This window comes from Amblyomma americanum, chromosome 2, assembly GCF_052857255.1.
Source record: "Amblyomma americanum isolate KBUSLIRL-KWMA chromosome 2, ASM5285725v1, whole genome shotgun sequence".
NCBI lineage: Eukaryota > Metazoa > Arthropoda > Arachnida > Ixodida > Ixodidae > Amblyomma > Amblyomma americanum.
The window spans coordinates 197,392,192-197,536,370 of NC_135498.1; the positions used below are offsets into that span (position 1 = coordinate 197,392,192).

At 47.2% G+C, this 144,179-nt stretch overlaps 1 protein-coding gene and 2 pseudogenes across 1 annotated transcript; all 3 read left to right on the forward strand.

Moving 5' to 3' along the window:
- The first annotated feature begins 37,884 nt into the window (after nt 1-37,884).
- On the forward strand, nt 37,885-92,745 carry LOC144120317 (uncharacterized; annotated as a pseudogene).
- On the forward strand, nt 47,406-47,534 carry LOC144122349 (U2 spliceosomal RNA; annotated as a pseudogene).
- LOC144119398 (uncharacterized) lies at nt 84,048-96,187 on the forward strand. Its single transcript, XM_077652024.1, has 3 exons — nt 84,048-84,110; nt 94,770-94,937; nt 95,779-96,187. The coding sequence occupies exons 2-3, from the start codon at nt 94,854-94,856 to the stop codon at nt 96,094-96,096; spliced, it is 402 nt and encodes a 133-aa protein (XP_077508150.1). The 5' UTR covers nt 84,048-84,110; nt 94,770-94,853; the 3' UTR covers nt 96,097-96,187.
- Nucleotides 96,188-144,179: the final 47,992 nt, after the last annotated feature.

The window sequence follows — 144,179 nt, forward strand, 5'->3', positions numbered from 1 at the left end:
CACTTTTGTGGCTTTATCGTCAACTGTGCCGAACGGAGCGCCTGTAACACCATTCGCAGCCGGTTGAGGTGTTCCTCGAAGCTAGGAGCAAAAATGACAACATCATCAAGGTACACTAGGCATGTCTGCCATTTCAGCCCAGAAAGAACGGTGTCCATCATGCGTTGGAAGGTTGCTGGCACAGAACAGAGTCCAAAGGGTAGCACTTTGAATTCATAAAGGCCGTCAGGTGTCACGAACGCTGTCTTCTCTCTGTCCCTTTCATCCACTTCGATCTGCCAGTAGCCATTCTTAAAGTCGAGTGAAGAAAAATATTTAGCGTCACGCAGTCGATCCAAGGCGCCGTCGATACGTGGAAGGGGGTAAACGTCACGTTTCGTGACACGATTCAACTTCCGATAATCGACGCAGAATCGCAAGGTGTTATCTTTTTTCTTCACCAATACCACAGGCTAAGCCCAGGGGCTCGTGGACGGCTGGACTACGTCGTCTGCAAGCATTTCTTGCACTTGGGATCGTATAGCCTCCCGTTCCACCGGCGACACTCTGTACGGGTGTTGGGATATGGGGCTAGTCTCCTCGTTGACGATGATGCGGCGTTTGGCTACCGGGGTGCGCCCTGCCTTTGATGTCGTGGCGAAGCACTCTGCGAAATCGTGAAGGAGCTCTAACAAGCGCTGCTTCTGACCCACCGACAAGCCGGGATTAATGTCCACGGTAGACAGAACGGCTGCTGCATCGCGTCCGTCCGGCGACGGTAGCTCCAGAGCACATATTTCTGCGGGCTCAACGAAGTCGGTAACGTATGCGACGGCCGTTCCTTTCGCAATAGGCTGGAACTCTGTTCCGAAGTTGGTGATCAAGAGTGTCGCAGAGCGATCCCGTAAGCGAACAAGCCCTCTTGCAGCGCAGATTCCTTTCTCGAGTAGAAGGCTGACGTTTCTCTCTGCCATAACGTCTCGATCACCGGGCGAGTCACTTTGCACGGGGACCATCATGCTGCACCGCGGAGGCACCGTCACGTCATCAGCAGCAATACGCAGGGCGGGTATCCTGGAGTCGTCTGTGTCGGCTATTTCAATTGCTTGCGTCGGCGAAAACGTCACGCGCGGCTCTTGTAAATTGATAACGGCGCCGTTAGCTTGTAAAAAGTCCAGGCCGAGAATGACATCGCGCGAACAGTGAGGTAGGACAACAAAGTCACAAACGTAAACAAATCCGTCGATTGTAACTCTCCCCGTACACCGGCCAACAGGGGTAATTAGGTGCCCACCAGCTGTGCGAATCTCAGGTCCAGTCCACGCGGTTAAAACTTTCCTCAGTTCTTTTGCTAGCTCGTTGCTCATTACCGAATAGTCCGCTCCCGTATCAACCAATGCCGTAACTGCTAAATCGTCGATATCGACCGGTAAGTCCGAAGCTGCACATCCTTTGTGATCGTCACGTGTCCTCGTTTGATAGCCGTCGTCTGGTCGGGAACGCGATGGAGGATGTTCGGCTGTTCGCTCGTCAGCGGCCTTACCTCCGCAGGCCGCTGGGTCTAGTTTCCCCGGCGAGGACTCGGTGAGAGGCTGAAACGGCTTGTCGAAGGACGGGGACTCGGCGAACGATAGCGGGTAGAGGTTGGGGGGCGGTAGTCAGGGCGAGGGAAATCAGTGTGAGTATGATCCCGGCGCGTTGACAGGTGCTCCTCAATTTCGCGGGGCCGTTCGCCATTGGGCGGACAGGGGACTCGCGGATGAAATTCGCGAATTCCAGCTCGACGATAAGGGCACCACCGCAAGATATGGCCAGCCTCACCGCAGTGGTAGCAAAGGGGCCGCTGGTAAGGTGCCCGCCACACGTCCGTCTTCCGCAGTCTGGCCTCGGGCAACACAGGGACAGGCGGGGGCCGCGGCTGGAAAGCAGATGCAGATGGGCTTGTGCTCCAAGGGGCGAGGTCGCAGTTCTGTCGGAGTACCGACGCGTACGTCTGGCGCGGGGGCGTCGGTGTAAGGGCAGCAGGGGCAACAGGTTCAGGGACCACCTACTGCACTTCCTCTCGGATAATTTGTGCTAACGATGGGCACTGCGGCTGCGACTGGGCAGAGAGGCGCATTTTGTGCAGCTCTTCTTTGACGATAGATCGAACCAGCTCCCGAAGGGTGTCAGCGGAGTCGCTGGAGGCTAGCGCAAAGTCGGCAGTTGATACGGTGTTCACGGCGCGATTGTAATAGCGGGCGCGTTGTTGCAGGGTCTTTTCGACGGTAGTGGCTTCCGATAGAAACTCCGAAGTGGTGTTAGGTGGGTTTCGCACAAGCCCAGCAAACAGTTCTTTTTTTATCCCGCGCATCAGGTGGCGCACTTTCTTGTCCTCGGCCATGTTTGGATCCGCCCTTCTGAACAGTCGTGTCATGTCCTCATAATACATTGCGACGCTCTCGTTGGGTCGCTGGTTCCTTGACTGCAGCGGCGACTCAGCTCGTTCCCGACGGTCGGTGTTGACGTAGGTCGCCAGCAACTGGCTACGGAACCGTTCCCAAGCAGGAAACGTTGTCTCGTGGTTCTCGTACCACGTCCGCGCCGAATCGTCAAGAGCGAAGTAAACATTGTGCAGCTTCCGCTCCGCATCCCAGCCGTTGTACATGGCAACGCGCTCGAACTGGTTAAGCCAGTCCTCCGCGTCCTCAAACACTTCGCCATGGAAGGTCGGCGGCGTTCGCGGCTGGAGGACCAGGAAATGAGCAGCTGAGTTCCCGTTATCAGCCATAGCTGCCGCGTCTCCGTTGCTGGCCATAGGTGCCGCGTCAGTCCGGCGCGTCGCAGCTGGAGCCCTGGTCCTAGGGGATAACGGACCGTACTCTGGTGACTGACCTTCGATTCGGCGGCTCGTACTGCGATGAATCGGAGTGAAATCCGTGTTCATAGAGAGCCTTCGGGGCACGTAGATGTTGGAAAGTACCCAGCACCTCCACCAAAAATGTAACGAAGACAGGACCGGCACAGATCACGGTCTCAGCGAAGTCCAGCGCACAGCAGGGAACTCACAAGATGGCTGTCCAAACCACACACACACTTCGTCTTTGTCCACCGGCACACGCACACTTCGTCCTCATCGTCGGCGCGCTCCCCTGAGCACGCGCCAATATTGGCGTAATTTGGTGCCATTTTTGTGCCCATAGCCGTACCACTCGTTTGAAGATAATATGAGTTATTGAATTCGAAAGTCTTAAGTTTAAGGACCAAATTTGCAAGCGTTTCGATGGCACATGGACTGGGAGAGTCTAGGATTCTGTGTTCCTTATAGGCTCCGACCATGGCCTGTATTCCGTCGTCATGGGGGATATTAGTGTAAAGTGACACCACGTCCATGGTAACTAGGAAAGCGCCATGAGGGAAGGTGACATCGGTGATATATATATATATATATATATATATATATATATATATATATATATATATATATATATATATATATATATATATATATATATATGTTACGAACGTAGGTTGCGTTGGCTCCGCAGAATAAAGATTTAAGAGAAGTGGGCACTTCTACAGAGTTATATTTATTTATCAACGTTTCGATCGCGGTGCGGTCTTCTTCAGGACTCATGTCCTGAAGAAGACCGCACCGCGGTCGAAATGATAAATAAATGTGTCTCTATAGAAGTGCCCACTTCTCTTATATATATATATATATATATATATATATATATATATATATATATTGTCACTGAGAAACGGTTGACGTAAGCAGGGCTGGTTTACTTGCTTTAATTAGACGCGCAAGACGTTGGAACGCGCAAGGCAGCAGGCAGCACGAGAGATGATGAAGACGAAGCATCTAGCCCCGAGATGACTCAAGGCTTGCCAACTGACATGAAATGCAGTTTAGCCGCTGTATGGCGCCACTAGAGTAGTTAGTAGCGTAGCATTGCTCCCCTTCTCTTGAAGGCACCGACACGGTGCGTTAGCAATTGCAGGCAGCACCACAAGGGTAGTCGCACGTGTCTGCCGTGTGGTGTAGACACGCTCGAGGGGCTAGCGGGCGTGGTACGGCTTCATCCGAGCGACGTGGAAAACTTCGGAGGTCGGCCGTCTAGAAGAACGAACTGTTTCTTGGGGGAGAACTTCGTAGGTGACTTGACTGAGCTGGCGGAGCACCTCGTAGGGGCCAACCTATCTGCGTAGAAGCTTCTCAGAGCGTCCCCTCATGCGGATTGGGCTCCACACCCAGACTTGTTCGCCGGGCAGGTAACGCACATTTCGGTGTCGGAGGTTGTATCGCTGAGCGTCGTGAACTTGCTGGTGCCGGATGCGCTGCCGAGCGAGTTGGCGGGCGGCCTCAGCGTAACGAACGAATTGGGCAGCACCCATAACAGAGGGGGTAGCGCTAGCAGAAAGCAGCACTGCATCCAGCATCCAGCATCCAGCATGTACTAAACGAAATGGAGTGAAGCGTTTCGTTTCCTGGACCGCAGTATTATAAGCAAAGGTGACGTAAGGGAGTATGGCGTCCCAGTTCTGGTGGTCCGCGTCGACATACATAGAAATCATGTCGGCGGTCGTCTTGTTGAGCCAACGGTGAGGCCGTTCGTTTGAGGGTGGTAAGCGGTTGTTTTGCGGTGACTAATGCCGCTTAGGCGCATAACCTCCTGCGTAAGGGCCGAGGTGAACGCTGTTCCCCTGTCAGTTAAAACGATGGTGGGTGCACCGTGACGAAGCACAATGTTTTCAATGAAAAAGTTCGCAATTTAGTCAGCAGTACCACGGGGAAGAGCTTTAGTCTCACAGTATCGGCTGAGGTAGTGGGTGGCGACCACAATGTAGCGGTTACCCAGAGAGGACTCCGGAAATGGGCCGAGTATGTCCATGCCAACTTGGTGGAAGAGAACCTGAGGCGTATCAATAGGCTGCAGTAGGCCAGCTGGCTTAGTCGGTGGCGTCTTGCGGCGCTCGCACTCGCGGCAAGTTCTTACGTAACGTTTCACAACTGCAGCTACCCTTGGCCAGTAGTATTTTTGCCGTATTCGTGCCAAAGTTCGACAAAAACCCAGGTGACCAGAAGAAGAGTCATCATGGCTCGCTTGCAAGACTTCGTCGCGAAGGGCCGTAGGCACGACGAGGAGATAGACAGCTTCTGTTGAACTGTATTTTTTTCTTATACAGGACGCCGTCACGTAAACAGAACGACGACAGCCCGCGCGAAAAGATTCGCGGGGGAGACTGAGCGCTTCCTTCTAGATACTCAATGAGGGGCCGTAGTTCGCTGTCGTGCCTTTGGCGTTGAATGAGGATGGACGTGGAGATGGCACCAAGAAAAACAGAATCGTCGTCGGGGTCAACTCGGTTGCTCTCGATAGGAGCACGAGACAAACAGTCGGCATCACTGTGCTTCCTACCAGACTTATAGACGTTGGTGACATCGAATTCCTGAAGTCGAAGGCTCCAGCGTGCAAGCCGTCCCGAGGGATTTTTCATGTTTGCCAGCCAACATAGCGAGTGGTGGTCGCTGACGACCCTGAAAGGTGGCCATATAGGTACGGGCGAAATTTTGTTACTGCCCACACAATGCCAGGCATTCTTTTTCGATGGTGGAATAGTTCGCCTCAGATCGTGACAAGGTGCGGCTCGCGTATGCGATTACGCGTTCGAAACCATCCTGCCACTGCACAAGGACCGCACCGAGGCCGATGTTGCTGGCGTCTGTGTGTAGTTCAGTGTCGGCTGACTCGTCGAAGTGTCGAAGGATGGGCGTACTTTGGAGATGAGTGCGGAGGTCTTCAAAGGCTTGCTGTTGCTCCAGGCCCCAGAAGCATGGTTCGGAATCTTTCGTGAGTCGCGTGAGGGGCTCAGCGATCTGGGAGAAGTTCTGCACAAAACGCCGATAATAGGCGCCGAGACCCAGAATGCGGCGCACTCTGCGCTTATCGGTGGGCACAGGAAAAGCAGCCATGGCAGCAGTCTTATGGGGTCTGGGCTAACCCCTTTACCGCTCACGATGTGGCCGAGAAACTTCAACTCTTCGAAAGCGAAGTGACACTTTTCGGGCTTCCGGGAAAGACCGGCCGACCGAATTGCTTCGAACACAGCGCGCAGGCGTCTCAGGTGCTCTTCGAACGTGTCAGAAAAGATGAAAACGTCATCCAAGTACACGAGACAGGACTGCCATTTGAGATCGTCAAGACCGGTGTCCATCATCCTCTGGAAGGTTGCAGGAGCCGAGGACAGGCCGAAAGGGAGCTCCCGGAATTCGTACAGACCGTCCGGTGTAATTAAGGCGGTCTTTTCCCGGTCGCGTTCGTCCACCTCGGTTTGCCAATAGCCGCTTCGTAAATCTAGCGATGAGAAGTACTTGGCGTGGCGCAGCCGGTCCAGGGAGTCATCAATACGCGGGAGAGGATAAACATCCTTTTTAGTGACTTTGTTTAAACGCCTGTAATCAACGCAGAACCGTAGGGTTCCATCTTTCTTTGCCACTAGAACAACAGGCGACGCCCACCGGCTTGTCGACGGCTGTATCACGTCGTCCATGAGCATTTCTTGAACTCGGCGGCGAATGGCATCGCGCTCCTTCGAAGAGATGCGGTAGGGCGGCTGACATAACGGCCGTTGGTTGGCGTCAACTATAATTCGGTGCTTTGTGAGCGGTGTCTGCCTAACCTTGGAGGTCGAGGCAAAGCAGTCGCAGAAAGACTGGATAACGCTTTCCAAGCAGCGTTTCTGGTTAGTTGGGAGGTTTGGGTTCACGCCAGTGTTTATGGTAGTGGTCGGTTCCTCCACTGATGCCGGGGCTCCGGACAAAGCGTGCTGTCCCGCGAATTCGCTGAGTTCCTCTAAATGCGCAATAGCTGTTCTGACATTCAAACACTGAGGTTCACAACCAAAATTGGTCACCAAGAGTTCGGTTCGGCCCTTGTTCAGTTCAACAATTCCTCGAGCAACACAGACTTGCCGACCAAGGAGCAGCGACATGTTGGTTTCAGCGATGCCACGAATTTTGATGCTGCTATCGCACTTTACAGTAACAAACATGCTGGATCTTGATGGGATCAAAACGTGGTCGTCACAGACGCATAACTGAGCCCTGCGTGGCTCGGTATCGTCGTCGACAGGACCTTGGGTGGAAAACGACACGATTAGCTCCTGGAGGTTGATAACGGCACCGTACTCTTGAAGGAAATCCAAACCGAGTATGAGGTCATTGGAGCACTCGGGTAACACAGCAAAGTAACCAGGGAAAGTAACGCCGCGGATCTGGATTCGCGAAGTGCAGACACCCATTGCCTCCTTGCTGAATTCGTTCACTGTTCGTGGCGGGTCACGGACCAGCCCGGCAAACAGCTGCTCTTTTACGCCACGCATTAAGTGGCGTACCTTCTGGGCTTCGGGCATAGCAGGGTCAGCCCGATTGAACAGTCGGGTCATGTCCTCGATGAACATCGCGACGCCGTCGTTCGGCTGCTGTGATCTCGAGCGCAGGGTGATTTCAGCTTTCTCTTTTCTTTCGCTGCTGGTAAATGTCGCTAGCAGCTCTCGACGAAAAGCCTCCCAGGTGGTAAAGGAAGCTTCGTAGTTCTCAAACCACGTTTTGGCCGAGTCCTGCAGCGCAAAGTAGACGTTGCGCAGCTTGCGCTCGCCGCCCCACTCATTGAAAACCGCCACTCGGTCAAAGCTGGCCAACCAGTCTTCGACGTCCTCGAACCTGTCCCCGTGGAGCGGTGGCGGCGATCGAGGTGCGTGAAGGAAAAATGGCGGGGCATTCCCGGAGTGCTGACTTGTCTGGCTAGCTGCGGTGGATGTCATAGCCCTTACCGGTGCTGTCAGTTGGCCGAACTCAGGTTGTAGGCCTCGCAGGTGGCGGCTCGCCTTGTGGACTGGTGTTGTAGCCACGCGTTGAGAGCTGACGTCAAAGGTGTCCTCGAGGTCGGCGTACATGGGCCGTTACCCCACCCCTCCACCAAATATGTCACGGAAAACGGTTGACGTAAGCAGGGCTGGTTTACTTGCTTTAATTAGACGCGCAAGACGTTGGAACGCGCAAGGCAGCAGGCAGCACGAGAGATGATGAAGACGAAGCATCTAGCCCGGAGATGACTCAAGGCTTGCCAACTGCCAGGAAATGCAGTTTAGCCGCTGTATGGCGCCACTAGAGTAGTTAGTAGCGTAGCAATATATATATATATATATATATATATATATATATATATATATATATATATTGATACGGGAATAAAAGAAGAGGCGGAGAGCGAGCGCGAGCGGCGAGCGCGCGGCTCTAGCACGAGGGAGATAGAACGAGAAAGCTTGGCCGCCGCCGGTCGTGCTTCGCCGGCTCTCCTCCGTACTGCTGCTATATTTCTCTGGGCGGGCCCGTGGCCACCCCGTGGGATCCCACACCGTAAAATTTTGGTGGCAGCGGTGGGATCATGCCGCTCACCCGCTCCCAGAATCAAGCACCCGACGTGCCAGACGACAGGAGTCCACCACCAGCCGATAGCGCCGACGACGCGGCGGCCGGCGCCGCTAGACCTAGGCGCTCGGAGAGGCTCGGCTCTTCGCAGCAGCCGGACGCCGGTGTTGAGCGCCTCCTGGATACAGTCACCCAACGGATGGACGCATGGGAGGCCCGTCTGACTGCCCAGGCTGGGGAGATGGAAGCTCTCCGGCGCGAACTCCGTCGCCTGGTGCCAGCCGAGCCGAGCACAGGTCAGGTGCCTTTGGGCGTCCCCGCCGCCGCTGTTTACGGCTCTGCCGTCGCTGGGCCTGCGGTCGTGGCCGCCAATGGCGTGCTCGGCGCGGGTGCGTCCTCGCTGCAGTGTTCGTTGGACGTTGTGGAATTGCCCACATTTGACGGCACCATCTCGTGGGATGCTTACCGCATCCATCTGGACGGTATTGCGGCGGCGAGAGGCTGGGACGAGCAAATGAAGGCATGGATGCTCGTTGCAAAACTGAGGGGCCGCGCCACCGAGCTGCTGCAGAACGTGCCGCCCGACCAGCTGGGCTCTTACACTGTTCTGGCGGGCCTCCTCGCCGACCACTATGGTGCCTCAGGTCAACCCCGTGTGCAGTACCACCGCCTGCGAGCCCGCCGTCAAGAGCCCGGGGAGACGTACCAGGACCTCGCCGGCGCCATTGAGCGCCTGGATCTGCAGTCGCTGCCGGGAGCGCCTCAGAACGCCGTGGCCCTGGTCGGCACCGAGGCGTTTGTCGACGCCATCCGACTCCCCGAGGTGCAGCGCTTGGTCCGCTCTGGCCGTCCTGATTCCGTCCGCGCCGCCATGGCGCTCGCCATCGAGGCGGAATTGACTTTGCTGGCCACGCGGGGGTCGCCACCGTCTGCCGAGCGCAGCGTCCGGGTGCAGGCTCCTCGGTCCGCAGCCCCAACTGCGGCCTCTATCCGACGCCTGCGTAACGACGTCCGCATGACCTGCTTCCGCTGCGGCCTGCGGGGACACTACGCGAGGGACTGTGCCGGCCCTCCAACGTCGGGAAACGATTTGGAAAAGTCCGTCCCCACACTCCTTCGTTCTCCGCGTCCCCTCCTTTCGTCGGCTCCGATTACCACTGATGCTCCTTACGTGCTCGTCGACGTCGCCCTGCTTGACCGGCACGTAAAGGCCTTGGTTGACACTGGAGCGGCTGTCAATGTACTGCACAAATCGTTTGTTGCTAACGCGCCCCACCTGCTTCTGCCAGCCGCCAAAACCCGGCTCTTAGCTTTTAACGGCACCCCTGTGGAGCAAGTCGGACGTGTCGTCGTCAACCTGACAGCACTCGGAAATACCATCTCCACCGAGTTTGTTGTCGCAGACAGCCCTATTTGGCCAGTGGTCCTTGGGTGCGGGTGGTGCCAGCAAGCCGGAGTCGTCCTTAATTTTACTAGAACCAAACCACGGGCGAGCCGAACTCTCTGTGGGCCGGGCTGGCTTAGCCGGGTTTCCAGCCTCGGTGTCGCCCTGTGGCAGTCCCTGGTGTCGGCGACCAAGCGTGCCTCAGCATCTCTGCGTGACCTCGCGACGAAGTGCCCGTGTCGAGTCAAGCCGTTCGACGTCACTACCGTGACTGTGGCGTCCGCCGTGACCCTGCCACCGGGTGCGGCAACGTGGGTGTATGCCAAGCTTGACAGTCCGGTCACAGCAGACGTGCTGTTCGAACCCATCCGGTGTTCAGCTCCAGCCCGTCAGATGACCTCCCCTCGAAGACTTCTGCCTGTGCTCAAAGGAGAGGCCCACGTATTTATACTCAACATCAGCAGCGTACCTCTCGGGCTGACTCCCGGCACGCAATTGGGTACAGCCTCAGTTTTGGACCCCGGGTCACCTGTGGCGTCTCTGCAACCTGAAGCCCCGCCTCGCCACCCTCCAGCGCCGGCGATCCTATCATGGGAAGAATTTAACTTTGGACCCAGCCTGACCTGCGCGGAGCTCGCCTCTCTGAAGACCTTGCTACTCGAGCATCGCAGTTGCCTTGCTCTCAGCGCCGGTGAACTCGGGTGCACTTCCTGGGCTCAACACCGGATCAACACCGAAAACCGCGGGCCCGTTCATCACCAACCTCGCCGTGTAGCGCCAGCCGAACGGAGAGTCATCCAGCATCACGTGTGCGACATGCTTGACCAGGGAATCATTGCCCCTTCTTGTAGCCCTTGGTCCTCCCCTGTCGTCCTTGTGCGCAAGAAGGATGGAACACTCCGCTTCTGCGTTAACTATCGGAAGCTAAATGCTATTACTAATTGCGACGTGTACCCGCTGCCTCGCCTCGATGATGCGCTTGACCGCCTGAAGGGGGCCCGTTATTTTTCCACGCTAGATCTGCTCTCGGGCTACTGGCAGGTGCCTGTTCACCCCGATGATGCGGAAAAGACGGCTTTCGTGACTCCCGACGGCCTTTACCAGTTCAACCGTATGCCCTTCGGCCTCTCGAACGCTCCAGTCACCTTCCAGCGTCTCATGGACCGAGTCTTAGGCCATTTGAAGTGGACTATGGCGTTGGTCTACCTGGATGACGTAATTGTCTACGCGGCTACATTTGAAGAACACCAGAGACGCCTCAAACTCGTCCTCGAAGCCGTTACCTCTGCTGGGCTTCGCTTGAAACCAAAAAATTTTTCTTCGGTTTCGCGGAGGTGACGTACTTGGGTCACGTTGTGAGCCGGCATGGCATCCGTCCCGACCCTGAAAAGCTTAAAGCGCTTACAGCTTACGAAGCTCCCACCACCGCCAAGGAGCTCAAAAGTTTCCTTGGATTTGCTTCGTATTTCCGTCGTTTCATTCCGGACTTTGCCAAGCGCAGCGCTCCATTGACCGCCCTGCTGAAGAAGAATGCACCGTGGAGTTGGACGCAGGCCCAACAGCTCGCGTTTCTTGACGTCAAGCACGCCCTCCTCGAGCCTCCTACATTGGCCCATTACGACGAATCGGCCCCCATCGTCCTCCACACGGATGCCAGCCAAGATGGGCTCGGCGCTGTCCTCCTGCAAGAAGACGAGTCTGGTGACCACAAAGTACTAGCTTATGCCAGCCGCCAGCTTTCCGACGTTGAGCGCCGCCGCCACTCTTCAGAACTCGAGTGCCTCGCCGTTGTCTGGGCCGTCGAGAAGTTCCGTCCCTACCTGTACGGCCGTCACTTCACCATAGTCACGGACAATAGCGCTCTCACTTGGCTGCAGTCCGCCAAACATTTGAATGCCAAGATTGCACGCTGGTCCCTGCAACTTCAAGAGTACAATTTCACAATAGTGCATCGGCGCGGCTCTGCCCATCAAGATGCCGATTTCCTCTCTCGCCACCCTTGTTCCGTGACGGCTTTGACGGACCTGAGGACTGCACAAACGCAAGATCCCGCCATTGCTGCCATAATCCACTCCCTTGGCACCGCCGCCGGCGCAGGCCTCCGCCAACTACGCCGGGTCTATCGAATGAAGGACGACCTCTTGTGTCATGTGAAGCGGCTCCATGGTCGACCACCCGTCTGGTTGCCAGTTGTGCCGGCAGCACTGTGGTCGCAAATCTTGCGCGGCTTACACGACGCTCCCACGGCTGGTCACCTTGGTCGCGGCAAGGCCTACGCACGAGTGTCGGAGCGGTTTTGGTGGCCTAATATGTCCAGAGATGTCAAGGAACACGTGGCGTCCTGCCAGACATGCCAGTACAGAAAACCGTCCACAGGTGTAACCAAGCCACCCCCGCAGGCTTTTTCGCCACCAAGTTCACCTTTCGAGCTGGTTGGACTGGACCATTTGGGCCCGTTTCCGAAGACGCGTGCCGGCAACCGGTATGTTCTGGTTGCGATCGACTACTTCTCCAAGTGGGTCGAAGCACTGCCCGTTCCAGACACGTCGTCCGCTCATGCCGTCGCGTTTGTGGAACAGCATCTCGTTCTTCTGCACGGTGTTCCCCGGCGCCTCATCACGGACCGTGGGAGCTGCTTTATGTCCCATGAATTCGAGCGAGCCCTCCGCTCCTTCGGCATTGCGCATTCCACTACATCCGTCAATCATCCGTAGTGCAATGGCCTCGTGGAGCGTGTTAACCGTACCCTCACGGATATACTGGCATCCTACGTCGCTCCGTCCCACACAAACTGGGATCGTTTTGTTTCTGCTGCAGCTTTTGCAGTCAACACTGCAGCGCAAGAAACAACGCATGTGACGCCATTCTCAGTCGTCTATGGCAGAACGCCCTCCATCCCTCTCGACGCGCAGTTGGGCCTTCCCCATCCTACTGCGTCACCAACTGAATCTGCTCAACGACTTCATTCCGCCCGCCTCGACGCCCAGCGCAACCTCCTCACGGCTCACGCGCGTGTGCAAGCGGCCAACGCGGCAGCACCACCACATCCCCCCTTCCGGCCCGGTGACTTGGTCCTCGTTCGCCGCACCATCCGTGCGACTGGCCGTGCCGCAAAGCTCTTGCCCCGATACCGCGGCCCTTACCGTGTCGTTGCCCGACTCGGCCCCGTGACATACCGCCTCGAAGACCTGCCAGAGCATCGACCATGCAGTGTGCACCACATTTTCCCAGAGCATGTTTCAAACATGAAGCGATATGTCTACGGCGCCTGCGGTGACTCCGACTTAGCTACCGGGTCCTCATCAGTGCCGTCGTCGCCTGCTGGCTCCATGCCTTCCCCACGCAATGCAGTCCCATAAACGGATCGCCGCTCAATATGCATAAAACTCCCTGAAGTTAGCCTAACCGGTGTGGGACTTTCTTCGGCGACTGCAGACACCTTCGCCCAGCTCACACACTTCGAATTCAACGAAGAGTGTGACCGTTTCCTATCTGCGACCCCACATTGTATCGCCCCAGGAAACCCTGCATCAAAGCACGGCCTGACTTCTCCACCCCCCCCCCCCCCCGGTGGAAAGGTGATACAGGAATAAAAGAAGAGGCGGAGAGCGAGCGCGAGCGGCGAGCGCGCGGCTCTAGCACGAGGGAGATAGAACGAGAAAGCTTGGCCGCCGCCGGTCGTGCTTCGCCGGCTCTCCTCCGTACTGCTGCTATATTTCTCTGGGCGGGCCCGTGGCCACCCCGTGGCATCCCACACCGTAACAATATATATATATATATATATATATATATATATATATATATATATATATATATATATATATATATATATATATAGACGAAAGGAGCTTAATATAATTGCCTGCAATGGCGGTCGTCAGATTGCTTTGTGCGTCCTACGGCGGCTTAATTATAAGGTCATCCTTTTTTTCTTGCCATCTCCGAGTTCACAGGCTAGCACACACACGCCGCCGGCTTTTCTCGTATTGGTATAAAAGTGCTGTCGTATTAAAACATTTAAATTGCAGAAGGTAATGCCATCAATTACAATGTGTCGCCGCAACGGGACCCGCCCGCTACGTGACACCGTAGCCTGATTCTTTCGTTACATTGTGATCAACAGATGATTTCGCACTCAATACCACCTACATTAGCTTTGTACACGAGATACAAAGATTTCCGTGTAACGGTATATGTATCCAGTTAGGACAAGTGACTCTGCACCACAGCGTCCTAGTTCACACCTTCGCCTCGACGAAACAACGTGGCGCTGTCCGACAACGAGAGCGGGCAGTCTGATTTACGGCAGTGCCAGCGCTATAAGGACGTTGAGAATAGGGACTCATGTCTCTCAAGCGTTGTCAGACACATAAAATATTTAAGAGTTTTCTCTAGGCTCTTTTTCGAGGTCTCACGGTCGCCCAACTGAACTACGAGGTGCCTCGTAGTGAGGCTGGCAGTTCGGTTGGGGCTCACCACTCACCGCCAGTGCATGAAATAGAGCGGGGCACATTCTGTGCAGGGAAAACATTATCTTAATAACCCATCTCTATAAATCTCTCTACACTATTCGTTTGTTTTCTTACCAAATACTTTCCTTTCGCAGGAAGCTATCTGTCAGGAATACTCATAATGTCCTCGTGCCGTGGTGTTTACAGCAGTGCTTCCTGCCCCATACATGCTCGCCTGCGCCCTTGTGGTGTGATGTTTCAACGGAGTTTCCTCGCCCTTTTGTTCCTGCTTCACTACGTCTCCCTATCTTCCATTCTCTCCATGACATATGCCATCCAGGCATTCAGGCTACTCAGCGCCTCCTCACTCAGCGCTGTTTGGCCCAGAATCAACGCTGATGTGCGTGCTTGGACGCGCCGGTGCCTACCCTGTCAGTCGACCAAGATCTGTCGACATACCAAGACACCTTCCCAAGCCTGTCTATTCCCTGGCCGTCGTTTCGACCATGTTCATCTCGACATCGTGGGCCCTCTACCCATCTCTCGAGGCTACCGCTATATCTTGACCATAGTCGACCGCTTCACTCGCTGGCCGGAGGCAGTCCCCATTCCTGACATCAGAGCAGAGACTGTTTCGCGCGCCTTCATTTCTGCGTTGGTATCTCGATTTGGTTGTCCTGGCACTGGGACAACCGACCGTGGACGCCAGTTTGAGTCCTCCCTGTGTGCTTCCCTTAATAATATTCTCGGCGCCAGGCATTGCCGTACCACTGCATATCACCCGTGTGCTAACGGCATGGTGGAACGCCTTCACCGCCAATTGAAGGCCGCCCTCGCTGCCCGCCTCAATTACGCCTCCTGGGTCGACTCCTTGCGCCTTGTGCTGCTTGGTCTAAGGGTCGTCATCCGAGAAGACTTACAGTGCTCAGCTGCAGAGCTCGTGTATGGAAGTGTCTTGCGTCTTCCAGGCGACTTCTTTACATCCCAGAAGCTTCCAGCCCAGCCCCAAGAATTCCTCCAACGCCTGCTGGACTGCGTTAAAGACCTCCGGCCTACTCCCCCACGTCCGTGCCGCCACCATAACATTTTCGTACACCCAGACCTGGCCACTTCGACCCAAGTTTTTGTGCGCCGCGACGCTTTCCGAGCTCCACTAACACCGGCTTACGACGAACCTTTCCGCGTTCTCCGCCGCACCACGAAAACCGCCACCATCCCCCAAAACGGCCGCGAAGAGACCGTCAGTCGATACCGCCTTAAACCGGCTTACATGGAGACCGCCCTGGAACGACTCCCAGCGCTGCCTGACCTAGTGCTCGAGTGCCATCGCCGGCCCTCCCTCCGTTTCGACTTCCAGTCTAGACGGGGTAGGGAGCCTACATACATGCCGCCTGCCGCCTGGCTTAGGGTGGTGACATCTCTCCCAGTGTTGCCGAAAACGGCCGCTAAACATGACGGGCAGCCATGTTGTTCCCCTTGAAGAGAGCATCCCCGGCTTTCAGTGGCGTGGTCGCTGGGGCGATCTACAACATTAGTTTATATTCTAGTTTATCGGCGTTTCTTTCGAAGTTGGTACCAACAGATGACACCGTTCTGACGACATAGAGCAGTTCTCAGCGACGGTGCATTACACTCCGAACGGGTCTCTCCTCTGCGCGCGTCATCGCGCCAAAAGGCAGCGCTTATCAATTACGTAAAAAGGGTTCCTCCTCACGATGAGCACTAACCGAGCTTAGGTGTTGGGCGTTCAGAATTTAATGTTATGACGGTAATCAAAAGATTACGCAGGCCCACTTTTTAATGCTTATCAATTACTTGGTTCATGCGCGGCCTGTACAGAATGTGGCCGTAGTGGCTGTGTAGCTTATGTCGGGCATAATCGCCGCAAGTGTTCTATCGTTGGATAGCTTATGTCGAGTATAATTGCACCGGACTAATTGTAGGTCTCAATTAATTACCGGTAATTAGTTAATTTTAATGTAATTGAAATATACGCTACATCACTAAGTCGCTGGATAGCTTATGTTGAGTACAATTGCACTGAACTAATCTTGTCTTACCGACCATTAATTAGATAACCGTGATTAAAAATCAATCGTTATGCTCCATCATCAAGCTATATATCGTTGGATAGCTTATGTCGAGTATAATTCCACCGGAGTAATCGCAGGTCTTAATTACCATTAATTAATTATTTGATTTAAAATTGAACCTAATGCTATAGCATCGTCATATATCGTTGAAAGGTCTCGATGAGTAGAATCGAAAATGTAACGGTAAACCGAGCTAACGCTGGTCTATGTAGGTTCAAAATAAAACCACGCAACAGAAGCAAAACAGTAGCACCTAATGCTTATGCATTCACAGCACGGGAAGAGACTTAAGTGCCCCAGTAGTTCTATTACCGACATCACAATGGCATTTGCGTGTGCAATGTACCATTAGTTTGTGCATTTTGCTCTTCTGTGAGCAATTACACATGCTCTACGCAATGAGCTATGCAACCCCATACTAGCACACTGTAACTTCAGCAAAAGGTATAAACATACTTAAAAAAATTTAGGGAATCTTGAGGCTGATGTTAACAAATTAAGATCGAGTGTTGTAAGCGTCTTAGTTTTGTACAGATTGCCATTGAGTTAACATTAAAGCAGTGCTTCATTTCACATTGCCTACCATTTTTCCACGTGTGCTGAGAAACTAACTTACACAGGGTGTTCAGTAGGAGGCTCAAATGTTCAGAGTGTAACATGAGACTTGCTGGAATGGAATCAGAGAAAGAGGAGCAATACAAACAATGGGACAAGTGAGAAAACCTAAAATCAAGAAACCAAATGACATTTTCAGACGCCTTCGTGTAAACATTCAAGAAGCTTCTTTTATTGCCGACACACTTCTGGCAACTGTCAATTAAAGGGGAGGTGCTCATATTCTTTCTCAAGCAAACTGACAGAATATATAAGCATCCGCAGCCAGCTAAAGTGCATATGAAATTACATTCTTCCATTATCAGCATCTGTGAAACCAGTGAAATTTTTGTACACATATCAGTCACTCCTGTAAAACATATCTGGTGCGCACACTGATGGTGTAATTGCAAACAGGCTTATTATTTTTAAACATTGACCGAAGTAAAGCAGCTTCGTTGCTCAATGAACACTTCTACATAAAACAAAATATACTGATAGCCATGAACAAATTGCATGAGTGCAGTACAGAGGACACAATAAATGGGCTAAATTAGCAGGACTAGTAATGCAAACAACTCAAATGATAATGAGAAACACCACGGCAACTCTGTGGGAGCGTATGTTTTACAGCCTCTAAATAATGCAAGGCATGGTAGTGATGCTCCAGCCACAAAAATAAGACTGTTACGCACTTCACAAAAGACTTGAAACAGTGGTTTACACATTTGCATCTAGTTCCAACACTTGCTCCTAAAAACTTCACCTTTGATGAACACACTAGTGGCACGCACTGTAAATCAGTTTGCTATTTCCAAATGCTGACTGAATCAAAGCAGCTTCATTGGTTAGTGCACACAATCTGCAAGCAACAGCTTGCTACAGAGAGGTGACATAAAAATATGCTGAAAGACGTGAACAATTTACAGGCGAGCAAAGTACACACGACATACACAGTGAAAGTGTCAGAGTGCTATATTCGGGTACAACCCAAGGAAGTAGTGGCAGATGCCCCCCGACCGTTTCCCTCCAGCCAATAGCAGTGACCGATTTTCATGACAACGCGGTCAATCCGATTAAGCCACGGTTAACTGCCGTTCATCTGCCACTCCCAGCGATGCAACTTCCCAGCATTAAACATGGTGTCATGAAAATCGGTTGGCGCCATTGGCTGGATAGAATTCTTTAAGGACATCTCCCCTATTTTCTTGAGTTGTGTCAAACTATAGAAAAACAACGAAAGCAAGGCCAAATCATTAACTAGCTGACTGCAAGCATCTAAGCATATGATGTTACCATCCTTCTCAGAGTTCAGACCAGGTTTGTTGCGGCACATGTTTTGCTAGACATTCCATCCACCCTCTGTGCATGCTGCTGTCGTAGATGGATCCTCAGTCTTGTCCTCACATATTTTGTCAGGAGGACCTTCCCTGCTTGAGCATGATGTGTTTCACAGCAACCTAAGTTCAACTTGACAGCCTTGCACAGGGCATTCAGAATGCTAGCAAATGGGGTTTTGAGCACCATGATTTCCTTCATATCTGCAAAAGTCTTAAACTGCTCCTCACATTCTATAAGGACATTAATCACTGCTTGCGTTGGATAAATGAGGTTCTCAGAATTTTTCACGTACTGTTTAAGCTTAATAAGATTGCTATACTGATTTGTAGCATCTCCAACAAGGGCATTTTTGCAGTCACTACAGTTAGCAATGGACTTCATGACAGACTTGACCAGGAATCCTCCTAGATAAGCAAGAATGTCACATTCTGCTTCTGTGAGAGCACACACAAACAGGTTTTCTAGCTCTTCAGGCTCTTGGTTTTGTCCTTCATGTCTCTGGATAGTTGGGTCAAGGAGGTCAGCTAGATGCAAGCTGTCATCAACCTCGTAGCTAGAATTTGTAGGTGTGTGCATGAACTGTCCAACACAAATCAGCTTCAGTGCACACTTAACGTCGTATGCACTAGGGACCGGCTTCTTGAGTCTCAACACAGAGAATATGTTTTCGAGACAATCTTGTACGAGCCGGCCAAGAAGCACATACTTGCAGCTTTGGTTGTCCAAGAGGTCTTGCGACAGGCTGAGAGCAACAGTGGTCGATGCCAGAAGGCCAGCTTGTGAAGGCTTCCAATGTGCCGTTGCTCCCATTTTCATTTGACGGAAAGTGCTGCACGTCAGTTCCAAAAGCGCAGTGGCCTCTTTATGCTTTGAAGGATCTATATCGCTCAGAGCAACAACCGGATGTCTGGCCGACATAAGGGTGTACCACCTGCTCACGAGGTTAAAAAACCACGCTGTAGCCTCTGCTTCGGGGGGCAAAATTTTTTGTTGGATTAAATATCGGATAGCAGCAGGAGCCTCACGGAACAATTGCACAGCAATGTTCACTTTCATGGTAGTGAAATGTCCACTGCTGATGTGGATTTCCGACAGCCTATTTGCAATCTTCAGCTCACTTTGACAGTCGTACTTCAACACTGCTTCAACATGCTCCACCTTGACAGTGCCAGAAGGAAGACTTTGTTCCTTAACAGTTTCTTCACCCAGAGTGAATTCTCCCACTCGGAGTAGTTGGGCACGGATGTTCTTCAAGACGTGGGCGGGGTCAGCCATAAAGAATAGTTGCCTGCCACGGAGGTGCGGGTGCGGAATACAGCAGACAGTCTGTGAGTTTCTGTGGTTGGACAAGCCAAGCAGGCGCCAAACTGCACGGTTGGCAGCTCCCATGTCACTTGTGACAACAAGCACTCTAAGCGAGATTTGAAAACAAAGCTCAATCAAGTGGAACACAATGTCCTTCAAAATAGAGCCATCTATCGACCTTCCAGTGAAGTGATAGGCGATAACCTGTTTCCATCTCGTGTTCACGCCACCAACCATGAACACAAGAGCATGGTTGGCAACATCTGTAGCGGACTCCGGCAATGTAGTGCTCCCAAAAAAGCAATCAAGCGAGCGATCGTGGTCAAATCCTTGGGAGATTTCCATCTCATCCATGAAGAGCACACAGTCTTTTTCTATGTCTTGCATTGTGGCTACTTTGGATTTCAGGACATTAAAAACTTCATGAAGAACTCCAGGCAAAAATTTAATATTTTGAAGCCTTCGTATTAATGTCCTATTGCATGGCAGTGGATATGATAATGATCTTAATAATTCATAGCCTGCTGTTCCACATGCGTGCTTTATTTGAAGGGCCTCTCGAATAGTCTTCTCAGACCACTTAAGGCCCTTCGTAGTTTTCACCGTCAAAGCCCTTCTCTGGTCGTGTTTGAGGAACGGTAATTGTTCCAAGGTTATCATTTTTTGTTGTGGCGACTGTGACTTCTTTACAAGACTGCGCAGTTTTCTCTTTGTTTGCTCGTGAAGCCTCTGTAGGTTTCTGTACTTTTGGGCCAAGTCCTTATTTCTCTTTCTCAGCTCAGCATTCTGTCTTTGAAGAGACAAGTCAGTTGAAGCCGTACTTGAACCAAGTGTGAATGCAGCTTGAGGTATTTCTTTACTTGATCGCTCATTACTATGCTGTGACCTTTCAGCGCTTAAGGATTCGGCCTCCATGGGTGAAGCTGCGGGCAGAGGAAGTCGACTTGCATCAGTGGAATCTTCCCCACTGGCTTTATCTGTTCTCAGAAAGGAATGGGCAACGCTGTCTGCATAGATAACAGTGTCGACAGCTTTGGGCGGCAGCAAGGTGGTTGTTTAAGGTAGATCATACCCTGGTACCTGAGCACATTGTAGTGGACTGACAGTGTCCTGGGAACTCATGCTGTCACTCACAGCCGAGTCTTGTGTTTGTTCGGCTGTTGATGCGAAGACAGGCTCTAGAGCAGCACTACCACATGGTTCATTTCCGGTGGGGTCAAGTACTGGGCTTTGCGTTGGCGTGGCCGGACGAAAGCAAGACCGCTTCTTCGGAGGCTTCCGGTGTTTCGGGATGGCTGAAATAAAAAATTCAGTCAATAGGGTAGCACTACACTCAAGAACTGCAGAAATTCTGCATTTACAGAAGAGCAACCTAGTACCTGCATAAAACTTCCAAATAAACTTCAGGAGTAGTAATATCAGTTGGGTTTTAAGATCCCAAAGCTGTACTGGGGGGCTTTAGATTTCTTACCGCCAGTGCATATTTAACAGCGTCGGAAAGCATGCTACAACTGGCAATGATTCAGTCGTGCAAAATTGTGCTCAACAGCAGGTTGTGTTAGCAGCTGAGGTACCATTGATGCAACTAGAATTACTAATCGTCCTGAATTTTGCCATTTTAGCTTCTGTGCCAGGTGACATAGAACAAATGAGACAGCACAGTATGCAGTCTGCTTTAGGATATTTGTTTGATTCTAGACGCCCCCTTTCTCGCAGGCGTCGGGTGAATTATAAAGAAAAAACGATGCTATACAAAGTATAAACACACTATAGGTGGCCTTGTGCTCTTTGAATACAAGGCTATATCTGTGTGTTACGTTTTGGATCTTAGTATCATATATATGAGTGCATTCAATGTGTAGAGAAGATAAACAGTAGTCCCTTAGGGAAGCAGTGGGTGTTCAAGAAAAGCAAATATAGTAGGGGTAGGCAGAGAGTTAGGTGGCAAAAGTTTTGTTTAGTGCCATACTTTATACCTTTATGGCTTACACGGAAGATTTCAATTGTCATTCATTCATTTTTTTTTCAATCTACAGTGAAAAATGAGCCAGAGGTAATGCAGAAGCCGTTAAAACACGGCTTAAGGTGATTTTATGTTTGAAGGTGCTGTTCGAATGCATGATCCTACAATAACGTGCAATATACATATTTTTTTATGCCCGCGATTTAGTTTTACAAGAAATGAATTGCATGGATCCCAACAAATTTCTAGCTAGGGATCTAGATGCTGATGCAAACATGCGCTGTAGGAATGCTTGGATATAAAAGCCATATCAATAGACCAAGAAGTTTGTGTGGATAATGTGGCCACAGATGGCACAGGAACCGGTTAAAGGGAAGTCAGTAGGATAGGCTTCGTCCTGCTATGGACCTTGAAATGCTTATGGTGATGAACCTTTCTTTGCAGCCTTCTAAAAGCAGATGAGCGCACATTTTTGAGCTTGCACAAAGCAACCACAGCACTACCGTATACGTGTAGACAAATTTCTTTGCAAACATTTCATATGAATGAGGCAGAGTTGTATTTAAGAGATGGATCAAAATTAGAAGCTTACCTCGATAAGTAAAAAGTGTGGGAACCGAATCTGGCCTTAGCTTCTTTAAGCCATCCTGTCTGTTTTGCTCGAAACTTGTTTCTTCAAAATGTGCCTGAAATGAATGGCAGCAAGTACTTCATAAGCATCAAGAAGTATATTCATACCTGCACATAACTGTGACAAATGCTGCAAACCGGAACATGACTAGCGTTACAACTACAGAGCTGTTTCTACCTGCTGTAATGTTTTCACATGCTGTCTTTTACCAGGCTATAGTGCCAAGCTAAAAAAACTGGATAAGGGCTTCCTAAAGGCTTCATATGCATGCCAGTAACCGGGCATATACAAAATGTGTTCTTTTAGTCTGATCTTGGGTTTCCAATCTTTTTCTACCGAATAGCGTCGTACAGCAGAACGGTGCCTAGATAACCAGACCTGACTGAAAATAAGTTCCTCCGACCACAGCGCTCACGAAACAGCGAACGCGTACAATGTCAGAGAGATGTAGAAATTTATTTTCACTACCTCAGTCATGTTCTCTGACATGAGTCTTGGCGCATGTATTACAGCGCAAACAAGGAAGCGGGCGCCAATATATCGTGAGTGCACTCGCGTGAAAATTACAGTCAGCGAGGGCGAATGCGAACCGTTGCTTCTCGCCCTTGGTGCTCGAGACACGCCGCCAGCGCATCTAAAAACTAACGAGAAGATTGCACCCACGCCCGCAATGCGTAGCCTGTTATCAAACCCACGCCGCGCACGCCGTTCGAGGCGGCCGTGGTTTAATTATCGTAAACGTGAAGCACAGTACACCAAACATAACAAGCGAGCAGGTAACAAAAGAGAAAAAGGTACGGTACTCACAGAACATATGCGAGAAGCAGCAGTGGGTTCCCAGCAGTCTCGCTTTACTTGTGCCAGCCAACGTTTTCTTCGGTTGGAGTCAGCCGGGAAACGAAACATCCGTGTGCCCTTCCTGCAGTGGTTCGAGCACTGCGGAACGCAACACCCGGGCATTGCTGCTGCGTAAGCTTCCTGGCGCACTTAGTGCAACAACCGACAACATATGACTGTCCCACTCAACGATGAACGGCGATGAAGACGCAACTGCTGCAGCAGCTAATGCGCGCTTATGCACGGCGGGGAACAAGATGGCGCGGCGTCTTCCCGTAACCATGACAACACACGCGCTGGCAACATGGGTCTTAGCGGGAGGCGGCATGTGCTGTGTCAAAGGAAGTCACCACCCTAAGCCGGGAGGGGGCGCGACATCTAGGCTCCCTAAGACGGGGGGCCCTGTAGCACCCTCTCTTGGGCGGCGCCGACAACCCGGCTAGTGCGCGCCACCCTGCGAAGAGAATAAAGACGGCACCTGGTCGTGGCTCGTGCAGCCACGGCGGGCAGTTCTGTTCTGGTGTCGGCTCGTAGCTGTGGTCTCGTTTCCTTCACTCCTGAGGCGTTAAGCCTACAAACGTAAACAACTTGTGCTTGGTTTTTACACTGATTTTTCGAAGGCATTTGAATGTGTCTATCATGAAACCGTATTGGCGTAGTTGGAGCACTGCGGAGTGCGCGGCAAATTAAATCTTCTTCTTTCTTCATATCTGCATAAACGACGCAAATATGTAAGTCATACTAATCATAAGCCCACCACAAAATAGCATCCTTTCCGGTACACCGCAAGGAGGTATCTTTAGATCTCTGTAATTTTTATTTTACATTTGTGACAATTTTTTTCTGCATGACACCATTTCCTGCGTTGGTTAGGCGCATGGTACTGCACTTGATTTTCAGAGGAGCAGATACTGAAGATTGAATTTACTATGGAAATCATGTACTGTCGCTGGTTATAAACTGGTCGCAAACAAATCATCTACGGTTCAACCCCAAAAAAACTCAAGTTACTCTATTCCGCATCAAGAAAAGAAACGTAAACCGCGAAAGCAAAATACTTTTAGATGACGAAGCAGTAAGAATTGTTAATGAAGTTAAGACTCTTGGTGTAATTTTGTCGGAAAGGCTTAGGTGGAACAAGCATATTCACCTATTCTGCAACAAACTTAAGGTGTGCAACAAACAGCAACAAACTGCAACAAACAGCAGCACAGCGCATTTCTCTATAACACACTATTTTTGTCTACTCTAAACTACTGCTATTTAATTTAGTGCACTAACCCAAAGAAAAAATAGGGTTACACAAAATGTGTCATAAGCGTGCATTGCGTGCCATTGTCAGTGTTTCATTCCATGCTCGTAGTTCCGAGTATCTCATTCAATATGAACTTTTTCCCAAGGAATCCATCTACCCTTTTTGTCTCACGTGCACAGGCTGCGCCAGAATATTACGGAGCACGCTTCTGCGTTTGAATTCTTCTTATGTGTTTCGTAAAAAAGATACGATGGTTTCTTGGTTTCATGCGGGGGCGCAATAGCGGCATATGCTAACAAAAGCATAAAGTACAAATTTACGTCAGTTAAGGCATGAAAACAGTTCAATGCCTATGAGTGCTCCCTAATACTATGGCCTGGACTGTACATATATCGCTCGTCTGTCTTGATGTGTAATGATACCTTCCTGAATTTGATAAATCTTTGACCACACACTTCTAAGTACAACACTCGTCCAAAAGTGTCCAAAGATCAATTCATGCATATTTCCTAGCAGCCAACACTTTTATTACACTTTTGTCTCCACTTCTTGCGCTCCTGATATCTGCTGCCCGTTGATGAATTCATTCGATGCTTTGCTTTGATAGTCCTGAAGTGCTCTGTGTTTGTTAAGTGGCGCTGAAAATTTCTTACTGGCTTTTATTTCTTTACCTGATATGTGGTCAGCACAATGTGTTGTGCCAAACTGAATGCATTGTGGCCTGACAGGTGCACAAATGAATTTTATTCCGGCCGGGCTTCAGGACGCTATTAAGCCGCTTTTATCTGTACCCTTCTTTTTCTCCTATAAAAAGAAAATAAAGCTTGATTTGATCTTTTATGCTGAGACTTGCTTTAAGTTTATCTGATCGAAAAGGCAAAAAAATTCAGTGTAACAGTCATACACATTACGGCACGATTTCAAACCCAGTCTTGTCGTCGAACGACACCTAAAATGAAATTAATTTTTAACCTTTATCATGCGGCACTAAATAAAACTAAGAATTATTATATGAGAACACCGACTAGTCAATTCATCAGGAGATACCCAAAAAGTGCTTTACGTCAGGCTGGGGGCGTTGTGACACATTCTTTTTCTCGAAGGCAGTTACACGTGAAATGGCTAGCCAAGTCAACTTGAGGCGGTAAAGTACTGAGCGCCGACCAATCTTGCGAAAACAAAAGATGCCACGGCCCCGCTACGGGCACCTTTTTCACAAGGAAAGGATTGATGTGAGGGATAATTACATAGGCTTCATGATGGGACGTAATCAGATGGTGTATATACAAGTAGATTGCCTTTGGTCTGACTAAAAGATACCAGGTAAAGCACTGTCGTCTTGCGCTTTTCTTTCCCGATTATCTTTGTGCTGTCCCAATCAATGTCGTGGCCCGAAGAGACCGATTTGTTCCGCCAGTGCGCTTGTTCCCACGTGCTTCTTGTTGACATCATTGTCGTGCTGTAGCAATCTTTCCCTGAAGTTGCCTGTTTCACCGATGTATACACATGTTCACAACCAGCGCAAAAAAATCCTCTACACGATGCCCGGGAACTTTACTTTTTTTTTGTAGCTTCTGTTTCACCGTCACCATTCCGTGTCTAAGCTTGCGCGTAGGGACGTGCGCGACGTCGACTTCGTATGACTGAAAAATGCGAGACAATGTTTCGCTTACGCACAGGACTTACGGTATCGGAATTCGTTTTCGTTTTCATGTCGCTGGGGTTCTTGTGGCGCTGGATGAGAGAGGTGATTTTGGACTTTCGGCAGTCTCGATAAAAGAAATGTGGTAGCCCGAAGATAACCGGTCACTGCGTGCGGTAGCCAAGTCAGCAGCTCAGTCCGCCAGATTTGAGCAGTTTTTCTGCACGGCTTACAAGTTGATGCGGTGAGTTGCTATATATTTTCCAGAAAAACCAGCACTTAAAAGACGTGGACACAGACGATACCGCAAGGACGGGCGCTGAACTTACAGCAGATTTTATTGTGAAAGAATGCAGTCTTATAAACATTCTGTACAGCCGTGGCTAACGTTCACGCATGCGCAGATAAGTCAGCTCTTTTTAGGAAAGGGCGATACAGGCGGTACTGACACAGCTCTCTCCCAGACTACATATCTGTTCAGATTTTGAGATTTCTCTACTGATGCGTACTTTGCTCTTTCTGATTACGGAGGTGTCATCAAGCGCAGGTGAACAATCTTGGCAAGTGAGTTAGTGAGTTGCGAGGAAACCTTCAATATATTTTCCCTCGCGTTCATTTTTCACGTTGCTGGTATGCTCTTTTAACCTCTCGTTCACGCATCTCCCAGTTTAGCCAACGTACGTTTTTTCACAACTTGGGAATTTGGTAAACTACACCTTTTCTACTTTCACCAATATGCCGCCTGCGTTTTTTGCCGCGGCCACGCTGCTGGGCCACCTCCGGATCAGTTATCCTGCATAGCTTGGGCAGCTTGTGAGGAGCAGAGAACACGACTTTCACGTCGATACTTTTTTCAGGTTGTGCGACAGTGCTTGTATTTAAGGTATCACTGCTACCTTCTGCCTACGCTGTGCGCGGCCATACCACATTTGAACCTTACTGCGCATCTTTTTCAGGAGGCCTTCAGCGACTGAAAACATGAGATGGTGAGGGTACCGAGCGCTCAGCAGTCTTTGAGCTTGACGGTTGAATGCTTCTGATATCAGATGCGGGCAGGTTTTGCCGAGAGCGTTCTTTAGGCATGACATGGCAATAGCTCGTTTAACGAACGGCGGAAGTGGTTTGTTGGCGTGCGGTTCATAGCACGAGCAGACATTATCATCTTTAATGTGAAACCGATTGTCTAGAAATCTAATTTGGCCATTGACTGGAAGTTCGTGGGTGAGGTCAAGAGGATTCTTCACAGTATCGAACGCAGCCAGTACATTTTTGCTAACAGATTTAATCGCCTGCGCGTCACAGTCTAAAACAACTAAAAAATCATCAACATAATATAAAACCTTGATAGCATTGCTGTCTATGAGAGAAGCGAGCAGTTGACGATCGAAATGAGCCAGCAAAAGGTCGCTGACATCAGGGGCTATGCGGGACTCGATGCGTATGCCCCGCTTTTGCAGGTGTGGCGTCCCTTCATCTGGATGTAGGTTGATTTCAGATAAAATTTTAAAAGTTCTAAAAACCCCGAACTGTAACCCCTGCGGTGTTTTGGAAAGCAATAGAGCCATATTTGTCAGTGGTATGCTGAACGCATTCAAGGATCAGCTTGTGGGTTGAGAATAAAAGAGATCTTTAATGTAAATGGAAAAACCTGGAAACATTTGTCAGTGTTAGTGCTGAAAAATTCTAAATCCTGGCTGGAATTGTTAATAATAAAAGGGTCGTCCACGGGTAAAAGCTTAAGATGGCGCCGTAAAAAACGTGCAAAAGAGTGCTGCCACGTTCCTGTTTAAGAGACTATGGTTGTCAGTGTAATATCTACCTGATGGGTTTTTGCGGTAAAAAAGACATTTAAAAATCATTCTTGCCCTTATCGATCGCCTTGACAAGTTCAGATAGGTTCAACCGCTCGCAAAGTTTCTTCGCCCTGGACTTAACATTGCCTAGAGATAAATTTGCATGACCAGAGACCACAGCAGAGATAGCTTCCCTAGATTCGGATTTGAACACTGCGCTAGGCAATACAGCGAATCCGCCTTCTTTGTCACCTAGAATACAGAGCGAGCGGTCGCATAGAAAAGAAATCACACGTCTCAAGCGTACACTGTGTACGGTATTCTTCCAACGATTAAGAACATCAACACCTTCCGAGACAAAGCGGTTGCTCGCCTCGATCGGGGCGTGGCGAGACACTTGAACTGAAGAAAGTTTCTCTAGACTTGATTGCTTCGGAGGCACCGCAAACATTTGGCCGAGAGAAAGGACACGGCTAACATCGGCTGGCAAAGTTACATCACCTACGACGTGCACCTTGCATTATGGTCCCTGCGGATCTTGAGCAGGCCTGTCCCTCAGTCTTCTCGGCACTTGTTGCCAGAGGAACTCCGTTGTTCGGTCGGCGAGGCCGCGGAACGTCTGCAGCTCACGATAGTTCGACGAAACTTGTCCCTTGCTGCGGACCTGGGCACTCAGGAGATCCCGGTACAGGCGTGCTTGGCGTCTCCATTCCGATCTGAGGATCTTAACGACGCGTATTCCATGACCGATGGAAGGCGCAAGCCCACCGAACAAAGCGCTGACTTCTTCGGGTAGTCGCTTGGCTCGAAGGCAGAAGGAGAGTTCCCGAGCTCGGCACACTGACACGGTAATGCGTGAAACGGTAGAACACGGATCGGACAGAACACACGAGGAGACCGAGCTCTTTGTAATAGAAATACGTACGTTAATCCAGAGCCTCAAGTTATCATCCAATTGCGGTGTCGACAACATTAATTCGAAGTTTTTGAAGAACACTTCAGTATATTCCAGCATATATTCAGCGCACCTTTTCACACAGTCTGTCGAACACGCCACAATGCCAGCTTACTGGAAGGTAGCGAGGGTGGTTCCCCTCTTCAAGCAAGTTAATCCGAATTCTCCCCTTAGCTACAGACCTATTTCATTAACAAGCATTGCTTGTAAGCTTCTAGAGCACAATATATATTTAACCTCGCATCTTTTTTAGAAAGTAACTCTTTCTTAAGCTCCTGTCAGCACGGCTTCCGGAAAAAAATTTCTTGCGTGACTCAGCTTTTATCTTTCACTAATATCTTAGCGTCGTCTTTAGATAGTGGTTTACTAACCGACTGCATCTTTCTTGACTTCGCTATGGCAATCAATAACGTATCGCATCACTTACTCCTTCTTAAAATGAGTTCCCTGAATATTGACCCCATCCTTCTTAAATGGATTGAATGTTTCTTGACTAACCGCACCCAGTTTGCATCAACTAACGACTCTCTATCATCCCCATGTGCCGTAACATCTGGTGTTCCCCAAGGTTCTGTCCTGGCTCCTTTACTCTTTTTGGTATATATCAATGACCTTCCGATTGGCATCAACTCTTTTCTTAAGAGTTTTGCAGACGATTGTGTTCTTTTTCGTGCGATACACAACGTTTCCGACAGTTCTCTCCTTCAGTCCGATCTTGATAACGTCTTAATTTGGTGACAGAGATGGTCAATGGTTCTCAGTTCATCAAAGTGCAAAATTATGTCCATCTCCCGCCAATCTAACCCTTCTAAAACGTTCGATTACAAGATTAGTGGAGTTTCATTAGACAACGTTTCATCTTATAAGTAACTGGGTGTTCACATCTCTAATAACTTATCCTGGCGCATGCACCTTGAATATGTTATTAACAATGCAAACCGTGCCCTTGGTTACATACGCAAAAATTTCTTTCAGGCTCCATCCCATTAGAAGTTACTTTTATATGAAACACTAATACGGCCAAAGCTATAATACGCATCATCAGTATGGGACCCCGCACAACTCACCTTAATCGATGCTATAGAAGCCGATCAGAATCGGTCAGCTCGCTTCATCCTTCCTAATTATTCTCGCACGTCTAGTGTTTCTCTCATGAAATCTAAACTTGGTCTGACTAATCTCGCAGTTTGTAGAAATATTTCACGCCTCAGTCTTTTTCACAGCATTTTCTTTCATAACGAGACACTAAAAAAGAATTTTTTTTTCTGCTATACCATCATACCTATCATCAAGTGTTGATCATCCGCATAAAGTTGTCATCCCAACCGGTAAAACAAATGTGCTTTTTAATTCTTTCTTACCGAAGACTAGCACTGAGTGGAACCACCTTCCACCCCATATCGCATGCATTGACGACAAATCATCTTTCAAGCCACTTACTTATCACCAAGTATGTCATCGAACAAGCATCGTCATCATGATTTTTTGCCTTTTTTGTCTTTTGCCTGTACTTTTCATACGTGTTTTTTCTTTTTTCACCCACACCCTCTTTAATGCTCTGCGAGCCCTGAGGGTTTTGTAATAAACTAATAAAAAAATAAAAAATGAACTTTGTTAATGCGGCGAGTTGGGCGTGTTGGTACATATTTTCCAGAAACAGCAGCGCTAAAAGACGTGGACACAGACGAGACGACAAGGACGGGCGCTGAACTTACAACAGATATTATTGCGAAAGAATTCACTCTTAAAAATATTGTGTACAGCCGCGGCTGTCGTTCACTTATGAGCAAATCGGACCGCTCTTTTTGGGAAAGGGCGATAAAGGCGGTGCTGACACAACCCTCTTCCAGACTGCATATCTGTTCAGATTCTGAGATTTCTGTTCTGATGCGTACTTTGCTCTTTCTGATTACGGAGGTGTCATCAAGTGCAGGTGAACAATCTTGGCAAGTGAGACAGTGACTTGCGAGGAACCATTCAAAAATCTTTTCCCTCGCGAGCATGTTTCAAGTTCCTGGCATGCTCTCTTAACCTCTCATTCACGCATCTCTCAGTTTGGCCTACATACGCTTTTGCACAACTTAAGAGAATTTGGTAAACTACACCTTCTGTACATTCAACAAAAGGCCGCCTGTGTTTTTTTCCACGGCCACGTTGCTGGGTTGCCTCCAGATCAGTTATCCTGCAAAGCTTGGACAGCTCTGAGGAGCTGAGAACACGACTTTCACGTCGTAACGCTGGGCTACCTTTTTCAGGTTGTGTGACAGTGTGTGTATTTAAGGTATCACTGCTTCCTTCTGCCTACGCTGTGCGCGGCCATCGCACGTTTGCACCTTACTGCGCATCTTTTTCAAGAGGCCTTCAGCGACTGAAACCAGGAGGTAGTGAGGGTACCCAGCGCTCGCAAGTCACTGCCTCACTTGCCAAGATTGTTCACCTGCACTTGATGACGCCTCCGTAATCAGAAAGAGCAAAGTACGCATTAGTAGAGAAATCTCAGAATCTGAATAGATGTGTAGTCTGGGAAAGGGCTGTGTCAGCACCGCCTCTATCGCCCTTTCCCGAAAAGAGCTGACTTATCTGCGCATGTGTGAACGTTAGCCACGGCTGTGCACAATGTTTATAAGAGTGAATTCTTTCACAATAAAATCTGTTGTAAGTTCAGTACTCGTCCTTGTCGTTTCGTCTGTGTTAACGGCTTTATATCGCAGCTTTTTCTAGCTTACAAGTCACACAACCATGGACTTCTCGTGAGAGTTCGGGTTCGCGGAGCTGGAGTTAAGGTACATAGCAGTGTGCCTGCCCTTCCTGAACACGGAATGAAATTCTGTTACCGCCACGTTTTACAAGGGTGGCTAGGAATGGTAGACGACCATAGACTTCGTCCTCCATCGTGAACTGTACGGCCAGTTCTATGCTGTGTCCGTGTCAAGTGTGGCCGCTGCGCCAGATTATGACGCTTCTTATTTGACACAAACTCGGAATAGGGCCCCTGTTTTAGACTTGAAAGAAATGTGTTCACTGCCGTTTTCTTGATGAAGCAGAAGCAATCGTTCAGGTACCGAAGGTAAGCTCGACATGGTAAGCTCGTCGTGTGAACCTCGACAGAGCACGAGACTAGAGACTCAGTGGTCAAGTTCGCTGCGGGGGCAGGTATAGAAGTTCCCATAACCGTTCCATGGACCCTTTCAAGTTGGTTCTTTTGGAACGTGAAATAGGTATTGCCCAGACAAGACTGTAGAAGTCTTCCGAGGTCCAGACCGTCGATTGGTGTTCTTTCCAGTTGAGTTGAGTTCGTTTCGAGCACATTTGTGCAAACCTTGGCGGCAAGGTCAATTTTTACACTTCTGCAAAGCGTCTTCCCCTCGTAAGACACCACGCTTTCGTCGTCTTCGAGAACAGTGTCCTGTACTTTTGCAATGGAATCGTATGAGTTCTGTCATGCGTTTCAATTTTGCCTACCAATGGGGTGCGGTATATTAAGGTGACGGCACACACGCTCAATCGCAACAAAGGACTCCTATATAAACCGGCTATTTACGTCACATTATGAAACATATATATTGAACCCTCACTTCCCTCCTTTCATTGTGAAGAAGGCCCCCGTAGCGGGGCAGGAATGTATTTGATGTTAACAAGATTGGGGTTTGGCCACGTGGCTGGTTACGGGGTGTGGAGCAGCTACCAGCGGTGCGGCGCCGTGGCTAGTCTCGTGGTTCGTCACGCGGTTGGTCACGTGACCAGTCGCATGGGCCGGTTTCCTGACGATGCGCAGACCGGTGAGGCGCGCGTGGCGGCGGCTCCGGCCGCCGTGTGACGTCACTGCTCCTCGCCGGCAGCAGTGCTCCGGCAGAGCCGCCGGCAGCAGTGCGCCGTGTGACGTCACTGCTACTCCCGCATGCGCAGCACGGCACTACAGGAGCCAAGCGAAATTGGTAAACTTCGGCCACTGTGCTTAAGCTACAGTGGCCAATATCCGATTGATATCCAATATCTGATTTAATATCTGCTGCGGGTCCTTGTACTAAAGATATTAAACTTATTTTTGAAATATGGCGAAGTGCTCGGCTTGAAGCACTCTGGCAAGGGTTGGCCCAGTATTGCACTGCCTCCGGGATCGGCCCGGGGGATATTAGCTAGCGCCTTTTCTTTCTATCTTTGCTCTCCTGTCCTTTAACTCCCCTAATTTCAGCGCGTGGCAGTGAGCGTACCTCGGCTTGAGCCAGTGGGCAGGTCTGTGCACTTTCCTTTCTTCCTATCAGCAACAGCAGCAGCTTACGGTACAAACAAAACTTACATTGTTCGAAGTAGAATCTGCTGCAGCCTTCTCGCAACGAGCAAAATATACGATTTATGAAGTTGCTAAATTTGAAAGTACGTTAACTAAAAAAGCGGGAAAATAAATGGAGTTGGGAGAATAAAATCGAAGTCCGATAAATGAAATGAAGCGCTGATGTAGAAAATACTGTTGTATTTTCCAAAGGGAGGAGTCTGGAATTGTGAAACCACTGCTAATATTACATGCTGATTTGTGCCATTTTGCCGCACGTGAATAAGTTACACTAGATTTGACAGAGATTATAACTCTCCTGTCGCTAATAATTGCGCGTCATGTCGGCTATAATTATAAAAATGACGGTAGAGTAGATGCAACTTGATTGTCCTTATTACCATTTATAAAGCTTAGGGGCCCTATCCCTTCATGTCGGAATAAAGAGTAAAAAAAAAACATATTACCTCCTCTTATTTTTCCCGCAACACTTCACACAAAATGAGATGAGGAGGGTCAGATTCACAATTAAAACGGTGCGAATACGGAGACAGGAGAGAAACACACGACAGGACAAGCCCCGTGTATGTTTCTCTTTTGTCTTCGCATAATCCAACTATCCCAAGCTAGAGTTCTTCTTGAGGAAGGTCAGACGCTGGCTGGAAGTAGCACATTTGCGCCGAGCTTTTTATTCAAGTTACTCACAGGCTCCTTTACATTGGAGCATTGTGTGAGTGGGGCAGTACATAGAAGTTAGAGAACAGCGCAAAAAAAAAACACAAAATAAGGACAGAAAATAAGGACAGAAGAAAAACATTATACAATAGTTAGCAAGAGGCACTCAGAAGAATACAAATAAAGTAATACAACACACAATAATTACGTGTTTCAAAATGTGGCAACATGGAAATGGAACACGATTTGACAGAGAGGCTAAAAAGTGCACAAGTTAGTTCACTCTAAGCAGCAATAAAACATTTTTCGCAAGGATACACAGAACTGAGACAACTAGGCGAAGATTGCGGTTATTTTATCACGAAATGTAGCAGGATTTCTGGTATTAGTAGCATCGTCAGGAAGGCTGTTCCAATAGTTTATGGCACGTGGGAGAGCAGACATGTTGAATGCTTTTGTATGACCAAAAATACGCGTAAAGCTGCTATGATTATGGAGGCGATGAGATGTGCGACATGGCCGTGACAAAGGTAATGTGTGACTGTGAAGACTGAAAATCATTTTATGAAATAAGCAAAGAAGATAGCTCACAAGGGAAAAGATAGCTGGTACAATCGATCATTCAAACTCTACTTGTCGTAATCACACGCCATCACGATTACACTTATCATGCGCTAATATGCGTAGTTTGCTACCCAAACGTGTTGAACTATGTTCATACCTGGATAACAGTGAGTGTGACATTTTAGCATTAACTGAAACGTGGCTTAATCCTGATATTTCTGACACTGAGGTACTGCCCGATACCAACGAGTACATAATCTTCCGCAAAGATAGAGAAAACAAAAGAGGAGGAGGTGTCCTAATAGCCGTCAAGAAGCGTATAGCATCTCATCTTGTTAATTTACCCAGTCCCCTTGAGATTATATGGATCTGCATTACGTCATCATTCGTTAATTCAATAATAGGTGCATGTTACAGACCACCAGATAGCTCCGCTGCTTTCATATCTCACTTGCGCGATAACCTCAGTGCCATAAGGACCAAGTTTCCTAAAGCTAATATATTTCTGATGGGGGACTTCAATTTCCCGGACATTGACTGGTCTAACCTCACCTCTGACTCTCGCTGTTCTAAAGACTTCATCGACTTAACTTTAGATTTTTCTTTAACTCAGTTAGTAAACCAACCTACACGCGGAACGAATATTCTTGACCTTGTTTTGACTTCTTGCCCCGACAATTCAAGCATCGTCTCTACTAGTGAGGGATTCAGTGACCATCTGATTCTTAATTTTGCAGTTAGCATTCCATCACATACGCGGCATCTAACGTCTAAGCTCATCTTCAACTATAAAAAAGCTGATTGCAAAGCTCTTAACGTTGGTCTGCAAGAATTTTGCTCCTCGTACCTTTCCACTTTCTCTTCCCGTACCGTCAATGAAAACTGGACCTTATTTAAAGAAAAGTTGCTGTCATTAATGGTTGCTCACGTACCACAAACTTCATTTCGGGTCAACATTTCTAAGCCATGGTATCATAGGTCACTTCGCACAATTAAGAATAAAAAGAAGCGCTTATTTAAAGCAATGAAAAAATCTGGATCTCCCTCTCTGAAACTGCAACAGAAAGACTGCGAAAAACAATACTGCCGTGCCGTTCGTAAAGCGAGACATAAATTTTATTCTCATGATCTTCAATCCCTTATGCGCAACAAACCTAAAAAATTCTGGCGTACAATATCCCCAACTAACACTCATACCCAAATCGCTCTACAGGACAATACCGGAAATTTCATTACTGACGAAGAAAGTGCGACTATCTTTAACAATTATTTTACTTCAGTGTTCACCCATGAAGATCTTTCTAACATTCCTGCCACCGCCGAAGCCGACTACAGATATATGACCCCCATCGAATTAACTGTTGAAGGCATCGCGTCACTTATCAAAAACCTTAAAATGTCCACTAGCTCTGGTGTTGACGGAATCAACACCAAAATTCTTAAACTCACTATAAACTCGAGCAGCTTAATCTTGTATCACATTTTCCAGCAGTCTTTATCTACAGGTGAACTTCCGTTTGATTGGAAAATAGGCAAAGTCATCCCCGTGTTCAAATCCGGAGACAGAAGTAACATCAGTAACTACCGACCTATATCTTTAACCAGTATTGCATGTAAGCTCCTAGAACATATCATTGCTTCAAATGTTGCGCAGCACCTTGAACAAAACCGCTTTTTTTACCCTCATCAGCACGGTTTTAGAAAAGGACTGTCATGCGATACTCAACTCATGGAATTTACGCACGAAGTTCTGACTAACATGAATGATAACCAACAGACTGATTGCATTTTCATCGACTTTTCTAAGGCTTTTGATCGGGTAGCACATTGTCGTTTAATTGCCAAATTCTCTGCTTTAAATATCGACTCATTAACGCTATCATGGATTAGAAATTTCCTCTCATTTCGCAAACAATTTACCAGTATAAATTTACCAACTTTCCCACAGTAACGGCAAAAATGGTATCTGGAAAGCACCGCCTGCTGAAAACTTCCCCTGCTCTATGCAGTAAAGAGCACACGGTGTGCAAACAGTATATCGGGAATGCGCAACAGTAGGCAATGATGGCCCTAGAGGAGGTCTACTGGAATGCAAACGCGCTATCAATTGTCAGTATGAATAAACACAGAACACACCAAATAATATCTTGCATAGAGTGAAGACGCAGGCAAAGATCCTTAAACAGAGCACCATGGAATGAGCTCCAAAATGTAGCAAAAAACGTTATCATATAAGACAAGACACCAATATTAGTATTTTTATATCGCATTCAAATTCACAGCAACTATTTCTGCTAACCAATTTCCGTCTCCAGTTGCAGTCAGTAACTGAAAGTTATAAAAAAGTCTCAGCGCCTTAAGAGCGTAATGCTATAGCGTTGCTAACTCCGCGTTATGAGAGGGTCGCCTAAAGGCCCTGAACTATAGAATTGAACGAACGTTCCTCAGTCGCGACAACCTATTTCTTTCTCTATAGTCTGGTGGAACAGGCCTTGTTCACTTCTTTTTGCATCAGCTTGTTTCCCGATTTTTTTTCTTTTCATATCGGCAAACCATCCTTTTTTTGTACCTTTGCTAATCAGGTGTCTCAGTTCTCATTTGCCTGCCCTCTTCGCACGCACTGGACACACTCGTGAGGGGCGTTTATGAGAATTCCTTAGTGAAGTTACTGATTCCATCAATTTATTCACTGCGTGCTTTTCTTTACACTACCTATATAGCCTCTCCAGAAGGCAGATGAACCAGGCACTTGCAGAGTATTTGTTTCCTGTACCTTTGCATTGGAAACCTTTTCTAGAGTTTCCTCACACCAGTGTTTTAAAACGTGTTAGGCGATGGTGCATTTCTTCTGGTATAAAAACATTCGTCTTTAAACTACACACATCCACGCTTCCTGTGAAGGCATGGCTTCATGCTAAGGAGATGATTGCGCCATAGGCGGTGAATTGCCGCTAGTGCAATACACCAGATGCAATTGCCCATGGTTTTATTCTGCGCATTGATGCTATGTTCTTCTAGGACCCTTAGCGAAAGTTAATACGTTTGGAGTATATTTATAATGCATGGTAAACATATTTTGTATTGCCACGGTGTTGGTGACAAGACAGGGACCTGGCAAGAAAGGGCTCGGCAGCACGTCCTTCGGTGGGAGATACGGCGAACTTCAACGTCGTTCATTCTGCGCGCCACCTCCCCGCAAGGGGGCGTCTGCAGCTTGCAGGCGTTGGTGAGTGGCGACACCACGGGTTCCCGAGCATCCGCAGGGACATCCCCGCAGGGGGATGATGGTGAACGGTGCATCACCACGGACCCGAGCACCCGCGCCTCGCCGTGCGTGACATTGCCGTGTCCGGGGAAAAGGGGATCCTGTGGTTGAGCCGACGCCGAGCGTTTCGACCTTAAAGCCCCTCGGCGGAGGCAACACACCACTTTGGCCCCAGACCTCCGGCCTGACCCGACCGGGGGAAATCGGCAGTCACCTTTTCCTGTCCTCCTCTCCATCTTGTACTTTCCTATCGTATTTCTCACAACTCTCCTGTCTCCTCCTCTCTTCCCATTTTTTTCTTCCATATTTCATAGGCGGCAAGGGTTAACTTTGTGTGGTGTAACTACCCTGATTTGCTCATATTTGGTTATAACAGTGGTGTACAGCTGATGTGGGCAGTATTTACAAGTTCCTGTCCTGTCTCCTTGTTGGGGTAGGTGGCTGGCACCATGGCCGAGAGCACACTTTATTATGGCTACCTCTTTCCTTTCAAATGATCGCCCTCTGAAAAGAGGGCGGACCGATGTCACCTCTCAGTTTTTTAGCAAAAAGAAAAATACCTTCCCAAAGTCCCACATCATTCATAGCGAGAAAAAAGAAAAGTCAGCCAGATTTATATCCCCGTTTCTAGTATCCAAAGTTCGCACAGATTCACTGGGCCCCAAGCATAAAGTGACAAAACTAGCTAGTGGTGACCTTTTGCTCGAATTGATTGATATCAATCAGATTTCAAAGCTGGCAAGCATCGAAACATTTGGTGATATCCCTGTCTCCGTAACTCCACATAGATCTCTAAACACAGTGCGCGGTGTCATTTATGACAATGACTTCTTGGAACTAACCGAAGAAGAAATGCTCGAAGGATTGTCAGATCAGAATGTGACTAATGTACACAGAATCAAAATCCGCAAGGAAGACAAGGAAATTCCGACAAAGCACCTGGTTCTAACCTTCGCCTCCTGCACCTTGCCCGAGTCAATCGAGGTAGGATATGCAAAAATCTCCGTCCGTCCATATATACCTAATCCTCGACGCTGCTTCAAATGTCAGAGGTTTGGCCACGGCTCTAAAAGCTGCCGCGGCCACGATACCTGCGCCAAATATGCTTCCAATGATTATCAATCAAACGACTGCGATGCTGCGCCGCGCTGCGAAAACTGCGAAGGCGACCACGCCGCTTATTCAAGGTCGTGCCCTGCGTGGAAAAAAGAAAAAGAAATAATTACCCTAAAGACAAAGGAAATATAACATTTAAGGAGGCAAGACAGCGTTACGCAACGACTCAGGGCACATTCTCTTTCACTGCACGCACAAACTTCGCCGATTTGGTGCGTGGGCGTGACACACAACAGCGGCCTTTGGTACCTGCCCAGTTCACGCCTAGTGAGGCTGAGGCAGGGCCATCCGCGCCTCTGGCAGATGCAGCGAAAGCTGCTATGCCACCCTCGAAAAAGGGCCCGCCGGTTATCAAGTCGGCAGCCCGAAAGGCTTCCCCTATTCGGGAGAAGCCCACAACCTCCCAGCCCGCGGGCTCCCCGCGGAACTCCAACGCCTCCAGTGAGGCGATGGACACAAGTCAGAGCTCACCTCCGCAGCTGCGGATGCGGAACTCTCTTGATCGCAAAAAAAAAAACTTAATAACAGGCCCTCAGCAAGGAGGGACCTGAGGTCTCAATACAATCGCCCCAAAAAATCAACATGTAGTTCCTTATCTACTGGAACTGCCGTGGAATTCTAAATAACTATAGTGACGCAACAGATATCTTGAATTCTCTATCTGCTGTAGCACTGTTTCTGCAGGAGACTAACTTGGGACCTTCTCATAAAAATATTTTTAAAAAGTATAAAGTCTTTCGCCGTGACCGTGAGCAAGCAAATAGGCTCTCTGGAGGCGTTGCTGTTGTAGTTCAGAGCGGCGTTGCAACCCATGAAATAAACCTCAAGACGATTTTTGAAGCCGTTGCAGTCACCGTCCTAAGCTTTAAAACAATTACCGTATGCTCTATATATCTTCCACAACATCTCGTTGTTACACAACAAGGTCTAGAGGAGCTTTTTAGGCAGCTACCAGAGACATATCTGGTAGTCGAGGATTTTAACGCGCACTCCTCGTTTTGGGGGAGTGAACAGACAGACACTAGAGGTCAGGTTTTAGAAGATTTTATTCTGCGCAACAACGCCTCCTTGCTCAATACAGGCATACCCACATATTGCTCTTCATACTCAGGTAAGATGAGTTGCATAGACTTGTCTTTTAGCTCTTCATCCGTTTTTACCGATTTTAAGTGGAATATTCTTGATAACCCGTACGGAAGTGATCACTTTCCAGTGGTAATTAACTGTGCATCACCACGACCAATAATCCCCACAAAACCACGCCGGTGGAAGCTGCACTTAGCGGACTGGCCACTATTTCAAGAAAAGGCCTGTCTGGAAAAATTTTTTTCTGATAATCTTAGCGCTGACGAACTAAATGAAAATTTTACAACATGTATCATTTCGGCTGCACATAAAGCCATTCCTCAATCGTGAGGAGTTGTACGGCAAAATAATAAGCTCTCGTACACACAGGAGTGCATAGAAGCAAAAAGGAAACAAAACAAAGCCTGGGGAACCTTCCGAAAGTGCCCCACACACGACAACCTCATACATTTTAAAAAGGCAAGAGCAAAAGCACGGTACATACGTCACAATGCTGAGAAAACTTCATGAAAAAATTATGTGTCATCCATATATAGCTCAGTTACATCGAAACAAATGTGGGAGCCAGTCCGCAAACTTAATGGCAGCTTTACTCCTTTTACAATTATTTTTCTAACAGCTCTAGATACATAAACAAGCATTAGCGAACGGGCCCACAAACTAGGGGAACACTTCGCCACAGTTTCTAGCTCCTCACACTACAGCCAATCATTTTTAAAGCACAAGAACACAATTGAGAAACAACGACTGCCGACCAGTGGCAGTGCAAATGAACATTACAATAAATTAATTACGCTACAAGAAATCCGTACATTACTTTCGGCCTGCAAACAGATAGCACCAGGCCCCGACGAAATCCATTATGAAATGCTTGCTCACCTCTCTGAAGATGCTGTAGAAGTTCTTCTAAAATTCTTCAATAAAATATGGCAGTCCGGAAAAATGCCAGAGGCGTGGAAAAACGCCGTGGTTGTTCCATTCCTGAAATCTGAAAAACCGCCAACTTCCGCTGGTAGTTACAGGCCAATAACACTTACGAGTTGTCTTGCTAAACGTTTTGAAAGTGTGCTAAATATTAGGTTAATGTTCATCCCTGAATCGCGAAAACTTCTTGATATCCACCATTGTGGTTTTAAAAAAGCATGCTGTACAAATGACCATCTCGTCCGTCTTTGAAACAAAGTCCGTGAAGCATTCATACACAAACAGCACTGTCTAGCAGTATTTTTTGACTTGGAAAAAGCTTATGATACTACTTGGAGGTATGGGATTCTTCGTGACCTCGAGAATCTAGGTATCCGTGGCAGGATGCTGAACTGCCTAAAATACTTTCTTTCTGACCGTTCCTTTTGCGTGCGTCAAGGCTGCACGCTTTCGAAAAAATTCATCCATGAAAACGGCATACCGCAGGGGTGTATTCTATGTTCCACACTCTTTATTGTAAAAATGAACTCAATATCGCGAATAATTCCAAAGACCATCATGTATGCCGTATATGTTGACGACCTTCAAATTTCATGCACATCTTCCAGCTTATCAACATGCGAAAGACAGATACAACTTACACTGAACAAACTAGCGACTTGGGCAGACCAAAATAGATTTAAGTTCTCCACAAAAAAAACAGTTGCCGTCCTTTTCTCACTGAAAAGAGGCATGCAGATTGATCCCACTCTGCACTTGAATGAAAGTGTTCTACAAGAAAAAGAAGAGCATAAATTCCTAGGCATAACTTCTGACCGAAAGCTCACATTCTTACCTTACATAAACACCCTCAAAAAGAAAGCTTCTCGATCTCTAAATATACTGAAGGTACTCTCACGGAAACACTGGGGGTCCGACAGGTTATGCCTCTTACAGATCTACCGTAGTACGGTCTACTTTGGACTATGGATGAATTGTTTATGGGTCTGCAAGACCATCATACCTCAAAAAACTGGATCCCGTACATAACCTGGGTCTTCGTATATCAAATGCTGCATACAGAACATCCACAATAAATAGTCTATATGTAGAAACAAATGAACCACCTCTTGCAAACAGAAGAGCAATACTTACCTGTGCATACGTACTTAAAATAAGATCCTTATTCCGGAGCCCTCCACTACGGCACCTCTTCTTCCTTTCTTCTTTCACTCCCTCCTTTATTCCTTCCCTTACGGCGCGGTTCAGGTGTCCAACGAATATATGAGACAGATATTGCGCCATTTCCTTTCCCCAAAAAACCAATTATTTTTTACCAAAACACCTTTGTTACCCCACAGTTAAAAAGTTGCACATCTAGAAGACTGTTCAATAATAAACCACAATCGATCAAAACTTTGTTAATACGCTTTGAAGATGCATGTCATGAACTCGAAATACTAGATGCTCTGCCAAAAATTGCCCCGAGGCACGATCCATTGCCACCATGGTACTGTCTTTCCGCTGCTTGCGGCTTCACGCTAACACAGTTTCGTTAAAAACAAACACCACGTGAACATCTACTACAAGAATATTTGGCTTTGAAAGAGAAATATTCAAGCTACATGGAGTTTTACACAGATGGCTCTAAAACAGCGATGCACGTTGGAAGTGCCGTAGTACAAGGGAAATGGGAAAAATACTAAGATTGCCAAGTTATGTATCAATCTTTACTTCCGAATGTTACGCAGTGTGTATGGCTGTGGACAAAATAGTACATGAGAACATCGAAAAGAGTATAATATACACAGATTCCCTCAGCCTACTCACAGCGCTGCAGTCAAGAAAGGCAGTTGAACCCTTATTAGGCCACATCATACACAGCACAGAAAAAGTCGCAACACAAGGGCATATGATAAGGTTCTGCTGGGCCCCGAGCCACGTCGCCATAGAGTGTAATGAGAGAGCAGATTCAGCAGCAGTAAAAGCTCAAAATGGTGAAATCAAAAATGTGAACATACCCTTTAAAGATTGCATGAATTTCATACATAACAAATTAAAGAACAAATGGCAGAAAGAGTGGGATAATGAACTGAACAACAAATTACACTTCATAAAGCCCACCTTGGGGGAATGGAAGTCATGCAGACACCAAGAACGTTTCGCTGAAGTTATCTCATGTCGCCTTTGCATAGGACGCACACCCGTGACACACAACTACTTGCTTACAAAAGAAGCCAAACCTGTTTGTGAAAGATGCGGCGACGAGCTCACACTAAACCATGTCTTATTTACATGTTCAAACCTTTTAAAGCTAAGAAAGATTTATTTTAGTAAATTTTACAACAATGCATTCCATTTCACCCAGCACTACTTTTGAGTGATAATGCAATTGTTGACGTTCCTCATGTTTTCAACTTTTTACGAGAGGTTGGTTGTCTTAATGAACTTTGAATGGCTCACTTTTATGTGATACACCTCAGCCACTTTCTCATTCCTGAGAAGAATGCCGAGGTGTGTATTTCATTGGTTGGGGGCCTCGACATCATTCCGCTGCAAAGGATGGCCACTGAGGTTACCTGACTTTTTTAAAGCTTTTACCATTGGCCATTACGAAACATTCTCCTTTTTACCTTCACTAGATGATGTGAAATAACATTTTAGGTCCTTTACACCACCGCTTCATTTCTTTCATATAAAATTCGGCACAAGACAATTTTCTACACCTTGCGTTTGGCGCATGATGGCCTTAGCCGCCTATGTGCCATAAAACCCAACACAACACAATCTGCGCGCCACCAGCGTCGTCTTTTTGCCTCGGCGCCACATGGAATTCCTCCCCTCTTAAAAACACAAGCACACTCAAGCACACAAGAAAGGCTCGACGAATCTGGGGCGTCAACGTGCAAAATACGGCTTCATGCGTAAAACATGGACGATTTCTGGACGGGGTATTTGAGGGCTTCTCTGCTGTGAAAGTGCCGCGTCCTAGTACCTAGTAATTAATGCCGTTGACGTGCCGCAAGACTTTATAAGGACCGAAATGGCGGCAAATGAGTTTTTCGTACAAGCCTCGCCGTCGAACCGGTATCCATACCTAAACCAGGTCGCCAGGATTGTAGAAGACTTGTCAGTGACAGAGATTGTATCGGCGCGAGTCTACCTTGTTTCTGTGTGAGGTGAATACGTGCTAGCTGACGAGCCTGCTCGGCTTGGTAGGCAAACTTCTCAGCGTCAGCAGAAAGTTGGTCATCGGTTGCCTGAGGGAGCATTGCGTCGAGCATCGCCTGAATCTCCCTGGCGGCAGAGGAGGCGGAACGGTGTGAAGCGGGTCGTCTCTTGAACTGCTGTGTTACAGGCGAATGTTACGTACGTTATTGATCATGTCCAAAGTACTCTGTTGCACATCGACGTACATCGCCAGCATGTCCGCCATGGTCTTATTGAGCCGCTCTGTCAGCCCATTTGCCTGCGGGTGGTAAGCAGTAGTTTTACGGTGGGTCGTACCGCTTAGCTGAAAAATTTCGGTCATCATCTGGGAAGTAAAGGAGGCCCTTCGGTCAGTAATGACGTAGGTCGGGGCGCCGTACCGAAGTACGATCTGATTCATGAAGAAATCTGTAATCTCGGACGCTCTGCCATGAGGTAGGGCTTTGGACTCGGTGTATCAAGTGAGGTAGTCTGTGGCAATGATGATGTACCGGTTGCCACCCGAGGACAAAGGCAAAGGGCCGAGAAGGTCCATGCCGACCTGGTCGAATGGGGCACGTGGTGGTGCAATATGTTGGAGGAGCCCCGGAGGCTTGGCGGCCGGGGCCTTACGGCGCTGACATTGTCGACAGCTCTGCACATAGCGTTTAACAACAGTGGCAAGTTTGGGCCAGTAAAGTGCTGGCGCATTCTGGAAAGCGTGCGAGAGCATCCCAAATGCCAGAGGTTGGTTCGTCGTGGTGCGCAGAAAGTATTTCCTCTTGAAGTGTTGTCGACATGACGAGGAGGTACGCTCGCGAACTGGAACCATATATGGTTCTTCTTATAGAGCCCGCCTCGTTGAAGGGAAAAACATTTAGGAACGGTGGCTGGCTGACCTTCCCGACAATCGGTGAGGGGTCGTAAAACACTGGATCGGCGCGCTGACAAATCAGAAGAATAGATAGCCCTAAGGAAACTGATGTCGTCCGTGTCGGGGGTTGCGAGTTCGACAGGCGCACGAGAGAGGGTGTCGGCGTCTTCATGCTTATGTCCGGACTTATAGACAATGGCGAGGTCAAACTACTGCAGGTGAAGGCTTCATCGCGCCAGGCGTTCAGACGGGTCACGCAGGTTGGCCAACCAGCACAAGGAGTGGTGGTCAGTGACCACTTTGAAAGGGCGACCATAAAGACACGGGCGAAATTTCGCTGTGGCCCAAATAATGGCGAGGCAATCTTTTTCTTTCATGGAATAGTTAATCTCTGCGCGCGCCAGAGCGCGGCTTGCATAAACGATGACTCTTTCAACGCCATCCTGGCGTTGCACGAGATCCTCGCCGAGGCCGATGTTGCTAGCGTCAGTGTGTATTTCAGTGCCACCCCGCTCATCAAAATGGCCAAGAATGGGCGGCGTTTGAAGACGCAGCCGGAGCTCGGCGAAGGCCATGTCATGCTCATGGGACCAAACAAAAGCTGTGCCGTCCGGGTGAGTAGAGTCAGCGGTTCTGCGACGTCGTAACCGAAGTGGCATTTTTGGGGCTTCAATGTCAGGTGAATTCAACAAAGGGCTTCGAGAACCGTCCGCAGGCGTTCAAGGTGTTGACTAAACGAGTCGTCCAAAACCACCACGTCGTCGAGATAGACTAGGCAACACCGCCATTCAAGACCAGCAAGGGCAGTGTCTATCATCCGCTGAAAGGTGGCAGGCGCAGATCAAAGTCCGAAAGGTAGAACATTAAATTCATAAAGGCCTTTGGGAGTGACAAAAGCCGTCTTCTCACGATCCCGTTCTTCGACCGCAATTTTCCAGTAGTCACTTTTTAGGTCGATGGACGAAAATACCGAGCGCACCGAAGGCGCTCGAGAGAGTCGTCAATACGTGGCAATGGGTAAACGTCCTCCTTCATGACTGCGTTCAGCTTCCGGTAGTCGACGCAAAAACGCAGAGTGCCGTCTTTCTTTTTAGTGAGGACCATGGCCTGTTGGAAGGCTGGATAACGTCATCTTCGAGCATCTCCTTAACTTGGAACTTCATGACTTCACGCGGTGTAGACGATACGCAATAGGGGTGTTGACGGATTGGGTGTACGTAATCGTGCGTCACAATGTGGTGCTTGCCTATGGAAGTTTGGCGCACTTTCGACGAGAAGAAAAAACAGTCTCTGAATTCGGGCAATAGTGCACACAAATTTTCCCGTTGGCTGGTTGACAGCGTGGAGTTATGGATGCTCTCGAGGGGGAAAGGAGGCTGCACTGGTTTTGAGCAGAAGCACTCGAAAACATCGGAGATGCGTTCGACAAAGGCTACAGAAGTGCCGCGAAAAAGATGTCGATGCTCGTGCATAAAATTGGTAGCAAGAACCAGCGACTGGCCACTGTTAAGATGGATCAGACTGCGGGCCACGCAGAAGCTTTGCGTCAGCAGTAATAAAAGGTTGGTTTCGGCGATGACATCACCGTCCTGATATGATTCGCACTCAACCGTAATGAAGCCGTTGGTTTATGCTGTTGGCGCAACCTGGAAGTATTCATGAATGCACTAAAACATGCCGGAAATAGGTTCCTGATTTTTTGTCATTGGTATTCTAAATATATTGTCAAAATTTGCCAAAAGTACGTTACTTAAAGCATGCTTCAAGCACGTTTCAAATACGTGAAAAAATATGAATGCGGTTTTAGCATCTTGTAAATATAAGGAAAGTTTACTTTCTTAAATATGAAATATTGCATTCGAAGTATACGTCACTTAAAGCATGTTTCAAGCACGTTTTAAATACGTGAAAAATTATTTATGCGGTTTTAGCATCTTGTTACTGTAATAAATGTGCACTTTCGTAAATATAAAATTAATTCGTCTCAAGTATACTTCAGTTTTAACAAACGGCCAGTCCTTTTAGACATATCTGAAGCACGCTTTTAGCTGCCGTGGAACAATCTAGTGCTCGAAATGGCGTTTCAGGTAATGACATTTGCATTTTGGCAATGTATTAAAAAAGTACTTTCGCAATAACGACATTGAATTGTACAAAGTACAGTTCAATTCTAATGAGTGAGCTGTCCGCGTAAACGTATTTGCAGCACACTTTAAGCTGCCCTTGAATAGTTAGTGCTCGAAATAGAGTTTCGGGAACAGTGAAAACTCCCTCTTTCGTCCATTTGTTTACGTTAACTTCTAGCACAAATGCAATCACCACTTATTTAAATTACGTGTGGACAGCATGATAGCATTATACGGCAATGGCGCCATGTGCGCCTGCGGGCCCGAACATGCCAGCGAAAAGGACCCAGACTGGCGAGGCCAACCGGCTCCTATAGACGCCCATGTATTTGTTGTTTGATAGTACGGCTCCTGACGGATGCCTGACGCAAGTTACGACTAACAATTCGGTTCTAGGTAGACCGCAGATTCGAACACGACCCCTCCGACGCTTGTGCGGAAATTTGGGGGCCCACAGACTTTGCGCAAAAAGCGCCTCACCGGGGAAGATAATCTGTCTTCTCTCGGGGGGCATATATGATCCAGAAACGTGAATTGTAGGGCGAGTTGGTACATGTTGACGTGAAAACAAAAACAGCGAGAAAAGACGCAAGCCCAGAGGAAGTCTGTGCGCGTCAGTCTGTGTGCGTCTTCCTCTGGTCTTGCGTCTTTTCTCGCTGTTTTTTTTTTTCACGTCGGCATATATGATACCTCATTTAATATCTGCTGCGGCTTTTTGGACCCAAGATATTAAACTTATTTTTGGATAATGGCAGAGTGCTTGGCTTGAATCACTCTGGCACGGGTCGGCCCGGTATTGCATTGCCTCCGGGATCGGCCCGGGGCCTATTAGCACGCGTCTTTTCTTTCTATTTTTGCTCTCCTATCCTTTAACTCTCCTACTTTCAGCACGCGGCAGAGAGCGTGGCTGGGCTTCAGCCAATAGGCAGTCCCGTACACTTTCATTTTCTTTCTTCCTATCAGCAACAGCAGTAGCAGCAGTTCCGCTTCTCGGAGCAGTTCGTGCTTGCTGACGTTACTTTCCGTCGGCATTTCCTGCGTGGCCACATCTTTCCCGTTCAGGTGCCGTCACGTGACCTTGCATTGCTATTGATTTCTTAATGACAACGTGTTTTGTCTCGGACTGTCTGTCTCCTTCATAAAAAAACAACTAAAAAGTATATATTAGAAAAATGGAACACTTTGGAGAGAAGAGGGAACGAACACATACACATATCAGTGGACTAAAAAAAATCATATTCCCACTCACTTCCCTACTAGCCACTATATATCACAAGCAATACGAGGATACGGGATTCCCATTTTCATGTGATTCAACATTATAAATACTTCAAAATGTTCATGTGTCCAAGACATTACAGACTTTTAACATTATTTACAAAATGGCGCAATTACAACCGAACATAGGAAAAAATTAGGCAAAATACTTGCACAGAACATTTCAAATAGGAAACCAGAAATCAATAATACAACCGAAACAACAGGAATATTAAGCCACATGATGAGAATAATAATTAAAAAATCATATGAGTAACACGTGTCCTGCATCCCAGGGTAAAACCCTAGGTTGTAGGTGTTTGCAGCGCAGACGAAACACGGACGGACAGAAAAGGGAACGAAACACTGCGCTGACTTTCAACTGAGCTTTATTGGAAAAAATAAGCGACTTTTATACAAAACTTTTTAACATGTGACTCAAAAGATGTCAAAACGTCCTACTACATGTGCAATCTAAAATCACTGATACTCTAGATAAAAACCCTGAAAAAACACGAATGGAAAACACTGAAAGACACGTGCGGCCTAAACCACCTAAAGGGTGTCATGATCAATAACGGTGAAGGAACAACATTCGAAAAAAACTACCAAAAAACTATGATACCAAAATGCAAAAGCAGGGTGAAGCTGTATATGGGCTCCCGTTGTCACAAAAAATAAAAGATAAAAGAAAATACATTGACAAAAACAGGGCTGAAACGGTATAAAACACATTAACTAAAACAGCATAAGACCCATTATTTAAAGAATGTTGAAATTTACAGGTGCGCGCCTGCGGCCTGCAAGGATCCAAGTTCTTTATCCAGGAGTACTAAGGACACAGCGCTGACGCACATGTCCCCTTTCTGTTGGATGGCTTTTGCCTCGATAATCTCCCTCGTGGTCTGATCGCTGCTTCTACCTAAAATCGTAGTGTCCTGGAACCGTGGTATGCACTTATTGCATTCGCTGCAGTGTACAGCGAGATTTCCTTCTCGTATGTTTCTCTTGCGCAGATTGTCATAATTATTGTTGTGTTCTCGGAGTCGGTCGTTAAGGCATCGGCCCGATTGTCCTATATAGACTTTCCCGCAGCTTAACGGAATCTGATGCACCACACCCTTGGTACAAGGTACAAACGGAGACCGGTGTTTTTTGGAGCACTGCACACGTGGTGTACCACACGTCTGAGTAAGCTTACAAAGCTTTGACAGCTTTTCCAGGGCTGAAAACAATACTCTCAACTTCACTTTTTTGCCTATTCGTTTCAAATTGTGGGAGATGCTGTGCAAATAGGGTACTACAACCAGGTTTCGTTTTTGTTGACTCTCAGCCGAAGCTTTCATACTTCCTTTGCTTTTACTCTTCACTTCCCTATAGATTCTTTCAGCCACCGAGATGATGATCTGCTCCGGATAACCACTTTCTTTCAACCTTGCAGTCTGTTGATAAAAACTGCGCTCCATGGTATGTGGACAGGATTTTTGCAAAGCATTTGTCAAACACAGGTTAATAATGGAACGTTTTACTAGTTTAGAATGTGCCGAGTTGAACGGTAGGACACTTTTTTTGCCTCGTGGATCGTATGTCCAGCAGATATGATCTCTCGTACACGTGATACTTAAATCTAGGAACCGGATGGTGTCGTTATTCGGCAGCTCATGCGTTAACACGAGTGGTTCGAACAATCTCTGAAAGACTAACAATGCTTGCGTTACATCTGCCTGGAAAGAATCATTGCTATCATCATAAAGAATTAAATAATCATCTACATATCTAAACACTTTTACGGCGTTGAACTCTGCCAGGTGACACATCAACATGTTATCAAGATGGCCTAAAAAATGCCGCTGAGGATGGCTGCCAAGCAAGAACCTATGCATACACCTTGTTTTTGCAAATATATTTCGTTATTCCAAGTTACGTAAGTGGATCCAAGGTAGAAAGTAAGCATTTCCAAAAACGACTTGACACTCATCCCAACTGCATTCTGGAAAGCTACAGAGCCAAATTTGTCGATGCTATTTTCAAGGTATGAAAGTAACTCCTTCTGCGGAAGAGAGTATTACAAGTCCTTAATATCTATAGAACATGCTTGCAAGTTCTTGTGATTCTGGCCTTCCAGAAACCCTGTGACATCTACCGAGCTCTTAATCTGGAAAGGATCATCAAAAGGGATGGTCTTCAGCTTGTCTTGCAGGAATTAGGAAATTGCTTTCTGCCATGCACCTGTTTCTGACACGATTACTCTGAAAGGGCAACCGAGCTTGTGCGTCTTAGCGGAAAACATGAAATGAAGGCTATTGATTTCGGAGCTGTCAATACTTCGGCCTAAACGGGTCAGGTTCAGCCTCTCACACAATGTTTTGGCTGTTTGTTTCAATTTTGGTAAGCGTGCCTTAGAATCTTCACGGAACACTCCTCTGATGGCGTCAAGGGCTTTCAGTCCGAACATTTCCCTGGAGCACACAACAAGGCCTCCTTCTTTATCCTCCGGAAGAACACGCAGCTGGTTCTCACACAAGAAGGATGTCACCTGCCGCACAGGTAGATGTTTTCTTGTCGAATCCCGACGAAGAAGCACGTCCACTCCTTCCGAAACGCATCTGCTCCGTTCACTGTCTGGTGCCTTCCTCGCGACCTGATGGACCATGGCAAGCAACTCCGGTGCCGTCTTCCGAGGTTCTACGGCGAACTTGGGGCCCAATGCCCGGACATTCTTCACGTGCTCAGGTAGATGGACATCTCCAATAGTAGTGACGTCCCTTCGAAACGTGCGAGGCTTCTCCAGGGCTGTGTTCCGAAGATACTGCAACGCTTGCTGCCACATGAACTCTGTCGTTTGTGAGGCGATGCGAAGGTATGCCTGGAAATCCCTGTCGGCTTGACGTCCTGGTGTGGTGGTGCGTAGCAACACATACAGGTCATTTTTGTAGATCCTTGCTTGTCTTCGCCACTCGGTTCTTGCTTGGCACAAATCCTCAGTGACATTTTTTAGGCCATCTTGACAACATGTTGAATTGTCACCTGGCAGAGTTCAATGCCGTAAAAGTGTTTAGATATGTAGATGATTATTTAATTCTTTATGATGATAGCAATGATTCTTTCCAGGCAGATGTAACGCAAGCATTGTTAGTCTTTCAGAGATTGTTCGAACCACTCGTGTTAACGCATGAGCTGCCGAATAACGACACCATCCGGTTCCTAGATTTAAGTATCACGTGTACGAGAGATCATATCTGCTGGACATACGATCCACGAGGCAAAAAAAGTGTCCTACCGTTCAACTCGGCACATTCTAAACTAGTAAAACGTTCCATTATTAACCTGTGTTTGACAAATGCTTTGCAAAAATCCTGTCCACATGCCATGGAGCGCAGTTTTTATCAACAGACTGCAAGGTTGAAAGAAAGTGGTTATCCGGAGCAGATCATCATCTCGGTGGCTGAAAGAATCTATAGGGAAGTGAAGAGTAAAAGCAAAGGAAGTATGAAAGCTTCGGCTGAGAGTCAACAAAAACGAAACCTGGTTGTAGTACCCTATTTGCACAGCATCTCCCACAATTTGAAACGAATAGGCAAAAAAGTGAAGTTGAGAGTATTGTTTTCAGCCCTGGAAAAGCTGTCAAAGCTTTGTAAGCTTACTCAGACGTGTGGTACACCACGTGTGCAGTGCTCCAAAAAACACCGGTCTCCGTTTGTACCTTGTACTAAGGGTGTGGTGCATCAGATTCCGTTAAGCTGCGGGAAAGTCTATATAGGACAATCGGGCCGATGCCTTAACGACCGACTCCGAGAACACAACAATAATTATGACAATCTGCGCAAGAGAAACATACGAGAAGGAAATCTCGCTGTACACTGCAGCGAATGCAATAAGTGCATACCACGGTTCCAGGACACTACGATTTTAGGTAGAAGCAGCGATCAGACCACGAGGGAGATTATCGAGGCAAAAGCCATCCAACAGAAAGGGGACATGTGCGTCAGCGCTGTGTCCTTAGTACTCCTGGATAAAGAACTTGGATCCTTGCAGGCCGCAGGCGCGCACCTGTAAATTTCAACATTCTTTAAATATTGGGTCTTATGCTGTTTTAGTTAATGTGTTTTATACCGTTTCAGCCCTGTTTTTGTCAATGTATTTTCTTTTATCTTTTATTTTTTGTGACAACGGGAGCCCATATACAGCTTCACTCTGCTTTTGCATTTTGGTATCATAGTTTTTTGGTAGTTTTTTTCGAATGTTGTTCCTTCACCGTTATTGATCATGACACCCTTTAGGTGGTTTAGGCGGCACGTGTCTTTCAGTGTTTTCCATTCGTGTTTTTTCAGGGTTTTTATCTAGAGTATCAGTGATTTTAGATTGCACATGTAGTAGGACGTTTTGACATCTTCTGAGTCACATGTTAAAAATTTTTGTATAAAAGTCTCTTATTTTTTCCAATAAAGCTCAGTTGAAAGTCAGCGCTGTGTTTCGTTCCCTTTTCTGTCCGTCCGTGTTTCGTGTGCGCTGCAAACACCTACAGCATGAAAAACCAACTAGCCCAAGAAAAGACGATTATAACCCTAGGAGCGGGAGGTCAGAGAGGCAAAGATCTTCGGGGGCACGACACCAGAAACAACTCACAAGAACAACAAATATCGAGCAGGGAAAAACTACAGGAGACAAAAAAGAAAATAAAAGGAGAAAAAGAGAAGGAAAACAAAATATGAAAAAAGATAAAAAGAAGAAAAAGGATAAACGAAAAAAGTTAAAAAGAGGAAAAGAAAATATACGAGTAAAAGAAAGAAAGAAGAAAGAAGAAGAAAGGAAATGAAAAAAAAACTGTGTAAATTTTCAATGTATATAGTAATGTAGATAGAAAGTTTTTTCTCTCCAAGTCGCATGGAACATCGTACTTCAAACAATTCCGTTACTCATCACGTAGGCTCGCCCCCCGGAAGTAAACTCAGCAGCGGGGAGGCTCGAGGCGCAGAGACTTTTACGGGGGCAAGAGGGCTGACACATTATTCATAACGTTGGATTTAGTACCAGTCAATACAACCATCGCAGGATCTACACCGCCACAGGAGCGGGAGTGGGTGCAAACACTAAGGAGAATTTCCACTAATTCCTATTTTTCTTAGTCCTCATTTGTAGAACACCACAGGATGAGAAGAGGTGCGGTGAATTCCAAGAAGCACAAATCAACACCTCCTGCGAGAGCCTGGAAGAGTCCACTTCAGCCACTTGGGAGGTGGCCGCGGGATCTCCCTGGTGAAGAGGAGAAACAGGAAGAAGAAAAAATTTGATATGAAACAAATTAGTGCCTCATATTTACCGGGCCCTTCTTTTGGCTGTGGGAGCACTTGATTGTAGATTACCTTCTCACACTCTATTTTATTTATTCTTTCTTACCTTTTGCTCTTTTTATTTGGTACTAAGCCGACATATTTTAGTTTTACCTTCCCTTTGATGTTCATCCTACCCGCGGTACATTAGTGGAGCGGGGTGTCCTTCCTTCTTTCCGACTCTCCTACTTTACGTCTCGTGATGCTTATAACCAGTTCAGTCATTACTTCTGCTGTTGACAACATTGATCAGTGTGAACCCGTGAATGCGACTAGCACACCTTTTGTAAGCCGAGCCGAAGTGAATATACTTTTGATGTGTTAATTGCGTATTTTAGAGCATTTTAAATGTACTGTACTTAATGTATAATTTAAGTACACTTTTATTGTATTTAGTGTGTATTTTAATGCATTTAATGTATAATTGTAGTATACTTTTAAGTTATAATTGCATATTTTAGTATATTTTCACGCATAATATTTATACTAAGCGGGCAGAAAATGTATTTTTGATAAATTTCTAAAAATATTCATAATATAACTCCTAACATGCTTAGAAAGCATTGGTATTACAATTTAAGCATACGGACAAGAAAATGCAAAATAAATACGAAATTAATACATTTGATCGAAATGCATTTTTAGCACAGTCTTTTTTCGCTTAGGGGGCATATTACAGCGAAGAATTAACAAAGATACAAGAGTAGACGTGCAGGCTAGTTGGTGGTTAATACTTCTTTTAAGCAGCGCAAAAAACACGGACGCAGGAGAGACACAGAGGACACACACAGCGCTGACTTTCAACTATGTTTATTCATGAAATTTACATGAATATATTGAGATGGCTTGATGCGCGACTAGTGGAAAACAAGCAACAGTGCGCAAAAAAAGAAGAAGAAACAAAAAATGAATGCCAATAGCGTTTCGCGCGCTTATCCAAGAATGCCCTTTCTTTTCCTGAACAAGCCTGCACGTCTTCTCTTGTAACCTTCATTTCTCGTTGGGCGGGCCCTTTTCAGTAAGCGTCCTCTGATCCACAATTCACCGTCGCGCGCATTGCTGTCGCTGTTTGCCGAGCACGCTCGTTGTCATACTCCATCAAAAACCAAACAGCTTCCAAAAGACGCCATCGCCTTATATGGTGACTTGCTACCGTCAGTGGGCCACGGCGCTCGTATCTGAAGGATATTAAGATCAGAATGGCAAAGCCAAGCTGGTCTGTACAGAACATCCCTTTCCCTACAGCTGTACAAGAACCTGAAACCCGCGACATCCAAGCTCATCTACGAGAGCCCTTGGTCGCCGCGGATCGCACAGCTGAATTCCTGTGGCAACCTATTTTAGTGCATTTAAGGAGACGGCAACCACCGAAGCATCATGGCCCACACGGGCAGGTTCATAACCCGAAAAACCTGGAGTTCCCTACGAACGTCACCGAGGTACTTAGCCTCGGCCCAAAATTCGCTGTTCAGCCGAAGAAGACCGCACCTGAGCTCCTCTCGGTGGTGAGACAGGTTTACAGCAAGGTTGCAGAAGAAAACAAGACACGATACATATATCAAGGTGCTGACGTCTTGACCAAGTGCAAGCCCGGTGGTTCCCGCCCTTCGGTTCATTGTGTGGTGAGAGATAGAGAGAGAGAAATAAATTGAATTTGCACCCGTCATAAATGACGGTGAAGAAGGCTATAGCGTAAACCCCCATTCATTTCCTTAACCGTCGGCCCGAATCCCTTCGGACTCGGCGGCGGTCAGGGCGAGACCGATGACTGCGTTGTTCTGCTTCGTGGTTCAGCAATAACGTCACCAAGGATTGTGCATTTCTTTTCGGGTAGTTATAGAAAGGGCGGGTCCAGACCATGTGGACTATATCTGCAATGCTATTGCAGTGCGTACATCTTGGATTAAAGACTTCTGGATGTCATTTACAGCACAGTTGAGGGTTTTGAAACACCCCGGTTTGCAATTTCCTCCACCTTATTTGATCTTTCCTAGTGAGCTCATTCTGTACTGGTGGGTAGGTCTCAGGACCGAGCTTATAATGAGAAACGATTTCGTAGAATGTTGTGAGTTCGCCACCAGATGGGAGGTGTTCCTCACGTGGAGACGGTTGTTTCGTGAACTTTCTTAAAGGGGCTCTGAAACGCCTTCCGAGGAGAGCACATTAACTAAATCACTGCACTGTGTTGCCATGAAAACCAGAGCCAAATAATACTCTTCTACACGCAGCAGACGACCCACAATCACGCGTCAAAGTTGGCGAGCCCTTCCCGGCGACTTTTTCATGCTCGAACCCTCATCCGTCCCCTGCATCTGCGTAGACAAGGTGAGAGGTGGCCGTTGGTTAGATTCTTTCAGACGTCAGGCAGCTATTGTGGCCGCGGCCAATATAGCTCCGGCGGGTCGGGACGCTCCGCTCCCAGAGGGGGCTCTGCGAAGAAGCGCCTACCTTCCAGAGTGCAAAAAGTGACGAGAGGAGAGGGAAAGGCGCGAAGACGCTGGAATTTAAATTTTAGCTACAGATAACTCAGCTTCTACAAAGCGCATTTAAAAAATCCTTGCTGGACACTATTCGTGAAGCGGCGTGCTTCAATATTCCAGGCATGCCGCAACTTTATTAGAGCCCCCTTTAAAGAACAAATAGGGCAGGTTTCTTTTTTGTTCAATAGACTATTTTATTCTAAAGCTGTACATTTCCTTGCCGAAGTTTTTCAGCCTCGTGATGACGTTAAGCTGTCTAAGCTCAGAGAAAATTTTTAAAAAAAATAGGTGGCGAGTTGAACCTGCAACGTATGGTGAAATCGATTGAAAACAGCAATAAGGATCACCTAGATTTATTCTTTTCCGCAAAAACTCAAAAGCAAGAAAGCTCTTTCCGTGTTATAATATCCCAAAATGAAACTTTGCAGAAATCCATTGCGCTGTTTTTTCAAGAGTAACTAGCCATTCTGAGTAATAATGATCCTTTCATGTTAAAAACGTCTGACGAGTCCTTGACTTCTTGAATTCCTGTTCCGAAAAACACCTCATTGGTATGTCAATTGACATCAAAGACTTATGGTATTGCCTTTATAAGGATAAGCTATTAGAGTGAATCGAGGAATGCATTGATGAGCTTGAAGTAGCATTTCAGAATGCAGCAGGAATATCTAATAGAGGGTTTTCAGAACGTTTAACCCTTTATCTATATTTAACTTTCGCTAACAGGGAAAATAGCTTTTATCTCAAAAAAGAAGGATATTGTATTGGTTCCTGCAGTGATCCCATTCTTTGCGATTTATTTTTAGCTAAATTCGACAGACTACTGTGGGACAGTATTGAAGGCACCAATGTTTTTAATTTTTTTAGTTTTGTAGATAATTTTTAGTGATTTTTTAACATCAGGTCTGGGTTTTATGAGCACGATAGTTTTAATACACTCACCATTTTTCGTGAGGGTCTTAAACCACTAACTCTGACGCACGAACTTCCGGAAGATGGAACAATTCGCTTTTTAGATTTAAAGATAGTATTTAATGAGAGCCACATTTGTTGGGCATATGAACCCCGCTCCAAGTAGCCACTACGTCAATTTCATTCGGCGCATTCCAAATTAGTTACCAGAGATATTTCGAGTTCACGTTTCAAGAATGCCTTCAAGAAATCACGTGAGCACCTGCTTGCTTACTCAGCAATTTTCCAGACAATCGGAAGCAGGCTAACCGAAGCTAACACAGGTATCTGTTGCAAAGGCTTTTGCTCAAGCAAATGATGATGATGATGATGATGATGATATTGGGAGACCAGAAAATGACCTCTTTATTTATCTCATCACTCTCATCATAAAATCATCTCATCATCTCTCAAATGATCTGAGATAAAGGTTTTCCAGACTTGTACCAGTTTACGGGCTCTGTCGGAAGGTGGCACCGTATAGTCCTGCACGCGGATGTTATCACAGTCGTGCGCCCAGCGTTACCCTTGGCACTGAGGGAGTCTCTCCGGCAAGAACTAGAGCGCGTAGAAAGAGCGACCGTCGTCGTGAGGATAATACCACGTAAGAGCGTAATAACGCGTAAGAAAGATGACACGCTTCGTGCGCGAGCACTCCCAAGTGCCAACAAGGGAAGGGATTGAAACTGAGTTTTGTGGTGGGATATTTTTTTGCACGGTAAGTTGGATGTGCAGGCTTTCATTAAGTGCCACTAAGCGAAGCTATAACGCTAGTGCGCCTTTTCATCTATTTATTTATTACAGATAACTGCAGCGCCAGGAGTCATTACTGCAGGGGGGAGGGGGACACAATGATTTCTGCTCGTTTGGCCGAAAGTACTGAGGATAACAAATATACAATACAAATACAACTACAACAATACAAATACAAAAATATACAAAACACAACTAACAGTAGATGAAGAAAAGCATGCACTGAAGGAGAACAACCGCGCTCGTCCCCACAAAAAAAAAAAAACACTAATGAAATGAAAAGGCAAGCACAAAAAAACTGCGCACCACATCAAACATCAGATAAGAATGCGCGGAATTGAGCTTCTGTGCAGTACTCAGTGGCGCCGGCTGGCAACCTGTTCGACTCATTGATCGTCCGTGGAAATTACGAGGCTTTGTAAATATCTGTCTTACATTTAATCTGTCAGCACCGTTATGGCGCTGCCTTTCTCTGCGTCTTCCCCTTTTGGATTTCATCAACTAGCGAAGCTTTACAGAAAGCGCTGAAGTAAATGGTCGAATATTTACCAAGCTTCCGCTTATACATCGACGACGTTGTAGCCTGTGGTAACAGCAAACAGTAGCATGACGAACGCCTGCATGCCGCGCAGTAACGCGCAGTACAAACAGGACTAAATTCTGGCCTGCGGAAATGCACGTTCGCTTTCAAAGAAATTAATTCATTATGTGACGTAATCTACGAAGATAGTTACTCAAGTAACACTTGTCGCTGGGCTTGTTTGTGCATAGTTCTATGTACAAACGTTAGCGCAAAATAAGACGCATTCACAAGAAAGTTGGACAAGACAACGCGCTACTGACAACTGATTTTTATTTCCAGGCACATAAAAAGATCGCGGCACAGACCACAGAAATTCTGTGGCGTCATTTCTTGATCAACTTATCCAGAGCTCCGCGAAGGAAGAAGGCAAGTAGCGGTTCTCTGAAGGTGCTGGGCGATGTTGAACTCCCGGAGGAAGTCTTCAATGTCTTGGAAAAAGGACCGAAGTTCAGTCTTGAGCCAACTACAGTGGCTCATGAGCTCTTGTCTCTGAATGAGCGAGTGGCGGGGAAGGCACCGCCAGAAGATCGTGAGCGATGCCTGCTGGAAGGAGTGGACGCGCTAGCCAGAACGGCTTCCAAGAGAGCCAGTGAATTTGGGTCTACGGCCAACGAAGTGGTGAAGTACTTCAAAGAGAACGACATTCGTTTGCTGCAAGCCGAAAAGGAAGGTGTTTTTGTGGTGGTGGTGCACTCTGCGCCCAAGCTGCAACACTGCATGTTAAAGATACTCCGCTGGAGTCCATCTTGCACTTCCCCGCTATCACTGGACAATCGACGCCGGCTCGACCGTCCTGAATTTCGATCATGGGCCGGACGAAAGTGATCCTGGTAACAAGATTACCTGACCGCCGCACGGATTATAAAGCCAGCTTTGTTCTCTGGGTGAGATATTTGGTGGCAGTCGCAGCGGCTGACACACACTGGACCCAAGCAATATCCCTGCATGTTAGAGATACCGGACCTGCAGTGCGTCTTAATTTCCCTGCACTGCTATCGCTGAACAATCGATCCCGGCTCGACCGTCCATGGTCATCGGGCCGGACGATAATCATCCTGATAACGTGACCACCTGACCACCGCAAGGAATATTTTAAAGCCTGCAATGATCTTTGTACGCGACAATTGGCCGCAGTGGCAGCGGCTGATGCACACTGAACATAAGCAACATCCGTGCATGTTACAGATACCCTTATTACCCCACTGGAGCTAGACAAAAATCATCTGGGAAACAAAGTAACCTGACCACCCCAACGAATATAAAGCCAGTTCTGTTCCAGGGGCCGACATTTTGCAGCAGCAGTGACGCACACCACACCTAAGCAGTATTCCTGCATGTTAATTATGCCCCGCTGGAAACCGTCTTGCACGGCACCGCTATTGCTGGACAATAGACGCCGCATCGACCGTCCTCATTCTCGGTCATTGGCCGGACGAAAATTATCCTGGTAATTAGATCACCTGATCCCCGCAAGGGCTATAAAGCCGGCGCTGTTCTCTGGGGGCGACATTTGGCAGCAGTGGCAGCGGTGATGCACGCTGTACCCAAGCAATATTCCTGCTTGTTAAAGTTACCCCCTGGACTCCGTCCTGCATTTCACACTATCGCTGGACAATAGACGGCGCCTCGACCGTCCTCAAGCACGGCCTAGAGGCGGGAATAAAATAAAGCGGGAAACAAGACAATGTGAACAACGCAAGGATCAAAAAGCCAGCGCTGTCCTCTCGGGGTGACCTTCGGCAGCAGCGGCAGTGGCGGACGAACGCCGGACCTAAGCAACATTCTTCCATGTTACAGATCCGCCCCCCCCCCCCTCCCCAGAGTGTTTCGTGCACTGAACCGCTATCGCTGAACAGTCGATGCCTGCTCGACCGTCCTCATGCTCGGTCATATGGTCGGACGAAAATCACCCTCGTAACCCGGTCACTTGACAACCGCGATGAATATATATATACATTTGGCAGCAGTCGCAGCGGCTGACGCAAACTGAACCAAAGCAATATCCCTGCATGTTACAGATACCCCCCTGTAGTCAGTCTTGCACTTCACCGATATCGCTGGACAATCGACGCCGTATCGACCGTCCTCATCCTCTTCGCGCCGGACGAAAATTATCCTGGTAATTAGATCACCTGACCACCGCAAGGATTATAAAGCCAGCACTGTTCTCTGGGGGGACATCTGGCAGCAGCGGCAGTGGCTGACGCACACCGGACATAACCAATATTCTTGCATGGTATATATGATACCCCCTTGTGTCCGCCTTGGAAAGCACCGCTGTCGCTGGACAATCGACGCCGGATTGACCGTCCTCAAGCTCGGTGTTCGAGTCGGGCGGTAATCATCCTGGGAATTAGATCACCTGACCTCCACAAGAATTATAAAGTCTGCGAAGTTTTCGGGGTGCAACATTCGGCAGCAGCGGCCCCGGCTGACGCACACCGGACGTAAGCAATATTGTTGCATGCTACAGATACCCCCATGGAGGCCGTCTTGCTTTCGTCCGCTATCGCTGGACAATCGCCACCGCCTCGACCGTCCTCAAGCGCGGTCATGGGGCGGGACTAAATCCAAGCAGGAAACTAGACCACGTGATCTCCTCAAGGATACAAAAAAGAGCGCTGTTCTCTTGGGACGACATTTGGCAGCACCGGCAGCGGCTTTTGCACTCCGGACCTAAGCAATATTCCTGCATAATAAAGATGCTCCCGGGAGTCCATCTTGCACATCACTACTATCACTGGACAATTGACGCCGGCTCGACCGGCGTCTTCATGCTCGGTCATGGTGCCCGACGAAAATCATCCTAGTAAGTAGATAACCTGACCACCTCAAGGATTAAAAATCCTGCGCTGTTCTCTTGGGGCGACATTTGGCAACTGTGGCAGTGGCTGATGGACATCGACCCTAAGCAATATTCTCCAATCTTACAGATACCCCGCTGAGTCCGCGTTGCAAAGTACCGCTGTCGCTGGACAATAGACGCCGGATCGACCACCCTCATGCTCGGTGTTCCAGCCGGGCGGTAATAATCCTGCTAACTAGACCACCTGACCTCAACAAGGATTATAAAGCCTGCGCTGTTTTCTGGGGTGCAACATTTGGCAGCAGCGGCAGCGGCTGACGCACACCAGACCTAACTAATGTTCCTGCATGTTGCAGATACTCCCTCGGAGACCGTCTTGCACTCCCATGCAATCGCTGGACACTCAACACCGCCTCGACCGCCCTCAAGCGCTGTCATGCGCCGGGACAAAATCCAAGCAGGAAACTTGACCACGTGAACAACGCAAGAATAAAAAAAACCAGCGCTGTTCTCTTGAGGCGACATTTGTCAGCAGTGGCAGCGGCTCATGCACACCGGACTTAAGCAATATTCCTTTATGTTAATGATGCCCCCGGGAGTCCATCCTGCGCTGCACAACTATCACTTGGAAATTGACGCCGGCTATCATTTAGGTAAGTAGATAACCTGCCCAACGAAAGGATTATAAAGCCGGCGCTGTTCTCTGGCTGCCACATTTGGCAGCAGTGACTGACGAGCACTGTACCCATCAAATATCCCTTCATGTTAAAGATATCCCCTTGGAGTTCGTCTTGTATATCAGTGCTATGGCTTGACAATAAACGCCGGCTCGACCGTCCTCAAGCTGCATGTTGCAGATGCACCGTGGATTCCGTCGTTCACTGCACCGCTGTCGCTGGAAAATCGACGCTGTCTCGACCATGTCGGTCATAGGGCCGGACGAAAATCATCCTAATAACTCGATCACCTGACCACCGCAAGTATTTTAAAGCCGGCGCTGTTCTTTACGCGCGACATTTGGCAGCAGTGGCAATGGCTGATGCACAACTGACCAAAGCAATATTCCTACATGTTACAGGTAACCCTCGGGAGTCCATCTTGCGCTGCACAGCAATCGGTCGAAAATCGGCGTCGACTCCACCGTCCTCACGCTCAGTCATCGGGCCGCACGAAAATAACCCTGGTAATTAGATCACCTGAGCACCACAAGGATTATAAAACCGGCCTATTGGAGTCTGTCTTGCACGGCACAACTATTGCTGGACAATCGACGCTGGCTCTACCGTGTTAATGATGGGTCATCGGGCCGGAAAAAAAAAATCATCCTGGTAACTAGATCACCTGACAGCCGCAAGGAATAAGACATTTGGCAGCAGTGGCAGCGGCAGACGCACACTGGACCTGAGCAATATCCCTGCATGTTACAGACACCCACCTGGAGTCCGTCTTGCCGTACACTGCTATCGCTGGACAATCGACGCCGGCGCACCGTACTCATGCTCGGTCATCGAGCCCGACTAAAATCATCCTGGTGACTAGATCAGCTGATCACCTCAAGGATTAAACAACCTGCGCTGTTCTTTTGGGGCGACATTTGGCAGCAGTAGCAACGGGTGATGCACGCTGTACCCAAGCGATATCTCTGCATGTTTAAGTTATCCCTCTAGACTCCGTCCTGCATTCCACGCTATCGCTGGACAATAGACGCCGTCTCGGCCGTCCTCAACCTGGTAATGGGGCGGGAATAAAATAAAGCGGGAAACAATACAATGTGAACATCACAAGGATCAAAAATCCAGCGCTGTTCTCTTGGGACGACATTTCCCAGTATCGGCAGTGCCTGATGCACACCGGACCTAAGCAATGTTCCTGCATGTTACAGATACTCAAGAGAATCTGTCAGGCAATGCCCCGCTATAGCTTAACCATTGACGCCAGCTCAACCTTCCTCAAGTGGGGTTATAGGGACGGACGAAAATAACCCTGGTAGTTAGATCACCTGACCACAGCAAGGATTATAAAGCCGGCACGGTTCTCTGAGTGCAACATTTGGCAGAAGTAGCAGTGGCTGATGGCCACTGGACCGAAGCACTATCCCTGCATGTTTAAGTTACCCCCCTGAAGTCTGTCTTGCATGTCACTGCTATCGCTGGACAATAGACGCCGGCTCGGCCGTCCGCAAGCTCGGTGATGGGGCCGGACGAAATTCAACTGGGAAACAAAACCACGTGAACACCGCAAGGGTTAAAAAGCCAGCGCTGTTCTCTCGAGGCGACATTTGGCAGCAGTGGCAGTGGCTGACGCACACCGGACCTAAGCAATACTCCTGCATGTTACAGATGCCCCCCTGGAATCTGTCTTGCACTGCACTGCTATCGCTAGACAATCGAAGCTGGCTCGAGCGTCCTCACGCTTGGTCTTAGGTCCGGACGAAATTCATCAGGGTAACAAGATCACCTGACCACCGCAACGATTTTAAAGCTGGTGCTGCTCTCTAGGCGCGACATTTGGCAGCAGTGGCAGTGGCTGACGCACACTAACCCTTAAGCAATATTCCTGCATGTTAAAGATACCCCTCTGCAGAGCGTCTTGCACAGCACCGCTTTCGCTGAACAATCGACGCCGGCTCGACCGTCCTCATGCTTGGTCATCGGGCCAGACGAAAATCATCCCAGTAACTAGATCACCGGACAATCGCAAGAATTAAAAGACATGTCGCAGCAGTGGGAGCGTCTGATGCACACTGGACCTAAGCAATATCCCTGCATTTTACAGATAACCACTGGAGTCCCTCTTGCACTTCACCGCTATCGCAGGTCAATCAACGCCGGCTCAGCGTCCTTATGCGCGGTTATCGGGCCCGATGAAAATTATCCTGGTAACTAGATCACCTCACGCCCGCAAGGATTTAAAAAGGCGGCGCCCAAGCAATATTCCTACATGTTAAAGATATCCCCCTTGAGTCGGTCTTGCACGCAACCGCAATCGTTGGACACTCGACGCCTGCTCGACCGTCCTCAATCTCGGTCATGGTGCCGGACGAAAATCGACCAGGAACCGAGACCACGTGAACACCGCAAGGATTAAAAAGCCAGCGCTGTTCTCAGGGTGCGAAATTTGGCAGCAGCGGCCTTGTGATGCCAGTGATGCCTTTTGGCTTTTAGGTCTGCTGAGACATGAAAAAAACTGCAATATAAACGTTTATATGCAATTTTAATTCAATAAAACACCTACAGCAGCCAATTTCAGAAGCTTTAATGACAGCAATTGCAATATCAGCAGTAATATTGCCAGTTTTCTTGTTTTTTGACACGACGTGAAAACTAACTACACACGTTGCAGCCATCGTTTGGTTGATAAAACTGAAACAAGAAGGAGAAAGACAATTATAAATTAATTACGAGTCAGTAAGCAAATATCACGGCGTTGTACATGTACATTAATATCTAAGGCATCATATGAATGAAGACGCCAGCAAACATCTGGTGTACATAGTCCAGTAAATTTCATAAAGCAGGAAAAGTAGCTCGAATGGAGGCCACACTAGGGGAGGTAAAAAGTAAACACAGTAATTCTATAACCAGCACTGTTATGCAGTGCCCTCAGAACAAAACATAATGCGCTGAGTCACGTCAAGATGCCGAGCCAAGAAGACTAGACAGTAAAACGTTGCGCAAGTACCCCTGTGATCTGATGTTTACAGAAAGGTGCGCATATTGCAAGGCAAGTTGAGTGCTTCTTAGTACTTTGCCATTTTTCACTACGTCCACTGCTGCTAGACGCATGAAAAAAGGGGTCTTGTTTTGCGTGTCTTTTTTCAGTTTGCTTTCCTGTTTTGTTCTTTTCTATTTCTGAGTATGTGTAATATTATCTATATTTTTTGGCGAGGTAATATAGTAAACAGCTATGGGTGCAGCATGAATCAATGTCTGATATGTAGTTTCTTTCAAGATTTCATTTCATTTATTTTCTCCTTAAGGGCCCGAGGGCATTACATAAGGGGGGGGGGGCGAATTAACATGATGTACAAAATCTTGAACGTGGAAAAATGTGAAGAGCAAAATACAAAATACAATGAAGGCAAGCAAAAACAAAAGCAAAGAAAAAATACAGTAAAAAATGCAGACATACATCTAAGTCAAATAACAGCAAACAAGCAAGCGCAAAAGAAAATTACACCAAGGCGCAGAAATGGAACCAAACTAAGTAACAAAAGAGTTTATTGCGGAATTGTTTTCTGTCTGTGCATTCGGCTATGTTATCGGGTAAGGAATTCCATAAGACTATTGCATGGGGGAAAAAGGAGGTACTCATTGCAAGGGTACGGGTGGAAATTCGTGCTAGAGACTGGCTGTGGCTTAAACGGGAAGATCTTCTTAGTGGTGTTGTTAGTAGCTCATGTCTGGACCGTGGGTGATAATAGAATGTGTGAAGAAGGCACAAACGAGATATGATGCGGCGTGATGCGAGGGACGGCAAGTCGAGGTCTCTTTTCATTGAGGTGACGCTGGAATTTCTTGAATAGTTCGAGGTGATAAATCGTGCTGCGCGGTTTTGAATGGCTTCGAGATTAGCGGCGAGGTATGATTGTGACGGGTTCCAGATGGCTGATGCGTATTCAAGCTTTGGTTTGACGAATGTGAGATATGCTAGTTTTTTAATGTCTGAGGATGAGTCGGAGAGACTACGCCGCATGTAGCCGAGAACGCGTGAGGCTTCGGAGTAAATGGTTTCAACATGTGTAACCCATGATAGCGATGGTGTCATGTGCAGGCCAAGATATTTGTATGATGATGTGTAGGCAACGGGTGTAGAGTTGAGGTAGTAGGGTGTCTTAATCTGGTTGCGAAGGCGGGAAAATGTCATGACTTTACATTTGGTCGTGTTTAAAGGCATGAGCCATGTTTCACACCAAAGTGAGATAGCATTTAGGTCTTGTTGGAGGGTGCACGTGTCGTCTTGGTTAGTTATGGCGCGGTATACGATGCAATCATTGGCGAACAACCTCAGTTTAGATTTGATGTTAGAGGGCAGATCATTGATGTAAATTAAGAACAGTAATGGGGACAACACGGCGCCCTGAGGAACACCGGATGTCACGCTCGAGAGAGGAGATGTGTAATTGTTAGCGCATGTGCACTGAACACGTCCTTTCAAGTAGTGCTCTAACCATGATAACAGTTTTTGTGTTAAACCAAGGCCGGACAACTTTAGCAACAAGTGATTATGAGGGACACGATCAAACGCCTTCGAAAAATCTAAAAAGATGGAATCGATCTGGTAATGGTCATCCATGTACTGCAATATATCATGGGTAAATTCGGCTAGTTGCGTTTCGCATGAATATAGTTTCCTGAAACCATGCTGTTGAGGATAGAAGAAGTTAATTGATTCAAGGTGTGCCATAAGGTTAGATGCTATAATGTGTTCAAAGAGTTTTGAAGGAATACTAGTCAGGGATATTGGGCGATAGTTAAATGGGCTTGAACAGTCACCTGACTTAAAAACCGGTATTATTCGGGCTTTTTTCCAGTCCTCAGGTATGTTCCCAGAGTCCAGTGATTGGGAAAAGATTAGGCAGAGCCACCTGATACTGACAGCGGAAGTGAGCTAATGAGGTTTGATATGCCCTGTGCATTAATTTCTATTTCTGTCATGGGGTGCGAACGAATTATAGGTGTGTGATTGACAGGGGTGATGTTTGCGGGCGTGAAAACAGAAACAAAGTAGTCGTTTAGTGCGGATGCGCATTTCTCAGGGTCAAGAGTGTCGCCTCCGGGATCTGCGAGTTCGATTTGGCTAGGACGGGATTTGTTCGATAGAAGACGCCAGAATTTGTTCGGGTTGGATCTCAGAATTAAAAGCAAGTCAGATGTTTGGAATTTCTTCTTAGCCTCAGTTAGCTCCTTTAGGTACTGTTTTACGCATAAGTGGTACTGGTTCCACTTTTCAGGATTGTTATTCTCCTTTGCAGTCCTGTAAAGTCGTTTTTTTCGATTTAGTAGTGATTTGAGGCGTTTATTAAACCAGGGGTTGTTATTGTCAGATTTTACCAGAATTGTAGGAATGTTTTGGTTTTTTAAGTTGACTAATGTGTTCTTAAACAACTCCCAATTAGCATTTACCGTGCGAGATAAATAAGAACTGTGGAAAGTTTCCAAAAACTCATCAAGTCCGTGATTAATGCTTTCAAAGTTTGCTCTTTTGTAATCCGTGATTAGTTTTCTTGCGGGTGATCGTTTTTTGATAGCTAATGTGAAGCAGGTTGTGATCGCTGATACCGGGCAGGAGATTTATACCTGTTACACTATCGGGGGATGACGTGAGCAGGAGGTCTAGAGTGTTATCGCCTCTAGTAGGCCATGATACCATTTGCTGGAGGTAATGATCTAGCACTAGGTCGATAAATTGTCTGGAGTCGGCTGACGAACCATTTGAGGTAGACATGAGAGACCAATTGATATTAGGGTAATTGAAGTCGCCAAATAAAAAGATAGGTATGCCAGGAAATGATTTTTCAATATCGGTTAGGGCATGATCTAATAGATCACAGAAGGACGGGATGAAGTCAGGTGGCCGATAACATATGCCAAAGATCGCCTTGGGAGGCGCATTGCCGATACGTATCCATGTAAGTTCTAAGTTTCCGTCATGACGTATGAGTGAAGATGATAAACAATTTTTAACTGCCACGAGAACTCCCCCTCCCCTCCGATAGTTCCTATCTCGTCGGTATAATGTGTAATTTGTGTTATAAGAAAAAACTTCATTGTCACTAATGCTGTCGTTCAGCCAGGTTTCTGTTAAGAGTAGGATGTCAGCATCAATATCTTCAACGAAGCTGAGCAGCTGATTTCGCTTAGGTATGATGCTGCGTATGTTGGTGAATCCGATGTTAAGACTTGTGCATGACGGTGGTTGGTGCCGGGATGGGAATACGGTAAGCCGAACTGATCGTCAGTTATTGATATGCGGAGAAGTAGCGCTAGTAGAACTGCTTTCGGGAGTGATTGCAGTGATCTGGGTGATATCTATCACGCTGTTAGAAATGGAGTCGAAAGCGTAACATTTGTCACTAACGTGAAGCTTGTCGAATCGAAGTTTGAAGGGGCATTTCTGTGGTCGGATAAACTGCAATAATTTTGAACGTGCCATCCGCGTGGAAGCCGCAAAGTCTTCCCTGATTGCAATTTTGGTGCCTTTTAGTTTAGTTCCACATGCCAGGATGTTTTCCTTAGTTTTGAAATGAGTGAATTTAACTATTATCGGGCGATGCTTCGATTCCGAGAATTTACCTATGCGATGCGCACGCTCAATGGTTCTGGAATCAAGATGAAGATTCAGTTTGTCCGCACACAGTGTTATTATTCCTTGTTCTGAATCTTGCCATGCCTCGTCTTTGGTGTCATTTAAGCCAAGGAAAATAAGATTATTTCTGCGTAGCCTGTTGCTTGCATCAGTGCTTGCTGCTTTAAGAACGGCAATATATTTCTTGATCTGAGCGGTAGCGCTATGTTCAGAGGTAGGTGTTGGGGAATGTGTTGCTTCTAGTGCCGCTACGCGGTTTGTTACGGACACTAGCAATTCGTTGTGGGAGGATTGTGCGGTTTTAAGCTGTTGAATTTTATGCAGTATAGTTGACTCACTTTCTTGTAATTGTTTTATTGTTTCCATCAAAGATTCGAATTCGGCTGAACTGGGAGGGCCCGGATTAAGCTCGACATCACCAGAAATCAACAGCACCAGTTCAAGGAGTGCGGCGAGCATTTCTGCACCGCAACAAGCACGAGTAAACAACCTTCGCCACATCAAGCTGTCGGGGCACGACACCGAAATCAAGCAACGATTACTGCTGCGATATTCTTTAGAGAGGCTTAAATAACTAACCTGAAACGTGAGAAGGGCGTTCAACATTGTTCTTTGAGCGGTGTCGCGCCCCAACTGGCCGATGTCGGCGAGTGGCTTAAGTAGGGAGCGCCTGCCGAGTCCCGTGACCGATGACGTAATTGAAGATTGTTGCCAGGAGAAGTGGGATCCGAGCGCCAGATCGGGAATGCAGTGCCACGGCAAGAAGTCGGATGCCGTTCGGGGAATATGGTGCGCCGGTTCGGAAGCGGGAAAGAGGCATGCGGGCGTTGATAGGTTCCGGGAAGGGCATGCGCTGACAGGTAGCCAGCATGACAGCGCCTGAAACGTGAGAAGGGCGTTCAACATTGTTCTTTGAGCGGTGTCGCGCCCCAACTGGCCCATGTCGGCGAGTGGCTTAAGTAGGGAGCGCCTGCCGAGTCCCGTGACCGATGACGTAATTGAAGATTGTTGCCTGGAGAAGTGGGATCCGAGCGCCAGATCGGGAATGCAGTGCCACGGCAAGAAGTCGGATGCCGTTCGGGGAATATGGTGCGCTGGTTCGGAAGCGGGAAAGAGGCATGCGGGCGTTGATAGGTTCCGGGAAGGGCATGCGCTGACAGGTAGCCAGCATGACAGCGCCTGAAACGTGAGAAGGGCGTTCAACATTGTTCTTTGAGCGGTGTCGCGCCCCCTATGTTATGACGTAGCATGCAGAAAGGCTGAGCCAAACAGGTGACTACAAGCTCCTAATTTTCTGTAAGTGTATTAGTGCAAATATATTACCTGATCTTGCTCAGTGTCATCACAAACCCAGTAAAGTGGCAAAAAAACAACAAAACTTACCGAGATAATAACCAAGCTAACGTTTTTATTTTTAACATTTACCTTTTTTTCATTTGGCAGTTTTAGCTTTTTTGTGCACAGGTTATAATTGGACAGATTCCGCAGTAGTTTGCAGTACACGGTGGTTATTTTGCACTCTAGAAGAAGAAAAATATTGCAACTACAGCTAGAGGCCGCAGAAGAGAAGCTTACAAGAGAAGTTGTCAGCATAGGAAGTAGGAGTAAGACTAAAAGCTCAATTAATGCATCTTTGAGGCGCATTCATAGCTTCACTATATAACGCCATTCATATTCTTTTGGCCAAGTGAAATAAGACGCCTTTGCTGGAGCAGTCTCTGAGGAGTGCCACGTGAGATGCGTACTAGAAAAAAAAAAGATTAAAAGCGTTCTCCTCATTACTTCCCATTACTTCATATTAGACTTTTTTTAGAGCCTGGCTGCATTGAAGGGGCTTTCTAGTGACTTGAGAACAGGGGGGCGGGGGTATAGAGAGAAAGTGGTTGAGCTGAGGCTATGCATGTGTCCTCGTTGTTGCTTTGTAGCCTTGGAGCTGAGCGGCCGGCCCTGGACCCACTCGTGGTGCGAGGGGGCTGGTTTTCCTTTTTCTTCCACCCTTTTTGTTGTGCTGTCAACATTTTTTTTCCCTTCTCGGCTTCAAGAAAAAGTGTTAATGACTCTTGCTAAAAATCACCGCGAATTTTTAGAAATGACGTAACAAATGTTGCGACCACCACTAACAAGAAAAAGAAGATTGGTTGCTTGCTTCGGATTCATACACTCCATACATTGCAGTACGGGGGGGTCTCAGACTCCTCATTAGTATTGGTAGGGGATTCGAGGTCAACCGAAACCCCCCTGAATTTAAGGACTTCTTCATAGTGGGCATGAAAGTGGCACTATGTAATGATGACCTATTGAGAAGAGACACATTATTTTGAATAGGAAAATGCAAGCACACCTCGCGAATTCTTTAACAGTACAGCGCGAGCGTCGACCAAACTGCTTGTCAGCGCCTTATCACGGCACAGAGCGACGAAACCAGCGAGAATAACCGATTGCGCACAACGTTTCTTCCGTCGCGATGGTCATCGACTAGGCTCTTCCCACTAATGGGACACAACACCTCTCGCGGTTTGCTGAGTGCGCATATTCTTGACCGAACCGAAATAGCAGGGGCACGAGCAACTATATTGCATTTTTTTGCCAGAATTTATCGCATGATTGCGCATACCCTGGAAAAACATGAACAAAACTAGCAAAACAGGACAAATGCTTCGTTTTACGATAAAGAACAAAGACGCCTCGTTGGATGTTGACGCACAACCACTGTTTATTGAGGCACATCATCCATATGATGGCGGCCGCGTGCGTTCCAGCGCTCATGTGCGCACTCGTGCGTGGTCAGTAAGCCAGGCAAGCTCCATCCGTCTAAACAACCCAACCATGCGTCGAGGTAGGGACTCATATAGAGCTGGTACGAGGTCCGTGTCGGCTTCAAGCAATTCCCATTCCCCCTTGACGGCTTCCCAGAGCTCGTCGGAAGTCGCATGGTGCAGGCCCATTCTTGACAAGTTTCTTTTCATTATTCCCCACACATTCTCAATTATGTTGAGGTCGGCCCCTTGCGGCGGCCATGGCAGTGTTATGACACCAACTTGCTCTAGGTGAGCCTTCACAGACCGGGAAGTGTGGATAGGAGAAAGGTCTTGTTGAAGGTAAAAACATCCGTTTAAAAGGTCCATCAAGCACGCGGGGAAGGAGTTTGTTGTCAATAATTTCAATATATGCCTCCGAGCAGAAACTACCGGGAATCCGACAAATGGGCCCGAGTCCGTCCTTGGTAACGACTCCCCAGACGTTGACACTCGTGCGACCGCTGGATTTTACGGCTTGGGTGTAGCTGCTCAATTCATTTGTGGCAAAGGCAGTAAGCGTTTTTGCGCTTTTGACGGTAACATGAAACTGAGTAGAAGGTCCACCATGGGCATCGTTTACAATCACACACAAACTGAGCTCAGCATACCTTGACAGGGCTGGACGGTAGACTCTCTGCTTTTGGTTCCACTGAGTGCAGAACGTCGACTCGTCAGTGAATGCTACTTGACCCCAGTCGTCCACTGTCCACTGCAGATGCTCGTGCGCAAACCGCAGCCTTTCTGCCTTGCTGGTGGCCGAAAGCAATGGTTTTTGGGCCGCACATCTGTTCGTGAGGCCTGCTTCACGTAGCCGTTTTCGCACAAGCTCGTCACTTGTGTCCAAGCCGACAATGTCCTTTATCTGGCCCGCCGTCATGAAAGGATCCGCAGCAGCTACAGCAACGATGGCCATATCTTGCTCTCGTGTTGTCTTCCGGTTTAAACATCTGGGTGCGTCTCCAATGCGGCCTTCATCACGGAAGGCCTGAATAATCCTATTAACTGTTGCCTTCCTAACACCAACTTCCCTAGCTATCTCCCTTTGAGATTTTTCCGCTGTCGCCAGTGCAACAATACGCAGCCGCGTTTCTTCCGGGATGCGTGGGGGCATTCTTCTTGCTCCTAGACAGCGAGTAAAAAACATTCAACGGGGCGACCACACTTTATGCACAACCGTAGTTGCGTTGTCACCAAGGACGCCTTCGTAGTGCATTTTGCGGCTGAGTAAAAGCTAGCGGCATGCCTAAAACGTTAACAAAGATTTGCCCAGCCTGTCGTTTACTGCTTCATCACGCCGCTGTCATCAACCGGGGGGAGGAGAACAACACGGCCGGGGTTGTGTCGCCATCGCGGGAAGAGCCTAGCAGACGACAATCGCTGCTTGATTTGGGCCAGCATGAACTTTGGGACACAAACGAAGAGAGACACATGGAACACGGAACACACTGCTGACTAACAACTTTAATGAAAAGGCGCGGAACACGCGGAGATATATACAGTGGTAAAGGTGGAGAGAAGAATGGAGAGAAGGCAAAGGGCATGGCGAAAGAAGGCCGCACCAAAAGCAAATGTAACAACAATCCTTAGAACAAAAGACGAAACAGCCGTTACCGGGAAAGCGAAATCACTGAGCCCCCCACAATCTTAGGCCGCGTTGCAAAACTGTGCGCACGTGATGAGAACCAAAGCATGATCGAGAATTAGTTCTAAGAGTAGTCACAGGATAAGATCTAGGCCACAACAATGACAGTGAAAGAGCAAAAGCCGCTTCAAAAAACAAAACACGAAACAACTGAAAGAATATATGAATGAAAAACCCGCAAGAATTCACGCCAAAACATAGCTAGAAGTTTAACATGAAGATGGACATGAGGCTGCGAAATCATGAAAGCTCCTTCGCCTACAGGTGAGACGAGAGTTGAAAAAACCAAAAAAAGCCAACACTAACACGGCTAAAACAGAGCTAAAAGCCTGAAGTTGAATTTAAACCAAAATGCCAACAGTGACACGACTAAAACAGGGCTAGAAACCTAAAACATGATGTGGGAGATAAAAAGCACAAACACGGTGCCGAACAGGACGGGCGTATAATTTGGCCGGTTCATGGAACAGGGCAAACATCATGGAGGAACGTTTTTTCTTTGGTTGAGAGTGCAATTGACGGGGTGCTTACGCAGTCCTTCCCTTTCTTGTGGATGGCTACAGCTTCGATGATTTCCCTGGCCAGCCTATCTTTTTTTCTTCCAAGGATCTAGATGTTGTCGAGGTTGGCCGTGCATGGGTGCTTAGGCTGGCGGCAATGAAGAGCCAGGAAACCTGATGTGGCAGTTGCTCTTAATGAATTTGCGTGTTCTCTAGCTCTTTCACTGACGCACCTGCCTGTCTGTCCAATATAACATTTACCGCATGCGACAGGGAAATGATAAATTACACCTTCGTCGCAATCTGCGTATCTTGTCTGGTGGTCTACTGCGCACCTCAAACTTCGCTCTTCGTTGTTAACTTGGCGGCACACCTTGTATGCTTTGTTGGGTGCAGAGCAAACCACCTTGACAGCTTGTTTTGCGGCGATCTTTTTGAGGTTGTGAGTAAAGCCGTGGACGTAGGGTACAACAACGATGTTCTTGCTGGTCCACGTTTCTTCCCCCGTGGTTGCAGATTCCTTGCGAGGCAAGCGGTGAAGCAGCGCCTCGCTTACCGTGATCAGCATTTCTTGGGGGTAACCAGCTGCCCTTAATCTAGTGATCTGCTTCGAAAAGCTGGGGCCCATTTGGTGCGGGCATGATTTTTCAAGCGCTGACCTCAGTGCCCCTTGAAAGCGCTCACCACCAGCGCTTGAAAAATCATGCCCGCACCAAATGGGCCCCAGCTTTTCGAAGCAGATCACTAGATTAAGGGCAGCTGGTTACCCCCAAGAAATGCTGATCACGGTAAGCGAGGCGCTGCTTCACCGCTTGCCTCGCAAGGAATCTGCAACCACGGGGGAAGAAACGTGGACCAGCAAGAACATCGTTGTTGTACCCTACGTCCACGGCTTTACTCACAACCGCAAGAAGATCGCCGCAAAACAAGCTGTCAAGGTGGTTTGCTCTGCACCCAACAAAGCATACAAGATGTGCCGCCAAGTTAACAACGAAGAGCGAAGGTTGAGGTGCGCAGTAAAACACCAGACAAGATACGCAGATTGCGACGAAGGTGTAACTTATCATTTCCCTGTCGCATGCGGTAAATGTTATATTGGACAGACAGGCAGGTGCGTCAATGAAAGAGCTAGAGAACACGCAAATTCATTAAGAGCAACTGCCACATCAGGTTTCCTGGCTCTTCATTGCCGCCAGCCTAAGCACCCATGCACGGCCAACCTCGACAACATCTCAATCCTTGGAAGAAAAAAAGATAGGCTGGCCAGGGAAATCATCGAAGCTGTAGCCATCCACAAGAAAGGGAAGGACTGCGTAAGCACCCCGTCAATTGCACTCTCAACCAAAGAAAAAACGTTCCTCCATGATGTTTGCCCTGTCCCATGAACCGGCCAAATTATACGCCCGTCCTGTTCGGCACCGTGTTTGTGCTTTTTATCTCCCACATCATGTTTTAGGTTTCTAGCCCTGTTTATTCGTGTCACTGTTGGCATTTTGGTTTAAATTCAACTTCAGGCTTTTAGCTCTGTTTTAGCCGTGTTAGTGTTGGCTTTTTTTTTGGTTTTTTCAACTCTCGTCTCACCTGTAGGCGAAGGAGCTTTCATGATTTCGCAGCCTCATGTCCATCTTCATGTTAAACTTCTAGCTTTGTTTTGGCGTGAATTCTTGCGGGTTTTTCATTCATATATTCTTTCAGTTGTTTCGTGTTTTGTTTTTTGACGCGGCTTTTGCTCTTTCACTGTCTTTGTTGTGGCCTAGATCTTATCCTGTGACTACTCTTAGAACTGATTCTCGATCATGCTTTGGTTCTCATCACGTGCGCACAGTTTTGCAACGCGGCCTAAGATTGTGGGGGGCTCAGTGATTTCGCTTTCCCGGCAACGGCTGTTTCGTCTTTTGTTCTAAGGATTGTTGTTACATTTGCTTTTGGTGCGGCCTTCTTTCGCCATGCCCTTTGCCTTCTCTCTATTCTTCTCTGCACCTTTACCACTGTATATATTTCCGCGTGTTCCGCGCCTTTTCATTAAAGTTGTTAGTCAGCAGTGTGTTCCGTGTTCCATGTGTCTCTCTTCGTTTGTGTCCCTAAGTTCATGCTGGCCCAAATCATGGATTCATACCAACTGGCCCAGAAAAATGCCATTTTGACAATCGCTGTGTGGGCAAACTTGTGCGCGCGCGATTATTCTCGCTGGCTTCGCCGCTCCGCGCCGCGATAAGGCGCTGACAAGCAGTTTGGTCGGCGCTCACGCGGTACTGTTAAAGAATTGGCCCACTTACTTGCCATCAACGTTCTAGTTCAAAGCGGACATCGCAACTCACTGATCTCAACAAAGAGATAAAGAACAGATTTCAGAAAACTCAATACATACTTGTGCGCCAGAATGTACGATGAACGGACACAGACAAGAACAGCTCCAAATCTGGACAGTGGAAACATCCTCTCCAATGAAGCTGTTCTCAGACCTCTTCACTACTGAACAGCTGGCAGTTCACCTGACATAACGTCATAATTTTGCATTCACAATGCCTGGCACTTCCTGATAATTATTTGTATTGCTGGCATTTCGCACAGCCACACAATAATTTTTATACAGTCAAACTTTAACTACATAACGCCACTTGCTGACACTAGTTTTATAAGCTTTACGCTACTTAGGTTATTCAAAACAACTTAATTTTCAAGGACTACAAAGCGCTCCTTTTCTAGGGATACTTCGTCAACATTTAGCAACAATTTTTATTCACGGCTGCCTGCCGTGAACAGAACTTTACAGCTGCAGGCAACGTTACCAATGTTATACAGGTGATCGAACACGCAGTTTCCTTGCTGAGGTATCGCTGCGACGCGTCGCTCATTTCACTCAGTCGATTGCATGCACTGACGCGTCACCCCCATGCCACCCTGAGCTTGACAGCGGGTGTAATCGGCTCGCAGGGGTGTGTTCTACTCTTAAGGCGCCACGTGAAATGGATATAATGACGCGCATACGCATAGCGAATAGCACAACGCTAAACAGCGAGTGGCGCACGCTATCGGCAGTCCGCAACGGGCTGATAGTGGCGTCAAAACACACGCGTGGAAGCTGTGCACAATCACGTAGCACGTCGAAGAATGAACAAGAAGTCGGGAAACCGCCTTAACGAAAGCCCAAAACATAGTCACACAATTCGCTGGGTCACTGCCTTGCTGGGCGATATCGAATTGCCACATTTACATTTATTTAGGACGCCTACGCGCGCCTAGTCTTGTGCAAACGCATCTATGCACACACCACGGCACTCGCGTCGCTACGCATACACTGTGAACACTGACAGAACAGCATGTTGGTGATTCGATGTGGAATGCACTTTGCGGCCGCGTAAACAACCAGTGAACCACGCGCAATGCTGAAGGGAAAGGAACAGGACAGGACAGCACTGACAGAGCTTAGTCCCTTCCGTTTCTTCTCGCCTCTGTGATCGCACGTTTATTTTGGCGGTTGGAAATTGTGCGCATTCCTGCGGTACACTACGAGGCTCACCTAGAAACGAAGACTCAACGCCTTGCAGTAGCCGCTTTCTTTTCTTGTTTTGCGTCTGCGGGAAGAAAAAAACGTGGCTGTTGTTAATCAAAGCTATTAGAGAGGCTAGTTGGTTGATCATACTGGGATTAAATGCGCTACAAGCGACACAAAAAGGACACATACACACGGCACAAGCGCAAACTAACAACTCTGGTTAACCCTAGTTCAATTGCGAAAGCTCCGTTTCCTCCGCACGTCGTCTACGCAGCGTCTCATTCCGATGCTCTCGAGGACTGATACCTGTCTCTTCAGCAGTCGAAGAGTCCCCCCGGGACATGGCAGGACTTCTTCTAGCTGCATCTTCGTTACGACGCTTCTCGAGTCGTGCGGCGCGTTCTTCTGGCGTCTCTTGAGCTTGTTGTCCATTACTCGCTTCGCTCTGTCGTTGTTGTGTCTCTTTGGCGCTCTCCATAACGGCTACAATCCTCTGACTGACTGACTGGCTGACTGATGTTGCTGAAAGGAAGTAGAAAAAGGAAAGAGCACGGGCCTGCCTACTCGCTCAAACCGAGGCCGCTCACTGCCGCGTGCTGAAAGTTGGAGACCTAAAGGATAGGAGGGAAAGATAGATATAAAAGACGCCACGCGCTAATAGGCCCATAGGCCCCGGGCTGATCCCGGAGGCAGTGCAATACCGGACCGACCCGTCCCAGAGTGCGTCTAGCACTCCGCCATATTCCAAAAATAAGTTTGATATCTTGGGTCCAAGGACCAGCAGCAGATAATAAATCAAGTATCAGGTATTCGTATATATAGAATACACTGAGGCGAAGTGCATATATATTAATATGTAGCCACCGCGAAGCGACACCTCCTATCCCTCTACCCCAGCCGAGGACATCTTGTGGAGCGAGGGGTGACGGCAGCGGCATCAACGGCGGCGCCATCTGTTGGTGCGTGGCTGCGGCGTTGCTAGGCAACAGCGGCTCAAGGTAGGCCACGACATACGGCATACGACATAGGCATACGGCATACGACATATGGCATACGGCACACGACATACGGCGTACGGCGCGATGAGCCAAAATAGCTCGCTGGCTGGCGTAGTAAAGCATTTGCTTTAAAACGCAGCAGCGGCTTCCATGCTTCAAGTCGAACGTGTTGTCAAGATGAAGCGGCTCCATGCTTCTCGGCGTGGTCACTTTTTCACAAAGTAATCGAATGGCGCTGCATGAAGACACGCGGCGCAAGGTACGATAAGCAGGAAACCCTAGCTCGAGTTTTGAGCAACGTTTTTCAAATCAGACACAAACAGCACCGGAACAACAGCAGCACAGACCATGGCACGGCGCGGCGTTAGGCCTGGCCGGATGGCATGCCTGTGACTTGAAAAAAGCTCGAAGACTTCACAAAAGACAAGCAGCGGACCGACGCCAGCCACACGCTACAACCTACAAAGGGGCAACGCGGAATACCAGCCAGGAGACCGGGTCTGGGTTTGGATGCCCATTCGCCACCGCGGATTCAGCTTTTGCGCCGCTATTTCGGCCCTTGCAAGGTTCTTCGTCGGCTAGGTGAACTGGGCTGTGAAGTCATCTCTCATGAAATGTCAGCATCCAAGCGACACCGCGTACGACCTCAAGTTGTCCACATCGGCCGCCTAAAGTTCTATTATGCGCGCTTTTTAAAAACTGTGAACGCTGTGTTTCCATATTCGGTGCTTATTTTCAGCAATCCGTTTTTTTTCCTGTTGCTTTATGTTTATTTTACTTATTTATTTGAAATACCTTACATGCCCGTGGGGCATTGTGTAAGGGGGGCGGCAAAACATCAAGAACAAATTTAAAAGGGGACAAACAAAAACAAGGAAACAAGGCACTATACAGGATCAGTAAAAAATTTGATACACTTCAATATAATACAGTACAGTTGACATAGGAACACAGAAATAGGTACGCATGATAAGTAAAGGTAAAGTTGACATAGGAACACTGAAATAAATCCAAAAAAAGAGACCCAGGGTACATCACACAAAAAATAAAATTAAAAAAGCACATGGCGCGTTTACTTGTGTCAAGAAAATTTGGAAACAGAAATATAAAAAAAAAGGAGAGAAGAAAGTAAACAAAATGGGGTGTAACGGAAAATGTGAAAGAGATTGCATCAGCATGTTAAGATGGCTTCAGTGAAATGTGCAATGAGTTGGTGATGGAAGGTATCAGGATTAGACAGCGCGGCGATGTTGTCTGGGAGGTTATTCCAGAATCTGATGGCACGCGGAAGTGCTGATGATTTTCAAGCTAATGTGTCACCTTAGATGCGTGTAAAACTGAGATGATTGTGAAATCTTTTGGATGTGCGAGATGGGACATCTAGGTGAAATTGGCATGATCTATTTGAGTGCACGTACTTGTGAAATAATGTTAGCAAAGCGATGTCACGGCGTATGTCTAAAGATTGCAAAGAAAGATCGGTTTTAAACTGAGTGACGCTTGAATGGTAGTTATAGTCTTTAGAGATGAATTGGGCTGCCCCACTTTTAATGGTTTCTAATGTGGTGGCAATGTTGTTGTAATAAGGAGACCAAATGGAGGAAGCGAACTCAAGCTGTGGTCGAACAAATGTTACTTATGCTAGTCTCCGAATATTACCAGGAGAATTTCGTAAGTTACGGCGTATGTAACCTATTGACCTTGAGGCCACAGCGCATATGAATGTGATATGAAAAGACCACGATAGATCGGATGCTAGGTTAATACCAAGGTATTTCTAATGAGATACATGGGAGAGTAAGTCATCTTGAATATGGTACGTATAGTTAGAATTGTTTTGTTTCCGGCTGAATGAGATTTTATATTTTGATACGTTAAGGGTCATTAACCATTTATTGCACCACTCATTAATAAGAAGATCTCATTGGAGTACGAGATGATCGTTAGCAGATTTAATATTGTGTTAGATAGTACAATCATCCGCGAATATTCGCATAAAGGAAGATACGTTATTAGGTAAGTCGTTTATATATATAAGAAAAACTAAAGGGCCGAGTACACTGCCCCGCGGCACACCGGAGGTAACTGAGGAAAGGTTAGAGGTCAAATTATTAACAAATACAAACTGTTAACAAATAAGAAAGTTAACGAGTCTAGACAGAGTGATGATAATTTTGTAATCATGCGGCAGTGAGCTACGTGGTCGAAAGCTTTGGCAAAATCAAGAAATATACAATAAGTTTGCAGGTTATCGTTCATATGAAAATGCAGGTCGGGGGTTAGTTCGAAAAACTGTGTTCCACAGGAATGACCCTTTCTAAACCCATGTTGATTACGGTAAAAAAAGTTATTGTGCTCAAGATGACAGAAAACATGAGATGCAATTATATGTTCTAGCATTTTGCAGCATATGCACGTGAGAGATATTGGGCGATAGCTTTCGACTGAGGTTTTGTTTCCAGTTTTAAATATAGGTATGACTAGCTATTTTCCAGTCAGAGGGCCGAATTACTGTAGTTAGTGATTGCTGAAAAATATAGAATAAAAATTTACTACTTACTGATATGGTATTTTTAATATTTTAGAATTAATGCCATCAAAACCAGCTGAAGTAGATACACTAAGATTATTTATGAGACACATAAAACCTTCCTCAGTTATTTCAATGGCTTTCATGTAGTGATAATCGAGATCGAGAACTTCGGGTAAATTAGAGTGGGCCTCAGAAGTGAACACAGATGAGAAGACGGTGTTAAATATGGCGCGGCACTCGTTGTTTGGAATGGGGTTAAATATGGCGCGGCACTCGTTGTTTGGAATGGGGCTGTTAGTTTGTAAGGAAAGGGAACTAGTGTCACGACTAAGACATATCTGCTTCCAAAACTTTTTAGGATTATATTTCCAAAGTGATGGAAGATCGTGTGTAAAATATTTATCCTTTGCTGATGATAAGGCAGAGCAGTAATGTTTTAGGCATGCACTGTATCTGTCCGAAGTAGAATGGGTACCCGCACGCTTAGCAGTCCGGTATAGCCTCTTTTTCCCGTTCCTTAGTGTCTTAAGTGTCTTTGTAAACCAAGGGTTAGTTTTATCTTTGGTAATTGTGATCAGAGGAACACACTGGGTTACCAAGGATGAAACGCTGTCTTTAAAGAGTATCCAGTTTTCTTCAATGTTCCGGCTGTTAAATGAGGGTAGAAATTCATGGTAGAAGAAGGTTTGCAGTTCAGTGTTGATAGCTGTGAAGTTAGCTTTACTGTAGTCGTAAATTTTGTTCGTCACATAGCCCATAAACGGAACCGGAATGTCTAAACTTAGTTGAAGTAAATGGTGATCACTAAATCCTTCCAAGTGTCTGACATCTCGTATCGTATCGGGTGCTGTTGTAAGTACTTTATCTAAAATGTTATTTTCGCGGGTAGGTTCCTTAACGATTTGAAAGAGGTTGTATTCGAGTGTCAGGTTACAAAATTCTGTTGAAATATGACAAGATGATGATAGTTGAACCCAGTTGATTAAGGCGTAAGTAAAATCTCCTATGAGATAAATGCTATCAGCAGGACATAGTTCGGTTGCCTTCGTAATACTGATGCGCAGCTCATTAACGAAAGACTGACAAGAATCAGGTGGACGGAAACAAGCGCCTATCAATAACTTAATGGAAGACATTAGACAGGCTGCCCAGACAATTTCAAGACTTGACTCGGTGTTGATTGCATATGATGATATTGCCTTCTTTATTCCCAGGAGAACGCCACCTCCTCTTTTACCAATACGATCACGCCTGTATATGTGTTATGAATATGCACCAGGAAGAATTTCATCGTCGGTAATGTTAGGATTCAACCATGTTTCAGTAAGAATGACGATGTGCGATTCGCTATTGTCCAGAAATGAAGAGAGAAGATCGTGTTTTGGCACGAGGCTGCGGATGTTGGCGCATGACAGTGATAGTGGATAATGCTTCGTACTTGCACTCGACTCGCGGGAATCCTTTGCAGGTTTACTGTGGTCTAGCTATCTGCTTGTCGACACAACACTGTCTGTAATGGTATCATAAACATAGGTCTTTGCTGCCATGTGCAATTTATCAGAAGACAACCTGAAAGGCTTGTTTTTTGCTTTGGCAAATGTGTACAATTTCTTTCTAATACCTTGGAATAGGGGCCCACCCTTGCTGAAAGAAGACTCTAGTCGCCGGCGCAAGCACGAAGACGACGGAGCCTTCGATCCGCGAATCCCTTTGGAAATCAATAAATGTTTTCGCTCACTCACTCACTCTAATACATCTTGTTCCTGGCGAGAAATCTTCTCCGATGGAAAATGAAGTTCCTTTCAATTTATGTGCACATGAAAGAATCTGCACTTTGTCCTTAAAAGACACCAGTTTTGCTATAATTGGTCTACGCATATCGGCGCCATATTTCCCAAGTCTGTGTACACATTCGAGCTGTGTTCTTGTTGCACTTATGTCGAGCCTTTCTGAACAAATCTGGATAATTTTCTGCTCAGACGCTGCCCAGTCTTAGTCAGGATCGTCTTCCACTCGAAAGAAAAGAAGGTTGCACCGACGCAACCGATTTTCGTTATCATCGCACATAGATTCAGTTAAGGAGAGCTGGTCCGAGACAGAATTAAGAGCGTGTTCGGATGTGCCGGCTTCTACTGAACGTTTCTTGGTGATTGATGTTTCTAGTGTCAATATCCATTGATTTAAAAGTCTACTTCTTTCTGCGAGGCCGCTTCCTAGTCTTTCGCTATTTTACCTTCGCCTTCATTAGTCTCGCGCGCCTCCAGTGCAGCCACCTTTTCAGTCAAGTGTTTCAATGCGTTCGCAACGACAGCCTCCCTCTCCTTGGAACAATTGAGCTCTTTTAACAAAGTAGTTTGGCCTTCCAGTTTACGGGCTGTTTCTAGTAATGACGCACACCTTTCGTCCAGTTTCTTCAGTCCTTCTAAGGCAAGGGCAAACTCCTCAGTTTCAGCCTTCGACATGGGACCGGGATTAGATTCAATATCGCAGGAAAGCATCAAAAGTACAGCAGACAGTAATTTCCACATGCACTTCAACAGACCGAGTAACCGCTTTGACACATCAAGGAGCTCAGGTGGGCAAGACACCGCGAACAGACAGTAATTGCTGCTTGCAATACTTAATGAAGATTTCATGTAACTGATCTGGAAAACGAACGAGTGTGAGCGCATTGTCGGTGGCGCGGTGTCATGCCCAAATGGCGAAGCCCCTGATGCGCGTTTATATTGCATGCTGTTTGCTTCGGTCATCGTCGAGGTAGGTTGCCAGATTGATGAGCCAGCTTGAACCAGATTCAGCGGCAGAGGATCCAAGGCAGGCCATGGCGGGATTGAAACCCCTGATGTGAGCTGGCAGGAACCAAGAAACCCATCACAAACGGCCCATGTAACTGCAGCCTGGAAAACGAACGGGTGTGAGCGCATTGTCGCCGGCGCGGTGTCATGCCCTAATGGCGAAGCCCCTGATGCGCGTTTATATGGCATGCTGTTTGCTTCGGTCATCGTCGAGGTAGGTTGCCAGATTCATGAGCCAGCTTGAACCAGATGCAGCGGCAGAGGATCCAAGGCAGGCCATGGCGGGATTGAAACTTCTAATGTGAGCTGGGAGGAACCAAGAAACCCGCCGCAAACGGCCCATGTGACTGCAGCATGGAAAACGAACGGGTGTAAGCGCATCGTCGCTGGCGCGGTGCCATGCCCCTTTTCAAAGCATACGGTCGATGCTTCTTTGAGAGGGGAGAAATGCCGCGAATCGTTGCGGCGTTTGTTTGTTCATTCTTCAAAACATTCTTCAAAGATTCATTGGCCGGAGTATGGGCGCTGGTTAGGTAAGCTTGGATAGGATTGAATTGGATTGGGGCGCTGGTGGTGATGGCGATACGGCTAACTCTTATTTTTTCTTCGCAGCGGCAGACTGTCACACGTAATCAGGTAACTAACCAATCATTCAGTCACTTGTATAGATCACTGTGAAAACATATGTTTAAAGAATTTATAGTTGTGATTCCTCTTAATTTCTTAAGAAACCTTACTGACGACTTCATCCGCGAGAGAGAAAAAAAAACGAGGTTTAATGCATAGAATAGTTGGATGGACTCTCATTCCAGAAGCCTATTGACCTTTGCCGCCGCTCTGGCCCGGTTTACAAGCAAACAAGAGTTTTACTGTTCTTCCTTTGCTCTCAGGTCAATTGTTTCCTTCCAGTCGTTCACCAGCACAGAGGGCACTGAAAAAGATGGTCATACGTAACTACGAGCGGTATAAGAAATCGAACACAAGCAGCAATGAAGTACTTTTACGAAAAAGAGTTGCAAGGAAAATTATGAACAGGGCCTTTGCGCTGCACTGTAAACCCGAACTAAATTTTGATGAAGCAGCGTACCAGAAGAAAAAGAACGCAAAGAGAACAAGCGAGGGAAACTGAAGAAGAAAAGTACTGCCAGCAATTTCGTCGGAGCAGCGTGTCAGGTGAGCTATGATAGCAACGACTAGCTGTCATGCGGATACCTAGCGTTCTGAAAAGATACCTTCAAATCGGCGCTTTCCCAGTCGAATGGGTGTCACACCCTACGGATGATTACTTGACACTAGCGCCGTGGCATTTACTGACCGATTGTCGCTTATTGAGCAAGTTTTTGTTCGCGAGGAAAACACCATGGTGAGATAGCTTCGCTGCATCGCTGAATCTTCCAGCTTAGTGTATGTTCCCACCTGACGACTTGAGGCATTGCGAAAAAAGAGGGAGATAAACAGGAAGAGAGAAGGCAGGAATGCTCAGGTTGGCTACCCTGCATTGTGGAAGAGGGATGCGGGGATTGAAATGGATACAGAAACGGGGCGAGGGGTACAGTCACAACGTCTCTTTTGGGTCCTTAGCCATGTCCTCAGTTGTGTAAATTTGTTCTTTCGCAGCAGTAGTTCCTAAGCAGAACAGGCTCACTGTATAGATGTCGCTGTCACAGTGATAAGGCGCAGCGTTTAACTTAATGGCTGTATACACATTTTCTTTTCAGGAAACTGAAAAGAACTATCCATGGTAAAACAGCACAGAAAAATACGAGGACGGAGCAAACAAGTCGGCACGAGCTCGTGTTGTCGTGTTTGTTCCATTCTCGTGCTTTTCCGTGCTGTTATACCATGTATAGTAGTAACCAACTTGCCCAGCTTTCCGTACTTTAAACGAACTGCTCAGACCTGCGAACTGAATAAAAGATCAAGGAAGATGTCTCTTTTTTACGGGGCCTCGTTCGCAGCGGCAGCATAAAATTGATGCGGCTTATATGCGCTTAAAGGTGTGATTTATAGACTACAACCATATCAGGGGTAGATTATATTTGTTTCTTCTATGAGCGTCTGCCCTTGTCGGAATGAGAACAGGTTACTGGTGCTTTCCCTTTCTGATTGCTTTCGTTTTTTTCTGTGTCCCATGCAATTGCTAGATGAGGCTTCGTTCTCCGAAAGGCCATTACACTCTGCTCGCGTCTAGTTCACGCTATCGCTGTGATGCCTCAATGTCCATCATGTTCAGTCCTGCCACCATTGCAAACAGGCTCACAGTAACCACACAGGATCCGGCTTACCAAAGGCGGTGCTTCTCGTTCGCTTACAGATTTTTCGCAGCGGGTCTTAGCTTGAATCATGCGTCAGATCAACGTCGTGCTCTGTCTGGACTGAAGCAGGCACAGTCGTATAAACTAAACGTGTTACATTGCCCTTCTCCTGTCATTTGTATAAGGAAGCTAGCAATCACCAAGACCATGGAAAGAACAGCGGAATGTTTGAACGTTTTTTCGGTGCTGCACCAGCTCTTTTACGGTGGCGACTATGCAATCTTCTAATTTTGTAGGTATTTATCTTGCGTGTAACGTAACCTTTACAGTGTTCACCAGAGCCATTAATGTACATAGCAGCAGATACACTATGCCTCGTAATAGTGCCGGTGTCACGTGGAACGTGATGGAATAGTGAGGGCGCAAGTTATGCGAAAACCCTTTTATGTTATCTAAGGCATCAAGACTGCCACGACCGAGGCTCGCTCTTAGCGCTTAAGCAGACAATCGTACGTAAATGAGGGGCTTGCTCGACAGTCGCCGCAACAAAGGATAGCATTGGAAAATGTTTCAATTTTTTGTTTTGTGAAATACTGAATGATTGCAGTATGCCTTGATGCTTTCCTTGGTTTCCGTGAGTTGACTTCGATCATATTGCCTACTAATGTCCCCAGGTGGCGCCTGAAATCAATGACGTTAAGATTCATGTGCTGTGGGATATGGAACGCTAATTGTGATCATGACTCATTCCTTTGTTTTGTGACAAAATGTGTGTCATTCTCATAACGTGCCCAACATTTTCCTACCGTAGTGCACTCAATGCTGTCATTTGTAGTATACGAGTACGGTAATTCGTGTTTTTGTTTAAAAGAGCCAGCGAAGAATATAATTATAAGCCGGCTGCAAAGAAATGACTCGCTGCATTGCAGTCAAATAGCGCATGTACGTGTGAACGTTTCAATTTGGACTGGTTGTACATCTGAATTATCAGGGACAGGCTTTCGCTTGCACAGCCGACATGTACAAAATGAACCCTTTTCCTTGTTTTCAGTAACACCAGACTGCTGTAGCGCTGGGTCTGCAAGGGAGGTTTCCACAGAGGACATAAACAAATTTAGTTCGCCAACGGACAAACCCTACGTCATGTGGCAGCCAGTCAGCTTCTCTGCCATCCTTGCTTGAGCACAGCTTCTTGGCAGGCAGTCCAAGTGAAACGATCAGCGACTTGGTGTAGCATTTGAGGTGAACATATAAGAAGTCCTAGTATTTTTCAGTGTCTGTGCTCTTTGTGAAGAGCGTAAATGATAGACCTGAGCAGTATTGTTACACACAGATGTTCAGGAACGGTAGCTAGGCATTGTCTTATTCTTCAAGGGTGCGCTGCATCGAAAGATCCGTACTGCTCAGGTGCAGTTCGAATGCTGTCAGCGGTTTCTTGTTGATTTGAAACGGCATACATGCAGCAAAAATATTCGCGAGCGACTGCATCCGGATGCTTGATGCGATGGCATAACTGGATACTTGATCATAATTCCCATGAGCCTGTTTCAAATTGCTTTGCTGAAATCTCTGTGAAACGCGAAACACGAGATTGGCCGAAGAATACGCAGACATGTGCTCATAGCAGCAACTTTGGAGCTCTTTCCAGATCAGAAGCTTGGGCGAGTTGGTAATCCAACTAAAGTAAAGAGTGCGAAACGAGACGTAAACGATGGAAGATACAAAGATGATCCCTGCCGTCGATTCACAACTAAGACAGCGTACACTCTTGTGTGTCTTCCTACGTCCCTATCACAGTTGTCGCTGTTTATTTGTAATGGCTTTCCGTCCATTAAAACTACCTCTGTGGAAAGTCTGACTTTGAGGGCAAGCTCAGAAAAAGCGATGACGTTTAAAGATAAAAAATGTCATCGTCTTCACGAGCCATATTGCAATCTTTTGGGATGAACTTCTGCGTTTGGGCTTCGCTTTCGCTGCCAGTACAGAGACGATAGAGGCGCAAGGGCATCTATGGCTAAAGAACGTCATGACCCAAGATGTTTTTCGACTACTCAAGGTGAGGTCAAAGATCCATTTTTCCAGAATTTCACCTCAGGAAAGCCGAGCACCAGGACAGGGGAAGCTTGTACCCATTGTATCACCGGTAGGTACAAGGCGGAAGTACAGAGACGTCCAAGTAAAGGTCATAGGCTTTTATGTATTGAGACACCTGCTTTGCCTTTCTTTTGTAATTCGCACAGTGCGAACAAAAACCATTTGAGTCATGGCAGAGAAACTTAAATTTCCATTTATTGGGAAGAAACGCAAAGGGCAATATCGTAAACTATATTTCTTTATCATTTGATGTCTAGACGTCGGATCACAATTCAGGCGCACGTACAGAGTTTCTGAAAAGTTTACACCGCGAAAGGTTTTTTCCAATCCGTGTGTTTTGACCTTTTCTGGCATCCGTGGGTGCTATCCCTTGGAGGGGTGAGAACGAATGCACTTCTCACCTCCATGACATTTAAAAACCTGGCGATGCAGTAACTATCCACACGGCGTGACTATGTAATTTTGGCGAATCTTGTATGTGTGTCGTAATCTGCAGTACAATTTGCTAGTTTTAGCGGTCGCGTTCGTGCAGGAAGAACGCAGAGTTCCCCCTCCTCGGGAGAAATATTTTAATATCTCCAAGTGTCTTCAAAGTCTTCATTTAAGGTGGGCTTCCTATGACAATGCTGAGGTAACCAGGCAATTGTAGCGACACATCTCGATAACGACAGCTTGGCCATAGCCCTCACAAACTCTTCACTAGATTAAGAAATGGACGAAGGCATATATATTAAGGAATAATGGTGAAAGTGCGCTAAGCGCAGACCATTCGTGGATCATTATAAATTTTAAAAATATTTGTCTCATTCTAAACTGTTTACAAAATACGCATAGACGTGAATGTTCTCTTGTATGTCTGCATTTGAATGGATGCAGTCACACTAGTGTTCCCATGGGTTGTGTTTGCTTCCGCTGACTTTAATTTTTCCCGTCTGAAGAATATCTTCCAGTCTGAAAAAATCCAGACACTAAATTTTACGTTTCTGCTGAGAAACAAACTTGCCATGAGTTCTGAACTTAAACTTGCCCTCCTTACAACTCCTGCCACAATAAATCATCATGCAGATTCGTTACCTCCATATCAAGCTAAAATTAATGCCTTTATCTATTCTTTTTACACACGTACTATTGAGGAATTAAACAAGCTGCTTTCTGATGCCAAATGTCTATTTATTCTATTGACAAATTGTTGGCGCCTACCTCCTAGTCGTGTTTCGCATTTATGTATGTTTTGTTGTAAGAGTTGAACATTCCTCATTGTATTTTGCTTACTAATGTTTCTCGCGATGAATTCATATTCGCAGTGCTGTATTCTTTTTGCCCCTCTTGCTAGGGCACATTAGGGCCAGCAGTATTTGTTAAATATCATCAGTTATTGTCTTCTTATCTGGGGCACTTGTAACAAAACTTACTTAGAAAAAATATCAGCCCTGCAGTCGCGTGCAGCTCGGTTTCTTTTACCTGCAGGAAACAACCCAAATAGTTGCTCGGCAAATACACAGTCTCGAATGATCCCTGTGAAAACCATGTATGAACTCAAAATATGTGTGTTTATTTATAACGAAATAAAAACAAATTACATTATTTTTTTAACACGTACCTAAAAAGATCTACTGGTTACAGCTTGCGTCAGACTTCTGTTGTGGTAAATAGGCCTCGTACTAACTACGGAACACAATCAATTGAGCATCAAATCATGTTGATGTGTAATTCTCATCCGTTTGTAATAGATGCAGCTAAAAATAGTTCCACGCCCAGGGGTTTTAAACGCATCTGTTCGTCTTTCTTTTTGTTTAACGTTGTGTCCTAGACGACCAAATGCTTACTTCTGGTTCTGTTTGATGTAATATTATGTCTGTTCGAACAACCCTAATGTATTGCATTTCTGTACCATTTTTGTATATGATTTAGTGTGTATTATTATTTTATTATCTGTATATATTTACAAGAACTGTTTATGATGCGTCTGTTGTGTAAGTGATGGCAAGGACAGCATTTTTTTGCTGTGTAATGCAATACCGCTCCTGCTGCTGTACCCAAGCGAGGACAAGACCCAGTCAGGAGGTTTAGCACCTCCTTTTGTCTTGCCTCGTGGGCAATACCTGTATGTTGCCCAAAGGAGAAATAAACAAAAAAAAGTATTAAATTAAAATAAAATAAAAATAAATATTTTCCCACTGAGGCAAAACTTTCTTTTAACATTTATATGTTAAGGAGGTGTCTGCGCTTGATGCATTTTAACCCATATTAAATTCTCTCAGTTTTCAGTTTCCGTCCGATTCTCGGTTCAGCGAGAGATTACAACGCGTAGGGTCCCATCGTCACAGAGGTTTGCCCTCATATATCACAGAACGGCAAGGAATCTTTGATACCACCGTTTGTTTCGTTAAAACATGAAGTGAAATCTTATGCTCACGGCTTCCTACAAAGCAGAGGTAGATTTTTCAGACGGAGGCACTGTGGGGCTTGGTATTTGCCGCCTTCCTTTGCTGAAGCATGAGCACTATTCACCCCAAAATGTTCTGGAAAAGCAAGTTTTTGCAGGTAGACACCTACGCCACGTACCTGAAGGCGCGATTCAAAGCGAGTTTCCTTTCCTTTCGTGACTTGCATAAAGATAGAAGGTGAAGAAGGCAACAATGTACAGTGCACAGCGCGAGAGTGTGTTGCAATTTAACTTGAGGCGTGATCGGCTGCGGCCGTAGCATAGCGCCCTCTTCTCGAGCAGTAGCCTGCAAAGCTTATCTTTTCGCGCCGCCGCAGATTCGAAAACCAGTCAAGGCAATAATAATTTTATTTCTCCACGTTGTCCAAGGTCCCCATCTATCAAAGTCGTTTCTTTCACGCTCTTTCCCACATCCCGTGACCAACATCAGAGGTTTCACCACACACCGGCATTTTCCAAATTAAACAGCCAATAGTGCATTGGTACCAAAAAGTATTCTGCATATATGACGCCCCCCCCCTGCCACCCCCCCTTCACCTGAACTCTATACTTCAAATTCTTTTGATAGAGACATCATATTCGGAAACTCCAGAGCTCCTTTGTCGCCACCGATCATCAGGTCCGCGCAAAGCGAAGTGACAAGCCATGATGTCTCGCCTAGAATGTCTAGGCCATGCTGTGTCACTGATTTTAATGCCACTACACATCTAGTGATGTTGCGGCTTCCATTATTTAAGTTGGCCATCATGCAAGACGCGGACATAATTTTGTAGTAGTACAGTTTAACGTCAAATGTCTTATTTAGGCAAACCTCGTCCATAGTTTGAAGCGGGGATTGCCACCATTTTTTATTGTTGTACCACATTCATGGAGTAGGCAGGAGCAATGCGAAAAATGTTATTATTTGATGTTGCGAAAAACCCGATGTAGCGACTCTTGTGCGATGCGTAGCGATGCGAAACACTTTTTTTATATTATAAGATACATGGCTTGTACTGCTGCCTGTGCCCTTGGCCTTTCACGAGCGCTGACGAGCGGTGATGTACACCGGCATCACCGGTAATACAGATCATGTAAAGCCCTAGTAAGAAGGACATTTGGTCTAGTTGTTAAAGGCTCATTTCTGATTGGAACAGCGCACTCATATGAAAGGGAGGAAAGGAAGAGCGACAGAGAGATGTGCGCTGCTGTGAGATAAAGTTGTAAGGAAAGCAATGGCTCAGTGCCTGCCTCACTCTCAGTGACTTGCTGCATAAAAGAAGAAATTAAGCAACAATATATTGGCAGGATTGCAAGAATACAGTCTAATGTTCTCTGCACATCCCCAATCACAAACACCACTTTGAAACCCAACGTTTCGAAGCCGGCTCGGCTTCTTCATCAGGGGTGATGGGGGCTATAGCTAGCGTCTATAGGTATGCGTGGAATGGAGGAGGAGGTCGAAAAACCGAAATCTGTGATGCTAAAGGCGTGGAGGAGGGGAGGAGGGGGTTAAGGCTCAACCACTAATCTAAACAGCCTAAACTTCCTCCTTCCCCTCCTCAACGCCTTTCGCATCACAGCTTTGGTTCTTTTGACCTCCTCCTCCCTCTCATGCAAGGGGAAGATTGCTCGTAAAGAAGAAAGTTTTGTTTCTGCACCAAATTTAATCAAATTACAGAAACTTGTCTAGTTTTTCGTGCTGATTCCAAAAATGTCATTGGTTTTTTATGATAGGGGGATTAGTTCTTGAGATACACTTAACACCCTCTCATTAATGAGAACAATTAAGAGAAAAAGCACATTATAAAAGTTCATAAATTGCACTTGGTTAGGTTCTAGAATCAGAAAGGAATGACATGTTGGAAACAGTTTAATAATTTTCCTATCATCAGTAGTTTTTAGACATTGCAACTCAAGGTGCAAATAGTGCCTAACTTGCAGTCAAATACTAGAGCAAATTAAAATAAATTATAAATTCTGCTCCCAACATTTCCTAGTCTACACATATGGATACGTGCTAAAAAGGAATTAAGATTCATCTGCCATAGGCGCCGAGATATGCTAGTTTAGGATTTGCTATGAGTCCTAAATTTACATTTTGAGAAAAACAGCAAAAACAAAAGAAGTGTTGTTCATGGCAAAGTACTTGAAATTTATTCACATAATGGCTTTACAAGACACCTAGCAGCTTCCTGGTATGTAGTCTGTCGGACCAAAGGGATTAAAATGGCGCTTTTTCAGTGTGCGCTGCAGATTTTCTGCACATTCAACTCCATGTAAACTTCCCAAACTGATCACGTCACTCGGAAGTCAGTTTGAGCGGCACGGTCCACCACGGGCGTCAACTTTTTCTTGACGTATTCACGCCAAGTTTTTGAATGCAGATCGCGGTGGCATATATTTATCACCGAAAATATGTCATTCAATGGGCCACGCTGGTTTCCCGTTGACTGCATAGCGCGCGCGGCGAGTATGTTCACCACGGACGGGTTCACTGTCTGTTCCGTCTCCACAAGGCGAACACCATCCAGATGAAATGTCGCCACAGTTCGCACATGTCAGGGTAAGTTTGGCAGCGAGGATGTACTCTCTGTCGGATTTTTCAATCGTCACGTCGCCATTGCTTACTTTGCACTTCACTGACGCCAGCGTCTCGTTCACCAAACGCAACCTGACGATGGAGAAGGTGTCGCCGTGTGGGGCAGTTGCGGAGTCTCCCATTCCACCGAAGAACGGTGCCTTGCGCTCTGTTGCTGCCGCTGATGCCGTCTGCTGAAGTTTCTCCTGAACTTTCTTGTCCATTTCTTCGATCTCGCAAGGCTGCAGCATTCAGGTATGACGAACACGACCTCTGCCCGATGAGGCTTCCGCGACCTGCGCAGCAGCTAGGCTCAGTTCGGACGGCACCTCCCGATCCGCTGGCGGAGGCATATCCACGGCGCTTGCGGTGTCCGCGGTGCTCGAGGTGACCGTGGCGCTCTTCTTCAGGGTGCTCATGAGCGATGTTTTCCTCTTTTTCCCGTATCTGTGAGTCGTGCGGAACTTTGGCGCCGGCTTTGACATCGTCGCGAGACGCACCAGCGAACACTCCTTGACGAGATGGCTACTGCTTGCGCTCAACGGACGCTTCCAGCAGACAACACGAGACCCTTCAGCCAATTAGATAGCAGCATTCAGTCACGTGCACCGACTAGCGAGTAGCATCGCGCGTTGCGACTGCTTTTTGGAGGTGTTTTCTTCCTCATCCAATAAGCGTAAAGGAGCTGTAACTGCGCGAAATTCAGAACAAAAAGCAGCTCTTCCAAATTACACTAAGATGGCAGCGATCGCCGCAGTGAAACTATAATAGCATGTCGCGGAAAAAGACCTCTTATTGCGCGAAAATCTGCCGAGAGAGAGCTCGGATCCAAGTTTTCTACTTATTTTACAGCTCCAATATTGGCTCCGGATATTAGAAAATTCACAGGCTTGTAGAGAAATAGACGCAGATTTCGGTAATTCTGTTTCAAAAAATAAATTGTTTCGCGATTTTTTTTGTCTCCAAGAGCTGTCTAGCTACTGCCCTACTAGCTACTGCCCCAATCACCCCTGATCCGAGCCGGCTTTGATACGTTGGGTTTCAAGTTAATGTTTTTGGTTGTTCTGAGTTTACTATAGGTCTTAAACCCACCCAGACAGGCGAATCTGTCAAACTGTTTAGTTTTCAAGTATACAATATGCATTGTGTGCACTCTGTGTTGGTGGCTCCTCGATATTAGCGCTCGTCCCTTTGTTCTGATGATGAATCTGAATTTTTATGGTGCATGAGCACCTATGGCCAAAGAGCGCCTAGGCACAAGGTATTTTTTGTCTACTCAAGGTAGGGTCAAAGACCCATTTCGCAAGAATTTCACGCTAAATAAGCCGAGCACCAGACCTGGGGAAAACATTTACCCATTTTATCACCGGTGGGTACCCGGCGGCACCGGGGCTTGAACCCCACCCCTCGCGCATGCGAGGCGGATGCTCAAGCACGCAGCCATCGCTGCGGTGTCACCTTATTCGAGTTCTAGAGTTTCTTAATCATCTGACTCAGCTTTCTCCAAAGATAAAATGTTTACGTTCTTCGTTGCGATGGTCCTTTTGCAGAGGAAATTTCTCTCAAAAGAAACTGCTTGACCGGATGTGGGCCTTACGATAGCTTACAGTGCTTGACGACAAATATGGCGCAATATATATTAAACCCCTTACTAAACCTCAGACCAGGACGAATTTTTCTTTAAAGACGAAGTTTCTGAGAAAGCTGTATAGCTCTCCTTTGTAGCCGTATGACTGCGCTCGGGTGCATGTTAATGAGTAATTACTCCCTTATTATGTATTAAACTCTTCACTGAGAAGATTCAAGCCCTGAGCAGAAACACTGCAGCTAAATGTGGTGATTCTTTTGATAGCAGTCATTGCCTCCATATGCCATGAAAGACACAGGAGCAGCAACAGGCATACGTATAGAAGCACGACTTGTGGTAATACGACCGCACAAGCACAAATCTTAACCTCAGTGACAGATACGTTTTAGTCAAGGGCAGGACAAAGCGCGTCAGCCATGTCGTTGCGTGTTTCAATATTTGTTTTTTTTTTGGAATGAAACTTATGCAGTAATTTTATCCCAGGGAGAAAGGAATTTTCTTTGCCAAAAAATTTCGGACTTACTTATTTCCCTGCTGAAGGTTACGGACTGCATACCACAAGAAAACATAAAAACTACGTTATGCTATAACGCACCCTGAAGCATACGGGAGATTTGAGCTCATGACGAAAGCCAGGAGGTGCGCAAACAACAAACCATTGTAAGTGCAATACACAGTCCAGCTGTTTTTTCCTCTCCAGGGTCTTGAAAATTAATATTTCTAGGGCAACTAGTTGCATTTCTATGAGCGCAATGTCACGTAAAGGCCATTTCGCTTTGATAACCTCCTGCACACTAAATTTAGGTCTTAGGGGATCCTCTAAAGCCACTAGCGGACGCCTCGTTCTCATAGCTTCCTAATGTTCAGCTCAGGTGGTTTCTGCTTGCAGGAAAGCTGTACTAGCTCGTGGTACTGCTGCTAAAAAAAAGGATTCTACGACATTCACTACAGCCAACACGCACGAACTACAGACATGACGCCAGGTCCGCCGTCCCCTAGCCGCCTGGTGGAGCGCGCGACTCAGTACGTTGCACCTGAGGCTCGTCAGGAATATGAGGTACGACGCCCATGTAAAAACTTGTTTTCCTGTCTGTATTCCAAGAGAAGGCAAGTGTAGGGGTTGGCGGCAGAAAGTTAGGTGGGCGAATGAGATTAAGAAGTTTGCGGGAATAGTGTGTCGCAGCTGCCACAAGGCCGGGTTAATTGGAGAAGTACTGGAAATGCCATTGATGGCAGGCTGATGACGATTATAATGATGATGAAAAAGCAAATTTAAAACCTAAATTCGTATTTCTTTCTTAAAATAATGCGTCACTTGAGGTCAATCGTAATAGTCGCAAGTGGGTAGGGAGCACCATTCTTTGCGTACTCAGCACTGGCGGGGTGAACCTCACTTTTCACGTGCTGCCGCTAGATCCATCTTCGATGAAGAACAAGTAACTAAGCATAAAAATGATAATGTGAGCATTGATTTCTGCTGCATTACTGTTAATGAAATTTTCTTGAATTCTGTTAGGTAACTTATTGTGCGTTATTTTCACAATGTACAAGTCACAGTATACATAAAGAATTCTGTTAAAAGGGCGTTTGATGTTGCATTTGTCCACTGTGCACCAGCCTGTATTCCGTTGCCAGTTCGATTTCCAGATAACTTACTGAAAAAAAGGAGTTACTATTGACCTTCTTATTGCTTTGATTTCGCTGGGGATGTACATTAATAGCTATTCAGTCCACGAAGGCACTCAATACTGTCTTGAGGAGAGATGGCTCGCGAACAACCGAAACAAGAAAAGAAGTACGTTGCTGCGATTATAAACCCCTCAAATAGCAATGTGACTAGTGCAGCTTATATGCTAAGCTGGCTTGCGCTAACGTTCGCTGGCGCTAACTGTATACAGGAAGCCGTATGTGGGCTGAAGCGACGCCGCAGCTTCTGCGGCGGTGTCCAGGGTGCGTGCGTGGGCACCTTCGCCGCCGTGGCGGTGATGCTCAGCGTCGCCTTCATAGTCGTGATAGGCCTGCAGACCATGGAGAGCATCAGGACCGTGAACCGTTTGCTGGAGGATATCTTCAACGAGACAAGCCACGGCACGCCCACCCCGTCTGCCGAAAGCACAAGGCCTCCCGGGACGGCGGACTCGCAGCTTGTACATCGCGATCCCTATTCGAGAGAGAGCAAGAGCAGGATGTCTGGTGCCCCGCGGAAACGTGCCTGAAAGGAACCGTAATGAAGCTGCTTGAAGATACCATTACTTGCAGTCTTGTTTGGGGAATGCAGGATGCTGTTTAACAACAAGGTGAAGTGAAGGTGGTATTTCTTTCGATTAAAAATATTGATGTCACTGCGCACTCATACCTTCATAGGTTGTGATCTGTAAATATATCGCCCACATTGGAACATGGTGGTCTATCAAGCCAGTAAACCACAGTATGCACACATCACTATTATCATAACAATATAATAAAATATCTCCAGAGCCAGTGACATTCATGACAGTGACACTTACATCGTCGCCAGTATAACAGCGCTCACTGCAAGACAAAGGCCTCTCCCGGATCTATGCAATTGACCATGTCGTATGCAATCTGTGGCGACCTTATCCCGGCAAACTTGATATGATCTCATCTGCCCGTTAGATTTCCAGACACCTCCAGCTATGCTTGCCTTCACCTGGAATCTATTCCGTTACCATCAAGGGCCATCAATTTCATGCCTTCGCATTACATGAACTGCCCAAGTCCATTTCTTCTTCATGATTTCGACTATGATGTCATTAACAAGCAGTTGCTTTCTTACCTACTCTGCCGTCTTACTGCCGCATAGCCTTCTGTATTGTGCTTTCTTGTCTTCGTCCCTCGTCGTTTTGCGCGGTCGCAATATGCACTCCATTGTTAACCACCAAATAGCCCGCCTTTGCCGGTTACCTGTTGCATAGCGTTATACCTACCTTTCTTTAAAGAACTTGGTGCGCTGTCTCCAGCTTTGTTTCCAGACATTTCATTGGTCACCATGTTTCCGACCCTCCGACGAGTAGCAGAAACATACAACTGTTGCACACTTATTATTGAGTCTAGTTTGTGCCCACAATTATTTGAATTACAGAAAAACTAGCGCCAAAACCATGCAAACCACAAGAGCAGAACGAAGACGAGACACAAGCTCTTGTGTCTCGTCTTCATTCTTCTTTTGTGGTTTGCACGATTTTGGCGCTAATTTTTCTCTAGTTCAAGTATGCACCAACTAGCCCAAAAAGAGGTGTTAATGTCCACAATTATGCAAAACTGTGTGCAAGTAGATGGCTATTGGTTTCATTTCGTCTTCACATTACCGAAAAATGCTAGATGGAAAGAGCAAGAGACATACGCCGACCTTTTGTTCTTTGTCATTCTTGAGACCATGCACTTAAATAAGAATGCTTAACTGTCGGCCTTCAAGAATAGAAAATCACTTTATTTACAGTGCATGTGTTTTCTCATCCGTTGTCTTTTCTGGGTAGGGTCGTTAAACTAGAGTAATTCAAATAAATACATGAAGATATTATTACCGGTGCGCAGGTGCCTAGCTCGCCCCACTCTTTCCTAGGGAGATGTGTCGTTCTGGGTCATACTGACCATGACACGTACTGAGGACTAGGATGCGCATCAACAAATGCATGCCTATGTAGCCGGTGAAAAATTCTGGAGGGGTTTTGGTGTTCCCAGATCCATCGATGCTTGCCTCCCTCTCATCAGCTAGGCTGTGGCTGACACTTGCTATCAGCCACGGCAGAAGCAGCTACGACGCTTCGTTCGTACTGACAGTCATAGAACTACTAAAGCCAGGGAGCATCTTTGTGTGACAAAAAATTTTCAGGCGAATTGGGAGCTTTTTGTGCAAAAGTACGCTCTGTACCTACAAGCACCAGAGCCAGCAGCACCGCTAAAAGAAGCTGCTAAAACCGCCAGGCTTCTCACTGCTGCCTGCAACAACGCAGTGGAAGTCATCAATAAATATACGTTCGCTGAAGGCTAAAAGAAGCATACTGCACAGTACTCTGCAAACAGTACTGCGCAGAGCAGTGGAATACTTACTACGAGATCTGCGAAAGCAAGCAGGCTACTGTGAATTCAGTCAACTTTCGGACTCGATGATATGTGACCATATCGTGTTTTGTACCAGAACAAAAATTAAGAGAAAAAATGCTTAGGCGTAAAAATTTGACGTTCCGAAAGGCAGAAGAAATGTGCAAGGTTGCGGGCAAACAAAATAAAGTATGGCAAAATACCGAAGCAAGAGTGGACACTGCAGAAAAAAAAAACTACCCGTGCCAAAGCCAAGGTCTGGAAAAGCCGTTCCAGTGCTCGAAGTTTATTTATTTATTTATTTATTCAAATACCTCACGGGCTCCGACTGGAGTATTATGTGAGGGGGGTTACATAACTGGGGTGGGAAAAAGAAGCAAGTAGAACATGGTTATTTTAACATCGTTATACAAAGAACAAGCAACCAACCAGAAAATAGAACTAAATTGAAAAACTAAATTGAAAAACGCACTACAGAACACACTTCAGAAGAAAATGCTACTTTTTTTTTTTTGAAAATAACATGATCTGAGATGTGAACAATGTTATCAGGAAGACTATTCCAATAAATGATTGCACGGGGCAGGGCTGATGAGTTGAATGCAGTGGTCCTTCCCGAAAGGCGCTTAAAACTGAGGTGATTATGCAATCGGTGAGATGTGCGGGCCGGTTTTGTAAGGGGTAGTGTGAAGGAATGATGGCTGTAAACAATTTTATGGAAGAGGCAGATAAGTGCTATTGTTCTGCGAGATTCTAAGGATGGAAGGAATAACGAAGCCTTAATGTTAGCTATACTGGAATGTCGGCAATAGTTGCGAGAAATGAAGCGAGCGGCACGATTTTGTACGCGCTCTAGGGAATTAATTAGGTACTGTTGGTGAGGTGACCAAATGGAAGATGCGTATTCAATTTGAGGGCGGACGAATGTCTGATATGCGAGCTGGCGTGTGGAAGAAGGCGCACCTCTGAGGTTACGCTTTAAATAACCTAATGTACGGCTAGCTTTGGCAGCAATTTTTTCTATGTGGGTTTTCCATGAGAGATTAGATAAAAAGTGAACGCCAAGGTACTTGTACGATGACGCAAGAGTGACTGGACTGTTGTTAAGCGAGTAAGTGAAAAGGTAATTCGACCGTTTACGGCTAAATGTCATTAACTGGCATTTATCAGTGTTAAGGGACATTAGCCATGATGAGCACCAGTTATTAATGCGATGTAGATCTTCTTGAAGGGCGATGTGGTCATTAAAGGAGCGGATTTTGCGATAAATAACGCAATCGTCTGCAAACATTCTGAGTGTTGAGGTAATGCCTAATGGGAGGAAATTGATGTAAATCAGAAAAAGTAACGGGCCTATTACACTACCTTGCGGTACGCCTGATGTTACATCAATTAAATGGGATGAATGGTTATCAATAGAAGTGAATTGTTTTCGAAATGATAAAAAGTTTCTTATCCAAAAAATTGTTAATGAATCGAGGCGCAATGATGAGAGTTTCGCTATTAAACGACAGTGTGGAACGCGGTCAAAGGCTTTAACATAGTCTAGGAATATACAGTCGATTTGAAGATTTTCGTCCATACCGTGAAAAAGCTCATTAGTAAATTCGAGTAGTTGTGTTTCACATGATAAACCTTTTCTGACCCCATGTTGTTTTGAAAAGAAGAAACCGTTGCCTTCTAAATGTAATGCCGTGTTAGATGCAATGATGTGTTCGAGAAGTTTGCAAGATATACATGTCAGAGATATTGGGCGATAGTTAGCAACGTCAGTTCGGTCACCGGATTTGAAAATTGGAATAACTTTTCCAATTTTCCACTCGTATGGTATCTCGCCTGTTGAAAGTGATTGCCGAAATATATGAGTGAGTATGACGCTGGAATGAGCCACGGTATGTTTCAAAATTTTCGAATTAATCCCGTCAATACCACATGAAGTACTTAATTTCAGATTGTTAATCAATGTCGCAACGCCATCAACAGTAACGTCTATTGGGCTCATGTAGTCATAGTCATATTCTGATGGCGATGGAATATTGGAATAGTCTTCCTTCGTGAACATATTGGCGAAAAAGTTATTGAAAGTCTGAGGGCGTTCGTCTTGAGCAATGGGGTCTCCAGCCTCATCAATCAACGTAAAATCTGAAGAAGTTTCGGAAGGTGATAATGTTTTCCAAAATTTTTTTGGATTGTGCTTAAGGAGGGATTGCAGATCGTGAGCCATGAACTTATGCCTAGCTTTCCGTATGGCCGCGCAGTATTCTTTATCAGCGTTTTTATGTTTTTCCCATGATGCCGGTGTTTTGAGCCGTTAAGCTGTTTTAAAAAGTCGTTTTTTTTTTCATCAACGTACGCAGGTTCCTGTGGTACCACGGCTTAGATGAGTTAGAACGGAAAGATATGCGGGGTATATAGGTGTTCATTAACTGTGTGAGCTTATCTTTAAAGTGACGCCAGTTTTCGTTAACAGATTGATTAGGAAAGGATTGCAGAAAGGAATCACAGAATGTTTGTAAGCCGAGGTTAATGGCATCGTAGTTCGCTCTGTTATAGTCGAAGATATATTTCTGAGGTGGTCTGCGTTGGTGTGACGGCATTTTCAGAGTGAAATGGAGCAGTTTGTGATCACTGAAACCATCCGTGAGGGAGATCGGGCTTATATTGTCTGGAGCCGATGTGAGAACAAGGTCTAATATGTTAAGGTCGAGCGTAGGTTGAGAAACTAGCTGAGTTAAAGAAAAGTCTAATGTTAGTTCAACGAAATTAAGTGAGTCCTGTGCCGATGCAGTTAAGGTATTCCAGTTGATATTCGGGTAAATAAAATCACCGAATAAATAAATGTCGGCCTTTGGGAAGTTACTTCTTATATCTAAGAGGTTGGCATGCAAATTTGTTACGAAAGAGTCTGAACTATCTATCTGGTGGTCGGTAACATATGCCAAGAAGAGACTTAAGCGATGAGGACATGATGCAAACCCATAAAATTTCTAGAGGGGACGAAATGTTAACACGAAAGGAAGGAATGTGTTTTTTTATGGCGATCAACACGCCACCTCCTCTTTTATTAGGTCTGTCATTCCGGTAAATAACAAAATCACGAGAGTCAGGTAAGATTTCGTCGTCAGTTATATCCGAGTGCAGCCACGTTTCTGTTAAAGTTAATATGTCAGAGTTACTATCTTCAAGATATGAGTAAAGTTCGGTGAACTTTGGAAGGATGCTACGTATGTTAGTGAAAGATATGGAAAGCGAAGGGTGGGCAGTGCCGCCGTATGAAGGTTGTGGCTGATAGTCAGAATTGTGTACAACCGCTCTTCGTTTTTGCTATCGGGTACATTGTTTGACAGTGTCAGAAGCAGCATCGTACATATATACAGTGTCGTTCATGCGCAGTTTATCGACCCTCAGCTTAAACGATCCGCCCTCCGACTTTGCGAAATCTATCAGATTTTTCCTGGCCAGGCGTGTTGGGAAAGAAAAATCTTCGCGAACGACATACTGTGTGTCTTTAAACTTGTGACCTTTATCTATGATCTGCTGTTTGTCCTTGTAGTGAGCAAACTTGACGATGATCGGCCTACACTTCTCTGGTTGGTATCGACCAAGCCGATGAGCCCTTTCAATTTGTGTTGGCTCAAGTGTGCAGCCAAGGTGTTCCGCACACAGCTCCAACACCTTTGTTTCTGAGCTAGACCATGTTTCGGACTCGTTGTCAGGTATACCAAAGAAAAGTAGGTTAGAGCGGCCAAGTCTGTTTTCTGTGTCGTCACATCGTGAGGTAACTATCTTTAATTGCTCGGTTATATTTGAGGGACCTATTGTAGACAGTTCTGTGGATGGCGTAGAAATGGTAGATTTCATTTCTACCATTTCGACCTCGATTGTGCGAATTCTGGCAGATAGCTGTTTTAGTTCAACGTCCACTGATGCCTGCCATTGTTTTAGGGCGCGTAGGTCATTCCTGATACCATCCTGGCCAGATTAAATTCTCTGGACTGTCTCGAGTACAGTTGCCAGGACGCTTTCTTGATCGGTGCCAGGCGGACCGGGATTTGACTACGTCTCCAGAGAGCGCTAACAGGATGCTGCTAATACAGGGTGCCATTCTAGTCTTACAACCCGTAAGAACATGCAACCAGTGTCTGGGGCACGACACCACGAACAAAAAACGATTCGAGGTTTTAGCAGATAAAGGGTCATCATTGTAACTAACCTGGAAGAACCCGAACGGTGAGTGCTTCATGTTGAAAGCGGTGTCGTGCCCCAAGAAAACGCTGTCCGGTTGCAGATTATATCCCGCGCTTCCAACGCTGATAGCGGGGTGGGCGGATGTATATGGCTCCGGTTGCCAGCCGAACTTGACAATCTCGTCCAGGAAGGGTGGTTTCGTCCAGCTGTCGGGTCTGGTCGCGTTTGGCAGCGTCCAAAGTTGCAGTGAATCCGCAGTCGGTGTATTCCATGGGAACTGAAGAACCAGGAAAACCTGGAAGAACACGAACGGTGAGTGCTTCATGTTGAAAGCGGTGTCGTGCCCCAAGAAAACGCTGTCCGGTTGCAGATTATATCCCGCGCTTCCAACGCTGATAGCGGGGTGGGCGGATGTATATGGCTCCGGTTGCCAGCCGAACTTGACAATCTCGTCCAGGAAGGGTGGTTTCGTGCAGCTGTCGGGTCCGGTCGCGTTTGGCAGCGTCCAAAGTTGCAGTGAATCCGCAGTCGGTGTATTCCATGGGAACTGAAGAACCAGGAAAACCTGGAAGAACACGAACGGTGAGTGCTTCATGTTGAAAGCGGTGTCGTGCCCCAAGAAAACGCTGTCCGGTTGCAGATTATATCCCGCGCTTCCAACGCTGATAGCGGGGTGGGCGGATGTATATGGCTCCGGTTGCCAGCCGAACTTGACAATCTCGTCCAGGAAGGGTGGTTTCGTCCAGCTGTCGGGTCTGGTCGCGTTTGGCAGCGTCCAAAGTTGCAGTGAATCCGCAGTCGGTGTATTCCATGGGAACTGAAGAACCAGGAACACAAGGCGAACAGACACACAAGGCGAGGAAGTGGCCGCGTTTGGGAAACGTTGTCGCTCGGTCGAGTTCATTTCGCAGTTTGCTGCTGAAAGCATTAGGGTGGCGAAGTGCAACACAAATATGAGGATTTCGACATCTTGGACGGGATCGTAAGTAAAATCCAGAAACTGAAGGAGTGGATTCTTTAGGCCCAAGTTAGGGGAGGATAGGTTGTTTTGAAAGTAGACCCAGGCTAACAAGACAATTTATTACCACTTCATGTGTAAACAGAATCAAAGCGAAAATGTGGCCTCAGGTCAAGTAATTCTTTTACGGTTCTGCAGCCGCAATTTGATCAGGCACTGCGGAGTGATTACGCAAGCAGTCGCTGTCCACTATCGTCGGTGCCTAGCAGACCTCGTTGCCAAGCGGAACCAGCCCATTTTAGGCATAGTACTAGCACAATCTCTAATAACATCCTCCTGACCTGTCCATTCCGTCACCACAGGCTGCACAGGCCGTACTGGATACTCGGGAGTATCGGATGGTGGTTCGTGACGCTGCAGTTCAAGTGATCCAAGCAGCGCGTCGCGTCCCGTTGGCGCTACGGGAACCCCTACGGCAAGGACTTATGCGCATCTAAAAGGCGAACATCACCTGCGAAGTGGACGAGCGCACTGACTCGGCAGGTCTCTGTTTTTATTGTGCGGAATAAAGAAGGCAGCCTTAGAGTGTGCGTAGATGCAAGAAAACGTAAACGCACACTTTAAACGCGAGCTCTACCAGAGGCGGAGCTGTCCGGTGCGAAATTCTTTAGTCTTCTCTAGGCTAGACTCTTTAGTCTCCTTTAGTCTCCTCTAGCTTTCACCAAATTGCCCTCGACGAGGCCACCTTAGAAATATGCGCCTTACTTGTCAGAAAACATTTACCCTATGGGAAGACGGACGGTGTTCCGCCAAAACTATGTAAAGCTCTTCAAAAGCACTTGTTTTGTTTTTTCATTGTTTTCGCCGAATTGATTTCTGGCAATGTTGTCAGCATCGCCGAAGCAGATTTGCAAAGCGCATGCATGCCGCGTACAACAGCAAGTGGGTAAGGGCCAACAATTGAAACAGTGCGAACTTAGACTCGCTAGTTTATCTTTCTCATCATATACTGAGAGAAGGAACCACACTCATGCCTGTGTATTTTCGGCGCTTTCCTCTGCCAGCTCGGTTTCGCCGCAGTTCACGGTTGCGGGAATGGCATTTTGGCGAAGAATTGGCAGAATTTTGTCAAAACTCATCAATTTTTATAATCATGTAGCAGGTTTTATAGGACTTGCGCAATTTCGCACTGATTCCCACCACTGTATATATATATATATATATATATATATATATATATATATATATATATATATATATATATATATATATATATATATATATATATATATATGCGTGCGTGCGTGCGTGCGTGCGTGCGTGCGTGTGTGTGTGTGTGTGTGTGTGTGTGTGTGTGTGTGTGTGTGTGTGTGTGTGTGTGTGTGTGTGTGTGTGTGTGTGTGTGTGTGTGTGTGTGTGTGTGTGTGTGTGTGTGTGTGTGTGTGTGTGTGTGTGTGTGTGTGTGTGTGTGTGTGTGTGTGTGTGCGTGCGTGTGCGTGTGCGTGTGCGTGTGCGTGTGAGAGAGAGAGAGAGAGAGCTGCACATGACAGCTATAATGGGGCGTGACAGCTTGAATTTTTTGTGAAAATTGTACCAAACAATGCAAACCAAACAATACACGTCTAGAACTTTAGTCATTAAATGAAATGATTCAAACCACACCAACATTCAACGTAGAAGTTAAAATGCCTTCCAACTTGTCCATTCTAACGTGAAAAGGAGTAGGTAAACATGTAAAGCCGACGCCATTTGAAGCGCTGCAAACCGTAGTTTTCAGAAAAGCGACAAAGGAAAGATGGGCGCTAGATATATTCCTGACGAAATAAATTTATGAGGACTATAAAAACCAGCACTGTTGTAACAGCTTACAATGCACCTGCTCAATTCACATGATGATGATAAAACCCATGCTCTTAACTTCTAAGTGAAGGCTAAGGTGTAACCTGCAAACATTCATTTGAGACCATCGCTCCCAATATGACAATAAACAGCAGAGAAACAGAAACGGGGCCCAGCACCGGTTTTTGCATGTAATGTACATTGCAAATGAAGTTGTTTAAAACGCATAAACTCTAGTAAAAAACGGTTGGGTGAGTTATACAACCAAGTCACTATGACAATAAACCTCCCAGACACTGTTCAAAGGCATAATGAAGGAAAATAACAAAAGCAGCATGATCAAAATGCGGCAGTGTGTGTAACCAGGCAGAAGAGTGATATCATAAAAAAAGAAAAACAAATGCTCAAATTAATCACGAATAATTCAGAAACCTGAGGCAGAGAATTGAGCTATCGTGCACAATATGGCCTGCAACGCACAGGATGTCCTACTATTTCAGTTCCCGAAACTGCGAGCAGACCGTTGCCCGAAAGTTGTGCTTTTAGCGGCCGATAAAAACAACACAGAGTACTGAACATTTCGGCCCGTTTTGTGGGCTGTAAAGAGGCTTCTTGATAGACAATAAAGCCACAGCTTCAGTCTACTCAATCTGACTGCGTTCCAGCTCAGAAATTTAACTATAGTTCACGCGAAATAGACGACGCGTGGAAGGTTGAATCCCTGCGAAGACAAAATGCAAGCGATGTCTTAAACATCAACAATACATTTTGATCATAATCTTCATCAACAGCAAAGGCCTGTCCTATGCCTCTCCAATTAACCCTCTCTTTTGCCAGCTGCGCCCACCGTACGCCTGCAAACTTCTTAATCTCATCCACCCACCTAACCTTCTACCTCCCCCTCCTACGATCGCCTTCTCTTAGAATCCATTCCGTTGCCAGCGGTTGTCTTGCCTTTGCAATACATGCCCGGCCCAAGCCCATTTCTTCCTCTTTATTTCGACGGTGATATCATCAAGCCAAGTTTGTTCCCTCACCCACTCTGCCCGCTTTCAATCTGTAAACGTTACATTTACCATATTTATTTCCATGGCCCGCTGCGCGGCCCTGTTGTGCTCGCGCTTCCTTCCTGCGGTGGAATTCGGCGAAGTGGGGCATAGGGAGGATTCCCTGAAGACCACCGCGAGGGTGAGTAAGCCCTCTGGGGGAGACGTGACTGCAGGACTGCCAGAGCGAACGACAACAATAGCGTCCCCACGTGTTCGAACAGGAATGTCGGAAGCAGCCACGATAGCGTCCCCATAGCGACGATGGCGTTCAACAGGAATGCCAGCTACGACCATAAGCGTCTTCGTTCCGGTCCTCGCCACGACGAAGTGCGGTATCAGCGTGGTCCCCTTCAGTCGCGCTGGAATTGAACAATTGCCCGAGTGCCGCACCTGCGGCATAGCTTCCGCGTTCCGGTCACCAGTGCAAGCTCTTTCGACACCTGCAGGGAGACAGCCTCCATGTGTCATGCAGGAGCCCTCCGGACGCACGTGCGCGGCCACCTGGAAGCCGCGGGGACGACAAAGTGACCGGGTTCTGTTCCCTTTCCCTCGACCGAGCTGCGAAGAAACATCAAAACCGCCCTGCCGTGGGTGGTACCATCAGTGCCATCCTGTGATTGGACATCATTCTTCGAACTGTATTCCCCAGCTAGGGATCTGGGGAATACGAAGAGTATTTAAGGAGCTGCTGGTTTGATGCCAGAGAAGAGCCCCCTTCTTGAGAGCTATCAGAGACTCCCGACTCCTAGAAGCTCTCTTTACTGAGAAGCACTCTCAGCGGCCCGTACTTGTGCATAATGTAAATATTCCTTGTATAAAGTTTTCCAAGTTTTCTTCCTCCGATCGTCCTCGTCTCTTCTCCGGCCCAGTCACGCTACCTGAATCCCAACAACTGGATGGCAGCTGTGGGACGTCCACCTGAAGTTACCGGCTCCAACGGACCTCGGCACCTACGGGACTGACAGGCGTCTGCTATACCTTGGCAGGGTGAGTGCCCAATGTTTTCCGTTCATTTCGCCAGACCGTACTAGCACAGGCAGATGCTAGGTGCGGATTCCTGTTGTTTGGGAAATTGATTTAGGGAAACTGCTTTGTCCACTTCAAGCTAGGGCTTTTGTTTTAGTGGGCTTGCTAACGCATGGTGGAACTCACGATGGCGATGTTAAAAATGCAGGAGCTGCTCGAAATTTGCTAGCAGCTGGAGATTTCGCTACGTTCTGCGAAAAGAAAAAAAGAAATTCTCGAGGTTATGCGGCAGGAGGAGGTGACTACTGAGGAGGTCGACGTGGCTTCGGAAACGATTGTTGGACTCAAAGAAGATCAAAAAAGACGGGTGTTGTGCGAGCAGAAAGAAAACGAAGAGCTTCGGTTGCCTCAAAAGAGACGGGAGGCCGTGAGGCAGAGGAAAAAGCGAGAGAACATGCTAGAAAAATGAAGGAGCACGAAATAGCGTCGAACGGAGGGAATATGGCGCGTCTTAGCCCTGTAGCTTCGGTAGAGGAGCAAGGGAAGCAGAGATTGCAGGATCTCGTCTCACCATACTTTGTGGGAGGCGATATTGCACACTTTTTGGTAAATTTCGAACGCGCTTGCGGGAAGGTGCACATCGACAAGAGCTCTTAGTCTGAGAAAATACTTCGTCTCCTTCCGTGCGAGGCGGCCCAAGTGGTGGCTCGCCTCTCACGGGAAGAGTCTGATGGCTACGAGAAGGTAAAGAGCGCACTGCTTAGAAAGTACCGGCTTTCTTCTAAAGCCTTTAGGCAGCAATTCAGGCAGGCAAAGAAAGGCGAAGAGTCGCATACTGACTTCGCGTACCGGCTTAAAGTCAACTTAAACGAGTGGCTCAAGACCGCTGAGGTGCACGGAAGTCATGACAAGGTACTGGAGTGCATCGCACTTGAGCAGTACTATAGCGCGATTCCAGAAGATCTGATGATGTGGCTGCAAGATAGGCTAACAGATATAAACCTAGACAGAGCAGCACAGCTCGCAGACGAGTATTACGTTCGCCGAAACCTCCAAACCAAGGCAGGGTGCGATAACAGGTTATGAAAGGGAGAAACCTATTTAAAGAGAATCCCCGTCCGAAGGGTGCCACCAGCACGCAGAGATCGCCTAACAGAGGAAGCGGGATCAAAAGTAAGAGGTACCGAAAACAGGATGGAGTCACCCAAATCTGCCGATTCGCCGAAACAGCAGGCACATGGAGCTCGCGCATTTGAAGCGCGAAAGCCCATATTCTGCTATAATTGCAACAAGGAGGGTCACATCTCAGTGAACGGCGAACTGCAAAATATGGCGCTCGCGTGCATGCGAGAGTCGGAGGAAAACCTTAAATTGCTGGAGCAATACATGCGGGACGTGGTTATTAATGACAAGAAATTCAGGGCACTGCGGGATTCAGCGGCTACCATGCATGTTGCTCACCTGTCCTGTGTTTCCTCGACGGACTAAACCGGCGAATGCGCCTGGATTAAGCAGGTCGCCGAAGAACAGAGTGCATGCTTGCCTATAGCGAAAGTGACCCTAGAAGGGAGTTTTGGCAGGCTAGACACAGAAGCGGCAGTTAGCGCAAACTTGCCGACACACTTGCCCTACCTGTTTTCGAACAAATCCGAGCAGCTCCTGAAGGAGAAAGGTCTCTCTTTCACCTCGGGCTTGGCTTGCATGGCGCTAACACGTTCTCGAGCGCGAAAGCTCGCAAAGGAACTCGACTCTGCTCCGATTCATGAGCACGCACCGAACCACTCTCCCGACCAGCCGGGGGATCCTTGCAGAAAAACTGATCCGTCTAAAACGCATGAGCATGACCATGAAGGTGTTCCCGAACAAGCGGTAGCTCATGAAATTCAAGGACCTGCCGATTCCGTACAGAATGGGGCAACAGGAACCAACGCGAAGGGTTCGACATTAACACCTGCTTGAACTTGTTGGGAGGAGTTGACTAATGAAATCTAAGGTTCGACGAAATCTCGTCTGGTCGGGTGAATACATTGGCGAAAATAATGAAGCGCCGACCAAAAGGTGTTGTCAAGATGGAAGGACGTTTCGACTTCCACACGGAAGTCTTGTTCACTGATGGAAAAATTTCGCACACAAAGCTTAAGTACGTTGTGCTAATCGTCGCAGGCATCTAGCGTACGAGGGCGGTAGATTGCCGTTGTTACGGTTGAGCGTCTGATCTGTTGTCTGGATAAACAGAGACTCCAGATATTGGCTGGACATCCAGTTTTTTCTCACGGCCGATAATTGCCGCTTCTTCCCAAGCGATATCATGCTTCGTGTTTTCAACGTGTTCAGCCAGTGCGTTGGAACAAGCCTTCTTTTTCTTGACATCATTCTTGTGCTCATTCAGCCGTCTTTCAAAGTTTCCGCTTTCACCTATGTAGGAGTGATCGCAGTCTGAGCAGGGGATTTTATAAATTACTCCTGGAAACTTTTCCTTTTTTAGCTTGTCCTTTACGGACACCAACTCGTGACGAAGCTTGCACGCAGGCACGTGAGCTATATGCACATCGTAGGTGCGAAAAATGCGGGCCAATGACTCGCTCACGCCTGGCACATAAGCTCGGGCACGGCAAGGTAGGCGAACGGGCTGAGCTGGTCTCGTTGTCTGCTGTATTACAGCGTTCACGAAGTGCTGTGGGTAGCCACAATTGTTGAGCTCGCGTCGCACTTGGCGTATGTCAGAGGCTTTTTCTTCGGGTTTCGAGCATATTATTTCCGCTCGACGGACGAGGGTAGAAACGACGGAGCGCTTATGGCACGTAGGATGGACTGAATTAAAGTGAAGGTATTGGCCTGTGTGCGTGTCCTTTCTGTACACCTTGAATGATAGGCGGTCATCACGTCGCTCCACCATGGCGTCCAGAAAAGGAAGACGGCCAGAAATCTCCTCCTCGACGGTAAACTGGATGGAATCTTCCATGCTGTTCAAATGGTTCGTGAAAGCAGCCAAGGCATTCTTTTTGATTATGCAAAAGCAGTCATCAATGTACCGCAGGAAGACCTTCGGGCGCGGCTCGAACGAAGCCAAAGCGCGGCTTTCCAGTGCTTCCATTGTGAGGTTTGCGGTTTTGACCGAGATAGATGCTCCCATGGCAGTGCCATGAACCTGCTTGTAGACAGTGCCCCGAAAGATGAAGTACGTGTTCTTCAAGCAAAACTGCAGAAGCTTCAACAGGTCCGATGGATCGATGGGTGTCCTAGCACTCAGTCCGTCGTCGTCTCGAATCGCTGAACGGCATACCTCCACCGCCAGATCCACAGGGACGCTGGTAAACAGTGATCTGACGTCAAATGACACCATTATCTCGTCACTGTCAATCGTGATTTCGCGTATTTTTTCAGTAAAATCAAAGGAGTTGCGTACGAAAGTCGGTCTCTTGCCAACGAGTGCCGAAAAAACTTTGTGCAAGTAGCCTGAAAGCCGGTACAAGGGAGAGCGGGTAAAATCCACTATTGGTCGCATTGGAACGCCTGGCTTGTGGATCTTCGGGAGGCCATATAAAGCAGGGGCAGATCCATTGTGGCAGAGGAGCGTGAAGTATAACGACCTGTGCTGTGGTTGAACAAACTGGAAGACGTCTGTCAAAAGCCTTTGCAACTCTCGCTCTACCTTGAGTGTAGGGTCCCGCTTGAGTCGCATGTACGTGCCATCATCCTCCAGAAGCTTCGTCATTTTCTCAACGTAGTCGCTGTGGTTTAGGATGACGGTGGCGTTGCCCTTGTCAGCAGGTAGGATTACGATATCCGTATTGCTCCGCAGGCTCCTGACTGCATCACGCTCCTGAGCAAGGAGTGGGGTGGGGTGCCGATGTGGCAGCTTGGCGAGTATGCTGATCGCACGGGTACGAGCTTCTTCTCGGCGATTGTTTTCCACACGTCCCACAGCCTGTTCCACGGCACAGATGATTTTTCTTGCGTCCGGAGCCGCTCTCGTATTGAAGTTCAAACCAAGCTCCAGAACGGCGAGCTCTGTTCGAGTAGGCCTATACGAAGACAGATTGTGGACGGTAACATCGGCAATCTACCGCCCTCGTACGCTAGATGCCTGCGACGATTAGCACAACGTACCTAAGCTTTGTGTGCGAAATTTTTCCATCAGTGAACAAGACTTCCGTGTGGAAATCGAAACGTCCTTCCATCTTGACAACACCTTTTGGTCGGCGCTTCATTATTTTCGCCAAGGAGTTGACTAAGGTTGATAGGAAAGCACTTATTGCAGAGCAGAAAACCGACCCATCGTTAAGAGCTCTAAGCAATAAGGTGAGCGAGCGCGTCGCCAGAAAGAACATCAGCTTTCATGAGAAATCAGGCCTTCAGTACCGGAAATACTGCGACTCAAAAGGACGCGCATATGAGCAACTCCTAGTGCCTGAGAAGTACCGGCGGCAGCTTCTAGAGCTCTCACACAGAAATGCATGGGCGGGCCACCTGGGCATAAAGAAAACAAAAGCTGGATTAGCCCTCGAATATTACTGGCCTGGCTGCTGGAAAGATGTGGAACAGCTTGTTAGATCTTGCGACACCTGCCAGCGGGTCGGCAAGTCTACAGATAAATGGAAAGCACCAATCACACTAATTCCCATAATCACAGAACCCTTTCGACGTCTTGTAATAGATACTGTCGGCCCACTGCCAGCGTCCAACTCTGGCTGCCGCTACATTCTGACCTCACTCAGCGTGGCAACCAAATTTTCCGAGGTCATTTTCTTGAAGGAGCTAAGTACCGCATGTTTTGTAGACGCCCTTTTGTCAATTTTCTCTCGCGTGGGGTTCCCTGCAGAGATACAAAGCGATAACGGGAGCGTGTTCACAAGCTGCTTGACAACAACGTTCTTTGAATGGTGTGGCATTAAAATAATCCGCAGTTGCATTCACCACCCTCAGTCAAATCCAGTCGAACGTATGCACTCAGTGCTAAAGCGGATACTTAGGTCTCTGTGTTTTGAGCATAAGGAAGATTAGGAAGGCTGCATTCCAGTAGCACTCTTTGCAATGAGATCCGTCCCCCACGAAAACACAGGATTTAGCCCCGCTGAACTAGTCTACGGGCGTGACATGAGGACCACATTGCGCATGCTAAGGGAGTCATGGGAGGGTTACGGAGAGGATCCCTGGGTAGTGGAATACGTGCTGAAACAACTGGAAAGACTTGCGAAAACTAGAGACCTCGTGGAAGCAAATGTCAGAGCAGCGCAGTCACTGTCTAAAGTGTACTACGAAAAATCGGCACGCAAGCGCACCTTTCAACCTGGTGACCAGGTGATGTTGCTGCGTCCGTCAAAAGGGAACAAGCTTGAGGTGCAATGAGAAGGGCCAGCTAAGGTGGTGTCCAAGCTTTCGGACACCAACTATAAGGTAAAAATTAAGAACAAACACAATCAGATATTCCACAGTAATTTGATGAAGCCTTATGTGCAGCGTCAGGCCGTGGTTAACATGGCGCTGAACATGCCAGAGGAAGAGATCTCAGACATACTTTATGTCATACATGAGGATGAGCAGGCAGCGAATGAGCTGCTAAATTCAATCGACAGAGAGCCACGTTTGTCGGAAAATCAACGAGGAGACATGAAAAACGTCGTCCGCGACTTTGCGGCGGGGTTTTCAAACAATCCAGGAAAAATAACCCTCAACGAACACGACGTTCAGCTGTCCAGCGAACAGCCGATAAGGTAACATACCTAGGAGTGCGTTTTCCTATTTCGGCCAGGATAAGTAAGAGCGAGTGGTGTAACGTTCCTTGACTCTGGGTATTGGGGCGGGCAAAATTGAACGCCACGTCGGCCAAATCGTCACCTATTCTCGTACCGCGTGCCCTCTAAGCACCAAGCTGATTTCATTTAGCGAATTTTTTCCTATCCAAGTGCACCTCGAGCGGGAGCACGCGCCTTGGACACGTGCCCTGTCAAAACTACTCGTAGGGAGACACCATGTGTTCATTCAGGCAAAACATTTGATCACTTCCAGTTTTAGTTGAAGTTTTTTAAGTGCAGTTTTGGCCCTGAGTTTTGGCCTGATGGGATGAGTGGGTTCTGAGGGCACGTGCTTTTGTCAGGTGCGGTTTGGCGTCTGTGATCCCTTTTGGCTAGCATTGCAGCGAATTAACCAAAACGGCCATCTGACGAGAGGAAGCGATGCCGAGCTTCGGCACTGAAGGTCATCAGAAAACTCCCAAAGAGCATCTGGTTCCTGGCACTTCCAGTCAGCCGAGCTAGGTGCGAGCAGTTCATCTTCCGGGCGCAATATCTCGCGGCGGGGATGCTGTGGTGCTCGCGCTTCCTTCCTGCTGTGGTATTCGGCGAAGTGGGGCATGGGGAGGATTCCCTGAAGACCACCGCGAGGGTGGGTGAGCCCTCTTGGGGAGACGTGACTGCCGGACTGCCAGAGGAAACGACGACAATAGCGTCCCCACGTGTTCGAACAGGAATGCCGGAAGCAGCGACGATAGCGTTCAACAGGAATGCCAGCGACGACCATAAGCGTATTCGTTCCGGTCCTCGCCACGATGAAGTGCGGTATCAGTGTGGTCCCCTTCAGTCACGCTGGATTTGAACAATTGCCCGAGTGCCGCACCTACGACAGAGCTTCCGCGTTCCGGTCACCAGTGCAAGCAGCTCTTTCGACACCTGCGGGGAGACAGCCTGCATTCCTGTGTCATGCAGGTGCCCCCCGGACGCACGTGCGCGGCCACCTGGAAGCCGCGGGGACGACAACGTGACTGGGTCCTGTTCTCTTTCCCTCGACCGAGCTGCGAAGAAACATCAAAACCGCCCTGCCGTGGGTGGTACCATCAGTGCCATCGTATGATTGGACATCATTCTTCGAACTGTATTCCCCAGCTAGGGTTCTGGGGAATACGAAGAGTATTTAAGGAGCTACTGGTTTGGTGCCAGAGAAGAGCCCCTTCTTGAGAGGTATCAGAGACTCCCGACTCCTAAGAAGCTCTCTTTACTGAGAAGCACTCTCAGTTGCCCGTACTTGTACATAATGTAAATAGTCCTTGTATAAAGTTTTACAAGTTTCTTCCTCCGATCGTCCTCGTCTCTTCTCCGGCCCAGTCACGCTACCTGAATCCCAACTGCCCTTAACTGAAGCTGAACCCTTTTCGTTAGCCTCCACGTTTCTGCCCCGCAGGTGGGTGCCGGTAAGATACTGCTGTTGGAGACTTTTCTCTTGAGGGATAGTGGTAAACTACCAATCATCATCTGAGAGACAAGAGACATTTTACTCATAGTCAAAATGCTCAAGCTTTAAACATGCAAGACGATGAAAACTAGTACTAGAGGAAAACGCAGTGAACAGTAACTGCTTCAGAAGAGCGAGCCACGAAGCTTCTGCACATGCTAAATTCGTGAAAAGTGTCGCACATGCAAACACTTTCTGGCATTCCTTCATTCAAAAATGTGTACAGCGTAATGTTTCGCCGTGGTCGCGTGGAAAAACCGGCGCGACTGCACCGTGCTCTCGCACGAGCTGCCGATGAGTCAGCAAAGGCGTCGACGTGGGGCCGACTATCGGCACAGCCCAGGCAGCGGCGACGACACCGATAGCATCCCTTCGCCTCTCTGCGGGAAGAAAATTGGCTCGGCTCCACCTCGCTGGCCGACGAACTTGGTCAGCGCGCCCACAATGGACTAGGACTGGACGGCCTCGTGGAGAACAAACGCTGCGTCTTTCCTTGCTGGCGTACGCCGACGGCGAGCAAGCCGTTTTTCCTCACGCTGCCTGCGGATAGCAGCGGACCACCTTGTAAGTGTTACCCTTCCAAAAAAGGGAGTTCAGTAGTCAAGGTTCCGGTCAAGGTCCCGGCTTCTGCGTCGCGGTTCCATCACCGACGTGACCATCACAACACGGACCTTCGTCACCAGATCCGCTGAGAGGTGGAAATGATGGATGGTTGGCATCCTAAGACTTCTCGAGGGATCATTGATTGGAAACTCCCCGTGTAGCGAGATATCCCAATTAGAGAAGTAGTGATCTACCAGGATATAAAATCCACCGCATGATGAAGCTAAAAATGTCCCTCTAGATCCATGATTTGGGCCAGCATGAACTTTGGGACACAAACGAAGAGAGACACGTGGAACACGGAGCACACTGCTGACTAAAAACTCGAGGGATCATTGATTGGATACTCCCCGTGTAGCGAGATATCCCAATTAGAGAAGTAGTGATCTACCAGGATATAAAATCCACCGCATGATGAAGCTAAAAATGTCCCTCTAGATCCATGATTTGGGCCAGCATGAACTTTGGGACACAAACGAAGACAGACACGTGGAACACGGAGCACACTGCTGACTAAAAACTTTAATGAAAAGGCGCGGAACGCGCGGAAATATATACAGTGGTAAAGGTGGAGAGAAGGATGGAGAGAAGGCAAAGCGCATGGCGAAAGAAGGCCGCACCAAAAGCAAATGTAACAACAATCCTTAGAACAGATGATGAAACAGCCGTTACCGGGAAAGCGAAATCACTGAGCCCCCACAATCTTAGGCCGCGTTGCAAAACTGTGCGCACGTGATGGGAACCAAAGCATGATCGAGAATCAGTTCTAAGAGTAGTCACAGGATAAGATCTAGGCCACAACAAAGGCAGTGAAAGAGCAAAAGCCGCGTCATAAAAACAAAACACGGAACAACTGAAAGAATATATGAATAAAAAAACGGCAAGAAATCACGCCAAAACAAAGCTAGAAGTTTAACATGAAGATGGACATGAGGCTGCGAAATCATGAAAAGCTCCTTCGCCTTCAGGTGAGACGAGAGTTGAATATAAACCAAAAAAGTGCCAACACTAACACGGCTAAAACAGGGCTAAAAACCTAAAGTTGAATTAAAACCAAAATGCCAACAATAACACGACTAAAACAGGGCTGAAAACCTAAAACATGATGTGGGAGATAAAAAAACAAAAAGCACAAACACGGTGCCGAACAGGACGGGCGTATAATTTGGCCGGTTCATGGGACAGGGCAAACATCATGGAGGAACGCTTTTCTTTGGTTGAAAGTGCAATTGACGGGGTGCTTACGCAGTCCTTCACTTTCTTGTGGATGGCTACAGCTTCGATGATTTCCGTGGCCAGTCTATCTTTTTTTCTTCCAAGGATCGAGATGTTGTCGAGGTTGGCCGTGCATGGGTGCTTAGGCTGGCGGCAATGAAGAGCCAAGAAACCTGATGTGGCAGTTGCTCCTAATGAATTTGCGTGTTCTCTAGCTCTTTCATTGACGCACCTGCCTGTCTGTCCAATATAACATTTACCGCATGCGACAGGGAAATGATAAGTTACACCTTCGTCGCAATCTGCGTATCTTGTCTGGTGTTTTACTGCGCACCTCATCCTTCGCTCTTCGTTGTTAACTTGGCGGCACATCTTGTATGCTTTGTTGGGTGCAGAGCAAACCACCTTGACAGCATGTTTTGCGGCGATCTTTTTGTGGTTGTGAGTAAAGCCGTGGACGTAGGGTACAACAACGATGTTCTTGCTGGTCCACGTTTCTTCCCCCGTGGTTGCAGATTCCTTGCGAGGCAAGCGATGAAGCAGCGCCTCACTTACCGTGATCAGCATTGCTTGGCGGTAACCAGCTGCCCTTAATCTAGTGATCTGCTTCGAAAAGATACTTCTAGATACTTCCTGTTTGCCACATACTAATGTAAATGTGCAAATAAACGTGTTAAGTCTTCTTAGCCTGCCCTCCAGCTCTCTCATACCACGTCCTGAACTATCTCGTTCCATCTCCGGTTCGACCACGCTACCTGAGTCCCAATAGCAGCTGCGAGTCCAACGCTTTTGCGCCAATCTCTGCGCATTCGCGCCACACGTCGCCCAAAATTGCCTTCATCCCATTTGGGAGCTCGAATGGCAAACATTCCTTTACGATAGATTATCGTTTCGGCAGAATATCTTGAAATATGCACAGCTAGTAATAATTCAGAGTATTGCTGACCTTCGGAGATAAATGCGTTGCCGTGCAAACCGATCTTGTTCTTCGCATGACCGGCACCACCGCAACACGTCTGACCAGCACAAATAATGCTGCATCATTGACACATCTATAGCCTTGTCGCCCGAAACAAGATCGTCCAGTATTCAAACTCTTCCACACGGGGCATGGAACGCCGAAGAAAGCAGTGCCTCCTCTTAGCTTTCGAAATAGAGGAGGCGCTGGCCAAAGCGCACAACAAACTCACACTACAAAGCTACGGAAAGCGGAAATGATCGTTTACGTCAGATGCGACCCGTTGACAACAGTACACGGGCGTATGTACTTCTAGTGTTAGATATGCACCCAAAACATAGCAGGTTTCATTAGGTGGAACGCAAAACGTAACCCATGATTGCAAGAACCGCTGGTGCCCTTCGAAGTAGGCCTCAGACTCCAAAACGGCGGACCCGTAGAAAACAAAAAGTCTCTAGGGGTGGCCACTTGGAGGTAAAAATTAGTTTTTATTTTCGTTTCTTCAGGAAAAGGAAGGAACGTAGTTTTTTTACAGCGTGTATACTGCCGCATCGGTGTCCACAAAAGTCCAAGTGAGTGTCGGCATTTATCTCTCATGGGCAACACCCATTGATTAACGATCTGTTACTTCGGCTGCGGCTCAAAATGCATGAGTTCTGAGGGCACAGTCTCAATACTGCCGTACTCATTCGTACGAATGCAGATTGATTTTTGTTTGTATGAGTCCTCTGTTTTTATTTTCAGCGACCACGGGATCAGGAAAACTAACGACGTTCATAGCATAATAGCCATGGTGCGTAGGTCATTGCAGAAACATATCGACGTCGTAGTGAAAGCTGGGCATTTAATCGTTCATATAAAATCTAATTTCTTGTTTGGCAGGCGGACGAACGATGTGAAAGCGCTGAAACAAAACCGGAATTTGACCTGTATTGTGTGCTGCAGTCTCTTCGCGCGTTAATGCACTGCGTTCTTCAGCGTGTTTATTGTGGAAAATTACACGTTGCCGCCGAAAGAAAATAAACACGCTGAACTAAAGTCGGATGGTGAAGCAGCATTCTCAGAGTCATTGCCAGCCAGATCTTCAACAGAATGAACTGTGGGTACAGCTGACTGAGTCACGACATTCTTTACGTTTCTGCGCGCGTGCACGCTGCAGGAGACGGGCATTGTAAACTTCTGCGCTCCGCTGCTGTGACAAGTGATTTAAAAATATTTGCCGCACAAAAAAAGACAAAATGGAATAAAATACACTAAATCTTTGGCTTCATAGCACACACGGTGCAGCATCTTAAAGAAAAGCGCGGTAGAGTTTGAAGTTTGCTTTCGCAATCACGCTACAGCGGGCTACAACGATGGTTGACGCAAGCTAGAGTTCATTCTTACAGGCACAATTTGAACCTGCACATGTACCTCAGATTTGTCCTCTTGAAACCTGTTTGGGGTGCGATGTGCACGGCATGCCTGTTTAATTATGTCTGCCCCAAGACGGCTCCTCCAACCTGTACTTACCTTTTCAAGCTGGCCTTTTTCAAACCTATATCAGGCGGGAAGGTCACGCGAGACCTGTTTAAACCTGTCTGCCTGGAGACGGCTTGTAGAATAACATCTACATAACTAAATGCCTGTGATACGGCTCGTATATCGGCCTGTACTTTCCTATATTCCCGACGGAAGCCGCCTATGATATCCTGTATATTCCTAAATGGCTGCCAGACGCTATGTATAAGAACCTAAGGTGACCTCTCCGCTTTCACTATGTATGCTTTCATTAAATACCCAAATATACTTATATGGTCACAGGCGAAGCTCTGGCAAGTTGGTACAACAGTCTAAAGAAAGGTGAACCAGCAGAAAACTCGGGACGAAGGAAGAAAAGGACACACAATGCGCTCACTAACAACTCAAATTTAATCTGCCGCGAGCGAAATATATACCCGGAAGAGCAACAATGACAAAGCATGCAAAACAAAACACAACATGACAGGCAACCCGATGCAAAAGACGCAATCATTATCAAATCAACAGGAGAAATACCTGATTTGTTTCTCGAGCAGGTGAACAGATGGCTTTCTGACATAATTCTGGCCTCTCTGCTGAATGATCAGTGCCTCGAAAACTTCCCTCTCTTTCTTTGCTTTGTATTTCTTGATCCCGCTCGCGTCGCCCAGGAAAGGACTGCAAGTTTTTGAGGGGCAGTTTTTGCAGTGTACAGATAGATTGCTGCCTGTGCCCGTTTTGTGTGATGTCGTGTGCTCGCTTAATCTGGCGTTGAGATGACGACCCGTTCGCCCTACACATGTTTTAATACAATATTGTGGCACATCATACAATATACCTGACTGACAATCGGTATATCGTTTCCAGTGGTTCGAGTCCCAAGAAGGTCGTAAGGATCCGTTACTCCTGACACGCCTGCAGGAGATATTTTGCTTGTTCGGGGCAGAAAAGAACCAATCGGATGCCAGCGCGTCCCGCGCACTCCTTGATGCGATGTTAGAGCTTTTAAACGTATGGCATGATGGCCGCTTGTGTTCGCGAGGAATCTGTTCACGTGCTCGAGAACCTGATCATGATATCATCTCTTGTATCGAATTGTCTGTCATGTTGTGTTTTGTTTTGTTATCCTTCCTGTGGGCATATAATTCGCTCCTGTCGGATTGCGCTTAAGTTTCTAGCGCGTATTGTGCCGTTATCTTCCTTAGTTCATTTTTTTGCGCTGGATTAGCTTTCTGTTGAATGTTGTGTCAACTTGCCCTAGCTAGTTAATTTCTACTTCTTTGGACCCTCTCCTTCATTCTGCTCTTCAAACCAACTCTACGTGTGGAAGCTTCCTGGTAAAAACCTAATTCAAAGCCAGGTTTTTGTCTTACAGCATCAAGCAATCCTTCATGCCGTAGGACGTAGCAATGTTGATTGTGTTGCTTCCCCCATCACGCTAACATGATATGCTGCGCATTTTCCGCATTCTTCACTGAGAAGCCTACAGGAGCAGAAGCCTGCTAAGGGAATGTCTACTGGCAGCGTGTGTCTGGTTCCCCCCACCCCCTGGGCACAAGATATCGTCAAGAACTTCGGATTGTTTCTGACGTCAGAGAATTCCTGTGGCGTACTTTGCTGGTAGGACTTCCGAGGAGGCGACACGCCACTGATGGTTTAAATCGACGTGCTCTAACGCTGTTAGGGGACCCTGTCGTTCCAAAGGAAACGCAACACATCTTGAAGTGATGTGCCGAGTTCTGCGCTCACCACGGGTAGATACTGTGCAACACTTGGCACTGGTTCATGACGCCGTGTCAAGGACTGATGATAATGACGCAGAGAGATGCATCGCGGACTGCGCGGACGGATTGACAACCATGTCTACGGAAAATCCAAACATCACGTTCAAAAGGACGGCCGTTTCACTTCATGACGCAGGATTGAAACTGATTCAGTCTGTCAAGGAGGGTGGTTTTGTCGTCATTCCATCGTAGATGTGCTACAAGAAGAGAGAGCAGACGGTAAGCGTAGAACTTCCGCGTATATGGAAAAGTTTCCCAGCGGGTCAGGAAAGGCGATAAGGATGTGTAAAAAGCCGTCTCTTCGCAAGTTATGGCGGTGATGAAGAAGGAAAAAGAACCCTGTCTGAAGCCTTTTTACACTGCAAAGACGCACAAAGAAGGATCACCTTTCCGGGTCATCATTTCCGAAAGGTGCGCGTGGCAACAGCCTCTGGGCCGATTTCTGCAAAGGGCCCTTTCCGGTCTGAAGCTTGAGGGCCCATTCCTGGTGCGGAGCCCTGCATATGTATCACAGTACTTGGGTGAGATGCGGCAGGGACATAAACATCTGAGTTCCTGTTTACTTGACCTCAAAGATATGTACTTTCCCTTAAGCCCCGCAGCGGCATCTGCCACATAAAGATGTTGGTGAGCTGCGACACCACGGGTTCCTGAGCAACCGCAGGGACATCCCTGCAGGGGGGTGATGGTGAGCAGTACGCCACCCCGGACCCAAGCACCCGCGCTTAGCCGTGCGTAGCATCGCCGTGTGTGGGGAAAAGGGGCTCCTGGTGGCTGAGTCGATGCAAACGTTACGACTCTTAAGGCCCCTCGGCAGAGGCAACACGCCACTTTAACCACAGCTTCCCGAGGACGACGCCTTCGGACTGACCTCGGCGCCTCGGTAGTCACCCTTGCTTGTGCGCCCCTTCATCTTCCACTTTCCTTTCTTCTTTTTCACAACTCTCCTGTCTCCTCCTTCCTTCTTGTTTTCTTGCAGCTAAGGTTATCCTTGTGTGACAAATTACCCAGACCTTTGTCATACTGGATTATAGTTAGGGTTTACAGCTGGCGTGGGCGGGACTTTCTAACAAGTTCATGTCCCGTCCGCTACTTGGGCTCCGTGATGGGTGGCAGGCACGATGACCGAAAAACATTTTTTTATGGATCCACCCTTTACAAACATGATCGCTCTCTCAAAACAGGGTGGAACGATGAAGAGCTTTTTTAGAAAAAAAAGGTATCCTTACCGAAATTTCATGTTGTTCATAGCAAAGCGGAAGAAAAACAAGCCAGACTCTGATCCTTGTTTTGGTAGCAAAGTTCTTGACAGATAATTTAATTCAATTTATTACCTTAAAGGCCCTAAAAAGAGGTGCCCTTAAGAGACGACAAGAATAAAAGCAGAATTCACAATAACAGGAAAGTTTTTACATGTTAAGTGATAAAAATTGGGCAGATAATGAAGGCAACGTCTTTTGGAAGACCGTTCCACTTTGCAGCTGCACGACGAAAAAAGGACTTGAAAAAAGTTACGTTGCGTGAGCGTGCATTGGATACATGTAGGTGATGGCTGGTGCGATGGCATATGCGTGCTGGGGGAAGAATATAAGGTGCAATGTGCATAGGGCTGTGGAAGAATTTGTGCAATAAAGACAGGCTGGCAATGCGACGACGGAGCACGATTTTAACAGATTCGAGGGCATTTATGCGGTAAGCTTGATGAGGATTCCAAATTGGCGATGCAAATTCTAGTTCGGACCTGACGAATGATTTGTAAGCTAATAACTTTACATGTTGGAGAGCATGGTGAAGATGGCGCTTTAGGAAACCTAGCGTCTTGTTTGCTAACATTATTATGTCAGTAACATGCAGGCTCCAAGAAAAATCGATAGAAATTTTGATGCCTAGGTACTTGTAGACTGAACTAGTTGTACGGGAACTTCAGATATTACGTAAGAGGAGAATAGAGGATTACGGCGACGGCTGATGGACAAAAGATTACACTTACCCGAGTTAAGTTCCATCAGCCACTTATTACGCCACTCCTGCAGAGCAGAAATACCATTTTGACGAGAACATTGGTCAGCGGTGGTGAGAATACCACGATAAAGTACATAGTCGTCAGCGAACATGCTTATGTTAGATGTTACGTCTGAAGGCAGATCATTGATGTATATGAGAAAAAGTAGGGGGCCAGACACCTGTGGGACGCCCGACGTTACTAAGAGTGAGTTAGAGTTCGTAGTGCTATAAGTCAGTAATTAGTTATTATCATCCACCAAAGCGCAGCCATAAGCCTACAAAGAGGAGCTTGTTTAGACCAGTTGTTAATTTCAACGAATAAAAACTGTGAACGATTAGTCAAAAGCAATTTAACCACTTCAAAATAGAGGGGAAAAGTTCAATCGAGAATTGTTATCAAGAGGCTTTATGGGGTAATATATCAAATGCTTTAGCAAAACCTATATTACGATTGTCGGTCTGCACATTAGAATCAAGGTTAGAACGCAGATCGTTAATGAATCTAGGAAGTTGGGTCTCGCATGACTAACCCCGGTGAAGCCCGTGCTGAGCAGGACTGAAAAATGTTCAATAAAGATTGCTTTGGTGTAAGGGGGTTTAACGTCCCAAAGCGACTGAGGCTATGATAGACGCCGTAGTGAAGGGCTCCGGAGATTTCGACCACCTGGGGTTCTTTAACGAGCACTGACATCGCACAGTACATGGGCCTCTACAATTTCGCCTCCACTGAAATTTGACCGCCGCGGGCGGGATCGAACCCGCGTCTTTCGGGCCAGCAGCCGAGCGTCATAACCACTCAGCCACCGCGGCGATGTAGTTCGAATAAAGAAATACCATGATATGGTCATCGACTACAGGTTCCGTGATTTTGCAGGGAATACTAGTTAGACAGAAGGGAGGTACTCAGGGGCGACTTCTTGCTACCTGGTTTGTAAACTGGAACGAGCTTCCTATTTGTAGTCTATGGGCACCTGACCTGTGAGAAGTGACTGGGTGAATAATATATATATATATATATATATATATATATATATATATATATATATATATATATATATATATATATATATATATATATATATATATATATATATATATATATATATATATATATATATATATATATATATATGTATATATATATATATATGTATATATATATATATATATATATATATATATATATATATATATATATATATATATATATATATATATGATATTAATCAACATTTTAGCACAAGTATTGTAAATTCCACCAGAGGATGAATGTTTAATTTTTTTCTATTAGTGACAAAATTCCCACTCAAGAAAGGGTAAGAGTAGGCATGGTATCTTAAATAACTGTGGGGTTTGGAAGAGATGTCGGATCGGTTTTATTAGTAAACACGGATGAAAAGGCTGTGTTTAACATGTTGGCGAATTAGGTTTCACAAATGGTTGCATCCGAAGCATCGGTGACCGAAACAGTGCTTGTGTGCTTGGCGTTAATTATTTGCCAGAACCTACGGGAGTTAGTTGACAACAACTTAGGCATATCGGAGTTACAAAAAGTGCGTTTGGCTTCTCGAATACTTGATAAGTACGTTTTTTTTTTGGCTGCGTAATACTTGTTCCAAGCGCTCTTACCAGGCACCAACTTGGCTGATGGTAAAAGACGCTTCTTTTATATTCAAGGCTTTTGAGCGTATTTGTGTGTTTGAGCGTATTTGGTTTTGAGGGTTACTTAATATATTTATGTTTGGCCTGTCAACTAAACCTTCGATTTTCCTCTTAAGCAAGGTAACAGTTATTATGAATGGGTCTGCGATGAAAGTCAGATTGAAATCTAGGTAAATATGCGTGAAGTTCATTATTTATTGCGGCGTTGTTTATTTTATCGCACAGTCGGATAGTTCGTTCAGTTGTTAGGCATAAAGATTGTTTAATCGTGAAGCCGCCATGGATGACGTGATGATGGTTGACGCCCGGTAGATACGTGCTAGGATGAACGCATTCAGGGTTATTTGTTAATATTAGGTCTAGATTATTAGCGCAGTCTTCAGTTACACGGGTTGGTTCGAATATAGTTTGAATAAGTTTAAAATTACGGTTTTATGGTTTACGGTTTATACTTTACGGCGGTTTAACGTCCCAAAGCGTCTCAGGCTATGAGGAACGCCGCAGTGAAGGTTTCCAGAAATTTCGATCATCTGGGGTTCTTTAACGTGCACTGACATTGCACAGTACACGGGCCTCTAGAATTTCGCCTGCATTGAAATTCGACCGCCGCGACCGGGATTGAACCCGCGTCATTTGGGTCAGCAGCCGAGCGCCTTAACCACTGGACCACCGCGGTGGCTGTTAAACTTAAGGAAACACCTAGAAATTCATTAGCATCTTTATTACCTCTAGCAGTCAGATCATGCCAGCCGATACTCGGAAAAATGAAATCTCCGAATAGGAGAGTGGAGGTGCTATGGTGCTTAGGTTTAATTTTATTTATCGCGTTATTAAGTTTTCGAGGGAAGTCTGAGCTGTTCGGGGGGTTGTAGGAAACACCGATCACAACTGATTTGGTTTAAACTCCCATAATATTTCTATATGTGATTAGAGATGCATTGCGCAGAATGATAATCCCGACCGCTCGCATTGAATACCCGTCTTCCCCGTCAATCTGGGTGATCTTTGCGAAAAACACAGATATTAGGCAATTCGGCAAGGACTTAACTATCAGAAATGCAGCTGTTTAGCCGCATTTCTGTCAAGGCTAGTATGTTGGTGGCAGATGAAATGGTGATTTGGGAAACAATGTCGCGGTTTTTATAAATTGTGCACGTCGTAAAAGATTGCTAACAATGAAAGTGCTTCTCGGTGTACATGCTTAGAATGATCTGTCGATAGGTGCTGAGATGGTTGCTATTTACCTTTTTTACTCTTTGTGATGATCCATCAAATACCTAGCGTTGAGAACCAATATATAATGTTTTGAAGCGCGAAGAGAACTTATCGGATACCGATTTGGCAGAGGCTACAAGATGTTTGCGGGCTTTGTGAACGGGAAAGGACAAATCTTCGCCAATACTGTAGATGCTGCCGTTAAGTTTAGTGCCTAAGGAAAGGATGTTTTCATTAGTTTTAGATGGGGTGGATTTAACGGTGATCGGCCTGGTACGATCATTTGAGTGGCGCTCGAGGTGGTGATCACGGTCAATTAGATTGGGTTCTCTGGCAAAATTTAGATGAGTGCAGATATGCGGAATGACTGTATCTTCTGAGTCTGCACACGTTTCAGTTTTGTTAGGATCAGGAATACTGTAAAATATGACATTGTTACGGCAAGAGTGATTTTCAGCATCGTCCATACGCGCTTCCAGTTTCACGATCATGCAGGTAATCTGAGTGTCAATGTTTTCAAGGCGTCTATTTCAGAATGGAGAGCACAAAGTGTGACGTAGTTAGTCTGCAATGTCCTGTAGGTCGTAAACTAGTGAGAGTTAAGGTTCGTTCTACGGGCTCCACAACAGGTGCCCCACTGTCCGAGACGGTATAACAGACGAGATACGGCAACATTTGACTGAAGGAAGGAAACTGAAACTTTATACAGGAATTCACATATTTCCAACAGAATAAACGGCAAGCATGATTACATGGATCTGGCTAAGGAAACATCTTCCCTCCTTGGCATCGCCGAAGATGCAAGGGGTCTAAATTTAGCTCAAAACCCTTTTTCCAGGCTCCGGGGCCCGGTTTTAAAGACCTAGTAGCCTGGCCCATCCCTTGCATCACCCAATTACAACAAACTAACACCTGAGTGGTTTACAAACTGCATGGCACGCCTTCCAGATTCGGCAAGGCTCTAAACTCTCTCTAAAATACACCGCACGAAAAGGACATCAAAACTGCTATACGAAAATGGAATTCCGGGAATAGACCCTCAAAATGATTGGCCCACTAGGTTTATCTGCCACGCCCCATACTTCCACAGTATTACTCCAACTATCTCTCTCAGAAGAAGAAAAGCAAAAACAACCACACAACCGTGCCCGCACGTGCAATCGGTTTCGTCGAAGCGCGTCAACCCTTGTGCCGTTCCGCGATTAAAACTGTCATCGTACTCCGGAGCGGTACTTCCGCTGTGTCGACTGTCCGCTCGGTCCGGACTTTCCCAGGGGGATTAGCCTTCTTGAGAGCATACGCGGCTTTGCTTCAATACTGATAGTCGTTCGTTGGGGTTGTTTCAAAGCTGGCCACCGCTGCCCATCAGTCATTTTCATTGATCCACTCCTTGACAAGACTACTACTTTTCAAGATTTTCCCTCGAGATGCCCGTCGCAAGTTCGCGTCGCGTTTGGTGTCTGTCAAGACGAGCGGGCCTCCGGCGCAAACCAGTGCGAGGACAAAAGCGCGCGGCTGTCGCTGTCCTCAGGGGTGCTTGACCACAAGACGGGCGCTCCTTTTCAGCGCACTCCGCCGCCGCCCGTCACCGAACGGGAGGGGGGGGGGGGGGTCAAAGGGGGGCGGCCGCGGGGAGGAGCCGAGACCGGGCAACTGGCCCTAATGACCCCGCGGATCATCCGATCCCTTACAGTAACTTTCCCGGTTTTTAGTTTCTGAGCTCTGAAAGTATTTTGTCGTGACGACTAGGTCGTGGATTAATTTCAACATTCAATAAACTAAAAGAAAATGTTGAACACGTGAACAAGCGGCACAATACTACAGCAACACTGACGGCTCAGTAGCTGCATCATGTAGTTACTGGGCTTTTTAGCAAATAGGGAAAACTATTACTAACCTGCATCATGAAAAGCAGAGGATTAGCAGTCTGCGCTGACGTACAGCTACCGAGCGAACAGACCGGCGACGATGACAGCACTTTCTTGATAGGTCTGATAGGATTATCAGACGTTGATGTTCCTGGCGACTGGACTGGCCACACATAATTCGAGATAACCTAGTCTGGCGGCGATGTGGTTAGGTACATAAAGGATGGTGAGGCAGGCAGAAGTAAATAAATAGCCTTTTCATGGCACTTCAGGGTGACGGTAGACACATATATACCGGAGGAAAAGAGCAGAGCAGCGAAAAGTAGTTTTACGGCTTGGCTAAACACCTGCATCGTGAAAAGTAGTGGATTAGTAATCTGCGCTCACGCACAGCTAAAGAGCAAACAAAGCGGCGGCGATGACAGCACTGTCTTTTATGTCTAATAGGATTACCAGACGTTGATATTCCTGGTAATGGGACTGGCCACACACGATTTGAGATCACGCATTCTGGCAGCGGTGAGGGTTGCTTTCGCAATGGTGATGAAGCAGCCGGATGAAAACAGGCTTTCTCGGGACACTTCAGGGTGCCAGTAGACACAGATCTATCAGAGGAAGAAGGCAGAGCGGCGAAAGCAGTTTTACGGCGAGGCTAAACACGTGCATCATGAAAAGCAGATGATTAGTAGTCTGTGCTGACGCACAGCTACCGAGCTTACAAAAGGCGGCGATGACAGCAAGGTCTTTATAGATATGACAGGATTATCAGGCGTTGATATTCCTGGTGATGGGACTGATCACACATGATTAGAGATGACTTCCTCTGGCGGCGATGAGGCTAGGTTCTGCGATGGTGATGGGGCAGGCAGATGAGAATAGCCTTTTGTAATGGCACCTAAGGGTGGCGGTAGACACATATCTACCGGAGGCAGACGGCAGAGCGGCGAAAGTACTTTTACGGCGAGGCTAAACACCTACATCGTGAAAAGTAGTGAGTTATTAGCCTGCACGGACGCACACTGCTACCCACCACAGAAAGCGGTGGCGATGACAGTAAGTTTCTTATAGGTGTGATAGGATTATTGGAAGTTGATGTTAATGGTGATGGGACTGGTTACTCCTTATCCGAGATGACGTACTCTGGCGGCAGTGAGGGTAGGTTGAACAATGGTGATGGGACAGGCGGAAGAAAACAGCGTTTTTTATGTTACTTCTGGTTGACGGTAGACATAGATCAACTGGAGGCAGACTGCACAGCCGCAAAAAGTATTTTTACGACGAGTCTAAACACCTGCACCGTGAAAAGCAGAGGATTCGTGGACTGCGCTCACGCACAGCTTCCGAGATCACAGAGCGGCGGCGATGGCAGCACGGTCATTATAGGTCTGTTAGGATTACCACAGGTTTATGGGCCTGGTGATGGGACAGGCCACACATGATCCGATTTGACGTTCTCTGGCGACGATGAGGGTAGGTTCAGCAATGGTGATGAGGCAGGTGGATGAAAATAGGCTCTTTCATGGCACTACAGGGTGACAGTAGACACAGATCTACAACAGGCAGACGGCAGAGCGGTAAAAAGTAGTTTTCAGGCGAGGGCAAACACCTGCATTGTGAGAAGCACAATATTAGTTGTCTGCGTTGATGCAGCGCTACCGAGCCCACAGAGTGGTGGCGATGATTGCACTGTCTTCATAGGTGTGATATGATTATCAGATGTTCGTATTCCTGGTGATGGGACTGGCGACATATCATCCGAGATGACGTACGCTGGTGGCGATGAAATTAGGTTCAGCAGTGATGATGGAGCAGGCGGATGAAAATAGCCTTTTTTATGGTACACCAGGGTTACAGTAGACACAGATGTACAGTACTCACGGATTGAAATAGGACATTCGGAGCGCGTGGCCGTCACATCATGAAGCGCAGCCCGTAGACGCTCATGGAACCAAGGTGGTGCATTGTGGTATGGCGCGAGAGGGAGAACATCTACAAAGCAGAACTGTTCCTTCCAGTAGCCAACGAGCCGGCCTGTGGTTTACCACATGCCTGCGTGGCACTGCAAGGCTTGCGCTCCGAATGTCCTATTTCAATCCGTGAGTACTGTACAAGAGGCAGATGGCATAGAGGTGAAAAGTAGTTTTACAACTAGGCTAAACAGCTCGATCGTGAAAAGCAGAGGATTAGTAGTCAGTGCTGACGCACAGCTTCCGAGTTCACAGCCCGGTGGCGTTGGCAGCATGGTGTTTATAGGTCGGATAGGATTATCAGACATTCTTGTTCCTGGTGATGAGACTAGCCACTCAGGAAATGGGATGACTAACACGGGCGGCGATGAGTGTAGGTCAACAATCATGATTAGGCTGGCGGAAGAAACCAGCCTTTTTCTTGGCACTTCATGGTGACGGTATAGACACACATATCCAGGAGGCAAACGGCACAGCGGCTAAAAGTAGTTTCACGGTGAGGCTAAGCACCTGCATCTTAAAAAGCAGCAGATTAGTAGCCTACGCTGACACGCAGCTACCGACCGAACACAGCGGCGGCGATGACAGCACTGTCTTTTTAGGCCTGATCGGATTATCAGACGTTGATATTGCTAGTGATGAGAGTGGACACATATGATCCGAGCTGACCTACACTGCCGGCGATGAGGGTAGGTTCAGCAATGATGATGGGGCAGGTGGAAGAAAACAGCCTTTTTTTTTTGCACTTCAGGATGACCGTAGACATGCTCAGGAGGCAGGGGGCAGAGCGGCGAGAAGTAATTTTACGGTGAGGGTAAATATCGGCACTGTTAAAAGCAGAGGTTAAGTAGTCCGCGCTGACGCAAAGCTGCCTAGCCCACAGAGCGCTGGCGACGATACCACGGACCTCATAGGTGTGGTAGGATTATGAGACGTTCATGTTCCTGGTGGTGGGACTGGCCGCACATGACTCTAGATGACGTGCTGTGATGGCGATGAGGGTTGGTTCAGTTTGGTGATGTGCGCAGGCGGATGAAAATAGCCTTTTTCAAGATGCTTCTGGATGACGGTAGAAACAAATCTACCAGAGACAGACGGCAGGGCAGCGAAAAGTAGTTTTACGGCGAGGCTAAACACCTACATCACGAAAAGCAGAGGATTAGTAGTCTGCAACGACGCACAGCTTCCGAGCTCACGGAGCGGCGGTGATGGCAGCAGTCTGATAGGAACAATAGATGGTGATATTCGTGGTGATGGGACTGGCCATTAATGATCGTGATGACGTATGCTGCTGGCATTGAGGGTAAATTCAGCAGTGTTGATGGGGGCAGGCAGATGAAAATAGCCTTTTTTTTGCACTTCGGGGTTACGGTAGACGCCGGTGCACAGGAGGCAGAGCGCAGAGCGGCGAGGGTGAACACCTGCATGTAGAACCAGAGTATTAGTAGTCCGCATGACGCACAGCTACCGAACCCACAGAGCGGCGGCGTTGACATCACGGTCTTCTTAGGTGAGATAGGATTATCAGACTTTCATGTTCCTTTTGATGGGACTGCGTACACACGGTTCGAGATGATGTACTCTGGTGGCGATGAGGTTAGGTTCCGCAATGGTGATTAGGGAAGCGGAAGAAAATATCCTTTTGTTGAACTTCAGGGTGGCGGTGGGCACAGATGCCCTGATGTCAAAGGGCCCAGCGAGAATTATTAGTCTGCGCTGACGCACAGCTGCCGAGCCCACAGAGCGCCGGGGATGATACCACGGTCCTCATAGGTGTGGCAGGATTATGAGACGTTTATGTTCCTGGTGGCGGGACTGCGCGCCCATGACCCGAGATGACGCACTCTATGGCGATGAGGTTATGTTCTGCAATGGTGATGAGGGAGGCGGAAGAAAATAGACTTTTCTTGGAACTTCAGTGAGACGGTAGACACAGATGCAGAGAAGCCAAAAGGCCCAGCGGCGAGAAGTAAATTTACGGCGAGGATAAAACCCTGCATCGTTAAGAGCAGAGCATTAGTAGTCTGCATGACGCACAGCTACGGAGCCCACAGAGAGGCGACGAAGATACCGTGGTCTTCATAGGTGTTATAGTATTTACAGACGTTCATGTTCCTGGTGATGGGACTGGCCACGTATGATCCGAGATGACGCACACTGTCGGCGATGAGGGTAGTTTCAGCAATGGTGATTAGGGAGGCGGAGGAACATAGCCTTTTCATGGAACTTCACGCTGACGGTAGACACAAATGCACGGATGGCAAATGGCCCAGCGGCGAGAAGTAATTCTACGGCGAGGATAAATCCCTGCATTGTGAAAAACAGAGGATTAGTAGTATGTGCTGACGCACAGCTGCCGAGCCCACAGAACAGCGGCGGTGGTACCGCGGTCTTCATAGGTGTGATACGATTATCAGACGTTCATGTTCCTGGTGATGGGACTGGCCACGCATGATCCGATATGACGTACGTTCGTGGCGATGCGTTTAGTTTCAGCAATGGTGATGACGGACGTGGAAGAAAATAGCCTTTTCATGGAACTTAAGGGTGACGGTAGACAGAGATGCACAGAAGGCAGAGGCCCCAGCGGCGAGAAGTAATTTTACGTTTAGAATGAACACCTGCATTGTTAAAAGCAGATGATTAGTAGTCTGCGGTGACGCACAGCTATCGAGCCCACAGAGCAGCGGCGCTGATACCATGGTCTTCATAGGTGTGGTACGATTATCAGACGTTCATGTTCGTAGTGATGGGACTGGCCACACATAATCCGATATGACATACTTTCCTAGCGATGCGCTTAGGTTCAGCAATGGTGATGAAGGAGGCGGAAGAAAATAGCCTTTTCATGGAACTTCAGGGTGACGGTAGACAGAGATGCACAGAAGGCAAAGGGCCCAGCGGCGAGAAGTAATTTTACGGCGTGGATAAACCCCTGCATTGTTAAAAGCAGAGGATTATTAGTCTGCGCTGACGCACAGCTACCGAGCCGACAGAGCCACGGGGATGATGCCGGAGTCTTCATAGTTGTGATAGTATTATCAGGCGATCAAGTTCCTGTTGATGGGACTTGCCACACATGGTCCGAGGTGACTTACTCTGGCGGCGATGAGGCGATGTTCAGCAATCATGATTATGTTAGCTTTTTTCTTGGGTCTTCAGGGTGAAGGTAGTCACAGATATGCCGGGGGCAAACGGCTGAGCGGCAGAAAGTAGTTTTACGGCCAGGCTAAACACCTGCATCGTGAAAACTATTGGATTAGTATTCTGCGCTGACGCATAGCTACCGAGAGAACAATGCGGTGGCGATGAAAGCGTTACCTTCAGATGTCTCATCGGGTTATCGGACGTTTATTTTCCTGGTAAAGCGATTAGCCCCACATTATCCGAGATGATGCACACTGGCAGCGTTGAGGGTAGGTTCAGCAGTGGTGATGAGGGTGGCGAAACAAAATAGCCTCTTCATGGATCTTCCGCGTGGCGGTAGACACAGATGCAAAGAAGGCAGAGGGCAGAGCTTCAAGAACTAATTTTACGGCGAAAAAAAAACACCTGCATCCTGAAAAGCAGAGTATTAGTAGCTGTGCTGAGGCAGAGCTACCCTGCTCACAGAGTGGGGGCGATGGCAGCGCGTTCTTTATAAGTGTGATAGTGTTATGAATCCTTGATGTTCCTGGTGATGGGATTGCCCACTCGTGATTCGAGATGACTTACTCTGGCAGCGATGTGTGTTCAGCAATGGTGACGGGCAGACGGATGAAAACACTGCTTTCCGCCACGACCGAGAGTGAAAAACTGTCCCCCGATTCGTGAGCTTAAGGTAAAAAAAAAAAGACTCGAAGCCTTAGCAGCCATTGCATCGACCGCCGGGGAGCCTATTTGCCAAATTCCTCCATTGTATAACGTGTGCAGTCGGTCAGACTCAAAATGGGAACAATCCGAGCAACTTGCAACTACATCGTTGATGTCATCATCATCATCATCATCATTTAGTTACCCTTAAAGGCCCTTGGTTTAGGGCATTTACTAAGGGGGGGGGGGAGTAGTCGTTACATATACAATGGTACAACAAAAATCAATACAAAGTGCAGGGTTCTTGTTAAGCATTAACATCATTACAAGCATCAACACTAATAAAGACACAGCTGCTCAAGAACAACTTGGAAAAAACAAAAAAAAACTAAAAACAGACGCATACACATTCAAAAACACGGCAAAATATCTCAGCCCTTAAAATGTGCTGTTAATAAGTGCCTGAATTTATTAGGTTCTACTTCAGTAACTATGGAATCGGTTAAGTCATTCCACAATGTAAAGGAGCTAGGTAAAAAGGATTTATTAAATGAGTTTGTGGAGCCATGTATGCGCTGCAAACTTAAAGAATTGTAAAGTCGGCGTGAGGTGCGAAGCGGCAGGTGTAATACAGAATTTCTTAGCTGTGGGAAGGTATGGTACAATTTGTGAAATAGGCAAAGCTGTGAAATTTTACGCCGATGTGCCAGGGGTTGAAGATCAAGGGATGCCTTGATAAGACTTATACTGTGTCGTCTGTCATACTGCGATGTGATAAAATGGGCTGCGCGATTTTGGATGGCTTCAAGCTGATCGATTAGATATTTCTGATGGGGATTCCAGATCGCCGAGGCATATTCGAGTTTCGAACGGATGAATGTTACGTAGGCGAGTTGACGGATAGAACGGGGTGAAAAAGCGAGGGATCGTCTGATAAACCCAAGCAACTTGGAAGCATCTGTACAAAGTTTTGCAATGTGCTCAGACCATGTTAGTTTGTTGTTCACGATGATTCCAAGATACCTGTATGATTCTGTTTCAGAGAGTGGTGTAGAATTTAATGAATACGGATAGCTGAGGTTATTTCGCTTTCTTGATACATGCATGAACTTACATTTGGAAATGTTCAGTTGCATAAGCCATGACGTACACCAGGTTTCTATGAGATTTAGGTCGCGTTGAAGCAGAGTGTGATCATCGGGAGTAGATATGCGGCGGTAAAGGACGCAATCGTCTGCGAAGAGGCGGATTATCCGGTTGCAGCAACTGCCTCAGATGATTGCATCTGTTTTGCAACCGAATGTCCACTGACGCAACTTCCCTTGCCGTACAACTAAACTGTCAGTGTCTTAGTAATAAGCCCCCTGAATTCAAGCTGCGTATTCAAGAAAAGAAACTCTCTGCCCGCGCTTTTCTTCTACAGGAGCATAATGCTCTCCTGCCTCTCTATGGCTGTGGTTCATATCAACGCCCATCAATACCCGACCGCCGCAGTGGTCTTGCATCTGGTAAAGTGCTATATATGTACATTGCTCAACCCCACTTTGTCCTGTCGACATATTTAGCTAGTGCAATACCGGTCCAGAAGTAATTGCCATTCTCACAAAGCTGCAGTGCACTCCAGTATTATTGCTCTCTTTTATGTACTAAAGTAAGGCATGAATTTGGGCTAGTTGGCTTAATTGATAAGTCATATGCTGTGCGAAGAAGTTATGGCAAGAAGAGGAACTAACAGCAGCACGACAAGCGGTCTCTTTATGGTCGGCCCCAAACATTTGTGCTCAACTTTGGAGGGCTTGCACATCTGCGCACATCTTACCCACGAGTACCCATGCTAGTTGGAGGAGACTTTAATAGCCACATGCAGCCTGAGGATACACTGATAACTCTAAACGTTGAGAACAGATTTTCGACACGTTTCTCGACCAGCCGTTTACACATCTGAACAATTCCTCTAATTACACCCACCCGCGGGCTCCCCCATCAACTCCGGGCCTTACGTTGTGGCTGCACCCCGGCAATCCTCTCTGGTGTTGCGAAACAGATACCTGAAGCAGTAATCAGTCCTCCAATCTAATTGACTTTGCCTGAAGTACAATACGTAAACTTCGCCGCAAGATTCATGTCACTTCTTGAGACAGTCTCGGCACTGATGGTCGCCTCGTCTCTATAACTCCTGCCTAAGCCCCTTCTACATTCATTCTTGTCCTAACTCAGAAAACAATTCTTTTTACTGTTAAAAAAGGCTATTTAAATCCTGGCTATCACCCCATGAATCTCTGAGCAAGGCGGGAGCAGCTAGACGTATACGTCACTCAGCATCCGTCAAATTAGAATGCCCGAACGGAACATCATAGAGTCACCCGTCGGTATTTTAAACGCCTTCTGCACAAGCGTTAGAAAGAGTGGTGTTCCAATATAAGTACTCAGACGTGTATCTCATTCAATGGAACGCAAGCCATACATGGAAAACTACGCTGAGAACGTTCGCCCTTCCCTTCGTCTTTCTCCAGATGAATTCGCTTCACAGGCGGCCTTCGAGTTCTTTCCGATATATAACTGCTGACCTGAACCTGTTCCAGTCAATCCCAAACATGAGGACAAAGATAAGATCATATGCCCGTTCACTATCGCTGATCCTATAGCTGCATCGAAGACATCCGCCCTAACATTACACATTGTCATGACGGTGTACCTTATTCCCTATTCCGGAATCTGGACGGTGAAGCATTGACTTCACTCCTCAAAATCCTTAACGAAATCTGGATATCCAGTGAAATGCCATCCGATTGGAAACATTTAGTGGCAGTTCCGATACCAAAGCCCGATCGCCCACAACTCTTGAGGTCCTACGCCGATTTCTCTTCCCCAATTATTTGTAAGCTGTACCAAAAACTGCTTGCCACAAGACTCTCCTGGTGGCTTGACCATCATCAGAAATATTCGTCGTCCCAAATTTGTTTCCAACCAGGATATGGAGCTGAGGATGGCCGTGACCGCTTTGCCAACGACGTGATACGCCGCTCAACTCACAGCCTCCTGTTCGCACAGTCCTAGCAACTGATATTACGAAAGTCTATGACAACATTCTCCACGAAGCCATCATCAACACTACGCCATTACATAGCATGCCGCTGCAGATATGTCGAGCAATTCATGCTTTTCCTTCACAACGAACATTTGCTACCCGCGTTAATGGAAACCCACAGGACGCTGCATTTCTAATCGCAGAGAACCGCAGGGCTTGCTTTTAGCCCAAACTCTATTTTAAATCGCATTCATTCCTCTGATACACAGTCTCTGCACCTTTCGTAATGTTCAAGTTGTAGCATATGCCGATGACATCGCTCTCTGGTCCACAAACCGCTCAGCTCACGTGCAGGAAGGCTTTTGCAAAATGTCGTTAATCTTCACAAATTTCTAGCCAACACTCGCCTTCCCTTCAACCTCTCCAAATACTGCTATGTCCATGTGGGCAATAAAGCTGGCCGCAGAATTTTCAAGGCCACTCCGTTCGTGGTCGCTATTGACAGTTCACCACTTCGTGAAGTTAAACATACCAATGGCCTGCATGTTCATGCTTCAGGAAAAGGCACAGCTTGAATGGCAGCTATCAGCAAGAGTACAATAAACGCACTTGGCTTCATCCGCAGAATAGCCATTCGCTTTGGAGGCGCCCGCTCAGATACAGCTCGCTGAATATTTTATGCTGTCATTCAACATCGGCTCCTATAATAGGCTGTCTCGAATCGATAGCGTGTCTTCGACTGGTGAACTGGAACGCTGTCGCGTACAGGTTCTATCAAGAGAACAAACTGATAAAACAAAACAAAACGAAGCCTTATTTATAATAGAAAGGAAAAGAGGCAATAAGAAACGAGAACATTAAGAAAAACACACACTAAACATGCGTACTACACTAGTGATTAAAGGAAATTGTTCACCGAATATTGAGCGCCGCAGGTGAAGCTGGTCTGCCTTGCAGACAGAACAGACAGGGGTTTATGAACTGCGACGCGTCGCTGGCGTTTCGTCAAAGGAAGCGGCGGACGAGAGCCAGGTGGTAGTGGGAGCACAGAGTACCCCAGGAAGACGCCGGTGATCTCTCGTGAACAGCCCGCAGAACTTAGTAGCAGCAGGAGAAGCGTTGCTAGGGCCCGTCGAAGGCCTCCAGAAACGCCGTAAGCTTCACACAGGCTGTTGAAGGGAGTCTCTCGGCAGCACGGACCCTCAGTCAATCGGCTGCCACCTCCACGCTTGAATGGAACTAAGCAGGCTTGCGTCATTGATACAAGGCAGGTCCCCGGCAGCACGGACACAACGTCCGACGTCTGCCACCTCTGCGCTTGAAAAACCCGATCTTCGCGGCGGTGTCTCCCTTCACGCCTCCATTTTATGACACGTCAGCTCTCCACTCCTCGTGCGCGCAACGCTCTTCGTCGCCGTCGCCTCGCTAACACCCCTCGCACGTGCACACCCGCAACGCTGGACTGGCAGGCGCAGCGCTCAAAATGACTATGATAATAATAATAATAATAATAATAATAATTGGTTTTTGGGGACCGAAAATGGCGCAGTGTCTGTCTCATTTCGTTGGACACCTGAACCGTGCCGTAAGGGAAGGGATAAAGGAGGGATTGAAAGAAGGAAGAAAGGGATGCCGTAGTGGAGCGCTGCGGAATAGTTTAGACCACCTGGGGATCTTTAACGTGCACAGACAAATTATAATATTAATTGGTTTTGAGGGAAAGGAAATGGCGCAGTATCTGTCTCATATATCGGCGGACACCTGAACCGCGCCGTAAGGGAAGGGCTAAAGTAGGGAGCGAAATAAGAAAAGAAGAAAGAGGTGCCGTAGTGGAGGGCTTCGGAATAATTTCGACCATCTTGAGATCTTTAACGTGCACTGATATCGCACAGCACACGGGCGCCTTAGCGTTCTTCCTCCATAAAAACACAGCCGCCGCGGTCGGGTTCAACCCCAAGAACTTCGGATCAGTAGCCGAGCACCTTACCACTGAGCCACCGCGGCGGGTCACTGACAAATTGAAAATTGATTTTTGGGAAAAGGAAAGGAGCAATATCTGTCTCACATCTCGGCGGACACCTGACCGTGCCTTAAGCGAAGGATTATAAAGGAGGGACAGAGAAGAATGAAAGAAATCTCCGCTGTCGACGCACTACATTCAAAACTCCCCTGAGGATTTGTTGTGCACCTCCATAAGCCACCCCCTCCCCCCTTTCGGAAGTGGTTTATCGCAGAAAAAACTGTCGTTGGTGCACACAACACACAAGTTCGCCTGGGAAGCATACAAGTTAGGGGCCGTCGAAGTCACCGAAGAACTTTACACAGCCACACATTCAGGCACATAGAGACGCATACAGAGGGAACATGGGGCCCAACATTAGAGAGTTTTAGTTTCACGTACGTAGAGGCTTCACGTACGTAGAGCTCTTACGGGTGACCAGTGCGCATGCGCAGAACGCAAAGGGTATGCGCGAGTCTCACCTACGTACGTGAGATTCGGATTTTTACGTTGCGGTCTTTGCGTTGCTTGCGTACGTAGCGTTGACAAACATGGCGGCGCCCTGCCCGCCGCTTCACAGCGATAACAGCTTCGTCGCTAATCCCTCGAGGCGATATCGTGTTCTAAACTGTTGTATTCGCCTTCGATTTGCCCATTCGTACCCTCGCATAAGGTTTCAAGCGACAAATAGCTTTTGTTTTTCAGGCAGAAGTGGGATTTTTCAGCTGTTAAGCCTGATGAAGTAGCGTTGGTCGTCGTCATAGCAGCGGTCTCGCTATGAATGGCTCGGGTTAAAGACTTGTCTTGGATGATTCAGTCTACAACCAGTGTCTGTGTTTCTTAGTAGATGGCGCTAGGAGTAACGCGCGGCCTGCGTCGCGTACGTGTAACTATAAGGGTTTCAAACGACCTGCGTGCAGGCTACGTAGACTTCTCACGTTTGCGTACGTGAACCCTCTACGTACGTGAAACTAAAACTCTCTATTATGCATATCGCTCAAGGGAAAGTAAAACCTTACAAATCATTGCACAAACGCTTTGCAAAATTCAGTACCACAAAGGCTTAACACACTGAGCAACTCATAACCGGAAAACGAAGAGAAGTAAAAACAACTCGCAAACATTCGTAGAATACATTTTTTTTTTTTTTGGGGGGGGGGGGTAAGGAAATGGCGCAGTATCTGTCTCATATATCGTTGGACACCCAAACCGCGCCGTAAGGGAAGGGATAAAGGAGGGAGTGAAAGAAGAAAGGAAGAAAGAGGTGCTGTAGTGGAGGGCTCTGGAATAATTTAGACCACCTGGGGATCTTTAACGTGCACTGACATCGCACAGCACACGGGCGCCTTGGCGTTTTTCCTCCATAAAAACGCAGCCGCCGCGGTCGGGTTCGAACCCGGGAACACCGGATCAGTAGCCGCGCAGGTAACCATTGCAAACACACCGGATAATAGCACTGTAGACTGGCATCACCCTCTGGCAATTTACAAACGACTCATGCAATCGGCGCCTACGTTTTGGGAGCCTCTCATATATTATACGCGAAAGGTATAATCTTGTAATGTTAAGCTCCAGCCTAACAGCTTCTGTTCAAGTCCTTTTCATTTGTTGAATATTGCAAAGGTTGTTGGTCAGTCTCAATGATCAATAACGAACCGTAGAAGAACATATGCAATTTTAAACAACCCAGACAAGCTCCAAACAATCGCGTTCAATCGGTGAGTAGCGAGATCGCGACGTAACAACTGTCCACTCGCATATGATACCGGTTGGAGAACTCCATCATACTCCTGGAGGAGAACGGCACCTTTGCTGACATCTGAAGCATTTATGCGAAACACAAGAGAGAGAGAATGAAAAGGAAACGCAGGGAGGTTAACGAGATGTGAGTCTCCGGTTTGCTACCCCACCCTGGGGATGGGAGATAGGGGTTAGAAAGATGACAGAGAGGAAAACGCAAAAAAAACGCAAGAAAAAAAAGGAACGTGCACACATGGAGACACACACACACAAGGCGTTCCAGTTAAAATCTTTCACACAGGCCGGTATATTGTAAGAAGCGCAAAAGCGCTTGCACGGCCTTCTTCTGCAACGGTAGGTCCTTTCGATGTTGTAGAATTCTTTTTTCGGATACCGGTTGGTCGTCCAGTTGGTCAAGTTCGTGACTGAGGTGCCCTCTGTGAACTGTACTGCGGGCAGGAGCACAAGATATGGCCAATTGATTCTTCATGGCCGCAGTGGTCGCAGGTTGGGGTGTCGGCCATCCCTATGCGGAAGGCATAGGCTTTAGTAAAGGCAACACCCAACCAAAGTCGATATAAAAGCGTGACGTCTCTACAGCGAAGCTGTGATGGCGCTCGAAGACTTAATGTTGGATCAAGTGAGTACAGTCGCGTATTTCTTAAATGTGTCTCATTCCATTGCGACTCGGAACACTGCCGAGCAAGTAGGCGGAGCTTCCGTGCCGCGTTAGTTCTAGAAAGAGGAATTGGGACGTGGCGCTCCTCAGTATGGGCTGAGCGGGCAGCGTGATCCGCCCGTTCATTGCCGATAATCCCGCAGTGACTTGGAAGCCACTGGAACGTTATTTCATGGCCGGCATCACTTATATGGTGTAACGTCTCTGTAATATGGAAGATTAATTGTTCGTGCGGCCCGCGTCGTAGAGGTGACAGTAGAGACTGCAGTGCGGCCTTCGAATCGCAGAATATTGTCCATTTGTGTGGCGGTTCATCACCAATGTGATGAAGGGCAGTTAAGAGAGCTGCGAACTCTGCTGCCGTGGATGTTGTCGCGTGGGTCGTCTTAAATTTGATTGTTGTAGCTTTCGCTGGAATGACGATTGCCACCGCGGAGCTGCTTGGAAGGACAGATCCATCAGTGTAAATATGCGTTGAGTCACGGTAGTTCTCGTACAAATGTAGTAGCGTGAGCTGTCTAAGGGCTGGTGATGACAGATCAGCTTTTTTCGATACCAGGTATTGCGAGGTTGATTTTTGGCTGAGCGAGGCACCATGGAGGGATCGAAGGTCTCGCAGCCGGAGTGAAACAAGCTGGCAATGATTCATCATATGCAGTTATCGTTTGGCTGAAAGATGTGTGTGGCCTGTCCGCTGGTAGAGAGGCTAAATGGTGACGAGGATTCCTGGCTAGATGCCTTATATGGGTACTGAGTACTTCAACTTCAATGTGGGTCTTGACAAGGTGGTCTCTAGCGATTGCTATCGTAGCCACTGTTGAAGCACTCTGAGGCAGGCCTAGACAGATCCGGAGCACTTGACCCTGAAGACTTTGTATTGTGCGTAGATTCGTTTTGCCTGTGTTGTTTATTGCTGGCAAGCTGTATCGCAGAAATCCTAGAAAAAGCACCCTGTACAGTTGTAACATGGCACTAGGCGACATTCCCCAGGTCTTGCCAGCGAAAAACTTGAACAGGTGGCAGATGCCTGTCAACCGTTATTTCACATATGATATGTGTGGGCTCCATGACAAGTCCCTGTCGATTATGACACCTAGAAACTTGTACGATCGGACCCGTCGTATTATTTGGCCATTTATCATCACACTGTAGTTTACCATGGGTTTGCGCGTAAATGGCACTAGTGCGCATTTCTCGGAGGAAATTTCCAGGCCTCGATTACGGAGGTAGATATCAGTTTGTGTGGCGGCTCTCTGAATTCTCGCTCGCAACTGTAGGCGTGTTACTGCAGATGTCCATATGCAGATGTCATCCGCGTACATTCATAGCCTGACTGTGGTTGGCACGTGCTCAAGGAGAGCAATTAGTGTTAGATTAAATAACACGGGGCTAAGTACCGCCTTCTAAGTATGGCCTTCCTCGGTGCTTACAAAGAAGGATCGCATGGATAGATAGCTCCGTATCCATTGAAACATCCGACCACCCACTCCTACCTCTGCGATAGCAGAGAGGATGGCTTCATACGTAACGTTGTCATACGCCCCTTTAACGTCGAGGAATAAGGATGCGCAGAGACGCTTACGGCATTACTCATGTTGAATGTAGGCAACCAGGTCGACGGCGTTATCGATCGATGATCGACCGCGTCGGAAGCCCGCCATGGCATCTGGGTAGGTGTTGTGGTACACCAAGTACCACTCCAGGCATCCTAGGACCATCCTCTCTATTACTTTGCCCACACAGCTCGCCAAAGCGATCAGGCGATATGATGAGAGCTCCAACGGCGACTTGCCAGGCTTCAGCAGTGGAACAAGGCGACTTGTCTTCCATGTTGTTGGTAGCGTGCCATTTTTACAAGATTCATTGTACACCTCAAGAAGAACTCCTCTCGCTCACTCCCCCAGGTGACACAGAGCTCGGTAGGAAATTCCGTCAGGTCCTGGCGCTGATGTGCGGCTACACAAAGCTAATGCTGCCTTAAGTTCGTGGATCGAGAATGGTAGATCCAACCGGAAATCACGTGGTGGCGGGTAGCTGCTCGAAGGCGATGGAATGTTGGTAGCTGTGAGTTGGCCGGATAATCTGGCGCTGAAATCCTCTGCCACGTCAATCTCCGATCTCTTTTGAGAGAGGGCAAGCGCCCTGAATTGGAATCGCTGTACGGGAAGTGTCCGCAACCCGCGCACCGTTCTCCATAGTTGCGATAAAGGCTTGCGTGGATCTAGCGACCCACAGAAGGCAGCCCAACGTTGCGATTCGAGCTTGTCTAACCGGCGCTGTATCTTCTTTTGCGTGCGCCTGGCGGTCCGTAGATCGTCCATAGTTTTCGTACGTCGGTACCTTCGTTCAGCACGTCGTCGGATTGCTCGTAGTCGTTCTAGTTCCACATCAAAATCATTAAGTTTCGAGGAGCATGTTAAAGTACACATAGTGTCTTGCACCACGCTCTTGATTGCCTCTTCCAAGTCGAAAGATGAATTGGCGTCGCAGTGTTCTTCCATAATAGACTGAAATTTAGGCCGGTCCACTCTTTGGATCGTATCCTGTGTTTTGGAAGCGGTCAATCCTCTGATCTTGATGTACGTGGGGATATGGTCGCTTCCGTGCGTCTCTATGTCCGCAAACCAACCTGCACGTCTGACTAGGCTTCGCGAGACGAAAGCCAAGTCAAGACAGCTGCTGTACGTGGAGCCACGTAAGAACGTAGGACTTCCATCATTCAGCAGCCAAAGTTCATTACTCGAGGCGAATGATACCAGAGCTCTGCCTCTTGCGTTGATGATCCGACTTCCCCAGAGTGTATGATGGGCGTTGAAATCTCCAATGATGACCCAGGGATTGGAAGGTGAGGAAAGGATGTCTCGTAGTCTTTTGTAATCAAATCGACTTGACCGAGATAGGTAGGCGCCTACAAAAGTGAAGGCCAGATTCTTTTTCCTTACGTTTAGGCACATATATTGATTACTGTCATTAGGTGGTACAGGCTGATGAGTGTAGGTGAGGTCATGGCGAATAAGCACCAAAACCTTACTGTTTTCATAAACAGCTGACGGCATAAATGATTCATATCCCGAAAGCCTGATTTTGTTCGATAAGTTCGGCTCGCAAATGACGATAATGGGAAACATATTGGCGTACACGAAGCGACGGAAATCCGAAAGGCGCGATTTGAGTCCGCGGGCCTTCCACCGAAAAATAGCTGCTTGTCGGACCTCTTCCCTAAAAGACCACGGCTGTGGAGCCATGATCTACTCAAGGGTTGCAAGCACCGGACTCAGAGCGTCCAGTACTTGAAGCGCACTTCTGGCAGACGGTGTGTGCATGTTGCTCAGCAGCACGCGAATGGCATTCATTAAAGGCCTAATAAGTGCTATCACTTGCTCATCTGTATTCCGCGACTCCTCAAATACAGCACCTTGCTGTACTGGGGGCGGCTTCTTCTGCGGCTGTTCTGGCGGTCGTGTACGCAGAGTGGCGGCCATTCCTTTGTGGAAAGAGATCTGGCAGTTTTCTCCCTTCAAACATCGGTGTTCGGAGTGCTGGAAACGTCCGCTGATGATGATGCTTGTCGAGGTGACTTTTCCTGAAAGCTTGATGTTTTCCGCCGTGAAGACCTTCGTCGGTGACGTCGTCTTCGCCATACTTTCACAGCGGCCTCTTTGTGGGTAGAGTTGTCTCTCACCATTTGTTTAAGAATGGTGATCTCTTTCTTAATCTGGGGACAGTCTTTGGAAGAGGCGCAGTGATCACCTTGACAGTTAGGACACTTCAAAGTGGTTGCGCTGCAGTTGTCTTCTGAGTGGGGTTCGGCACATCGAGGGCACACGGCTGAGTTTCTGCAAACACCCTTCACATGTCCAATCTTCTGACAATTGAAGCATTGCATAAGTCTTGGAATGAATGGTCGAACCTGGTGGCGAAAGTGGCCGACCTTCACGTAGGGTGGAAGGCAGTCGCCTTTGAAGGTTATCCTCACACAACGTGAGTTGCCGAGGC

Bases quoted from the DNA above. Each gene is read 5' to 3' on its own strand.
- LOC144119398 (XM_077652024.1), top strand. From the start codon at position 94,854: ATGACGCCAGGTCCGCCGTCCCCTAGCCGCCTGGTGGAGCGCGCGACT. The intron at 94,938-95,778 runs GTACGACGCCCA...AACTGTATACAG, and splicing joins AGGCTCGTCAGGAATATGAG to GAAGCCGTATGTGGGCTGAA.